This window comes from Petaurus breviceps, unplaced genomic scaffold (assembly GCF_028583685.1).
Source record: "Petaurus breviceps papuanus isolate PSGF00001 unplaced genomic scaffold, PetGlider_PUasm1.0 90977, whole genome shotgun sequence".
Classification (NCBI taxonomy): Eukaryota; Metazoa; Chordata; class Mammalia; order Diprotodontia; family Petauridae; genus Petaurus; species Petaurus breviceps.
In genome coordinates this window covers 8275969-8420147 of record NW_027187391.1, presented here as the reverse complement: position 1 = coordinate 8420147, position 144179 = coordinate 8275969, and the positions used below count along the sequence as shown (strand labels likewise).

Here is a 144179-nt window from a genome sequence, read left to right as displayed (position 1 = left end):
CTGGGTTCCAGGTTCCTCATACATAAAATGAATGGCTTCCAATGTCTTCCCAGGCCAAAATTCAAATTTTCATATGATTCATAAATTCATTAAATACCAGCCAGCTATTTTCTTGTGGGTAGAGAAGAGAAGCCAGACCAATAGGGAAAGCCTGGCCTGTGCAATATGCCAATGATTTTTCCTTGAGTCCTCTGACAGTTTGACTCCTGGACTTCTTTGATAACTCAACTACTGTTCTGGGTCTTTCCTTCTGTTGAAGAAACAACAGAAGATGTTAAAAAAAAAAAAGGTAGAGATGGCGAGGGATTCAAATACAAAGGATTCTAAAACAGTCTGGATCTAAAGGTCTTTCTACAGAAATGTTAGAAATATCCTAGAAAATCAAGGGCAAACCACTGCAGGGAGGCAATATAGCCTAGCTCCATGGACATTCCAGCAAACAGAAGGGACAACTTTTATTGGGAGGTTTATATTAAAATACAAACCCTGAATTTATGGAGAGCATGGACAAGAATTTCCCAGGAGGAGGAAGCATGGATGGCTTGTCACCTGACTGACAGAAGGAACACACACACACACACACACACACACACACACACACACACAAAACAAAGACAAAAGGGCCATGTGCTTGCTTCAAGGACCAGAAAATAAAGGGTTCCCATTCTGCATAGGGCCAGGAGAGGAGAGAGACCTTGGGGAGAAATAATTAGCTAGCAAATATAAATGAGGGCAACTAGGTGGCACAGTGGATAGAGTATAGGGCCTGAAGTCTCATCTTTCCGAGTTCAAATCTGGCCTCAGATATGTATTAGCTGTGGGACCCTAGGCAAGTCCCTTAACCCTGTTTGCCTCAGTTTCCTCATCTGTCAAATGAGCTAGAGAAGGAAATGGCAAACTGCTCCAGTATCTTTGCCAAGAAAACCCCAAATGGGGTCATGAAAAGTTGGACATGACTGAACAATATAAATGAAAGCAGGTGATTGAATTCTTGAGACTCATTACAGAAAGGAATAGAAAGAGGGTGCCAGTGCAGGGTGAAAAATATACCAAGGAGCTTATATTGGGTGGTTTTTTAAGAGTATCATGGGAGGAGGCAAAAAGGAGAAAAAAGGATGCTTTTGTCAGTTTGTGGCCACTGTTCCAACCTTCCTACCATTATTCCCCTCCCATCCTAGCTCCCATCCCCCATGAACCAGTCCTTGGCATAGACTATGGCAACAATGACCTGTGGCACAGATCTAGGGAAATCTTGCTCAGAGTTAGGAAGGGTAGAGGGGGCGGGGCAAGGAACAATATGTTCCTGGCATCCCAAATTAGAACAATTTCTCAAAGAAACATTTTTAGATTCTATAAGTCAAATGCGTTATAGGTTAAATAGTCTCCTAGAAATGGATTTACCATTTATAACATTCTTTCAGTGGGCAAATGAAATCAAAATTCTAAAAAAAATCTAGAAACAAATTATAAATAATGGACATGAGGGGAAGGTAGTCTCATCTAAACATTTTATTTCCTCAGGGCACAACACAGTACTCTGCACACAGCAGGCTAGGCACTGGCTAAATCTCTGTTGAATAATTTAGGATACAACCCATTTGTAAATTAGACATCATGAATAAGGAGAAAGTATGACATTTCTTACTATTCACTGAATTCTACTGAATAAAATGTTTGTTACCATGGCATTTCCTGTCTCTGTAATGATGTTTTCTTAAGCATGTAAATATGGAAAATTTCCATGAAGCCAATAATATAGCAGGAGTTTCAACATGAAAGCTAAGAAAGGAAATAATGATGAAAGAACTTTAAATGCTGGCAGGGAAGATGTTGGGAAAGAATACAGATGACACTGTAAAATGATACTTGTTCCAAAAAAAGAGAAAGTTGTACCTCTTAAAATTACAACAAAAGTTTGAGAATAGTTAAAAAAAAACTTACAAAATCTTATCTAAAATGACCGAAAAAATTAGAATGATAGTTAAATAATATTCACATAGGGAAAAGCAACAGTCTTTTTAAAAAACAGACCCTATACTTAAAGAAAATACTTGTACAAGCAAGTAAAAGGAAACTAATTAATTTTTTCTCCATTTTTCCAAAACATGAAGTTCCCAATGCATTTCCTCAAATATAGTCATCCTTCTTCTAAGAGTAATACAATGCATATTTGCACTTTCATAAAATACTTCAAAAAGTTATAATTAGCATTATATTAATAATCACTGAAGTTTAAATCATAGCCATTATACTGCCTTTGCTGGACCTGTTTAGATCTGCAGATTCAACTTTCAAGTACAAGGCAGCTAATATTTTCAGACAAAAAGCACCAGAGTGGGTTATTTATTGTCTCAATTCTACCATTTACTACCTGTCACCTTGGGCAACTCACTTTATCCTCTCTGAGCCTCAGTTTCCTCATCCGTCAAATAAGGAGACTGAACTAAGTAAAGGTCCCCCTCCAGCTTGAACCTAACCATTTATAATACACTCCTACCGGTAGAATCCCAAGTTGAAGTTAGGAGAACAATTTCCCATAGAAACAGTTAGATTCTATACTTCAAACATATTGTGGGTTGAATAATGGATCTATGATGCTTATGGGTACAGTTTCTTTGTGTTCAGCAACAATAACCATCAATCAGTATTTGATAGAATATTGATAGAATAGAATAAGCGGTAAAAATAATCTTATTAAGACCATGTTTCAAATTAGCTTAGGAGTTAAGCTTCCTGGGAGTATAAAGCAGGAACTTTTTTTTTTAATCACCTAATATTGCAATTAAGACTAAATATAGCAAAGAAAGTCTTTCCCTGCTTTGCAGTATTTTGGTTACTTCTTTATTATTTTCCAAATTGTGTGCTCCAAATAAAAGTTAGGTGTTTTTTTTTAAGGTTTATGTAATTTAAATAGCTAGCAATAATGCATGACATGCATGTTCAGTTATGCAGGCCAGTACTCTAACAAATAACAGAACCAGAAAGAACTAGTTTTATTTAGTCTGTCTTTCCTAACATGAAGTTCTTTTCCTTATTTTTGAACTATTGAGACATCAGCTATGGCTGAATTCCAACTCTGACATAAGCACCCTTCAGGTGTTTTGAAGAGGCAGAATGGAAAGACAGGCCTGAAAACAAGACAAGAATCTAAAGTCTTTTATGTAAGCACATACTCTAGATGCTTATTGCACTGAAATTACTTCAATCAGATTTTAACCCACAGTTACATTAATGAAAGAATATGGCTTGACATGCTCCACAGTGTAACGATGTTCAAAGGGCCACAGGAGGTTAATTTCATATACACATTCCTGAAAAGATTCTGAATATTTCAGTTTATTGGTCAAGAGATGGCAAATTGCTTCAGTCTCTAAACAAATTCCCCAACTCTCAAACTACTGCAGCAGGTGTTAGAACAGTACAATAAAATTATTTTTGGAAGGGATTATGCTAGCAACTGCTTTAATTACCTATAGCTCAATTTGTTCTCATGTGGGCTCTCAAGAAAGTCATTAACGTTTTAAACAATGTGTAAATTGATAAATGTTCCGGGATACAACACACACGGTTTGGCAAAACACCGGATTCTTTTCCTCCAACAATGTAACAAAGACAATAGAGAACTTGAATGCTTGTTACAATGCCATTACTGCCCTAAAGAACAAACTTGGAAAATGCAAGTTAAGTGGGGTGCCTAAAACACAGTCGTCAAAACTTAAGGTAAAATAAGATAAAATAAAACTGGAAGGAAAAATCAGTCTTTTTAAGTCCAAGTGCATACAGTCAGGTTGGTGCTGTCTGTGAAGCCTGTGCTATCTCGTACTCAGAACCTAAATGAGACGCCAAAAAACCTAGTGAAGAAAAGGGAGGCGAGAGGAGGACCGTCCATTAGAAATGCTGAGGTCAACACCAAAGATGGGGACAGAGGTGAGTGGAAAAGGCTAAATGTGAAATCCCAGGGCCAAGAAAGATTGGTACAGAGCATAAGCTCACCCCAACTTCAAGACCCTAGAGTTCCTGGTAGGAGAGGAAAAGAGGACTCTCTCTCACATTTCCAGGGAAAGGAGAAACGTTCCTTCTCAAGTGCTGCCACACTCAATATGTTAACACCCCACTAGGCACTCTCTCTGTACAAGGATACCGACCAGAAGAGGGGAGCTACTCAAGTCAAGAAAAAAAAAAAGTGGGGGAAGGGAGACAAGGGAAGAGCACACATATTAGAAAGAAGAGCAGCAGGAAAGGTTCCCATCTCGCCTACCTGCATTGTAGAAGCGATCCAACACCGCGGTTTCCCCGAAGTCCAGTTTGCCAAAATGCAGGGTCTCCAGCGCGGCGCCCACCGCCTCACAAGCCTCCCGCAGGCACTGCAGGGCCTCGCTCTCTGCCACCACCAGCTGTCCCTGGCTCGCTTCGTTAATCACATATGCCACGGTGGTTCTCCGGCTGCCGCCGCCAGCGCCAGTCGAGTTGCCCCGACTTCGGGGGGCGCTCGGGGCCCCGCTCGCAACCGCAGCGGCCGAGATGCCCCCTGTGCAGGCGGCAGAGGTGCCGCTGCTTTCCACATTCCAGAAGCTGCCGGGGGGCGGAGGTGGTGGTGGGAGCTGACTCCCCTCACTTGGAGCAGCAGCTGCAGGCGCTACGGTGCCTCCCCTTCGGCTGCTGCCGCCCTCCTGGAAGGTGCAGAAGCCCGGGGGGCTGAACGGGGGCACGGGGAAAGTGATGCCCTCGCTGTCCTCCGCACTCATCTCTTCCAGGGGCTCTCCGGCGGCCGCGGTGAGGTCCACCGCCCAGCCGCCCCGTCTCGCCAACCACAGCTCGGGGCTGCTCCGCGCCCGCCGGGCTAGGCAGCTGCCATCTCGCGCTGCGCCCTCACTACTGCCTCCGCCGCCTCCACCGCGGCGCCGCCTCTTCTCCGGCGCTCTTTCTCCCGGAGGGACGCCGCTAGCCGGCGGCGCGTCTCCCCTCCTGGGCGCCTCCGTGGCCGTGTTTCTCGCTCGACGCAAGGCTCGAAATAGAAGGGGTAGGGATGAGCTGTTGGGCGGGAAGGAAAAAAGCGCTTCCTCCCTGTCTAGGGCTGGCCGGGCTCTTAGCAGACCTGTGCCGTAAGGCTGCCAAGGGGCTCTAAGCTCCAGAGACTCCGTGCGCCACTGACACCATAACGCAACGCCAGCTGCTCTCGCGGCGTGCGCTCTCCTCTCCGCGGCGCGCTCTCTGGGGACCACGGGGGTTTCCTCTCTTACCGAGAGCCACCTGGCTGGCACCTTACCGACGGGGATCGCCGAGCGTTGTACACGCACACCAGAAGCTGCAGCTGAGAGGACCCGCCTCCCTAGTCAACTGCAGCTTCCTCCTCCTCCCCTTCCCTCTTTTCTCTTCCGATCGTGGCGGCCGCCTCGTCTAAGCGCCGGCCCGCGGGGCTGGAGGCGTGCGATTTCTTCCAGCCGCTTGTCCCCTCTGCTAACTGCCTTCTTCCCGCCCCTTTGCTGGAGCCCGAAGAGCCTGGGGCCAGCCCCCGGGGGCGGGCGCTGCTGGGAAGCCCTAAACCGAGGTGAAAGCTACCTTGCTACCTCTGCTACCGGTCATCTGCAGCTCTCCAGGTCGGTCTACAGGACTGGTGCTCAGCTAGAGATTGTATGTCCCCTCTGGTTTTAACCGTCGCGGCTACCTACCTCAGAAGAGGCTTATTATGCGAGCCCTCAGTTCCTTCAAACCGGAGGGGACTCGTACAAAAAGTCTCTTTTGCCATTGCTAAAGTCGTTTTTTGCTGCGGTTGGTGTCTGATGAGACGGTCCCCGCGGCCATGGCGCCCTCCTCCGGTTCCTGTTTAGCTCTACATGTCTGTTTAAGCTGTGACTGCCTGGCCTGAGAACTCCTGGGTTGCGCAACCATGGCCCTGATTTCAAAGGCAGCTAAACTCTCAGGCGGCGAGGGCCTTGTTTGGCCCCGAGGTTTGTGCGTAACACAACTGAGCTTGGGACTCTGGGAGTAGCGTGCGAAAGTTCTGAGGTCGGTCTGGGGACTTTCCTACTCCTTTTGGAAATATCAATGGGAGAAGGGGGGGGGGGGAAGTAATGGAATAAACATTTATTAAGAACCTACTATGTGTCAGACACTGTTCCAAATGCTTTACAAATGATCCTCACAACAACCTTACAGCTGAGGTGACTAAGTCGGGTTTGAACAACTAGTAAAGTGGTTAAATCTGGATTTGAACTCAGTTCTCCCTGCATCTAGGCTCAGAGCTCTAGCTGCCTCTAGGTGGATCCCTTCCTCTTTTCAGAATGTTTTTAAATAAAATAAAAAGCATACAAGGAAATCAATTACATTAGAATTATTAGTGCGTGTGTGTGTGTTGACTTAAAAGACTCCAGGTTAAAAACTCCTGAATTAGATGAATTCTAATGTCCTTTCCAACTCATACATTCAATTGTTGTGCTGCCTCTACTCTGGGATTTTTACATAAAGGTCAGGTAGCCCTGGGTCGGAAGATGCCCAGTTCTCCGAGGAATCCTAAGATATGGAATACTGTCAACACGGAAGCTAAGATTTAACGTGTTCCTCTTAAATTATCCAGGAGTTTAGCCTGGTAACAGAGCTAATCTCCCCCTCCCTCTGCCCCCTATAGAACATTTATAATGTATCCATTACCCTGATAAAGACATTGGAAGGCCACTTACGTGGTCCAGGTGGTCCAGGACCACCCATGGTCCAGTTTGTCACAGAATCTGAAGTCAGAGGTTCTGGGTTTAAATACCTCTCTGCTTCTTACTACTATCTTTGTGACCTGGATTTAAGTTGCTTCCCCTCTCCCAACCTCATTAGTAAAATTAAGGGGTTTATACTCATTGATTGATAAGTTCCTTTGCTAAATCTAGGCTGTGAGGGGTGGGGTATGTCTTTCTAAAGAAACAGCTCACAAATCTCCACCACTAATTTCTCTCATGATTATTGGTTTGTTCAGTTTTTCAGTTGTATCTGACTCTTCAGTGACCCCATTCAGGGTTTTCTTAGCAAAGATACAGGAGTGGTTTACCGTTTCCTTCTCCAGTTCATTTGACAAAGTAGGAAACTGAGGCACACAAAAAGTGACTTGCTCAGGGTCACACAGCTAGTAAGTGTCTGAGGCCAGATTTGAACTGAGGAAAATGAGTCTCCCTGATTCCAGGCCCAGCACTCTATACACTGAGTCACCCATTTTAGACTTTTAGAAAGGAGTATTGGGCAGCTAGTTTCAGTGTGCCAGGTCTGGAATCAGGAAGACCTGAGTTCACATGTGACCTCAGATATTTACTAGCTGTGTGATCCTGGGTAATTCCCTTGACCCCGTTTATGACATTGGCAGAACATGGAGAAGAAAATGGCAGACCACACCAGTGGAAAACCTTAAATGGGGTCACAAAGAGTTGGATACCACTGAAACAACTCAACAACAACAGTTTACTAAAGCAGCAAGAACAGTTGGTTTAAAAAAATCCCCTGAAAGAAATGGGATAAACTCTCCTGTCTGTAGAGAGAGGGGAGGGGGGAGAGAAGAAGAGAGGGGAAGGGGAGAGAGAGAGAGAGAGAGAAAGAGAGGGAAAGGGCGGGGTGGGGAGGGAGAGAGAGAGAATAAAACAAAGAGGTGACAGAGCTGCTGGTTGTGGAAAGTTCTTGTCTCCCCCATCCCTTCTGCAGGAATATTCATGAAGTTTCCATCCCATTAGGCATGGAGTGGTAATAGCTTTCTCCTGGACAACTTGCATAAGGTAATCCAGACAAGTGACTTGTCCAGGATCACACAGCTAATAAGTGTCAAGTGTCTGAGGCAAGATTTGAACTCAGGTCCTCCTGACTCCAGGGTCAATGCTCTATTCACTGTGCCATCTACCGTAGCTGCCCTGATTCCTTATAGTCTTGAAACAGCATTTCCTGCCTGTGTCTGGTTTGTTTGTGGCTCCTGATACAAACTGCAGCCAGCTGTTGCAAGGTTTCTACTAGGATGCTCACGGGAAGTTCCAAATCCTCTGGATTCTTCTAAGCTCTGAAGGTTCTTCTTCAATCAGAAAAGGTGGGAGGGAAGAGTCTGAGACAGAACCCAAAGAGCTTCTCAGGGGTGTGGCTAGATGAGCTCTAACCATTAGGCTGCCAGATGTCCAAGTGCTTGAGTTCCAAATCTCGTTTATTCTATGCAAAACCTACAGGACATAACCAAGTCTCTTCAACCAATCTAAAAATACTTCTTTTGCAAGCCATTCCATTTCATACAATGAATTTCAAGGACTTGTAAATTGATCAAGACCTAGTCTGCCCTTCCTTGATTGTTTGATCCATAAAAAAATGGCAAGGCTTTCCTTGTCCACACCTAGTTCAGATCTCTGATTCATTGGTTCAATAAAAGTTTTATCACATGACACAGGTATGGGGGAGCATAGCATCTTGTCTGTAACTTAAAGTGGGGTGGGGTGACTGATCTGGTTTGATGCTTATGTAGTTTACTGGCTGTAGGTTGGGGCTGGGGTCCCCCTCTACTCTGTTTTCAGTTGGGTACCAAGTGATAGAACAGCATTGGCACTGGGTGGGGGGTCTGGATCCTTTTTCCACTGAAGAGCTCTTATTACTATGAACCTTCAGTCCATAATTCATAAAATCTGATAGCTTCATGCCACAATAAAGCAAGCATTCTAAGCCTGTTTAAAGGTAATATGAAAAAAAATTATGGACAACTATGAGCTAGTATAGTATGATCTGGTCAAACTACTAGTCCATAATATTTTAGGGATGTAAAAATCTACATATCTCCCAGCCTTACTATACATAATGGATAAAGTACTAGAATAAATATTGGTAAATAGGCATTCAAACAAGCAAATTATTTCTTAAAAACTGATTTTTTTTAAACAATCAGGGTTAAGTAACTTGCTCAAGGTTACACGGCCAGTTATTTTTGTGTGGGTGTTAAGTATCTGAGCCCAGAACCGATCCTAGGTCTCTCGACTCTGGGGCCGGTGCTCTTACTCATTAAAAACTGATTTTAAAAATTGACTATAGTACCACTGCAGTTTAAAACAAAAGAGGGAAAAAAAATTCCTGAAAACTAGGATATCCAATAGAAGAAGCCCTTGGTGTAGAATATTTCCATTGGGTCTTAGCAAATATGAAAACGGCCAAAATTTATCCTAGATGAGCCCCCACATGTGGCACAGGTTCTGGGGTAACTATCCCAGTTATCTGCACTAGCAAGTCATGTTGCTAGAGTGTGACTACTATGCCTCCGCCTGGGGTTCTAGAGATAGCCTGAAGGGTTTGAGGGAGGGTGTTTAATCATGAACCCCCCTCCAAGATTATCAGTGATATCCATAGCCAGATTTAATTAGATTTTACAAAGGAGTATTTTACTAAGGTGGCATAATAACAGTTGAATGAAAAGTCTCCCTTCAAGATCTGTAACTTACTCCCACATAGGTCACACCCCTGATTGATTACCTCAAGGTATGTATTCATATCTGGTAAGGATATCAAGGTTGGTGTAGCATCATGTTCCTTTAAGTGAGGTAGGGTGACTAAATCAATAGCCTCATTCACTACTACCCTCTTCCTTACATATATATTACCAAAAAATAACATGAAGAACATAAGGAAGGCCACCCAGAAAAAGTTTCTTCCCTTCCCCAATCTAGCTGCACTGCTTCACCACAAAAGTACTCTCTCTCCCCCTCTCCTCTCCACCCTCTATCAGCCTTGAGTGCTTGTTTTTCACTGCTCTATCAGAAACCTGCACATAAACCTCAGAATGTGGGAGAGATTGGTGCCATCTTAGGGAATGGGAGCAGACTGTAGAGGGTTTCCAGAAAGGGAGCAATGCAAGCCCTGTGAAGCTAGCTGTGGCTGCAGTGGATGCCTGCCTAGAGCAAGATGGAAAGGCACATCTTCAGTAGTGTGGTAATAATAAAACTCCTCCAAGGTCTATCCCTTCATGTTATACGTCTTTTACCAAATGGCCATGCATGTCTCCTCTAGGGAGGCCAGCTTAACAGTGAGGAAGCCTGGAGAACTTTAAGTCTAGTGCAATGGGTTGTATCTCTTGAACTCTCTTGAGGGGGCAGATCAGCTCTTAGTCTTTGGGTCATCTTTCCAGACTGTGGTTGTACTGTGCACCTTTAGCACATGCCTCTGGATTCCCTTTTTCTCACATTTTTTTTCTCCCCAGTGAAGTGCATGATAAGCTTAAATGCTTTTCTACGTCAATTCAGTTGGCATACTATGTCTTCTTTCCAAGGCTTTTTTTCCTTCCTCTTTCTTGTCTCAACAACCAGTAAACCTAAGCTAATAAATGCTCCTGACTCTCACCCCTACTGCAGTTCCTGATCACCCCTCTGGTTTCTGGAGTAGTTGAAGCTGTTACTAAGACATCAACTTAAAATTCTTCCCAAACACGGACTTTTTCTTATCCCATGTGTTAAGGACCCTAAGATGACCAGCACCTTGAACTGATCAACTTGAGCCTCACTCTAATCTCCACTAGATCCCAACTCACTGAATGTTTTTCCTAGGTTCCCCCAGAGGATGTCCATGAATGCAACAGCAGAATCCTTTTTTTCCCTTTCAAAGAGATGAGTAGAGTTAGGAAGGGAGGGAAAGAAATAGGGCTATTCAGAGGGACCGAGTATCAACTTCTATTTACTCTGTTTGGGAGTTGAGTAAATCCAAATTCCGATCTAAGCAAAGTCCGTTCTATTACTTTGCCCACTGCAGTCTGGCCACTACATTTGTCATGGCCACAATGGCCATTCACAGGGTACCCAACTGCCAAGTTAATAGGATCATTTGCTGATACACTAACCTCTCTTCTATGGCTCTGCCTTTTTGCTGTCCTCACCTGCTTTGGGACAGACTGCCCTTGAAGTGTCACTGCCCACTATATGGAAAATCTATAGATAATGTTATTTATTTAGGCTCCTAACTACATCAAGGCCTCAGATTGCCCAGCATGTCCTTGACCCTAGCCCTTTTCCTCCAAAAACCCCACCACAAGTGAAAATATAATGGGTATCGTCTTTAGATCCTTATCTGCTTTCTTATACATGAGGAAATTAGAGATTTAAGTGGTTGCCCAAAGTCAATTGCTATAGTCTGGAAGGTTCAGGCCTTCAACTAATCCCCTCACTGCATGTGTTCCAAGCTTTCATGCTGCCCTAGTTGTTTCAGATTCTCTTCTTGAATCCAATCCTAATCCCTCTTCCTATCATGTAGGTCATAAGATCATATATTTTAGAGAAGAAAAGAAGTTTAGAGGTCACCTAGTCTAATTCCTCCATTTTACAGATGAGAAAACTGAGTACCTGTTAAACAACTCACCAGGGCCACAGGAGGGAAGGAAGGAAGGAAGGAAGGAAGGAAGGAAGGAAGGAAGGAAGGAAGGAAGGAAGGAAGGAAGGAAGGAAGAAATGGAGGGAGGAAAAAAGGGAAGGAGAGAGAGAGGGAGGGAGTGAAGAAGGAAGGAAAATTGGGAGGAAGGAAGGAAAAAGGGAAGGAGGGAGGAAGGAAGAGAGGGAGGGAAGAAGGAAAGAAGGGAGGGAGGAAGGGAGGGAAAAAGGGAGGGAGGGACTGAGAAAGGGACTGAGGAAGGAAGGAAAAATGAGAGGAAGGAAGGAAAAAGGGAGAGAGGAAGGGAGGGGAGGGAGGAAAGAGGGAGGGAGGAAAGGAAAGAAAGAAAGAAGGGGGGGAAGAAGGAAAGAAAGAAGAAAGAGAAAAAGGAAGGAAGGATTTATTAAGCACTCACTATGTTAAAAGCACTGTGCTAAGGCACAGGGCCACTGTGCTAAGCAATTTACAAATATTATCTTATGGTATTATTATCTTCTTTTTACAGTTGCAAAAACTAAAGCAGACAGAAGTTAAGTTTCCCAGTCATACAATTAGTAAATGTTTGAGGCTGGATTCAAGTGCAGGTCTTCCTGATTCTAGGGCTAGCACTATATCCATAGTCCTCTCCAGCTAACTCTACTAGTTGCCACTAGACATTAGGGGACCACTACTGAGAGTCAGAGGCAAAATATGAACCCTGGCCTTTCTTCCAGGTCCAGTATTTTATGCACGCTGTGCTGATTTTCTAGGTGTTCACCTGACTGTATCGTCATTTCAGCCAAAGCCACCAAATTCCTATGCATAAGATGCCTCCACTAAATAGCCCTTTAAGGCTCTTTCCAAGCCTCTTTTGAAGATTTTCATCAGAAATACCTCTTCTTAACTAAAAATGGTTATCGTATGTGGCATCACTCAGATAATCTATCAGTGACCATCTTCTTTGGAGAGATAGGTACAAACAACATATGCATACACATACTGTGAATACATATACATGTGTACACACATATGTACATATACACACATATACATAAATATCTCCTTGGTAATTCAGGGCATCCTGAATATGATATGATATAACAATATAATATAGTATATTATATACACATATACATACACACATATATACATGTGTATGTAAACACACACACACACACACCTGAGGGACTTTGCTTTAAACTGTGAAGTTACTTGTGAAGGTGGAGATGGGGGCCATCCACCTCTGTTAGAGAAACAATCCAGTCAACAGAAGCCATCGACATACTGTATGCCATGGACAAAGATTCCCTTCACCAACTCTTCTGACCTATATTCATAGCCAAGGCCATATATACCAGTTTCCACTAACTTAAGAAAGATAGTGCATTCACACACCCCACCTTTGGAATGTGATTCAGAGTACAAGGGTGGGCTCAGGAAACAGGAATGTTGCTTGAACACCGCAGTAACATGCAAGGGAAGCTCTTGCTGTACCATAGCCCAGCACTTGCCTCCTGCAGTTCTCGTAGCTTCTCACCCCGGTCCTGGATAAACCCAGGATAGGAGGGAGAGGACCATGAAGCATTGGTGTTACTGTCAAGGCCTCCCAACCCTGCAGAGGCACACACAAGGGCACAGAGAAGAAGGCACTGGGTTTTTGTCTTCTTTGTATCCCTGGTGCTTAGCCCAGTACCTAGCACAAAGAAGGCATTTAATAAATGCTGATTGACTGAGGGCCTGAGATAGGTGTTAAAAGAGGGAGAAGAAAATGGCAAACCACTGCAGTAAATCATTGTCAAGAAAAACATCAACAAAAACTGCTAAATACTAAGGATTTTGTGTAAGATGGTAGTAAGATAGTAAGAGAAAGATAAGAAAAATATTCTAAAGGATGAACTGACAGGATTTATCAATCGATTGAGTTTGGGAGATGAATAAGAAGGAAAAATCAAAGATGACTCCATGAATTTGAGGCCTAGGCAACTTAGCAGATAGTGCCATCAATGGAAGAGAAATCAGAAGGAAAGTTGGAGGCTGTGAGGGAAAGAGGATGGGGACAGTTATGAGTATAGTTTTAGATCTAATAAGTCTGAGGTACCCAGGGATATCCAATTAGGAAGTTAAAGCAGGAAACTGGAAATGTTGGCCTAGAAATCTGGGGAAAGGTCAAGACTGGAAAAATAGACTTGAGGGTCATCAGAATATGAGTGATCATTTGGTATAGGCAAGCCTAGATGAGGAAACACCCTCTACCAGAAAGCAAACTGGCACCTCCTTGGCAATTTATATAGTCTCAGAGAGGTGCCTAGACTTCCTAGAGCACTGAGAAATTAAGTGACTGGCCCTGAGTCTCACAGTTGGTATGAAGGGATTTGAACCTAGGTCCTCCTATTTTCAAAGCCAGCTCTCTGTCCACTTCAACATTACATACACACATACATACATACATATATGAATACATAATATATGCATATCTATGGTATAGATATTTTAAATGATAAATTTTACCACAAAGCATACAAAATATCAAATGCTATCTCACACAAAACTCTTAGAATTTAACACAGTTTTTGGTTGTTGTTTTTCTTGGCAAAGATACTGGAGTGGTTTGCCATTGTCTTCTCCAGAAGGAAACTGAGGCAAACAGGCTTTAATGACTTGCCCAGGGTCACACAGCTAGTAAGTGTCTGAGACAAGATTTGAACTCAGGAAGGCCTAGTACTCTATCCACTTCACCACCTAGTTGCCCCTTTAGAACTAAACAAATTAAAATAAGCAAAAGATTTTTCCTAAGTCTCCTTCCAAGTCCATTTGAAGTTCACTGCCTTTAGATTCATTATGCACACATATATATGCACATGTATGTAAACAGCTCTGGTTGTACCAAAATTAGTTTGTATATACTTTATATTGGGATGACCATATTCTCTTGTATTTTTCATATTTTTTTATGGCACTATGATATTCCATTATGTTGTTATTCAGTCATTCAGTCACGAGCGACTCTACATGACCCCACAGACACTGTCCCTGGAGGTTTCTTAGCAAAGATAGTGGAATGGTTTGTCATTTCTTTCTCCAGTGTGTCTCCATTTTACAGATGAGGAACTGAGGTAAATAGGGGTTAAGTGGGTTGTCCAGGGTCACACAGCTAGTAAGTATCTGAGGCTGGATTTGAACTAAGATTTTCCTGACTCCAGACCCACTGCTCTATCCACTGCACCATATACCTGCCTCCTATTACTATAGTATAATTTATTGTGCCATTCTCTGATCATAGAACTTAATGGATTATCTAAAAATAATTTTACAAATTAAGCAACTATGGCTGTATTTGCACCAATAAGTTCTTTTCTCTTTTTTTATAACAGTAGATGAGATTTTGAAGTTTCAGCATATATGGGACTTAGAGGTCAATTAACCATGCCTGCACAGAGACTCACCAAGAAGGGCCCTTTCTTGGATAAAATGGTTCTACACTTGAAGTCCTTGGTACAGTAAAACAAATTTGGAGTTTTAACACCTGAGTATGAACCCATGATTTCCTATTTACTATCTGTGTGACCTTGGAAAGGTCATTTAATTTCCCTAGGCCTCTGACTTCTCATCTGTATGACAAGGGGAGTTGTACTAAATTGCCTCTAAGGTCCCTTCTAGTCAGAAATCTTTGTTCCTATGAGGGCAACCATTGATCATCTCCAGTTGCATAGAAGCCAACTGCTTTTATGATGGAGATCTGTTATTTTAATGGTGTCACTAGTATTTTTTTTTTAAGCAATCGGGGTTAAGTAAGTTGCTCAAGGTTACACGGACAGTTATTTCTAGGTGTGGTGCTGAGTATCTGAGCCCAGATTTGATCCAGGTCATCCCGACACTGGAGCCGGTGCTCTTACTCGCTGAGCCACCTAGCTGCCCCTGTCACTAGTATTTTTGACAATGCAGATTACAATCCTTCCATGCTTTAGTTGCCAGTTTTCATGAGTTACAGTGTCCCCAAAATACCCAATCACCACTTGAAGATTGACCATTTGATGATGAGCTCCTTTGAGCTTAGCTAGGTTGGGTCTAGGTTAGGCTAGGTGAACTCACAGTCCTTCCCTGGGTCTGCATTTTAGGCCTTTCCAGCTCAGTGGGACCTGTCAAAGTTTGTTGTTGTTTGTCCCTTTTCCAACAGGATCAATGTCATCACAGGATGATGTCTTGACTCCTACATGAACTGGATTTAAGTGAGGCAGAGTTGCACAAAGTCATCAGCCTCACTCTTTTCCAGAGTCATCAAAGTCTATTAACAAGACAAAAGTTAGGATGAGTGGTGATGGCCTGGAATACAGTGGATGACCTTGACATCTTTTATGTCTGACCAAGCTCTAAATGCTCCACAGTGTCTGCTTCAATTGCCTTCATGGCTGTTGGAACATATTGTTCTCATCCCCCCACTCTGCCAGGGAAGTCTTCAGATGCTTGGGATAGAAATCCCCCAATTCACCAATGGGTTTAAGGCCTGTTGATCACCCTCAACCTGCTTTAGCCTGTTTGCTGAGACAGTTTTGCTGGGCTGCTGCACATGCTAAAGCTTCCTGGAGCCACAGGAGAGAGGTGACACCATGTGGACACCAAAGGTCGATGGGCAGTCCCGAAAAGACCTTGGCAGTCCCTCATACCAGAGGTGCCAGTCCTCCTTGAACACCCCATGCACCCATCCAAAGTTTACAATATATTGTTATTGAAACTTCCCAAGAACCAGTCCTAACTTCCATCTGAGGTATCAAGAATGAAACTTTAGCACAGGGTGCTATTTACAGGCAGGGTGAATAAGCCCTCTCCCTAAACCCGACATCTTTCCTCCTTCTTGTATTACATGTAATCATCCCTTTCCTCAACCCCTACTATATATTGGCTCTGGTACAATTGTACATCCTCACCCCCAGTTTATTCTTTTTAAGCATTAGGTGGAATAAAGGAAATCACCTAAGGCGGGATTTCTTTTTTAGTAGTGACTAAAGTTAGCATACTCTTGGGGCCCCACTACAATTCTCCTATATCAGCTTTGGAAGGAAAGGAAATATTGGAGCTCAAATTCTTCTATATTAGCCTGGCCACTGTACTCTCCAGGCCTCAGTTTCCAAAATGGTGTTGGATAGAGGGAATTGGACTCAGTGTTCTCTAAGCTTCCTTCCAGTTCTCAATACTATTATCCTTTATTGAAGAAATCAGCTGTTTTTTCTTGCCATTTGAACTTGTTTCGTAATCCATGCTCCACATTTCAAGATTAGTGATTAAACATGAAATCTGTCAGAATTGTAGTTAATTGCTCCTAATAAAGAAAACTGTTGATGTTCTACAGATGGAAATAGATGCACTTTGGCATATCCATGAACTTCCCAGACTGGTGGGATTAGTGAGGGATTCTTCAGATTTCCTTCCCCTGATCCTAAGCTAGCCCAAGGGGCCTTGACCTTTGTTATGACCATTAGTGTAGTCCTTTTCAGTTAGACAGAACTGTAGGTTTTGTACACAGAAGTGTCAGGTGTAGAGGCCAGGAGTTAGAGGTTTAAATCAGGACCCAGGCGACAATGATTCAGATGAATTAGTGGCCAGCAGTAAATCTTTGTTAAGACTAAAATTGTCATCTGAGCACAGTTAGAATTCTGGAGATCAAGAGAAATACTTGGTTTAAAAAAGATCATGCAGGGAACATAGGCAAAGCCTGGGTGAGATAGTAGGAGACTGAGGTGTTTAAAGACCAGGTAGGAATGTAATCAAGACAAAGGCTGGTGAGCCAGAGTCCCAGGAAAGGAGAATCAGGTAGAGACCATCTATGTCATGCATAGAATTAGTGGGGTCAGAGTCAGAAAGCCATTGGGAAGTTGGATAAATAATGTGGTCAGAGTGCAAATGGCTCAAATATACTCTCCACCATCAATAAGTCTATATGCACTGATTCCTTTCGATCCACCAGGATGAACTGTCCTTTCTGGTGTATTAAATTACCTACAAACTGGCAGGTCCAGATGCAGATAAGGAGGCCAATGTACAAATACACATGTGTTCCCTAGAAGAGGATTAAGATATAGGGGGTAAGTCTCTTCCATTAATACATTAGTAAATATTAGTTTATTACATTGGCTGGTTTTGTACCTTGGAAATCAGAAAAAGGATATTACAAAATTGATAAGTTGAAGGACAGAATTAATAAGATGTAGGGCAAAGAGGACTTAGAAAGATTAGGCACATTCTTCTTATAGCTAACTAGCTTTGCACATCTAAAAGTGCTGTATACATACTAGCTATTATTATGATTATTTGATGCTATTGAGTACTATTTATTATATTTAGGATCACAGGATTTAGAGTTGGAATGGACCTTGTCCATCTCACTCATTAGATACCCAGAGAGTTAAACTTCATTCATTTTCACCTTCTAAACACAACTCTTTCTCACATGTGAAATGTAGCTGGGAGCTGTCCACAGCTGAAACACTTGGAGAACAAAGAGTAATGTCCAAATCAGATGGAAATGTTTGCCACTATTCCATATATAAGGATCCTGTGGGCCTCACTGACTTAGTTTTTAAATGTAACATTATCTATGTTTTATTGTATTTTTATTTATTTTGCAAAATATTTCCCAATTACATTTTAATCTGGTTCCAGAAGCACTTGGGAGTATTGTGGACTATGTGTTTGACATCTCTGGTGTAAAACACTAACATTAAAAGGATATTTGCATAATCACCCCGAATGAGTAAAATTGGAAATTTGCTTCTTTGTGTAAGCTCAAGCCAGTTTGTACACCTCTTTAGACCATTTTTTCCCCATAGATGCTGATGTCACTACATTGACAATACTTCAGAGGAATAATTCTTTCTAGTAAATTACACAGATTGCAATGATGACTTATTTTGTTTCTGGCTATCATAAACTGACAGTGACACAGAAGTGTACAAGTGGCTTGAGCAGTGTTTGTACTGAATGGAGGTCTTCCTACAACTGGACTCTGGCATATGAGATCATAAGAAAAGGCAAAGAAAATGGAACAGCCTGTTACAAAAATGTGGACAAAAGAGTCTTAGGGTTGAGACACCATGTTTCTCCAGAGATGGATCAAACAAGAGTTATATGTTGGTAAAAGGAAAGGCTTTGGGATAAAGAAAGAGTAAAAGAACCTTCTCCAAAGTTGACTCTTTCCCTTTATAGAGACAAGTTTATTAGTGGTAGGGGGGTTCCTTCTCATGATGTTCTTTACTATATGGGAAAGCTTAGGCCCAAATAAAGACAGTAAGAATGGGAGAGTAGATGTTCACTTCCCTTTTTATATATTATTTGTCAAATACTCAATATATTTTCAAATATTTGTTTTCCATCTATGGTGTGTCTAGTGATTAAGAGGCAACATAAAATAGGAGATAAAAAGTTGACCTTGGAACCAGGATCCACCTCTGATGAATACACTGACTACATGACCTTGGGCAAATTACTTAAGCTTTTAGTTCTCCAGGAAACTCCCCAAGACCATAAATGGCAGAGAAAGTGCTCATCTAACTGAATTGGCATTCACTAGGAGCTCTCTTCAACAATCAAACCACAGATCGAGCTCCTAACTCTGTCCTATCTGTAACATATAAGACATATGTCTAGTTAGAACAAAGATACATAAGACACTACACTTACCTTCAAGAAGGATAGCACTTATTTGGGGTTCCAAGAGATTACACATTAGAAAATAACAATACAAACCATGATTACATATGTGTATACATACATGTATAGATGCATGAACACACATAAAAGAAAAGCACTATTATGTATATATACATATAATATAAACCATGATTACATATTATATACACAAATACACATATATATATATTTGCATATAACAAAACAAACCACGATGATGCATGTACATATAACAATACAATCCATGTCTACACCTGTACATATGTATACAATGCATATCTACATATAACAATAAAACCATGATTGCATATTTACATGTACATACACACATTATATGCATTATACACATGTTACAACCCATATATGCACATATCATACACATATACATGTAATCATGGTTTGTATTGTACATGTATGTATATATATAATCGTGGTTTGTATTGTTATATATGTACATGTTTGTACTGATATACACATATGTGTGTATATATAATCGGCATAACCAATAAATACCTTTCAGTTTGACAAACATTTATTTTGTCTCCATTAGGCATACTTAGTCATAGCATGTGTCAAAGAACTCTGTTTTCATGGTCCTCTGACTACTGATTGCCAGGGTCCTCTAATCTCTGATATTGGCATGAGTTATAAAATAAAATTTGTTGCCAAGGAAAAAACTGTGTTTTATCACACAAAGTTGCCAACCCCTAGATATTCTACTCCTAACACCCGAAGCATACAGAATAACCCAACATGCAAAGAATTTCCCAGAAATGTACAGGACACTGGAGAATATAAACTCAGAAACAGAAAGAAAATCATGCAGATCAGCAGAATTGCCAGATCTGCTGTGACAACTCTTACATTCTCTCTTACCAATACATTTTTTTCTTTTAATTTTCTTTTTGTTGTTTCTGAATTTGACAAACATTTAGGAGCCTGAGTATTCCCAGACACAAAGAACAGGAAAAGAGTATATGAAACTGTAAATATCTATTGTGTGATTTGTTTTTTGTTTTTGGGGTTTTTTTTTCTTTTTTGGAGGGCAATTGGGGTTAAGTGACTTGCCTAAGGTCAGTTTTTGTGTTAAATGTTTGAGGCCAGATTTGAACTCAGGTCCTCCTGAATCCAGGGCCAGTGCTCTATTCACTGCGCCACCTAGCAGCCCCTATTGTGTGATTTGTTATAATTTTAAGAATAAAATAAATTCAACAAATTAGTTTCAAAGTTCTCCTACTTCTCTCTCTCCCTCTGAATTTCCTTCTTTTCTCTTCTGTGCATTTTCAAATGTTTCATTTTCTACTTTTGTTTGTTTTTTGGCATCATGATTACCAATGACCCCTCCCCACTTCCCCCCCCCCAACTTTCCCCTCTATGCATTTTTAAAAACCTTCTCATAACAAATAAGGATAGTTAAACAAAACCACACATTGGTCATTTATGAAAATTTTATGTCTCATGCTGAACCTCTAATTTATCACAAGTTTGTCAAGAGGTGGGAAACATGTTATAATTTTTCTTCTTGTATTGTGATTAGTCATTGGTCACTCTTTCACAATGTTGCATAAATTGTTCCTCCTGGCTCTACTCACTTCACTATGTATCAGTTCATACAAATATTCCTGGGTTTCTTTGACTCTATCCTTCTGCCATATTCCTGTAATTTATATACTCTAATATGTTCGGTCATTCTCCAATTCTTTGTTGCATCAAAAAGTGTTATTATCAACATTTTTGTATATGTGGGTACTTTCCTTCTATTTTCTATTTGTTTTCAGTACTTGCCTTGTGGTATCACTGGGTCAAATGGTAGGCATAGTTTAGTAACTTTGGGGGGATAGTTCCAAAGGTATTTCCAGAATGGCTAGACCAATTCACAGCTCCAACATGCATTATTGTCCTTCCACATGCCCTTATATAATTGTAATTTTCCTTTATTTGTCATTTTTTTTTTCCAATCTGATAGGTATAAGGTGGAGGCCCAAAGTAATTTTAATTTGCATTTCTCTTAGGTAGTGTAATTGATAAAAATAGATGATAACAGGCTCTTGGCTTTAGAGAGATACAATTCACCATATTAAGGAAAGGTCCATTTATTTCTATACTTTTAAATGCTTTTTAAAAGCATGAATTGGTGTTCTATTTAGTCCTAATTTTTCTCATTTATCAATATGATACTGTAATTTTAATTAACTTTGTTACTAACGTGGTAAATTACTGTTTTTATGGTCTTACAAGAGGAAAAGAAAGGGAGGAGAAAGGGAATACACAAGGGAACAAATAAGAAAGAAGAGGAGGGTACTTGCTTTTTCTCTTAAGCATGTAGAATGAGAAGAAGAGTCTATGAACACAGAGAAAAGGGGGAGAGGAGCAGGTATCACATGAATATTATTCTATTACTCTAACCTGAACCATATAAAGGAGGGTTGAAACACACACACACATGTTTGATGTAGAAATAATTACCTTAAACTCAAGAGGGAAACAGTCAAGAACAGGGAAAGAAGCAAGGGACATTTAAGAGGAAAGGTAGGACCGGAAAGGGATTAGTCATAAGAAACACAAACTTCAGGGGTGGCTAGGTGGTGCAGTGAATAGAGCACTGGCCCTGGAGTCAGAAGGACCTGAATTCAAATGTGCCCTCAGACACAACACAAAAAACTAGCTGTGTGACCTTAGGCAAGTCATTTAACACCAATTGCCCTGCCTTCCCTGCAAAAAAAAGAAAGAAAGAAAGAAAAAGAAACACAAACTTCAGTTCAGAAGATAACTCAAAAAGGGCACATAAAAAGGAAAGGAAGAAAGTCTAAGAACCAGTGTTTATGATTTGGATGTCATGAAGGATGAACAGAGTGTAGAAACATACCACTTATATTTTAGATTACTGATTTTGATAACATTCTTTCTCTTTTACCATTTTCTTCTAGGTAAAGAGGTGGTGGTGAGAACAAGGAGAGGAAAAATAATACAATAGATTATGATGGGAGAATAAATACACAATTATTAATCATAACTGTGATCATGAACAAGATGGAATAACCCATAAAATGGAAAAGGATAGCAGACAGAACTACTTATAGGCTTCATATTTCTCTTAACTCCTTCTGTGATCTTTAAAGATGTTAGGATGATAAAAGGGCACCTCATTAGAATATAGGCACTTCATCACTGTTTAGCCTTTTCCAGTTGCTTAAATGTAGTTACCTTTCTAGGTTTCTTTTTGTGTCTACTGTATTTGCATTTCAGAGTTTCTACTCAGCTTTTGTCTTTTTTTTTAAATCAGGAATGTTTGAAACAGATCTATCTCATTAAAATTCCATTTTTCTGAGCTGTAGGATTCTAATTAGTCTGGCATGATAAGTTAATCTTGGCCGTAAGATTTTATCTTTTGCTTTTTTGAATATTATACTCCAAGGTTTTCATTTTTTCAAAGTAGTTGCTAGAAAATCATGTGTGTTTTTAACTGGGATTTTTGGGCACTTGAATTCATTCTTTCTGGCTGCTTGAAGTATTTTTTTGTTTGGCCTGGAAGTTCTGGATTTTGGCTATGATGTACCTGAGAAATTTCATTTTGAGATTTGTTTTAGCAGGTAACTAGTAGATTCTTTTTATTTTAATTTTACTCCCTGGTTCTAAAAGAACTAGACCTTTTAAAAAATTTTATGATTTCTTAAAATCATACAAGATTTTTATCCAGGTATCTTTTTAAGGGAGTCTCATGGCTCTTAAATGACCTTTCCTAAACCTGTCTCCCAAATCAGTTCTTTTTGATAGGAGATAGAAAAAACGAGCTATCTTTTCATTTTATTCTCATATTTCTAGTTGTTTGTTGTCTGGAGTCATTACATTTTATTTGCTGCATTATAATTTTAAATTAAAATGCTATTTGAATGAAGTTTTACTCCTATTCTAAGCTATATATTCTCCTTCAATTTTTTTTCTTTCATGGTTATCATTTCGTCTTTTATTTCTTGCTTCATTTTATCATATTATATATACAAGAGATACTCTTGTATATATGTGACCAGAGCATTTTTTCCTTTGTGGCTCTGTTTATAATTGTTATAGAGTTACTCTCTTCTCCTGGTTTAAATCTTGGGTATGGGTGCTGGGTAGGTGGCTCAGTGAATACAGCACCAGCCCTGGAGTTAGGAGGACATGGGTTCAAATCCAGCCTCAGATGCTTAACACTTACTGGCCATGTGACCTTGGGCAAGTCACTTTACTCCAATTGCCCTGCCTTCTCCCCTCCAAAAATAAAATAAAATAAAATAAACCTTGGGTATGTCTTGAACCATCATACTTCTTCATCACATTCAACATCTTCTGTTTACTGACATAACCAGGATCACTTCCTGGTTTGATACTTTGTGCCAGATATAGGGATTAACCCTCTACCACATTCTTATGTGATCCTGAACTTGATTGGCAGAGTCTACAACTTCCTTAGTTATCTGCTTTTGGAATTATGGCAGGTTTCAAACTCCTTTGGATCATCCTCAGTCAGAGCATTGTAGTTTTCAGGCTCTATCCCTATCACTAGACCATACCCTGTCAGAATACTGTGATCTTCAGACCCCCCCTGTGACATTAGTCATTGTGCTATCAATTCTTGCTCCCCTAGAAGCCTTTGAACCCCTCCAATGCCAATTTTTCACATCAGAGCACTCTGTTTCCACCATCTCTCCCTCCCCCACCCCTAGAAGAGAATTCTATAGGCTTCCACTGCCCCTGGTGAGAGTACTGTCAGGCTCCAGCCTATTTACCCATACATGTGCTGTTTTTCCTGACAGGATTTTCCCCCAATATCTACTAACTTTCTATTCAGTTTCAAGCTAGTTGAAGGTACTTAATGTTATTTCTCTTTAGATTTCATTACCATTATTTGATCTGGTGTCCTTTGTAGATCTTTGTTAGAATATGGCTCCTCTACAACCGTTCACATTGTCATCTCAACCAGAAGTCTACATTACACTCACTTCTATAGCCATTGCATAAAGGCCAGTTTAAGAATACTATCCTACATTGTCCCTGTTTAGAGATCTGTAGGTAGCTTCAAAGTAGGAGAAACCTTGATTCCCTCTCTAGGAATATTCATACTAGTTTGTAACTAACATGGCATTCTTTTTTTTGCTTTTTGGAGGGGGGAAGGCAGGGCAATTGGGGTTAAGTGACTTGTCCAAGGTCACACAGCTAGTTTTTTGTGTGTGTTAAGTGTCTCAGGTCCTCCTGACTCCAGGGCCGGTGCTCTATTCACTGCACCACCTAGCCGCCCCACACATGGCTAGCTTTTTTTTGTGTTAAGTGTCTGAGGCCGAAATTGAATGCAGGTCCTCCTGACTCCTGGGCCGGTGCTCTATTCACTGCACCACCTAGCCACCCTGCATGGCATTCTTATTGTAGTGGCACCTGTTCTCTGAGACTATACAATATAGTAGAGGAAATAATGCATATACAATTATAGTTATGATAACATTAGATTTACTTAGTGCATGACAAAGGTACAATCATGGTACTAAGGTAGTTCATCAAGTATTTCTGGCTAGGGGTATGGAGAAAATGTTCATGGATTAAGTCACATTCAAACTGGTCCTTGAAGGATGGGTAGAATTTTAATAGGCAGACATGTGAGAAAGGATAGAGAGGAACAGGGAGAATACATTTATTGTTTCATAGGATTTAGAGAAGAAACTCAGAATAAGTTTAGAGAAATACTGGAACTTAAAATATGCAAAGGAAAACAGACTAGTTTGGCTAGATCACACTGTATCAAGTTAAGTAGCATATAAGAAGTCAGAAAACATAGATTTGGGTAGATTTTGGCATGAGTGACATAGGTAGCCATCAGATTGTCTTTAGAGATATACCAGCCTCTGATTGTGACTTGAAGATTGTATTTGTATTGCATTCTCTCAAATCTTTGGCGCTCAGCAGTTATTCCTAGAGCCTTATCAAGTCAAAAAAGTATGAAATGGGCAAAATGTATTCTCCGAACCTTCTCACTTCCCCTTTCTGTATCCTTCTGCTTATATTTTTCTCCTAGAACTTTCCTTCCTTTTCCATATTCCCACTGAAGTGTCCAGTATATTTATTATGCCTGTTGGCTTCCCAGGGCCCCCTCACTACAGGGCCCTACCTAAACCTGCTGCCATTTGTTCCAAACTTATTTTGCTTCATTATGCATCAAAACTTAAGCTAGCTCATACTAATTCACAGTAAGAAAGAGCTTAATGACTTCAAATAGTTTAATGTGTCCAGATATGCCCAGGAGTATTTAGAAACTTCAAATATTAGGAGAGAAATTACCTTAGAGATCATCTATTACAACTCCATCTTACAGGGGAGGAAATAGATGTTCATACAGGCTAAATGGCTCAATAGAGTAGAGCTGAGACTAAAAACCTGGGTCTTTAAATTCCCAGTCCAGTGCTTTTCCTCCCACTATTCAACATTTCTATTTGCATATTTAAATGAAATTTTCCATGGAGCAGCAGCTCTTTAACCTTATATAAAGAGCTGGCTTTGAAGTTAGCAATACTGGAGTTCATATTCTGCTTCTGACACATACTGGCTCTGTGACAGGACAAATCATCTAACCTCTCAGTGTCCCAGACAACTCTCTAAGACGATACAATACAGATGAGCTGTAAACCTGCATTAATGGAAGAAATTTCAACATCAGGAGTTCCTCCCTCAGATGAACTCACGGGCCTAGACCAAAAATCTCGTTGAATTTTCCTTTCATAAAATTACACTTCACAGGCTTTTGAAACAAATAATAGGAAAAAGAACATGAGAGCAAAGTGAACAATAAAGAAATTGCCTGCTCTCTTTTAAAGGTTGACCTTGGCCATTCTCACTTGGAGGGAAGGGGACATCTAAGGAGAAAAAAAGTCTATTTCTCCTATGCTTCCTCTAAACACTTATAACATAAATTAGCCCTATATATTCTTTGGGGGGGGTCATTTTGTACACTTTAGGAAAAAAATCTACATAGAGTGAAATATTGTTACATTCAATAGAATATGATATTAACGTCAAATAATGCTTTGGGGAAAAGTTTTTAATACTTTACTAAATATTTGTGCTTGCTATCTGAGAACTATCTAAGCTCCTGTCCCTAAGAACTTCTGTTGTGAACAGGTTTCTTATAAGCAGCTTACCCTACTGCCTTTTACATTATTTTTAGCTTAGGCTGAATTAACCTACAATAAACACACTTTGCCAGGCTTCTAGCTACCTTGTGGTTGTTAACCTCAGCCAGTTATTAACCTCGGTTTTTTTTTTTACATTTGAAGCAATTTGAACTTTCCAAGGCTTCTTCTTAAACCTCACAATTACTATAATAGTCATTGTGATTGACAAAGTTGTTTAAGTTTCATGATCTCCCATCTGGTATAATTTTAGTGGACAGAAAGAGAAAAGTAAGGAAAATATTTAGTAGGAGGGTAATCCTTGGTCATTAAAACCTTGACTAGAAGCACTACAGATCTACTTTGTGTGCTTTAGAATGCCTTTCCCCTGACTATCTAGGTACTTATTGTTTAAGGAGTGTGGGTGGTCTGTGGGGGTTTTAAGGGGAGCCTATTATTCTTGGTTCCCAAGATAGTCTGCAAACTGTCTAGGGAGCATACAATCTCAATTAGATGGGGGAGAGGGGAAATCAAAACACAGATAAAGGAGAAATACCTAGCATCACTAACCAGTTCTCTCAGGCTCAGGCAAGACACTGTGCATATGGTACTGGCCTCCTCCTGGTGACTTTGACTGGGAAGAGAGGTCTATGATAGAGCCCAAGGAAAACTTCCTAACTTCTTTCAAAACAACTCCAATGCGGTCTTCTGCAGGAAGCTTTTCCTGTCCCCGTAGCTACTAGAGTCCTCGCTTCTAAGATTACCTTGTATATACTCGTGGGTATCTTATATGTATCAATTTGTATAGATATTGTCTTCCCCCATTAGTATGTAAGTTCCTTGAGGACAAGAAAAATTTTTGCCTTTCTTTGTATTCTGAGCACCTACTTGAGTGCTTGGCATATAGAAAATGCTTTAGAAGTGCTTTTTATTTTATTTTATTTTTTGCTTTTTGGAGGGGGGAATGCAGGGCAATTGGGGCTAAGTGACTTGCCCAAGGTCACACGGCTAGTAAGTGTTAAGTGTCTGAGGCCGAATTTGAACTCAGGTCCTCCTGACTCCAGGGCCGCATAAGTGCTTTTTATTAATGTTTGTGTGACTTCTTATTGTGTTTTTGGAGATCCTCTGGGCTTAAGGCAATGATTCACTGAGGAAAACTGTACAGCCATTTCTGAGACTTTGTCTGGGAGGTGGGAGGAATGTTCTGTTCATTCTCTCTCTCTCTGGATCTGGACAATCCTTTTGGGGATAGGAGCAGGAGCCACATGAAATTAAGCAGCAGTGTAATCAATAACAGGGTACTACTATTAACTTCAAGCAGCAGTGATTAATAGGAGTGCAATACTACTATAGGTAACAGGCAAAATACATTACTATTCTGTGGCACTGAGTCTCACAATGTATTAGGAAGTCGATGAGATCCCTGGGTTAATCAAGAGACAGGAAAATCCCAAGAGGGGAGAATACGTATACATAAATACATATATACTATGTTAAAATTGTATCTTTTTCTGGTCCTCCTGACCACCAAGACCCTGTGTAGTCAGTATAATAAGGAATTTTATAAGTGGCCAGTATAAATTAACAAGAGAAAGAAGTAAGATTGAATGAAAAGGGGAACCCAGAAGTCACATCCCGACATCCTAAAGGGCAGGGGAGCAGAATTTGCAAGCTGTATCATATATTAGCCAAAAAGCACATCCTGGTAATATATGTTAAATCAGGGAAGCCAGGATTTTGATGCTGGGGTTTTTTGGTCCTATGATATATAAATCTCAGTTAAATTCCAGACATCCACAGTAAGATCAGAACACCAAATGTGATATATGGTATGTATGTATGTATGTATCTATCTATCTATCTATCTATCTATCTATCTATCTATCTATATCTTCTAAAGTTTGACTACTTTGAGATGATTTAGATATGTTAATGAACTAACTCTAAGGTGATAAAGATAAGAGTTAGTCTATTCCAACCAAACCCCTATAAAAACAAGACCCCAAATTCCTGCCCCCTTAACTTTCTTCCATGCCAATCTCAGTCCATGCTGCCAAGTGTTCCTGATTCTAATCTATGTTGTTGTCATTGTTCAGTAATTTCAGTCATGTACGGTTCTTCATGAAACCCCATTTGGGGTTTTCCTGGCAAAGATACTGGAGGTATCTCCAGATAATGGTTTGCCACTTCTTTCTCCATTTCTTTTTACTGACGAGGAAACTGAGGATTAAGTAACTTGCCCAAGGTCACACAGCTAGTAAGTATCTGAGGCCGGATTGCTACTCAGAAAGATGAGTCCTCCTGACTCCAGGTCAAACACTCTATCCACTGGCTACCCTAATCCATGGTTCCATTAGCTATTCTCTGCACCCCTCTCTCCCTATCCTTTTCCTCAACACTACTTGCCTGCCTTCACACTCTATCCCCAGCCTGACACCTTCTGTCTCTGTACCCTTTTCACAGTTTATCTCTGTCCTTTCTGTGCTGTTTGTTCTGATGCCTTCTATAACTTATTAAAGTGTGATTGCAGCCTCACTTTCTGCTGCCATTGTGGTCTTTCTGGTGAGTATTCAAAGAACAGAGTATGCCTGCCTGATTTCATAATTTCATAAATTAATTAGCAATTCACACACATATATACTCATACATACTTAATGTTCATATATGTCCTCTTGTGATTTTTACACATACATACATGTATATATACACATATGTGGAAAGAGAGAGAGAGAATAAACCCAGCAAAGAATAGGAAGATGTTTCAAAATGGGAATAGGAATTAGGCATGGTGGTACATGCCTATAGTCCCTGCTTTAGGAAGGCTAAAGCTGGCAAAGCTGACTTTAGGAGTTCTGAGCTACAGTACAGCTAAAGCTGACTGGACCAACCTGAGGAGTCCATGGGAATGGATGGCCACTAGGCTGTCCAAGAAGGAAGTGACCTGGCTGAGGTCATAAAAATGAAGTAGGTTAAAGATTCAGTGCTTCCGTATTTTGATTGGTCTCTGAGTTATTAATATCTCCAGTCTGGGAGAGATTGGGAGACCTAGTCTCAAGGGGAAAAAAGGAAATAGGGGAAAGAAAAAAGTATTTTTAGAAAAAGAGAAAAAATAACCAAAAAGGAAATATTCTCCAGCTCAATAACTCAATTTTTAAAAAGAAATACATCCACAATTACTCCAGGATGAGAATCCCCATAGTGATAAGTGCAGACAAATTCTTCCAGCCTATATTCCTTTTTCATCAGAAGATCCAGAGTTTTACTACTTTGTGATCACATAGTTTTAGTTACATGAAATAATTACATCATGAATACAAACTCTCCCCATTAGACATGCCCTCTCATTCACATGTCATTTCTGTGTCCTTCTATCTCAAAACAGATAATTTTGATTCCGGAGAAGGGTGAAACAGTCCTTTTCCCTCTCAGAATTTAGTCCACCGGTTTCATTTCCCTAGGCCCAGAGCATCTCTAAAGAGACAAAAGAATAAACCAGATTTCTAGGGTACCCTTATGTATAGTCTAATATCTCTTTACCCATACTATCCTTCCCATTCATGGTGTCCCAAAATGGAGAAAAATCAAAGATCCAAGACTGTGTGAGATAATATACAGTCAACCAATCAACTGGAGTTTGTTAAGTATCTGCTAAATGCCAGACACTCTTTAGGGGCTGGAGATAGTAAAAAAAAAAAAAGTAGTTCTTGATCTCAAGTAATTTATGTTCTATCAAGGAAGACACCATGCATGTTGATTAATATTGATAGAATAAACATAAAATAAATACAAGGAACTTAAATACACAGTAGTTAGAGAGAGGATATTAGCAGCTGGGGATATAAGGAAAGGTTTTATGTAGAAAGGTAGTGGTTAAGCTGCATCTTGAAGTTAGTTAAGAGATTATATGAGGTATTGTTGAGGAGGGATAAATTGCACTCTAGGTATGAGGGAGGGCCAGTGTAAATAAAGTAATAGAGACAGGATATGGAATGCTATGTGTAAGGAAAAGAGAGTTCAGTTTAGCTTGATTGCAGACTGTATAAAGGATAGTAAGGCATAAAGAAGCAGAAAGATAGGGACCAAATTGTGAAGAACTCTAAAAGCCAAATAGAGGATTTTATATTTCATTTCAGAAGCAATAGGAAATCATTGGAGTTTATTAAGTAGTGAAGGGATATTCTCCATTTGGCAGATAGACCAATTAGTACATAATTATATCAGGTAAAAGGTGGCAAGTACCTGAACTAAGGTAGATGTGTGAGAAGAGAGGAGTCAGATATGAGAGATGGTATAGAGGTAAGAAGAGAATGATTTGGCAACTAATCAGATGTTTTAGGATGAAAAAGAGTGAGGTATAGAGGGTAATGCTGAGGTTATGAACCCAGGAGACTGGAGTGATGGTGGTGCCCTTGGTAGAAATAGGAAGGATCAGAACAAGGGTAGGTTTGGGGGTGGGGGGGAAGATGAACTGTTTTAGACATCGAATTTGAGATGTCCATGAAACCCCAGTCTGAAATATACAATAGGCAACTGGTAATGCAGGCCTGGAGATCAGAAGAGAGACTGAAGCTAGACAAGCTTTGGCTTAGTTTTTACATTCACATGATGCATGACTTTGAATTAGTCACATAACTGTTACTCCAGGTTTCAATTTCTTCATCTCTAAAATTAGGAGATTAGACTAAATATATCTAAGTCCTCCTGTAGATCTAAAAGTCTAGAATTTTGAATTTTTTTCTCCATTATAATAATTAACACACTGCTAGATACATTACATTCTTACTTCCTAAAAAGCTCCCATACTTACCATTTAGTGGCTATGTATGATTTTGCCTTGGTAACAAGACAGATTCAAGGCAGAGCTTTTGTGTCACAAAGAAAAAAGCTATCAGATTTGCTGGTTGCTTGGTCTGTTGAGGGTCATCCTCCCACATGGTAGCGGTGAGAAACAGGCTGACACAATAAATTATCTGGTTGGCTTGCTCATGGTAAGTAGATGATATCCAATCCATAAACATGTTTAACTTCTGAAATAGCTACCCCTACTTTTTGGCTTAAGTGATTCTAATCAACTATCTTAATGTAACCAGGTTTGGGGAAAACTGAGTTTGCTCAGGCAATGATGAGACTTTCAAAGTCTATTTGCATGGACTTTTGGAAATTATAATTCCACTGTAAGTTCTGTCACTTGTAGGGAGAGAATCTTGAGAGTTCTGAAGTAGATGCTCAGTCTGGGGAATTTGGTTTCAGTTTCGAGGATATGTTTGGTTTCAGATGTGAGCAAAATGGATGTAATGGCAAGTGCACAACTGAGAATTCTTGGGAGGGGAGGAGGAAGGGGAGGGAGGGAGGGAGGGAGAGAGAGAGAGACAGAGAGAGAGAGAGAGACACAGAGAGAGAGACAGAGAAAGAGACAGACAGAGACAGAGAGACAGAGACAGAGAGAGACAGAGTCAGAGAGACAGAGATAGAGACATAGAGAGACAGAGTCAGAGAGAGACAGACAGAGAGACACAGAGAGAGACACAGAGAGAGAGACACACAGAGAGAGAGAGAGAGAGAGAGAGAGAGAGAGAGAGAGAGAGAGAGAGAGAGAGAGAGAGGAAATATTTCCTAGGTTTCTGCCACATAGATTGAACTGGTTTTTTGTACACCCAGACTAAGCTAGTTTTTCCTTTGTTTTTCCTTAAAAGGCATCGAAACTATCCTCGCAATTTAATTGGATAAGAGGACTAAGGTTTAGGTTGCTGAAATAACTTTCTGGCCCCTTTAGTACAAAAAGGGCCAGGCACATGAGGAACTACCAGCAGCTTTCCTCAGGTTTCTGATCATGCACCTTAATGGCCCACACAGAAGCAAGGAAGCTGTGTCAAACTGAATCAAGGTTGTGTCCTTGTTGAGTATTCATTCTTTCTTTTCATAAACCTCCTTTTGTTAACTTATCAGTGTTTTAGAAGTGGCTCATTCTGTTCTGATTTTGAACCCTCAATACCAGACCAGCTTGGTTAGGCCTGACCTACTACAGATGCTTTAGCAGGAATACATAGTGATCAGACAGACTTGAAACTGTGATGTTGAGGCAGCTTGAACTTTCTCCCAACTTGCTACATCTATCCAGTCCAAAGTCTTGAGAAAGGAGTATCAGATCTGTGAAAGCTGGAGAAGTGTTTTGAATCCCTCCCCCTCTCTCTACATATGACAGGCATTTACTTTAAGATTTTTCTATTTTTTATAATGTTCTTAATTTCAAATTTTCATACTGACAAAGTCATCTTAACCTCAATGTAAAACTAAGACCTGTCATCACCTATATGTGATTTTGTGTTTGTTCTTAATTGTGAATAGTGGAACTCCAAGGGAAAATTATTTATGAGAGACAGAAAGAGAGAGAGAGAGAAAGAGAGAGAGAGAGAGAGAGAGAGAGAGAGAGAGAGAGAGAGAGAGAGAGAGAGAGAGGGAGAGAGAGAGAGAGAAAAGAGAAACAGAAACACAAAGACAAAGACAAAGAAACAGAGAGAGTGGGGCTTGAGTCATATGAAAAGTTCTTTGTGGGTTTTGATTTTTTTAATAACTTTTATAAATTCAGCAGCAAGGGAGATTAACCACATGATTCAGGACTATTCTCAAAGGCTAGTGGTTCTCAAAGTTGGTCTGTGGACCCCTGAGAGTCCCTGAGAACTTTTTAGGATCAAGGTAAAAACTTTTTTGCATATTACTGACATTATTTGACTACTAAAATATTCCTCCATTTTCCAAATATATATATGTGTGAGGCCAGATTTTCTTTATACACTTCAACCAAACTAAAATCCACAGCAGATTCAATGCAGAACCAGGTATGACAACTCAACTGTTTTCTATAAAGTTAGACATTAAAGAGATTTGCAAAAATATGTAAAACAATGCCAATTTTCTTACTAATTTTTTTCTTTTGGAAAATAGTTATTTTTTCATTAAAACATTACTCAGGTTAATATTTAAATGGGTTTATTATTGTTGTTTAGTCATTATCCGGTTGTATCTGACTCTTCATGACCCCATTTGGAGTTTTCTTGGCAAAGTTCTGGAGTGGTTTGCCATTTCCAGGTCATTTGACAGATAAAAAACTGAGGAAAACAGGGTTGAGTGACTTGTCTACGGTGACACACCTAGTAAATGTCTGAGGCCAGATTTGAATATGAGTCTTCCTGATTCCAAACCCAGTGTTCTTCCTGACTCCCTATCCAGCACTCTCTCCACTGTACTACCTAGCTGCCCCTAATGTATTGTGCTCCCAGGTGAAGTTCATTATTACTTTAATATAAATTAATGGAGAAATACTTTAAAATTTTATCAGTTTTAATTTCTATTATGGTAAATATCGATACATATAACCCACACAAACAAAAGCTCTTAGGTTTCCTCAATTATTTTTGACTGTAGAATGGTCCTAAAACAAAAAGTCTGAGAACCCTCCCTCTGTGCTATTGAGTTATAAATAAACAGATTTAGCCATTAGTAGTTGTATGCTTTTTCCCAAGGCAAGTAGCCTCAGACCTATTCACTCTCCTTTCCTTCTCCCTCATCCCTTTCCTTTTGAATGGATCTATTTTCTTGATGAGAAGTGAGATGGAAACCTTGACTAAAGGAAGATAAGCCCCTGGACCCATAGAGGTCATTTAAGAGAGAAGAGACTTTGACCTATACAGCTAATCTTGTTACTGGTTACATATATAATTATTACAGTTAAATTAACACTTTAATCCACCATTACACTTTACTTTGGTGTATCAATTATGTCTAGGAAGGAGAAGTGAAATCAAAGGCTTTATGCTTCCTTTGTACAACCTAACTCACATAGGCTTCCTCGAGAGGCAGAGTGGCCAAGACTTGGAAGCTGTTAAGTTTTACTGTACTCTGCTCAGATGAGGCCACATGTGGGGTATTGTGAATTTCTTCTGATTATCACATTTTAGAAAGAACACTGATAAACTATAGTCTTTAGAGGAGGACAGTCAGGAGGTAGAGGAGCTTTGAGACTGAGAACTATGAGAACCACATTGAGAACTAGTTGAAGAAATAGGGGTGTTTAGTTTACAGAAGAGAAGACTTAGGAGGTGACACAATAGCTGTCTTCATGTATTAAGGGATTCGGTTCTTCCAGTTTTATACCTTACTCCCACCCCCAACCCTCCACGTACTTTGTAATCTGGTGACACTGGCATCCTTGCTGTTCCTTGAACAAGGTTTTCCTTCAGCAGCCTCTAGGTATTTTCACTGACTGTCCACTATTCTTGGAACTCTCTCTTTCCTCATCCCCCTCTCTTTGCTTCCTTCAAGTCCCAGCTAAAATCCCACCTCCTACAAGAAACCTTTCCTGAACTCCCTTAATGCTAGTGCCTTCCCTGTTAATTAAATCCCATTTATCGTATATGTATAATAGATAAATATACATACATACACACGTATGTATACATGCGAGTGTACAAATGTACATATATGTGTGTGTATCTATTTATCTCTCTACATAGTTGTTTGCATGTTTTCTCTCCAATTAGACTGTGAGTTGCTGAAGAGGAGGGACTATCTTTTGCTTTTATATTTCCAGTGTTTAGCACAGGGCCTGGCACACAGTAGGCATTTAATAAATGCTCCTTGACTGACTGACTTGACTTCAGAAGAAAGCAATGGGTAGAGAAGCAAATTTAGGCTTGATTGAGGAAAAACATTCTCACAATGGAAACAAAATTGGTATAGGTTGTTTCTAGGGTAGTGGATTACTCCTTACTGAGGTCTTTAAGCAAAGGCTAGATGAATACTTTTAAGATACATGGCAGAGGTAATTCTTATTCATGCATCACTGGACAAAATAATGGCCTCTGAGGTCCTTTCTAACTCTGAGATTTTATAATCCAATGAGTTCCTCTTTTTCTGGCGCTAAATTCTCCAATCCCTCACATTACTTACAGGCCAACTGCCCAGGATTTTGTGAAGAAAAAACTAAGTGGAAACTAACATATATCAGAGTTTAATTTGCCATTTTCAGTGTTTCCTTGAAGTCAGAATAAAAACAATGAAACATACTTTAGTAGTTTTTTCTAAATTTTGGAACTTAACTCTTTCAGACATTATATTTTGACTATATCTAACATTAAGAGATGTATAAGGAAACTCTGAAGATGCGTCCACCCTCCTCCACCCCTTTAGGATGTGGGAAGACATTCACAAATCAACTTTATGTAATTATAGGATAGCTAGCTCTTGACTAGCTAAAGAATCTGCCATATTGCCATGAGTAAACCCTCCAAAGAGTTAACCAGTCAAAAAAATAATCTCTGGTACTTGGGAAAAGAGCCAGCTATGTAAGAAGAACTCAACTCTTAGGAAAGAATGACTGACTACCTTTTTCACAGTGCCCCTTCCAGAGGGAAGTAGATCAGGGTGGAGGGAAGGGATAGAGCTGTCCTCCCTCCAACACAGACATGGCATTTTGCAGCATAGCAACCTATCCAGTAACAGATATTATGTCCAGCAGAGAGTAGGTCCAGAGAGGAAAGATGAGGAATCAAGTTGAATTGCAAAAAAAACCCAAGCCCAGTGGATTGGCTTAAGAAAAGAAAAATCACTAGGGCCCTAAAGTGATGGAAGTGCAAGTTGATTTAGCTGCACATATTCTTTATATGTGAGTCTCTCTTCTAGAAGGCTTTTTTTTATGTATTCACATACCCAATTGATGCTGTACATATTTGTGGGAGATTGCACCCCAGATTTATGGGGAGAGTGTTTTGTTACTACTGTTTAAGCATTTCATTAAATACCTTTTGAGCTAATTGTGGCAGCTGGCTAACTATTAAAAGTAAAACACATTGGTGGGGACTCATGAGTTGTAGTTTTATTAGTACAGATCAACAAAGTACCTTGTACCTGGGACAATCATCCTTTGGGGGATCCAACATATGTATGTAAGTTAGGAAGGTGGCCTAGAGGGGACACTACATAATAATCCAACCAAAAATGACATTTATTTTGAATAAACACTAAATTTATGTCAGCTATGTCTCTAACCTGTATTGTCAGCTGCCAGAGTTACATTCCTAAAGTATAGGTCTAACCATATTACTCACCTGCTCAATGAACTCCAGTGGCTTCATAATAACTCTAGACTCAAAAGTCAGCTCCTTCCTTTAGCATTAGAAGGCCTTTACAACCTCATTTCAACCTATTTTTCCAAGCTTGTGATATATTACTCAACCTCACATAGTATATGGTTCAGCTAAATTGGCTTTCTTAGAAATTCTCACACACAGCATTTCCTCATGACTAGAATGTACTCCCTCCTCGACAATATCTCTTAGAATCCCAACTTTCCTTTCTCAGCAAAAATTCTCCCCCCTACATGAAGCCTTTCTTTATCCTCTTAGGTAGAGGTGGAACCGAGATAGCAAAGTTGTAGGGAGCAATATTGCCAAGCTCCCCTCTCAAAAGTCCTCCAAATCAATACGGAAAATCCACCAGATCAATTCCTTATAAGGAAATTGAGAAAAAGTTATTGTGAGCCATTTGTCCAGCCCAACTTGACAGAAGGAAAAAAAAAATTGAGAGGCTGTGGACACTGGAGACAAGTCAGAACTGGAGGATCATTCTGGTACCCAGGGAGAAGGTATGAACCAGGGCAAGAAGAGGTCCCAGATCCATACTATAAAAACTGCAAAAGGAACAAGTGCCAACTGGCAACTTTGTCACCCACTACCTCAGTTCTGGATGACAGTTCCCAGGTGGACTGAGAAGGGAATCTGCACATGGAATGCAGCATTCCTGTGTAGCCCTGGGAGGTTTACTGAGAAAAAAAGAAATTGAGAAGCAGGAAGCAATGGTATAGCTCTGATACTAGGAGTAGAGTGGGGTTTCAATTCTAGCCTCTAGCCCATCCTGCAGAGGAGTAACTAGGGCAGAAATCCCAGAGCAAAAAGGAACCCATAATTCTGTCACCCTGAACCAATAGCTTTCCAGCTGGCTGATAGAGGCTAAGTTCATTAGGCTTTGCCCACAATCAGATCACTTGGGGAGCATTAAAAATTTGTAGGTCACCATTCTATCCCTGAGATCCTGGAATAACACAACATTCCATACCCCAAGAAAGCAGAAACCAGCCCAGCCCAGATCTTTTTTCCACAAGCACAGCAGAGCTCAGGCCTGACATGAAGTCTGAAATCAGGAAGTAGGCAGGAAGAATGAGCAAACAATAAAAGAATCCTATCAGAAGGAGCTTATATGGTGGCAGGGAAGGTCAAGATACAAACCCAGAAGAAGAAAATGACTCCAAAACATATATAAGCAAAGCCTCAAAGGAAAACACAACTTGGGCACAAACTTAACTAGAATTCCTGGAAAAGATGAAAAAAGAGGGTGTGTGTATGTGTGTGTGTGTGTGTGTGTGTGTGTTTAAAGAGCCAAGATGTTTTTTTATAAATGGAATGAGAGCACTTGAAGGAAAAATTGGAAAAGAAATAACTCTATGGAAGAAAGAATTAGAAAGGGAAATAACAGTTTGGCACAAGAGGTATAGAACATTGCCTGATCAACAAATTCCCTGAAAATTATAATGGACCAAATAGAAACCAATGATTCCATAAGGCAACAAGAAATATTAAAACAAAGTCAAAAAAGTCTGAAAAAATAGAAAAAATATATTTCATAACAAAAACAAATAACCTGTAAAACACATGGAAGAGAAAAAAATTTAAGAATCACTGAATTATCTGAACAGGAAAGATCAAAAGCCTAGACAACAGACTGATTGATGAAGCTGGAGGAGAGGGGGAGAGAGAGAGAGAGAGAGAGAGAGAGAGAGAGAGAGAGAGAGAGAGAGAGAGAGAGAGAGAGAGAGAGAGAGAGAGGAGAAACTTTCTCCTCTCCTTAAGAGTGATTCCCTCTTAGCAATCTGGCTCCAACTCTAGAATCTCCAAATCCAGAATCTGGATTCCTTCATCATCATATTAGACTATCCACTATTGGACTGGCTATTGCTGAAACAACTGCCATTTTTTTATACCTGGTCCCTATTTTTATATATAGATCCGATTCTTTTTAGCATATCAAAAGATGTTTCCCATGTGGTATCATTTACCTTCATCCAATGGACAGAACCCTACAATCCTCTCAAACTGATCTAGAACTTGTACATTTTAGTAGGGTTGTAGGAAAATTCTTTAACATGAAGTTTGCATTGTTGATTGATTGGATTGATTCAATATAGGTCTTTGGGCTTTTATGGTCACATTAACTGGGGGCAGAGGGGGTAAGAACTTCCACCTTTACAAAGTTTTACCTCTGACACATATGACCATATGACCCTGGGTAAATTACTTAACCTCTAAGTGCCACAGGTAATTCTATAAGACTATAAATTGCAGAGCAGTTGCAACTAACCTGCAGTAGTAGAGAGAATTTTCCTTATTGGGTATTTTCTACAACAATGATATCATGGTCTGGTCATCTCAACCCTCTAATTTTTTTAAATTAAAAGAGGTCCTCACTTCAACTAATCAATCAACAGACTTTTATTAAAGTACCTACTATGTGCCTGGCACTGTACTAAATGCTGGGGATATAAAAAGAGGCAAAAGACAGTCTCTGTCCTCAAGGAATTTATAATCTAATTAGAGGAGACAACATGACGTGCTGTGATGTTAATGGGATTTAAGATCTTCCCCACCCATTAATAGGCCTCACAGCAGAGCCCATAAAGGGAAGCTTGCTTAGGGGAGGCTTGCTTGTAGGAAGGCTTTCACATCTTTTTCTAATTTCTAATTAGGCACTGAGTCAACTGAAGATTGTGATGCCTTCTGGCTCTGAGAAGTATATAAATACTCTGAGTTGGTAGTTTACTTTGGGGCTTCCCTTATGAGAAGGAACTTGTGATTCTCTGGTTGAGATTCTGCATGACCATATGTTCAGAGCTCCCCAATTGCTCAGATGTAAAGGCTTTCTTGATCCAGGGGTGTAGCTGATTCAGACAGTCAGAGCCCAGTCTTTTGGTCTTTATTTCTCTGCTTGTATTTTCTCTGAAGTTGAGGGTGTGGACTTTCCCCCTGAATTTATTTCCTAAGTGAATGATATAAATGTTTAATTAAGGTAAGATTGTTGTTCCCTTTAAAAGCAGATCAAAGAATCTGTGCTAGCAGGCCATCCTGGGTATTCTAGCGTGCTTGCCACCTCATATGCACATGAAAATATACAAAACAAGCCATATACATATATATGTATGTATGTGTATAAACTAGTAATTATATATATTATTAAGTAATAAGTAATTAACAGAGGAAAGGCCCTAGAATGGAGAGGGGTTTGCAAAAGCTTCCACTAAAAGAAAGGATTTTAGTTGGGACTTAAAGAAAGTCAGGGAGGTCACCAGGCAGAGTGGAAGAGGAGAGCATTCCAGGCATGGTCAGTGGCCAAAGAAAATACTGGGATTAGAGGATGCAGTGTCTTGTTCTTGGACTCAAGGAGGCCTCTTAAACACATTGAAAATGAAGAAAAGTGGAAAAACACATGAGTAGAAGTTGAGTTAGAAATGATACAGACTTAGATTTACCTCAAAGCAAACCTTTGCACCAATGTTTATATCTGATCAGATTAGAACTGAAAGAATGTAGAAAGACAGCAAATTGTTGGTATTGCAATTATTTTTTAGAGTAGAGATTTCAGATTAAAGGAAAGGAACTCTGAAAGAAGAGGTCTTAAATCACACAATATCTAAACAATTAATGAGATAATAATAATAATAATGAGAGCTCACCTTTATGTAGTGCTTTAAGACATGCAAAATACTCTATAAATATTACCACATTTGATTCTCACAACAATCCTTTGAGGTAAGTGCTGCTGTTATCCCCATTTTACAGAAAAGGAAACTGAGGCTGAAAAAGGGTTAAGTGACTTGCCTGAGGTCACACAACTAGTAAGCAGGATTTGAATCCAGGTCTTTCTGGAGTCTTCCAGATATTCTACCAAGCTGCTTCCTAGAAATGTAAACAAATTTATTCTCCTTTCCTCTCCCGCCCCCCGGTTCTGCTTTCTTTGTTTTTCCATGGTAAATAATGCCAAAGAGGAACATTCTTATTGTACAAAGAAGCATGGGTGTTAATCAAGTTTCCTAAAATCAACTCATGATGACTAGGAAGAAATATTCTTTTGTTGTCCTTAAAAAGCGAAATTTCAGTTTTTGAATGGTACTTGGCTACCACCTGGTGGTTTTAGCTTGAACACATTTTCTTTTCTTTTCTTTTTAAGCTATTGGTGTTAAGTAACTTGCTCAAGGTTACAGGGCCAGTTATTTTTGTGTGGGTGCCAAGTATCTGAGGCCAGAATCGATCCCGGGTCTCCTGACACCGGGGCTGGCGCTCTTATTCACTGCGCCACCTGGCTGCCCCTTGAACACATTTTCAATAGTAATTTTCAGCTACAATAAATTTGCTCTAGAATAGGTCAAATTTGCTTCAATAAAAGATAAAATCTGTACCAAGACAGGAAAATAGGAAAATCATGGGAAAGACATGGATTTTGTACACACTGTTATATGTATATGTCCATTTTTAACATCACATTCTTTTAAGGGAAGACTGATGATTAGGTAGCAATTATAAAGTTCAGGGAAGAATTAAACTTTGAAGAAGAGTTAGGAGGAGAAGGAGGAGTCTTCAGGAAGGATGATAAGGTGGAGATTTTCTTTTGCATAGGGGAGCATCATTAAAGAACGTTCAGAAATGGCAGTGGGAGAAGGAAACAAAAGGATCAGTCAGAAGAAATTTGAGGCAAATGCTTGGGGGTGAGGTGGGGAGTAGGAGGAAATCTAATGTAGTTTTCAGCTTCTTAAAAGATTTTGCTCAGAAAGAATGTAGGGAACAATAGACAGACCTGACATAATAAAATCAATCAACAACAGAAGACTGTATTTTTGTCATTCTAAAACTTCCCAATTTGCTTTAAGAACATTAACTGTCATTGTTTTAACATTAAAAAAAATAAATGCACCCAACTTACTCTTAATCATATTCCTAACTAGGCTTATGATAAGTATGTTAATCACTGAGTAAAATTTAATATCATATAAACGAGTCATACTTGGTACTTATCCCCATCTCCCTACCCCATGGCATTTTATAACTAATGATTACTGCCAACATTGAAAGTTCTGAGATCAGTTTTATTAGCTTCTTTTCATTTCCAAGTGCAAACAGGCATGACTGTTGGTTTCTGTTTTCTCTCTCTTATAATGAGTTTCAGAAATCTTCTTCACTGCTTTTAATTATTGCTAATAATGCAGATACTAAAGTTCAACTTCCCCAGGTCTACAAAATGCCCAAACTGTAACGCTCACAAGGGCTGTTGATCCAGGTGCGTGTGATGCATTCTATCTCTGAAAATAAAGTGACTAAGATAAGGGTGAAAAAGAGAGTGAAAAATTTTGAAGATTCAAATTCACACAATCCATTACACACGACTGCAAACTAGACTAGAATGCTGCAAATATGACATTTTTCCTACTATTATACAACTGTGAGAGATGGGTCATTAATAGCCATAACTCAGGGAAAAAGTACAGAAGAATATGTCCTTGATGATTTAATGATAATAATGACAACTAGAATTTGTATATAGCTTTAAGGTTTGCAAAACACTTTAAAAATGTTAATTCATTTTATCCTCAGGACAACTCTGGGAGGTAGGTGGTATTTTTATCTTCATTTAACAAATGAGGGAATGGAAGCACAGAGAGGTTAAGCAACTTGCTTAGGGTCACAAAGCTAGCAAGTGTCAGAGACTGGATTTAAACTTTAGTCTTCCTGACTCCAGATCTCTCTCTCTCTTTACACACACACAGACACACACACACACATATTTATATATACATATAAAATGTATCCATATGTATGTATATAAACATATATACATATATACACACAAATGTACACAAACATACATATACATCACTAGCTAGCTATATACTTTATACTTTTTGTATAGATTATAGATGGCTCTGGATGAGAGAGTGAGGTTGGTGATTTTGCACAGCCCTGCCTCACTTAAATCTAATTTGCAAGTCAAGACATCACCTTCCTGACATTATTGTTACTCTTCAAGAAGGAAGGACAAACAACAATAAAAGTAATCTTTGGTAACATGTTACAATCAATCAACAAGAATTTATTAAGCACCTACTATGTGTTAGGTGCTGTGCTTGACACTATAGCCTATCTACACCCACCATGCTTCTATAACACCCCTCTCCAGGCTCACTCCTCCAATTTTCAGTGGCAAGGTGACTGAATCCCCATAGAGATTACTAATCCTTCAAGGATTTAGGGGTAACCCTATGAATGGCTATCTTCCTACCTCTAGCTCCCAGTACTATTCTTCCCCTTATGAATCAGCTAGGATCCATATGTACAAAAATATTTATGGCAGCTCTTTTTTAGTGGTAAAGAATTGGAAGCTGAAGGGTGTCTATTAATTGAGGAATGGTGGAACAAGTTATGGTATACTAATATGACAGAATATTTTTGCACTGTAAGAAATTATGAAGGGGATGGTTTCAGAGAAACCTGGGAAGACCTGTATGAACTGATGCATAGTGAAGTGAGTAGAACCAAGAGAACAATTTGTACAATAACAACAATATGAAAAAGACAACACTGAAAAACTAAGGAACGCTGACACAATGACCAACTACAACGCCAGAGGACTTGCAATGAAACATGTCACCTACTGTAATAGGAATAGGAATTTGAAGATCTTCCCTGCCCCTTAATAGACCTAGGGGCCAGTTTGAAAACCTTCCCTGCTGTGAAGATAATCTCAGCCACTTGATAGACTGAATGTGGTCACATGGAGCCTGTGGTGGGAGGAATTTGCTGAGGAGAAGCAGAGCCCACAGAGAAGCTGGTAGAGAGTGAGTCTGACCATTGGAGATGAAGGAGTTCATTAAAGATATAGAGGGTTTTGTGAGTAAATATTGATCACATATCGGTTTGTGGGAAGGCTAAAGGATGCTGTGGCTCTCTGCATTATTATGTCTTCTAAATATCTTACTGGTTTTGGGATTCGTTTTTCTAAATTAATCCTTCAACTGTATCCTCTGTCTGGAGAGTTTGACATATTTTGTGATCAAATGTCATGCGATTGTTAGAGTCACGGTTTCTAGCATGATCGTGGGCGCTATAAACATTGCATTCGCTCTATACCTACCTCCTGATAAAGTGATGGATTAAGAGGGCAGATTGAAGCATATTTTCTTTCTTCCTTTCCTTTTTTTGGATGTGGCTAATTAGGGAATTTGTTTTACACAACTATACATATTTGAAATGGAAATTTTGTTTATTTTTCTTTCAATGAGGAGTATATGAGGGTAAGAAGGCAGAGCTTTAGGTGAAAAAAAAATTTGATAAAATTCAGGGAGTAGACTCAGTTTAGGGGCAAGGGCATTTACTCAATTCACATAGCAAGCATAGTAATTACAAAGCTATCCCCAACATGGGGGTGGGAGGTCCTCACTATCTCATAAACACACAGTTTGTGGGGGCAAGAGTAGACACAGTCTTAATGTATAATGGTAGTGAACCTTACATATAGTGAACGCATATGGCCAAGACATCTCAAAACTCCAAAAATGCAAGGTCTTAACGTCCTTTCTTTCTCTGGAAGGTTCTCACAAAGCTGGTCAGTGATCCACAAGTTTCTCTGCTGTTCAGCTTGACCAGCTCCGCACAGGGCACAATATTTCCACTGGACAGGCATTTCAGCTGGCCTGGTGTCTTTGTAGGACATGGTGTCCCAAAGGCTGCTGAGCTGGATCCAAAAGGTTACAAGAAAGCTACTTTGCCTTCTCACTTCTGGTTTAGCTGCTGCTGGACAGGAAGATTTCTTTTCTTTTTAAGCAATCGGGGTTAAGTAACTTGCTCAAGGTTACACGGCCAGTTATTTCTGGTTGTGGTGCTGAGTATCTGAGCCCAGGATTTGATCCAGGTCATCCCGACACTGGAGCCCTCTGCTCTTACTCGCTGAGCCACCTGGCCACCCCAAGGACAGGAAGATTTCTGATCTTGGCTGCTTCTGGGATGGGTCAGTCAGGGGCTGAATGCTAATGTGAGACTGTATCAGAAAAGTCATATGCTGCTGGATTGGCTTTCCTCAGGGAACAGCAGTCGGAGGGTAACTGAAACCCCCTTGGCTTGCTCTTCTATGGGAAGCTGCAGGATTATTCTACCTTCAACCACACATTCTACTAGATAGTGTTAAGCTCTCCAGCTGGACTACTAAGGATCCTCTCAAAGCTAGGAGAGGCACAGCCTAGGATTGGCAGAATCCTCTCTTTGATTTCCTCAGAGCCGAGAATACCTCAAATAGGGTCACAAAGAGTCAGACACGACAGAAAACAGCTGAACAATAACAATGAACCCCAGCTCTAGAGGTCTGACTTATCCATGCAGGGGTAAAGAGAAGTACATACTTTTTGGCTCTCTAGTCCTTTCTGATTCAAAAGCATCTTCCTCCCGTAAGTCATTCTATTCAGAGCTTTAGTATATTTAACACACACAAAAAAAAGTTTAGAGGAATAGTAACTTTCATTAACCTTCTGTGGTTTCTCCTAGAGTTTTAGTTAGAGGCCCAGTCTCCATGGTCTGAGAATAGTTTTTGTGGTATCAATTATACCTTCATTGTACTTTTCATTTTGATTTCTTGAAATATAGCTCTGAAAAAACAGGCTTTAAAAAGGCCATTGTGTTTTAAATGTAGCTACTTTAATATGCCTTTTGTAATGTAATGCCAAGGAAAGGCAACTTCCCAAGGTTCAAAATACCAGCATAGGTGCTCTCTATTTTATTTAGTGACAAACCAAGAACAGAGAAGATCAAAACATGACATCATTCAAAATACAGCATTTACTAAGTGTGATTAAATAATCTCCAAGGCCTACCCCACCCCAGGACTTTCCAATCATTCAATCAATTACAAACTCCACCCCTAGGCTATACCTTAATTAAGTCCACCACAAAGCCCCTCTTCTCAAATGGAGATTAGTTTCCAAACATAAGTAAAATACATTCATTTGCTCAACCATAGAACACAAAAAGGTCAAAAGTTCCCCACCCCTGGATCACAATTGAATCTACCCCAGAGTTACATCAAGTTTAAACACAGCACTTAATACCCAAATGGAGGTCTTTTCTTCATCTTGACACGAGGCAAGTTCTCAGCAATCTTAGTTCCTGGAGAGACAAGGCTTAGCAAGGCCATAAGATACATTGCCAGTCCCTTCATGAATTTATCCTCTGTCTGTAGAACAGTCCTAGAACCCCTGAACACATTAGCAAAGCCCTCTCCCAGGATTTCTGTAAACATACAACAAGAAAATCCTTCTTCAGGGCTTCTGAACCAACAGAAAGGCTCCCAGACCCCTGCAACAACAGCACTGTCCTTCACCAGTGGACAGTATTCATTCTGTCTGCCGGACAGTCTCCAGACCCCTGCAACAACAGTACTGTCCCTCACCAGTGGACAGTATTCACTCTCAGTACTGTCCCTCACCAGTGGACAGTATTCACGCTCTGTCTGCAGGACAGTCTCAGGCCTTCTTAACCAAATGCCAGGTTCCAGGACTTCTTCAACAGGACAGTCTTTCACCAGTGGACAAATCTGGCAAAATAACATCAAAACAGACAGACAAAGTACCAGCAAAACAGCCATGTCTCCTCAGTCCTTGGCAGCTCAGGGGGCAGGTCTCAAAAGTCCAGGGCAATTCAAAGCGGCCACCAGCAATCTCTTAGTCTCTCCCTCTCCACGAGGTGCTGCTTCCAAAAAGAACTTCCGCCTCTCTCTTGTCTCTCCAAATCTACATCACCAGCTCCTCCCACTTCAGGACTTTCTTTTCACATCAACAAGCCCATCCCACAGGTGGGATTAACAAACTCTGGGTTTTAATACAATCAATTTGAAAACCAAGCCAATACAGGGGAATCTTTAATTGCCATTACTATCACACCTTTAAACTCCAATCACTCTGGCTTTCACTGAATAGCCAATAATAGACCCAACCCAAGACTTTGCGGCTCACTACATTCTGATGGTTTAGGAGTGCTCTGGTCAGAAATTCTGAGGGGCTTCCCTTCCCAGATTTATATCTTTAAGATGGTAAATTGAACCATCTTTTGTCTCAGTTCTTACCTAACCCTTAGTAATTGAATAGACATGGCCTTGGACAAACCAAGACCTTAATTTATAAAGGCCAAGGTCACTCACTGTATCCTGGACCATTGCCAGCCATCTTGATCTTTGTCTTGCCGTCATAACTCCGGAGGAGACAATGAGTCTTTGTGCAGCTCTACCCCCCTTAAATCCAATCCTCTCACAAGTTAAGGTCTTCTTTGAAACCAAAGCTCCAATAACAACAACTCTACCTAGCTATGTGGCCTACAATCCCTATTCTCTCTGTGACACTTTTCCCACTACTTTTTTGATCTTATGCAGATGAATGGTTAGGGACAAGGGTATAAATGTAGTCTGTGTCTTTGGGGCAAGTTCACTGGCTTGTTGGCCTCTTCATTTGCAATTGAGCTATTCAATCTAGGTGGTTTCTAAGGTGGGGAATATCTATTTCATAAATGAAGATCTCCTTTCCATTTTAATGTGGTTGTATTTTAGATCCTGCAAACCTCCAGTTCTTGGGCCTAGAGTTTGGAAGTCTTGAGTTCAAATGTGACCTTGGATACTCACTCTGGATGACCCTGGGCAAGTCACATAACTTCTGTCTTCTTTACTTTCCTCATCTGTTAAATGAGCCAGAGAAAGAATGGCAAGCCACTCCAGTGTCTTTGCCAAGAAAACCCCAAATGGGGTCATGAAGAGTCAAGCATGATTGAAAATGACTGAACAGCAAAATATATATGTATACTATGTCTACACACATATATGTATACATACACACAAATATGTATATACATATCATTATCAAAATGTTTTATTTCCTTTTATTACTCCTGGTTGTTTTTTTTTGTTGTTGTTGTTGTTAATTTCACTTAACCAAAACCTGTCCTATGGATTGTGCAAATTTACTTAATGGCTTTAAACATTCCTTAGTTAAGAAGCAGAGGAACAATCTCAACTGTCCTTGACTCCTTATAAATCTTTCTTATTGATTAGTCTATTTGTGAATCCTCTAAAAAGCAGTTTAATCTGTAACCTGACTTTAATTAACCTATAAAATCTGTTTGATGACATTTATTTCCTTAGGAAATGTATGAGATTGTAACTGTTTTAAGTTTGTTCTACTTTTTTTACTTTGAAAGACGTATGGGCTTATGGATATATATATATATTTTCTTTAACTTTTATGGATTAAGAGGAACATACAAGATTGTGATACATAAAAAAATTTATTTCTGTCACTGTGAAATAATTTTTTCTATAAGAAGCCTTATCAGAATTCTTATGATTGTTCAGTTTTACTCTGAGGGCCAAACATATGCTTGAACATAATAATAAAACCTAGGTTTTTACCTCTATAATTTCTGCATTGTGGTAAATATATATTTGGCTACAGTTAACCATTTTGGAACTCAGAGAGGTGATATTTCTTCCATAACAATATAATCACACAGAGGCTACCAACTGCTTTCTATTTGAGTGTGTGATGCACAGAATAAACAATTGAGGGAATTACGAAAAGCATTTTAAAGGAGAAGGCACTTGAACTGAGGGGTTCTGAGAAAGTGAGGTAGAGTTTTTTTTTCTTTTCTCCAGTTTGGTTCTTGTATTTCAAGTGAAAGTAAGAGCTTAAAGTAATAGTAAGAAGTAGTAGTAATAGATATCCTACTATCTATTAAGTAATATTCTATTAATTAATTCTATTAATCTAGTAAGTAATCTAGTAAGTAAAACAAGTAATAGTTACAGACTCTTTAACAGTGTCACTGCTCACTTCAACTCCTCTAAAATTTAGCCAGATGGCAAATGGAGACCTGGCCGCTTTGGAAGGGTAGCAATCGCTTCTGAGACTAGACAATGATACACTGAGGCTAGGGAGTGGGAGTGTGGAATAAGGTGGAGAGGAGGGAAGAGATGGGGGTGGCAGTACCAAAATTTCCAGTTAAAAGCAAACTTAGGAAAAAAAAATATTCAAAATGGAGGGTTGTATTTGGTGGTGGTGGTGGTGGGGGGGGACGACAGGAAAGATTGGAGATTTATTATAAAATTCCTGGGTAAAGAATTTCTTATGACTCAGCTTGAGATTTTGCTCTAGACTCATTATACAGTTACTGGAAAAATTCACAAAAATGCAAATAGTCTGTCCAAATGGGCCCGATGAATTTATCAGGTGACTTCTCTCCTACAGAATCTGATGAGCAAAGATTAAAATGATAAAAGCACCGGCTTTCTCTCAGGCAGTCCCCTCACACCTGGAGTGCTCTCCCTTCTCTGCTCCACCTATAGACCTCTCTGGCTTCCCCAACTAAAAGCCCACCTTCTCCAGGAAGTCCCTCTTAATTCCAGTGCCTTCCCCCTGTGAATGATTTACTATTTATCCCCGTTGTAGCTTACTTTGTATGTATTCTTTTGCACGCTGTCCCCCCCCCCCCCCACTAGATTGTAATTGCAGGGACTGCCTTTTGCCTCTTTTCCTATTAGCCAGACTGAATTGAATTAATGCGGAAAGAAGAGAGCACTGCAATTAGTGGGAGGATCACTAGGTTTGAATCCTCCATCTACCATAAAGTATTTTGTGTGCCCTTAGAAGACTCACTCTGGGCTTCATCTCTAAAATGTGGAGGAAACTATTCCAGCTCTAAAATGTTCTCTCTTGTTGGCTGAGTGTATGTGTGTGTGTGTGCGCGTGTGTATGTATGCATGCATGCATGTATGTATAATCTGTACATATATTACTCAATAATAGAGAATATAATCCGTACAATATATGTACTACGTGCCTGGAACATAGTACGTGCTTAACAAAAGTTTGCTGACTTAATAAAAATAATGCAACCAAAAGGGAGTAATTCCAACAATGCCAAACCGCTCTCATAAATAGCACACGGCTCCTTTAAGGACGAGCTGGAGACTGAAGAGCAGAGTGCGCCGCCTCTGGCTAGCATGGTCACCAGAGGCTTCCGTACTCTTCTCTCTCCGGACCAATCCGAGACTAGAATGCAGGCCCTGAACCGCGCCCATTTCCGCTCTCTTACTTCCAGAAGCTCTCCCGCGAGGTCCTGTCAACCGGGACCGCTTCCGCCTTTCTCCCGGAACTGGAGCCGCCGCCGCCCCGGCTCCCTCGGGAAAGGGGGAGGAAGGAGAGGGGGCGGGGTGCGGGAGGGCGGCTAGGTGGGGTATGAGCGCGGCGCACGGCAGCGGCGCGCAGACGCTGCGGACCCCGGGTCGCCATGGTTACGCGGTGGAGTTCTCCCCCTACTTGCCTGGGCGCCTGGCATGCGCTGCTTCCCAGAACTACGGGATCGCGGGTGAGGCCCCGCCTCTCTCCCGTTGTCCGCTGGGGGGCGCTCGAGGGACCGATGGCGGGGGGCGGGGGCTGCATGACTTCAGTGGGGACCCTTTGCGGGCTGTCAGTCTGTGCACTTTTGGGGGGCGGAGTCCGAGGAGGCCTTGTGTCCCTAAATCTAGCCGTGAGACCCGGGGCTGGTCACTTGACCTCTTTGAGGTTCAAGTTCTTCTTCTGTAAAATGGGGATAATTCTTATACTCTCTATACGAATTATTGAGGACAGTGCTTTAAACCTGTCTATATAAATGTGAATAATTAGTATTATCCTGACAAAAAGGGGATTCATTTTTCTCCCCAAAACCTACCCACCCCCGTTAATTGCACTACTCTGATCCCACAGCCTTAAATATTGTGATCTTATCCCCCTTCCCTTATTACTCTCCTCCCATCTATCACCACCTTCCTTAAATTCTAATTCTGGGATTCTTTCTTTTCGTACCGTCTCCATCCTCATTCTGGCTCCTACCCTCCATCTGCACAGATGCCACCGAACTTTATCTTCTCTCCCTGCCTCTTCTCACTACTTCTGCTGTAATCCACCCTAATCCAGATTTAATTTTTAATATGCAGCTGTATTCCAGGGGCTTCTCAGTGAACAAAATGTTATCCTTCCTGGAATTCAGGAAGTTTCATAGCCTCTTCTTAGCGTGTCTTCCTCACTTACCACCCTCCAGCAGCCTCACCTCTCCTTGACAAATTGCGTTGTTTACTGTTCTGTTAAAAGGCTGCAGATTCTATGGCCCTGAGCTTTTTGTGCGGCTTCACTCCCCCTCCCCTAAATCTTCAATGCTTCCACCTCTCCTCCGAATTCTCAAAGTGCTTTGTTTTTCTAATATGCTTATAATTTTATTTTGAATTATAGTTACATGTGTAGCACCCCTTATTACATTCCCACCCCCATCCCCTATTAGATTTTAAATTATTTAACCATTTAAAAAATTTCTTTTGGCGCTTGGAATCATTCCTTACACATGGTAGATACTTAATAAATATTGGATTAAAGTCTTGATTTTGATCTTGACTCTTCACCTAACTGAATTAAAAATTTGGACAAGCTGCCTTCTTCCCTTTGGGTTTCAGTAAAATGGGTATTATAGTCTGCTCTGTCAATTTCAGAGTTGTAAGCAACAAGTTAATATATGTAATGTGCTTTGAAAAGTAATAATAATAGCTAACTTTATAAAGCACTGTGTGCCATGCTGGCGTTGACACTTTAGAAGATAATGTAACATATAGAGTTAAAGAAAAAAAAATATGTATATATACACATACAGAGTTATTTGATCCTCAAAACAATCCTGGGACATAGGTGATATTATGGTCCCTTTTGTACAGAAGAGGAAACTGAAGCAGACAGGTTAAGTGACTTGCCCAGGGTCACACAGCTATTAAGTGTTTGAGGTCAAATTTGAACTCGGGTCTTCCATCTAGCTGCCATACAAATAAATATAACTACTTTTCTAGCCCACGTGGGTACTTATGGGCTTGGGAGCAATTATTTTATCTTCTCTTAAACATTCAGGAATACCCTTCTTTCATACTCCCCAGTGTGCCTGGTGGTTGAAGAAGCAAAGCTTCTTTTGATTGGGGGGGAACCCCAAAACTATTCTATAGTAATTTGCCTCTTATCCATTGGGCCTCATCAATATACTCTAAACGAAATTGAACCAAAAAATGATCCTTCCTAGTGATCAAACCTGTTTCCTACATGCTATTTAGAAAGAAATGCTGCTTCTCTTGCATGAACATGATACTACTGACCCTCCAGCAACTGGTGTGTGTCTTTGTTTATCAGAAGTGGTAATAGATCTACAAAGGTCTTTCTGTTCTTTTGCCTTTGCTCCACTTATGGTCAACCTTACAGATTTGTAGGATATTTGTCTGGTAATTCAAGTTCTAGTTTTTGGCCACAGGAGAACGAATAGCCATTCTTATCAGCGCCAAGAGCTCATTTTGTGCAAGATGTCCAAGGTAGGCACTGGGGATATGAGAACAAAATTGAAACCATCCTTGCCCTCAAGAACTTTTAGTTTTATTGACAACATGTTTTAACCTGGTGAACTAGCTGGCTTAGACCAGAACTAGCTAGAACAAGCCAGAACAAACCAGCTTTATTGCAGGATGCTTTTTTTCCCTCAATAGAATTTCTCCTATGTCAAAGAATGCTATATATCTTGAAATTAAGAAGAAACTTTATATTTGAAAAGATTTATTTTTATCATTTTCAGAATTATAATAATAATTACTATTAACCAATTATACATAACTAATCTGGCCTTGCATAGAAAAGATATATTCACTTTTTAATCAATCAATCGATAAACATTTATTAAACACTTACTGTTAAGCACTATACTAAGCCCTGGGAATATAAAAGAGGCAAAAGGGGTGGCTAGGTGGCGCAGTGAATAAGAGCGCCGGCCCCAGCGTCGAGAGACCCGGGATTGGTTCCGGCCTCAGATACTTGGCACCCATACAAAATAACTGGCCATGTAAACTTGAGAAAGTTACTTACCCCCAAGTGCTTAAAAAAAAATAAAAAGAGGCAAAAGACAATCCCTGCCCTCAAAAAGCTCACTATCTGGTCATCCACTTAGTAGGCTGAAATTTGTTTAAAAATCTCACATTTTACAGAGAGGCGATAGATTCAGGGTACAGATAGAGACATATTTTTGTACTTGGCCAATTCAGGACTCCATTCTGCTTAGCTATTTATAGTTATAACAACAGGATTTCATTCTCTTCTTTTGGGGGGAGCAGAGGAAGAAAATAGATTTTTGTTAATTGAGAGTACTATTAAACACATAGAAAACTGTCTCATATTTTAAAGATAACTTAAAATAAGTCAAGCTTTTATTATGTGCTTACTATATACCATACCAGTAACTGCAAAAAAGTTTAAAAACATTTCCTTAACTGGAATATTCTCTTTTAAAAGGCAGATTTTGATTGAATAATGATTCCAAGGGAGGAGGGGGGGGAAGATAAAAAATGAATTGTGCTTCCTTACATGAAACCTCGTTGACCTTAGTAGTTTCATAGTACAACTAAGACTGGCTGTAATATTAGTGTTAAACATAACCTTGATTGTTCCCTTTCCCCTCCCTCCTCCTTTCTTTTAGGTTGTGGAACACTCATTGTACTACAACAAAATGAAGCTGGGATTGGACACTTCAGAAGGTAATATAGCTCTAAAATTATTAAACTAACATTTAATGTTCTTATCACTGCCAGTTGAACACAGTTTGAGGGTTTTCCCATAGTTACAATTAGGCTTGTTTTGAATGCATTTGTTTAATAATAAAATAGTTTTATTTGGCAATATACAGAAAATATTTCACAAAGTTGTATGATGTATAACTTCTTTTTTCTTTAAATTTTGATACACCATGCTTCTTTCAAAACTAGTCTTAGCAATCATTTATTTATAATTTTTAAAGTAAAAAACATAAGAAATTTTCTATAAAATATGCAATATTTTCTCCATTGTTTAGCATTGTCAACTCGATTATTCAGGAGCCAGTTATCTAGTCTGTCAATTATTTTATTAAGTTTTACTTTGTTTTTCTCTAGAGACTTTTTCATTAACAAAAAAGTACTTCAATCAGGAAAGGCAAGGATAGAGAAGAGAAAAATATTGAATCAACTAATAAATACCACTACTAAAAGTAAGCTTGTTGGGGAAGTTAATACTGTTGGTCTAAATTGGTATTAAATATTTGCTCTTCCTATGTCCCAGAAAGAATTAAGAATAAAGTGTAGAATTCTGGAGTCATTATTTCATTATCCTTTGTTGTTACTAAAAAATGGTTGTTTTGGTTACCTTGGTGTAGTTTTGACTGGAATGATGGTCTGTTTGATGTGACGTGGAGTGAGAACAATGAACATGTACTAATCACATGCAGTGGAGATGGGTCTCTGCAGCTCTGGGATACTGCTGTAGCCACTGGCCCTTTGCAGGTGTATAAGGAGCACACACAGGAGGTAAGAAGGACCTTTGACTGCACTCTTCTTGTTTTTGTTGTTTAGACATTGGACAGGATATTCTTCAGTTAAGATAGATATCCATATACAGCATCTTTGAATATGGAAAATATTCTCAGGAGGCAATATTATAATTGATGGGCAGCCCCTCTATTTCCAATTCTTTGCCACCACAAAGAGAGCTGCTGTAAATATTTTTGTACAAATAAGTCTTTTCCCCTTTAAAAAAAAATCTCTTTGGGATACAGACCTAGTAGTGGTATTACTGGATCAAAGGGTATGCACAATTTTATAGCTCTTTGAGCATGGTTCCAGATTACTCTCCTGAATGGTTGGATCACTGCACAGCTCCACCGACATTACATTGTGTCCCAGTTTTTCCCCATTCTCTCCAACATTTATCATTTTTCTTTTCTGTCATATTAGACTGGCTAATAGGTGTGAGGTGGTTCTTCAGAGTTGTTTTAATTTGCATTTTTCCACAATCATTTCTGGAAAAGGCATTGAGAGACAAATAGTAGCCTTACTCCCTGTCACTATTAGGAAAAATTCTTGTATTTCTAAGGCAGAATTTCTGATCTTTATAATTAAGAGACTGACAAATGAGCCCCTTACTAGTTTTAAAAAGTAAGAAGGTAGGTGACATACAGAAATTCAGAAGAAGGGTGCTGCCTCTTTATGTATGTGTGCCTATTTTGCATGGTTTGTAAACTTGAGTATCCCAATGAGCAGCACAAACTGTCCTGTTAAATTTTTTCAGTTGTTTTTATGGACCATGGTGTTTTTCAAACATCATGTAATGACTTTCTTTAGGAGTTTAAAAAGTAAAGATCTTACAGGCTTTCTCCATACTGCTCCTAAAAAAAAAATATTTTTCTCTGCCGTTATTGGCTTACTTCAGGATTTTGCAGTCAAAAATTAGTTGTCATTTTTTAGGCCATTAGATAAAACTGAACTGTGTAGCAATTTTTATTCCTGAGTTTCTGATTTATGTGTTACAATTTAAAGATAGAATTTAATAAATTTTCTGTTGTCATATTGTCATAAATGCTGAGACTTATCAACTCACAAACGACTTCTCAAAATATTGAGTTTTAAAGAATGTAACTGTCACTCCTGAAAATCTTTTAAAAACATTGTATTGCTATCTTTCGTTTTTATATACAATGCAGTAAACATTTATTAAGTGCTTATTGTTTGTCAGGCACTGTGCTGTCACTTTAATTTCCAAATATATTCCTTTCCCCTCTCTGGAGATCTATCCTGCATAGTAATGAATGAAAAAAGTAATAGGGAACAAAAGTAGTTCAACAGAACTAACCAACATATCATTAGGGTCTGACAGCACATGTAGTATTCCATAGCCATAGTCTTCCACTTTGGCAAAGAAGGAAGGGAAATATATTTTCTCAGGTCTTCTCCAGGGCCAAGCTTCTTCTTCAATATATTTATGTAGCATTCAGTGTCTTTTTTTCTTCAATTTGCATTTTTTTGTAGTCATTCTATATAATTTTCCTGGTTTTGCTTATGGAAGAAGTTTTTTTGAGTTAAATAAGCAATGAATTTTTACTGCCTATCCAAAATTAGACAAATGATACTTAAATTTGTAATCAAACATGTATTTTGAATAAAATTTGATATTACTCTTTTAGCTAAGAAATTATGAATAACTAAAATCTTACTTCCTTAAAAGTTAGTTCATTGCTTATTATGTCTTTTGATTATGATAGAAGTTGATAAATCTATGTTGGTAGTTGGCAGTTAAAAATAATTTAGAAATGAGAAATGACAATCAGTTAAATAGTAATACGAATTTAGTCTTTTTAGAAATGCCTTGATAAATTTTAAACATAACAAATTTGTGCCCCTCAAAGTTTTTTTCATCTTTTTATGAAGAAATGATGACAATTGATACAAATTAATCATAAGGACTAGACTTTTGATTTTGCTGATATATGGAATTCTTGGATGAGGAAATTCTAGTTGTCTGGGGCAGTGAGAAGTCATGACTTGCCCAGAGTCACACTGCTATTATGTGTAACTTAACTTAGTATTCTGGTTTATGATATTGTAATAAATTATTATTTAAATAATTTTAGGATCTGAAATACTATTTTTAAGGTAAAAATAGGTCATAACTTTGAGTCGGTTTAATAATTTATCTTCTAGAATCCATATTCAGTAGGACATCATGGTTGTGAAAATAAAAATATTAGAATCATATATCTAGAAATAAAAGGAACCCTGAAGTATATTTTACAGAAGAGGCATCAAGAGGGCAAAGGAAGAGGAAGTAATTTGCCCGGGCTTATGTTAGAATTGGAATTGAATTTAAGTTCTCTTGATTCCAGAGCAGGCTCTCTTTCAGATCGTAGACAATCTAGAGAACTTATAATAAAATTAATTTCTCACCTTTTGGTAGAGAGGTGGGGGACACAGAAGTTTTCTGTATACTATAGGCTCTCAAACATAATGGCTATAATTGGATTGTTTTACTTGGTTATCTCCCACCCCCTTCCCCTATCCCCACCCAGCGTGTAGAAGGATTTTTCTAAAGTTTGTAAGGATTCTGTTGGAAAAGAAAGAGAGGAATTGGAAGGGAAATGGCAGTGATGTATAAAGCAAAGCTCCAATGTTTTCAGAAGGATATTGAAACCTTCTCTATGTGTTGTCTCCCCGATTGAAGTGTGAGCTCCTTGAGAGCAGAGACTGTATTGATTTTCTAATTGTATGCCCAGCCCTTAGTACAGTGTGTTGCTCATAGCAGGTCTGCTAATAAATTCTTTTCCATCCATGTAAACAGATAAGAACCACTGATGGGCCTGAGAGGCTGAGCCATTGTAACCTCTCCTTTATTTACTGAGGTTACCTTCTTCTCCAGACTCATGCAACTGGCACAGACCTGGTTTTGTCCTGGAAGAGCTATTCTGCACATGAGCTCCGTCTCCCATCTCTGGGAGCAAAGCTAATTTAAAAAAAATATATTTTTCTTTTTGCTTCAGCTGAAGCACATGTACCTGGCTCATTACTAAAGCAATTAGCCCTTAAAGATGACAGGGCAGTTCCCTCATTGGCCACTGAGCATAAAGATGATTCAGTGGATGTTTCAAAAGAAGGGACCTCACCCTTGGTGCTCTCTTCCCTTCCAGTTTTGAATCCTGTCAGGGATGTTTCAATCCTTCCCAAGAGGAATAAGGGAGGGGTAGCTTGCATTGTCTTCCACCCTGAAATTGAGGCTGGAGGCTGTTATTTGCCCTAGGTCACATGACTAGTACAAACACCAGGTCTTTTGACTCTTAGTACAGTGATCTTTCCATAATATCATGCCTCTGATTTAATATGAGATGACTATTATTGTAATGTTCACAGTGATTTTATAATAATAGTAATACTTAACCTTTTTACACTTATTTTGTTTTTACAATAATTCTATGAGGTAGGTAGTGGAAGCATTATCATCTTCATTTTGCATATCAGGAAATGAATATTGAGAGATAATAAATGACTTGATCTCCACTGTCCATATAGTAAATAACTGACCTTGGGATTCAAACCCAAGTCTTCTGACTTTAAATCAGACTTTAATGACTGCTCTATGTTGTTTCTCTCATGGTGCTTAAGTCCATTGCATTTTCCATTCTGCCATGTTTGTGTCCAACTAAGTAGACAGAAAACAGAAACATTAATGGAATGTACAAATATAAAATGTTTCCTATTTGGTTTATGACTGAGACTTAATGCATTAGTTGTTTAAGTAGGACTGAAACTTGTATGTTTGAAATTCAAATATTTCATTTAAAAGCAGGTAGGCAAACACTATCTTTTCTAGTCAAACATTATATTTTTAATGACTTTGATGTGTTTATTTTACATATTCTTTCATTAAATAAGTTGAATTTAGGGAGGTCAGAGTGAAAAAGACCAGTATTCAAGTCTAATCTGAGGTACCACCTCACACCTATCAGATTGACTAAGATGACAAAACAGTAAAATGATAAATGTTGGAGAAGATGTGGGAAAATTGGAACACTAATGCATTGTTGGTGGAGTTGTGAACTGATCCAGCCATTCTGGAGACCAATTTTGAACTGTGCCCAAAGGCCTATAAAACTGAGCATACCCTTTGACTCAGCAATACCACTTATAGGTCTGTATCCCAAAGTGATCATAAAAATGGGAAAAGTACCCACATTTACAAAAATATTTATAGCAACTCTTTTTGTGGTGGCCAAGAATTGGAAATTGAGGGGATGCCCATCAACTGGGGAATAGCTTAACAAGATATGGTATATGAATGTAATGAAATGCTATTGTGCTATAAGAAATGATGAATAAGCAGACTCTAGAAAAACCTGGAAGACTTATATGAACTGATGCTGAGTGAAGTGAGCAGAACCAGAAGAACATTGTACACAGTAACAGCCACATTGTGTGATGACTGACTTTGATAGACTTAGCTCTTCTCAGTAATGCAAGGATCTAAGACAACTCCAAAAGGCTCATGATGGAAAATACTATCCACATCCAGAGAAGGACCTTTGGAGTCTCAGTGCAGATGGAAGCACACTCTCTTCTTTTTTTGTTGTTTTGTTTTATTTCTTCTTGTGCTTCCTCCCATTGGTTTTAATTCTTCTTTATAACATGGCTAATGTGAAAACAAACAGAAACAAGAAAAGAAAAGAGACATCAGTTAGTATCTCCTCCAAGTAGTTAGTAGTATCGGTAGTCACTGATAAGTCCTCAGGTGATGGTACATACAGAGGATCAGACAGGAAATATGTTTATAACTTTGCAATGAATTCATGTCTTCTGAAATGGTTTTAAGTGGTGGTAAGAGAGATGTACTGTTTATATACAAAAGTAAATCATTGAACAGTAATTGGTGTTATTTTATGAAAGCTCTTTCAGAATAGTAGCTTGTAAGCACAAATTTTATTATCAAAGTTAATTACCAGAGAGTTCATTTTGAATCTTTTTAAGGTTTCACATTTTAATTAAAGCCTATTAAATTAAAACACGTTCCAGAGTTTTTCTAATTCCAGATACCAAACACAGTGGTAAAAGATATGAACCATCCATTTATTTATGCTTGGAAAGGATTTTGAAAATAAATCTTAAGTATTTTATTAGCTTTTTCCAATTATTTTATTACGTAAAATAACAGATTGCATTAAAGTATGAAAAACATCTTTAGTTTCATAAGATGCTAAATTATGGAGTAACTAATGGCATCATTCACCTGAAGTCTGTTTTCTGATAAACCATTAGTATACTAGGAATTCTAATCTGAAATCTTCCAATTCACTGAATTACATTAGAGATTGGAAAAATTATAGATAACTATTTAAAGCATTTCGTCCATATAGGGCCATAAATGTAGTTATCTTTTCTCTGTGTGTGTGTATGTTTGTGTAGTTTATGTATTTGTACACATGAATATGACGTGTGTATGTATTTTTGTGTGTGTGATTTCATTGGTATAGGACATTTCCAATAAGGAAACTTCCTCTACCAATGCAAATGCCCCCCTCAGACACTTATTAGCTGTGTGCTCCTGGACAAGCTGCAGTGCTTCTGTGAACTTCACTTTCCTCATCTATAAAATGAGGGCACTAGATGTGATGACTTTTTTTTTTTTTTGCTTTATGGAGGGGAATTGGGGTTAAGTAACTTGCTCAAGATTACACAGCTAATTTTTGTATTAAGAGTCTGAGGTCAGATTTGAACTCAGGTCCTCCTGACTCCAGGGTGGTGCTCTATTCACTGTGCCACCTAGCCTCCCCAAATGTGATGACATTTAAAGGCTCTTCCTGCTCTAAGTCTATGTGCCTCTTTTTATTAATGCCTGTCTTTTAAGGCCAACGTCATATCTCACTTTTGCCATGCAGATAACCACCCTAGCCCAAAGGAAGATATTCTTTCATTGAACTCCTATAGTACTTCTTGTTTGTACCATTCATTCAGTGCTTAACATGTATTGCCTTTTATTGTTAGTAATCTTTTCACATTTATGTCTTGCTGAATAAATCTGAGCTTTTTAAAGATAGGGACTGTCTTATACTTTTTCATTTCTCATAGAATCTAACAAAGTCATAGAATCCTAGATGTAGAGCTGGACCTCATAGAGGTCATCTAATCCAACCCCTTCATTTTATAGATGACTAAATTTTGACCCAGTGAGATTATACTGACTTTCCCAAGGTCATACATATAGGAAGGCCAGGATTTGAACCCAGGTTTTCTACCTCCAGAGTAGGTGTATTTTTTTCAATGTACATGCTTCCTCCTTTTCATGTGTTTTTTTTTTAATCATAAGTCATTATTTTATTTGGTTTATATTTGGGGAAACCAACACAGTAGTACTTCCTTACAGTTCCTGAAGTTACTATTCTTGACACTAAACATTAATAGTGCTAAATGTAATATTTTCCCTTTATTTTTGAAAACTCATTACCAGGTTTGCCACAGTCCAGCTTAGGAAAATATCTATTCTGGTTCAGCAATTTGCATGAGTGAGCATACACCTTGCAAATAGTAGGCACTCAAATAATGATGGATTTGACAGTCATTTGTTTCTTTCCTTGTTTTTCAATAAAGAGCCTTTTATCCCACCAGTATATCTGTCTTGTTCTTAGTTCTGGTCTGTGTCTGCAGTTCTCATATGTTTTGTTGCTTGACAGACAAAACTATTTTTAAAAAATTATAATATGCATTAATTTTAGTAGGATTCAAAAAGAAGACTGTAACAGTGTGGTTTTCTCTGCCACGCTTCTTTACTCTGATCCACTGGAGTCACATTCTAATTTTTAAAGGAGAGGACAAACTGTTTAATCAACCTAGAATTATATGGACCTTGACAATATGATTTCTTCTGTGTTTTATTGATATAATTTAAAAGATTTTTTAATGCATTTTCTTAGTACCTTTCCTGCCCTGTTAGAAATCTCTTTTGTAATAATGAGTACAGTTAAAGAAATGAAACCAGCACATTGATTATATCTGACAGCATATGCATCAGGGAGATGATTCTCTTTGGAAGTTATCTTGCAGCTATATGTTAGGTCATTTCAATACTTAAAGGTTTTGTGTTTTTGCCAGATCTTTACCAATGCAAACTATAGCCCTTCTTTGACTTATTTAATGGTCTTCGAAAGTGATTAGAACTGAAAAATTCATTAGCCTGTAACCAGACACTGATGATAGCTTTTCTGAATTTAGCTAGGCTGGTTCTCAGTCAACAGGTATTCATTAGCATGGCATACTCATTTTGCTGCTCTTCTTCCAAACTTTTGAGAACCCTGCTTTACTCCACATCATGATGAGGTATCAAGATGGGACTCGAAAGGAAGCACTTATCTTCCAAATTTAAAAAATACCCTTTTGTTCCTACCTTGTAAGTGTATGAAGATTAATTATGTTAAGTATTTAACCATCTTAGTATATACAGCAGATAGAATTTACATTTATTATAACCAGGATTTAGTGATATGTATCTTCTTAGTAACAGAAATCATACTGGCATATGAAAGCCAAAAAGTGACCTGCTGGATAATTACATTTGCATCATTATTAAATTCAATAAGTATGCCTAGGTGATATTTGCATAAATATATTCACATAGATATTTAAACATTTTGTTAAATTCAGCATATAGTATTGATCTATACAATCTATAGTAAAAAATGAGATTTTCATTGATTTTCTCATGTTAACTGACCAGAGGACTAAAAGCAGTAAGAAATAGATGAAAAAAGCAGTACAGGATAACTAAGCTGTTTACCATGAGATTGGAAAATTCATACCCATTCCTATAAGTATCCTCTAAGAAAGGCCAGATATGGATATTAATTTAATTTTAATGCCATCTGATAAACATTGACTAAGCATGCTTTTTGAAATGACTAACTTTCTAATCTGCCTTGACATTTCTTTGGGGTGCTGCAAACAGTGATATATTGGTAGTATAAAAAAGTGTGATTTTTTTTTTTAGGAAAGAGATTTTAGAATATGCTGTAGAAATATTTTAAAGTAGAGTAGATTCTCATTTTCCACGTTTAGGTACAATAAAATTGAATGATTGACCAAATGACTTTGTTTCTTAGATACTAATCCACAGTTTCTAAGATATCGCCATTTTTATGCTAAAAAATAAGACTTGATTCCTGTAATTTAATACCATTAAGATATTAATATGATAGCATATTGAAAGTTTTAAAATATTTTTAGGTTTATAGTGTTGACTGGAGCCAAACCAGAGGTGAGCAGCTTGTGGTGTCTGGCTCATGGGATCAAACAGCCAAACTGGTAAGTTAAAGCATTCAAGACAAACAGATCATTTCCCTCAAAAGTTATCCCTTTTAACAAAGAGTAAAAGAAAAAAAGAGGAAGGAAAAGAGAAGCCAGTTCAGCAAAACTAGCAACATCAACTGAGTGTGGCAGAATATGTGGTATTCTAAGCCCATAATCCCTTAACTCTGCAAATAAAGGATGAAGGTGTCTTTTGTCTCTGCTTCTTCTAGCCATATTAGTTCTGTGAGGTTTGACATCATCATAATAGTAGTGGTAGTAGTAGTATAAGTAGTGTGTGTATAATATTTATATTTACTTATAAGAAGTACTTATATAACAGTTTAAGGTTTGCAAAGTTCTTTACAGATGTTATCATTTGATCTTTGCATCAATCCTGGGAAATCGGTGCTATTATTATCCCAATTTTACAGATGAGGAAACTGGGACAGGCAGAGGCTAAGTGACTTACTTGCACAGGATCAAATAGCTAGTAAATTGCTGAAGTCAAATTGAACTGAAGCCTAGTACTCTATCCACTGTGTCACCTAACTGCCTCATCCCCCAATATTTCATTGGTAGTCTGTTCAAACTAGTTATTGCTTTTTGGGTTCTCTGTACGTGGCCAAGTCACTACCTGTCTCAGTTTCTGCATCTGTAAAATCAGGATAATAGCACCTACCTCCCAGGATTGTCATGGGGATACAGTAAGGTAATATTTAAATGCTTTGGAAATATTAAAGTACTATATAAATGCTTTGGAAAGGGGGGCACATAATTAGCTTTGTTTATGTTAAGAATTTTAAGCATTTTGAATTTTATATGTGTGTATATAATTACATACACACACACATATATATACACACTGTATGTTAAATTCTTTATCTAAATATATTATTCAGATACTAATTTATTCATTTATTTGTAGTGGGATCCAGCTGTTGGAAAGTCACTGTGTACTTTTAGAGGCCATGAAGGTGTCATTTATAGCACAATTTGGTCACCCCACATCCCTGGTTGTTTTGCTTCAACCTCAGGTAAATATGTTGATACTTGTTCAAAAGTTATTGTAGTGAATGACTTGCCTTGTTTTCTCCAGTAGATGGCGTTCTGTATCTTACCATCAGGGAAAAAACAGATTAATAAAGGTTTGTAATTATTATGAGCTTCTGTTCTGATCTTTATGTTGTTGATTCTTTTCTAGTACATTGCCAGCAGTTACGGTTCCCTAAGGTTTATTTCTTTTTTGATAATCTTGCTCACTACTGATTTTAGTCAACTTGTTTGTCTGACCTCATCCTCGCTTCTGTTACTATTTTCTTCATTTTGGTTACTATAGACTTAATGTATCTCTCTTAATATAATGTCTCTTTTGCTCTTGCTTGTCTTACTTGAAAGCTTGGTGTGAAGCAACTTTTAAAGTAGATATTGGCAAGACTTTTAGTTGATAAAAAAAATCTGTTTCTATATATGTGCCTAAATTGTGTATTATTTTAAGAAGAAATTATAATTGGACTTGAAAGCAGTACTAGTATGGTAACCTGGAATTTGGCATATAGTTTAAAAATCATTAGAGGTAAGGATGTTGGATATTTTCACTTTTCATCCTTAGTTAGGAAAATATAAATATTCCAAATAGGATAGATAACATGTTAATTATATTACATATATGAAAGTATAATGTATAAAATTGTGTTTGGTTAAAACAAAAATTGTAAAGGAGGATTCGACACAATTCTTTTCTTGGATCTGTTGTTGATTTATAAAAACAACTGCCATTACACTTTAAGGTTTAGAAAGCATTTTTCTCACAGCAGTCCTGTGAAGTAGTTATTGCAAATATTTCCATATTCTCTTATTTCATAAAAAAAAGAAACTGAGTTTCAGAAAGGTTAAACATCTTTGCTCAATGTTAGACAGCTGCCAGGTGGCAAGAGAATATCCCAGACTTCAACCTTCAGGATTCCAATTCCAGCTTTCTTTCTTCTATGCTAAATGTGCCAAAGCCAATGTCAATCATTGGCCAGGTAAATGACAATTTTTACTGATCCCCCAAACTTTTACTTCTTAAAATTTTGAATACTGTCTCTCCCTTCTCCGTGACCTACTACTTTTCCGTCTCAGTTCACAGTCCAGTTGCTGTGCTGAGGCTGTAGATATTTTTTTTAATAAAGCAATTGAGGTTAAGTAACTTGCCCAAGGTTACATGGCCAGTTTTTTCTTTCTGTGTGTGTTCATGGGTGTTAAGTATCTGAGGCCGGAACCAATCCCGGGTCCTCCCGACTCCAGGGCTGGCGCTCTTACTCCTAGCCACCTAGCCACCCTGGCTGTAGATATTTTACAGCTCTCCATGTCATTTGGATTGAGAAATACTGGTCTAAACAGTTTTTTAAATTGCAGGATTTGGAACTAAAACGTATCTTATGGGTGGTAATGGTAAGATGTAGAGTGTAATTGTTCAACTATATTATTTTGCAGATGTTATTTTTAGAGGTATACTTCCCCAGATAATAAAAATCTTCTAACTGAGCACTTTTACATATATTATCTAATTTTTCTTTGAAATATGTTAAATAGGTTGGTTATTAGCTCTGTTTTACAGGTATAGAAATGAAAGTAATGAATGTATAAAGAATGAATGATTTAGTCATACAGCCAAAGGTGGGGGTTACACTAAAACTCAGGTCTCAGGTCTCCTCAGCTCTGTCCACCAGATCATTCTGCTTCATTAGACACATAAGAAGATAAAACTTGTATTTATACAATGTGTGCAAAATAAAAAGTATTATTAGATTTGCTTCTTTTAGTTTGATAAAAGAAATAGTTTCTACTATAATTTTCATCTTTATTGATTTCAGGGCAGCAACACTTTTGCTTTCCATTTCGGAAGCTTTAATTTAAAATGTTGAAATGGTCATATACAATCAGAATAACTAAGCTAATTAGATCCTTGTAGAACTTTTCAAAAACCTTTAACTCCAAACTATTGCAAATAAGCCCAGGTTGTGAATCTGAAATATTTTTAAATTACTTCAAAGTAATCTTTTTCAATTCATCTTTCTTATTTTGGGTATCAAATCTTATCTAAGATTTTCTCATCTAATTAGTGGCTGATTAGTACTGCCCCCTCCTTTTATCTAATATCAGCATCTGTGCTTAAAGCAGTAGGTAGAATAAGAGCTATTGTATTATTAACTCATTATTGAATTAATTGGGGTAGTGAGAACCTCAGTGTCCTTGGTTATTGGATCACTTTGGCCTGACAGTTTTGCTTGCCTTTATTTTTATTATTGCATAGAATCTCTTCTACTTCATTATTAGATTTCTTTTTCTTTTTCAGTGATAAAAGTAATAAATGGCCCATGATTTCTAGATGTAGGTAGAAGACATTCAGACTTGGAGATCTACAGGTGAATTATAGACAGATACTGAAGTTTAACTGATTCTGCTTCTTAAAATCCAGTATCATCAATGAGTGATTTTTTTTAAAGTCTTAACTATTGTAGAGAGAGACACTTATTTGAAGAATGTCTTCTCATTATGGAAATGGGCAATATTGCTTTCTTAACAGGATAAGTTGCTTATAGTGTGTGTCACCTCATTTTATTGCTTTTTGGATCACTGATTAGTTGTCGATCATTATACAAAGACAAAAAATAGTGAAATAGTTCCTGCCTGAAATAACTTTTATTATGTTAGGGGATTACATATATAAGCATTTAAAAAAATAAGTACAGTGCAATTTTGTGGGAGGAGGCACTCACAGCTGGAGGGATCAGGAAAGGGTCACCTTTAGAAAATCGTCTTTAACTTGAATTCTAAAAGAAGCTAGGAATTCTAAGAGGCAGAGGTGAGGAAGTGGAAGAGGAGGAAAATTCTGGGAATAGAAGGCAGACTTTGCAAAGGCACAAAAATGAGCGATGGAATGTCATGTGTGAGGAAAAGCAAGACCGGTTTGTGCGGCTGGACCATAGAGTGCATAAAGAAGGGGAATAAAGTATAATAAGACTGGAAAGATAGTTTGGGGCCACATTGTGAAAGGTTATAAATGTCAGAAAGAGAAATATGTATTTGATCTGAAAGGGAATCACTGGATTTTATTGAGCAAAGAAATGGTATGGTCAGATTGGTGCTTTAGGAATGTTAATAAAAATTCTACTTTGCTTCTTGTATTGGGCACAATTTTATTATTATTTTCAGATTTAAAAACTGCATTAATTATAGGTGCTTTGTACATAATTTCTTCCATCCCTAACATTAAATCTTTTAGGGATTGACCCAATAATGCAGTATTTTTGCTGTCACCTTTCTTTCAGCTGTTTGCTTCCTTTCTAATTTTTAGTCACACCGTAACATAACACTAAACTAGGCAATAGGATCATAATATGTAGAGCCTAAAGTGACTTTGTAGGTCTATATCAGAGTTATAATTATGCTAGTATTAATTCGTGCAATTTTGAAATGAATTAACCCTCTTCTTTCATATATAGTGATAGGTTTCACATTATGTAGTGATTTAATATTAAATGTTAATGAGCAAATCAGTTTTGGCATTATTTTAAGGCAATTCTTACATGTTTTAATTGATGAATGTTTCTGGGAGGTCCACAGTTTAATTCTGTATCTAAACATTATTTGGTTTGTTCTGTTTTCCACAGAGGCATATTTATCTTCAGTATCTAGTGAAATGTCCCAATAATACCAACAAGGGGGTATTAATTCTTGGTAATCTGGAATAGTTTGATATTAAAATTATTTTATTAATATAGAACTGGCCTTTAGCTCTAAAGCCACTAAAACAAATGAGTGATTTTAGGGTCCCACAATAAATTCTTGCCTTTCCATAGAGCCATCATAAAGACTATATTAAATGTGTTTCCATTTAGAGTAAAACAAGAATGAATCATCAGAGAGCACCTTTTGGCAATTTTCATAACTAAATAAATTTAGGGGCTTGGTGTTGTGTTTGGAAATACAATTTTCTGCCTCAGTTTCCTCACCTGTGAAGTGAAGGATTTGCATTAGATGAAATTCAAGGCCCTTACTAACTTTAAGTCTACGATCCTGCCTTAGACATTGTTGAGAACTAAGTACAATTTCCTTGCCTTAGCTATGTTATACTGTCCTTAGATTACAGTCATGTTTTATAAATAAAAATAGTGATTTCTTCATTTGTGTCCATATGTCCAGGTTCTTATTCTAGTAGTGATTGAGTTTTAAATATTTTAACAAAAAATTATAAACTAATGCCACAATGGTTATTTAAATGTCAGGCCACAATCGTGTATTAAAAGCTCTTTGTTTGGGTTGAGTCATATACACCTTGTCTTTTCCCACGTATCTTTTGTATCGTGTGGTATATGTCATGTTGACATTGGGTTTAGAAAATAGAACATTCAGCTATGACGAAAGAACAAAACCTCAGCAGAATTTAATGACTTGCATGTTGGGAGTTTCCAATATGAGGTCAAAAATTAGCTTTTTAGATCAACTGTACAGTATAAACAGCAGTTAAGAACAATATCCTTTTAGTGAACAGAATTCTTTGGTGTTAAATAATAATAGAAAAGATCCTTTATGACATTTCTCTAATGAGACCTGTTTGTTACAAATGCACTGACTTTAATACTCTAAAAGTAAAGAAAAAAGAGGTTGTTTGATGACAATCAAGAATTACTTCTACAAATAATTGATTCTATTCTTATTTTCTTTTTGTTGTTTTCATTTGAATCTGAGTTGGAGTTTGGCAAAAATCATGTCACTGGCCATATAATTTTTAAAAAATTCATTAGAAACTTTGTTCAAGTAATTATTACCTTGAAGTAATGACATTCATCATGGTGGTTAACAAGCTTTTCTTTTTTCACATTATGGCTAAATAGCACTATCTTTCCCTTAGCCACTTTCTTTTTCTCTTCCTTCTTTTTGCAACTCCTTTACTAAAATACTGAAAGAGCAAAAGTGTAGGTTTTGATTGAAGTAAAAGAGTTGACAGAATTACAGTTTGTCAGAATTAAAAAGAGTCTGAAACTCTCTTTTTTAAAATAGATACATAGTTATCTTTTATAACATTTGAGGGTGATGAAGGGAGGATAAAGAGGTATAGTCTGACTTGTTAATTTGGGATGAGAATGGCATTAAAGGGTGGTATGCTTGTTGGGGGTTTTGTTGTATATAAACTATATTGATGCTTAACTTTATGAAACTCAGATGATTTAGGAAGAATTTTTCTTAAAAACTTTGACATCTTGAGGATAGAATATTACCTAGTCACCTTCTTTCTTCTTTCTGCTGTTTCTCCTCTCCTCACCCATCTATATAAGTACTTCCTCCAGCAGTGAAATCTCAATACAAGGACAATTCATTCAATATAATTCTTGTCTGTGTCTTTCCCACGGGGGAAAATCCAACATGCTGGAGGCCTTTCTTTGGTTCTTTTTACATATATGTATATACATATACATATACATATTTATTCCTCTCCACCAAAACAAATTGTAGAATAAACAAACAAATAAATAAATCCCAACCTCCATAAACACACAAAACTTAATTGTGAATTATTGTACATATATTATTTTTTTTTTTCTTTTTGGAGTGGCAATTGGGGTTAAGTGATTTGCCCAAGGTTAGTACGTGTTAAGTGTCTGAGGTCAGATTTGAACTCAGATCCTCCTGACTCCAGGGCTGGTGCTTTCTTGACTGTGCCACCTAGCCGCCCCTTGTACATATATTTTGATATTTGTGCATTGACAAAAGAAACAAATACTAGATGTAGTATTAACCAAGGTAGCACCAGTTTCACTCATTATATTTACAATTAATTGGGGTAGCTAGGTGGTTCAGTGAATAGAGCACAGCTGTTAAGTGTCAGAGGTAAGATTTGAATTCAGGTCTTTCTGCCCAGTGACACCAGAAGTCCTGATTAGTGAATACTATGTTAGAAGTCCACAATATCAGGCTAGTTGATCCAGCCATACTTTTGTTTACCTCCTGTCATCTTTTCGATAGTTGCATTGCTTCCCACATCAGAGACTAGGTATTGGCAAACTTAACCCTTTCAATTTCAGATGTCTCATGTTTGTTGCCCTGAGGTCATGATTGGTGGGTACTTCATATTTGGCCCATTATAATGGACCAGATGTTCCAACTATGCTTGACTTTATTCTTCTGACATCTTCTGACTAGCCTCCCTGCTATTTTGTGTACAGTACAGCCTTTTAGGTATCCCTCTATTTGCCAGTTTTGGAACCATAATCAGATTATCCCTTCATTTACTACCGTCCCTGTATCTTCTCCAACCAAAATTTCCCTCCTTAGCCATCACTCCCATAGTTGTGTTGTCTTCTCCTATTAGAATGTAAGCTCCTTAAGGACAAAGACTGTGTTCACTTTTGTATTTGTGTCTTCAGCTTAGCACAAGGCATGGCACATAATAGTGTTTAATGAATCTTTTCATTCACTACTAATTCCAAGTGAAGCCTCTATCTATTATGTCATGCTACCTCTTATTATTCCATACTATTTAAAAAAATTAATCCATAATCTAACCAGTAGTAAATTAGTATGCTTGTTTTTCCACATCTCCTCTAGCACTGACTTTTGTCTTTCTGTTTTGATGGTTAAAAAAGGAAACTCAGATTTATTTTAATCTTTATTATTTTATTTATTTATTATTTATATATTTATATTTATATAATTATATATATAAATTAAATATATATAATATTAAATATATTATAATAAATATTAAAATTCTATTCTATATTCTATATATATCTAATATTCTATAAAATATTAAAAAAATATTAAAATTAAAATAATAAAAATTAAAATAAAAAATTAAAATTATTAAAAATAAAAAATTAAAATTAAAATAATAAATTAAATATATATATAATATATTTATATATTATTTATTTATTTATTAGTGATTTTGTGCTTTTCCAGTAGGTTTTCCAAGGGGTCTCTGGAACTTCTCAGATCAGAATTTTTAATCCTTTTGAAGTTTTATGTCTTTGCAATATTGTTAATGTGTACATTTTTCTCTTGATTTTGTTCACTTCACTAAACATTAGTTCATAAAAGTCTTCCTAGGTTTCTTTGAATCCATCCCCTTTATCATGTTTAATGTTTATTTGTGTTATGGTAATTTATGTTATTTGAAGAATTGCCTCTTTATTCTTTGACATCCATCTATTTGAAAATGACAGATTTCTATACATTTTTGTCAGTTTTTTTGTCAGTTACCTATAGATTTTAGATATCAAAATTTTTTCATAGATGCTTAATGTAATGGTGCTTTCTTCCAGTCTATTACTTTTCTTCTAATTCTAGATGCATTGCTTTTATTTGTGCTAAAGTCTTTTAGCTTATATTCTAATTTAAAAAATTTTTTGATTATATAAAAATTTGCTTTTTATTATTTGTTGTCATAGCTTGAGTTTTCTAGTTATCCATTGTTGTGAATTTTCCTCTAAAATTTTTAATTTTTTTCCTCTCCCACTAAAGAAAAAAAAGACAAAGAAAACCCTTGACCCAAATACAAAATAAAGCAAATTCTTCAATCTACTTTTTGAGTCTCTCACCTTTCTGTCAGGAGGTGGGGTAGTGTTTCATCAAATGTTCTCTAGAACCTCGCAGATCAGAATTTTAAAGCTTTTCGAAGTTTTATTTCTTTGCAGTGTTGTTAATGTGTACATTTTTCTCGATTCTGTTCACTTCAGTAAACATTAGTTCATAAAAGTCTTCCTAGGTTTCTTTGAATCCATCCCCTTTATCATGTCTTTTTTTTTTTTGCAGCACTGTGGCTCCTTGTTAGCACAAAAAGATCTGCTTCAAATACGTGTGTGTGTCTGTGTGTGTCTTTTTTTTTCTCTTTCTTTAATTTCTTTGAGGTATAGGCCTTGTAATGGTATCACTGACAGGTATTCCTCATTCATTGACTTTTGGGGCTTTGTTACCTGTCGCTTTCCTGACTGGCTGTAACTAGTTTAAAGCACCACCAAGCAGTGCATTGAGGGAACTGTTTTCCTGTTGAGCCCCTACCATTTGTCATTTTCCCTTTTTTTTTTTTTTACTTTTTCAATCTGTTGGGTGTGAAATGTAACTTCAGAGTTGCTTTAATTTGCATTCTTTTAATTAGTGATTTGGAGCATTTTATTCATGTGACTTTTGATAGCTGGGGTGGAATTTATTATGCTTCAGCTAAAGCAAAGAAAGCAGGGTAGCAATCATGATCTCAGACAAGCCAAAAGCAAAAGTAGATCTAATTCAAAGAAATAAGGAAGGAAACTATATCTTCCTGAAAGGTACCATAGACAGTTTAGTCATATCAGTACTAAACATGTCTGCACCAAATGATATGGCATCTAAATTTTTGAAAGAAAAGTTGAATAAGTTGCAGGAGGAAATAGTAAAACTATACTAGTGGGGGACTTCAGTTATCCCCTCTCAGAACTAGATAAATCTAACCAAAATATAAAAAAAGAAAGAAGTTAAGGAAGTGAATAAAATTCTGGAAAAGTTAAATATGATAGATTTCTGGGAAAAACTGAATGGTGATTCAAAGAAATATACCTTTTTCTCAGTAGTACATCGTACCTACACAAAAATTGATCATGTATTAGGACATGAAAACCTCTCAATCAAATGCAGAAAAGCAGAAATAGTAAATACATACTTTGCAGATCATAATGCAATAAAAATTACATTCAATAATGAATGATGGAAAGAGAGATTAAAATTAATTGGAAACTAAATAATCTAATCATAAAAAATAAATGGGTCAAAGAATGAATCATAGAAACAGCTGATAATTTCATTAAAGAAAATGACCACAGTAAGACAACATACCAAGATTTATGGGATGTGGCCAAAGTGGTACTTAGGGGAAATTTTATGTCTCTGATTGCTTAAATCAGTAAAATAGAGAAAAAGCAGATCAATGAATTGGGCATACAACTAAAAAACTAGAAGAACAAATTAAAAATCCCCAATTAAATGCCAAATGGGAAATCCTAAAAATCAAAGGAGAGATTAAATTAAAAATAAGAAAACCATTGAACTAATAAAACTAGAAGCTGGTTTTATGAAAATAATAACAACAATAAAATAGATAAATCATTGGTTAATTTGATTAAAAAAGGAAAAAAAGAAAACCAAATTACTAGTATTGAAAATGTAAGGAGTGAATTAACCACCAATTAAGAGGAAATTAAAGAAAATTGTTAGGAACTATTTTGCCCAATTGTGTGCCAATAAATTTGACAATCTAAGTGAAAGTGGATGAATATCTATAAAAACACAAATTGACTAGATTAACAGAAGAAGAAATAAAATAAATAACCCTGTCTTGGAAAAAGAAATTGAACAAATCATCATTAAACTTCCTAAAAAAAAATCCCCAGAACCAGGTGGATTCACAAGCAAATTCTACCAAACATTTAAAGAACAGTTAATCCGCATCCTATATGAAGTGTTTAGAAATATAGGCAAAAAAGGAGTTCTACCACCTGATTATGGTGCTGATACCTAAAACAAGAAGGGCCAAAATAGAGAAAGGAAATTATTGACCAATTTCCCTGATGAATATTGATGCAAAAACTTTAAATAAATACTAACAAAGATGACAGCAATATACCACAAGGACCATACACTATGACTAGGTGGGATTTATACTAGGAATGTAGGGCTGGCTCAGTATTAGGAAAACTATCAGCATAATTGCCCATATTAAAAACAAAATCAACAGAAATCATGATTATCTCAATAGATGCAGAAAAAACCTTTGACAAAATACAGCACCCATTCCTATTAAGAATACTAAAGAACATAGGAATAACTGGAACTTACCTTAAAAAGATAAGTAATATTTTATCTAAAACCATCAGCAAGCATTATCTGTAATGGGGATAAGCTAAAAGCCTTCCCAATGCAATCAGGGGTGAAGCAAGGATGCCCACTATAACCTCTGTTATTTAATATTGTTCTAGAAATATTATCTAAAGCAGTACAAGAAGAAAAATAAATGAAAGGAATTAGAATAGGCAATAAGGAAACAAAACTATCACTCTTTGCAGATGATATGATATTATACTTAGAAAATCCTAGAGAATCAACTAAAAAGCTACTTGAAATTATTAACAATTTTAGCAGAGTTGTCCACATAAATCATTGGCATTTCTATATATTACCAACAAAATTCAGCAGCAAGAGATAGAAAGAGAAATTCCATTTAAAATAACTGTAGACAATATAAAATACTTCCTGCCAAGGCAAACCCAGGAACTATATGAACACAGGTATGAAAAGAACTTTTCATACAAATAAAGTCAGATCTAAACAATTGGAAAAATATTAATTGCTTATGGGTACACCAAGCCAATATAATAAAAATGATAGTTCTACCTAAATTAATCTCAGTGCCATCCAGACAGACTATTGTAGCAGCAAGCACCCCATTATCCCAGGGGGGATGCAAATACAGGTTCTTAGATCTGCTTTTCTAAAGGAAAGCAACTCAAAATGGGTTAACAATCTTGCTTTAATCAATCAAACATATCATTTACCTAGTTCAGGGGAAAAAGGTCAGCACCCTGAACTTCAGAGTATACAGACAAAAGTTACAAGAAAACAGAAAAAACATATCAAGCAGACAGGCCTCCAACTGTCTTGACCATTAACAGTTACCAGAGAGGGAAGCATCAACATCTGGGTTTTCAAAGTCAGGGGGCTCAACAGCTGCCCAGAGTCTCATCTGGTCAAATCACACAACACTTCTCAAAGTGAGCCCCCAAACAGTCTCACATCAGGGATTATATAGCCTTCTCCTGGGTCAGAGAATGTAACAACCCTCTTGACCCACTACCCAGTCACAAAGCACCAAGGTGTGGGCGTTCCTGAAAAACAAGCCTTCTACCACAGGCTCTAGGTGCACTTAACCTAAGGGCAGGGAAGATCTTTAAAATTTACATTCCTATAACAGCTATCAAAAAATTATTTTATAGAGCTAGAAAAAATAGCAATTCATTTGGAAGAACAAAAGCTCAAGGATATCAAGGGAATTGATGAAAAAATGCAAAAGAAGGTGGTCTAGTTGTATCAGATCTCAAACTATTGTAAAGTAGTAATTTTCAAAACAGGAACAGGCTATTGTAAACATATATTGTAAATATATTGTAAACATATCAAAATGGAACATAGTATTCCAAATATCTGACCAGTATAAAAAATAGGAAAAAAATATTTTCATGAATTCATTTATGAGGAGGAGTAGCAGCCATAGTAATGAAAAATCCATCCCTTGGCCAATATTGGTACCCTAATTCAGTTCTGACCCAAAGAAAAGAGTCCTATATTTTTATTCAAGTGATCCATCCTTGGTTTTTGTAATTTGGAAAGTCATAGCCAGTAAGTTGTATAGTAAAGAACAATGTTTGGAGATGAGCAATTTAAAGACAGAGTCAGATGTTTTCTTGGCACTTTGAAAATGTACATATAAAAAAGGATAATACTTAAAAAAAAATCTTCTTGTAGGACTTGTTCTTAGTTCAAGTGGCCAGAACTAGGAGAGATGGGTGGAAGTTGTAAGAGGCAAATGTAGGTTTGATATTGGGGAAATTTTTCTAAAAATTAGAACCCTCTAAAAGGGAAATGGATTCCTTGGGGGTAGTGGTATATTCCTTTTCATTTGAGGACTTCAGGTGAAGGCTGTATATGCTTGTCATGTGTATTGTAGAGGGGAATTATTTTTAGGCATGATTATACTAGGTGGCCATTGTGGTCTATTCCATCTCTGAACTTAATATGGTTCAAAGGAAACATTCAAAGGAAAGAAGGGAGCCTTGGCAGTGAAAAACTAAATCATTGAAAGATCATGGCTACCATACCTAGAAAGTTGGCAACAAAGGAAAGTCGGGAGAAGTAGAGTGATAAGGAAAACTGCCTGCATTCAAACTTCTGATGATCAGTTATTGACAAAGTACAGATCAAGGCCACAGAACTGGAAAATCAGGTAGTTCTTGAGTGGACCCTTATGGTATTATATTATAAAGCAGAACTTAAATATTACTTAGCTATAGATACTAGCATCAGTGCAGAATTCATATTAAAAAATTTGAGAAAGGAAATATCTTTGAATTATATATAAATGATAAACTATCTTTTGAGTCATGAAACTGAATTATTGCTGCTAAAGACTCCATATAATTTAATATATCATTAAAATGCCTACAATTTCAGACTCTAGTAGTTAAAATAAAGATTATTCTATTGCAAAAAAAAAGTTGAGTACATCTCTTATACATCTGGCATTTCAATTAAATTAGCTTATTTGGGTCCAATAGACTTCCTCTTGTTACACCATTTCACAGTACTACTATAATGGTTCCTGAATTACTCAATCTTATTTTACTTCCCTCTTACCTATCAGTGTAAATCAGTGTTTTGGTTTTTCCTTTTAACATCCTTCCTTTTAAATGGGGTACTGTGCATTTAAATACATTTGGTTTTGATGTCAAAGGAGGCTATGGTACTGATTAGATAAGATGGAAATTTGGGTGGGCACTGCATCATCATAGAAATTTGATAAATGTCTGGCAGACAGTGAAAGACCAGACCTCTGGAAAATGTGATTAAAGAAATGGCATAAATAAAAATGTCCAGTTGGCTAAAAGGTTCTAGTGAGTCATTGTACCATTTGGCCAGAAGGTCTCTTTTCTACCTGGAGAACATTGATGAAAATAAGGTGCCAAATACACTGAGCAGAATCTACTGTAAAATAAATGGAAATCTTTTCATCCCAGTGATCATTAGCCCCCTGCAGAGCAAAGAGTTATCTTTTGCAGCTTCTCTATGGGAAACATTCCTTTCAGATAATCGCATAATTTTTGTGCTTTTAAATTAATTAGAAGAAAGAAAACAAGGAATGACTTATTTTAAAAATGCACAATATAGCATCAATAGAACAGTGTCAGTTCCATTTTGATGACACCAAATATGAGTATTAAGCCTTTTTAGCATTGTGGTTATACCGTGGAAATTTAGGAGAATAGTCATTTTTCAGATCCTAAAAGACATTTTAGATGTAATTTTATGTTATGGTTCTTTGAATCATTTAAGCACCCATGACATTTAATGAGGGTGAGGGTATGCCCCCGAACACTAAAAATGGTGCTTTTGTTATAGCTCTAACACATTTTGTTGTCTGAGATACAGTGTTTAATTGGATGCAGCTAATGTATTCTATTATTGAGTGAGTTAATTGAGTTATTTTCCATATTCAAAACAAAACTTAGAAAGTTAATATAACATCAATAAAGAAGGGTATTGTGTTTGGCTTTTTTGGTAACTAGAAACATCAAAGGACTACATCAAGGATCATTGTGAAAAATGGATGTTTCCTTCTCTTAATCTTTTGATTCCAGACTCTTCTTGTGTGTTTAGTGATAGATATGTTTATATTTTAAACTGGCACATTTTCACATCCTGTCCTATTGCCATCCTATCCTTTAATTTCTGTTCCTGTTTTCTGTAACTACTAAGGTGATAGAACAGTTTTTTTTACACACCCTTAAGCATTAACAAAAGAGCTTCAGTATGGTTAACCAAAAAAAAAAAATAGATTAGTAACTTTCATTAACCATATTGACTCCTCCTAGAGTTTTAGTTAGAGGCTCAGTGTCTAAATATAGTTTTTGTGGTATTGATTATACTTTCAGGATCCTATAGGATTACAATAAAATAAAACATCATGAATTTAAAGAACTAGAAAACGGAAGATTGAAATAATTGAGTTGGCTGGAATCAATGAAGTCCCATCCTAAATTTGAATTATTGAATATTCATCTTTGAATGATGATATTTGGCCTTGAACAAATATTGGTTGGATTGAGTTGACATCTTTTGACAGAATCCATTACTTGATATTTTTGGAAAATTAATATGAATAAGTTTTAAGGACATTTGCTATATTTCCCATGAGTAAAAGCTTATGTAGTAGTAACTTTATTAGTGTAGATATTTAGAATCAAAATCTATTCAACTATTTGAACCAAAAACTACTATATGAACTAGTTACATGAGTTTATATAAATTCATTGGAAGGTATTAACACTTTTCTTACTTGAAAAGTAGAGATAGCATAGCATATTGAATGGAAGGCTGAACTTTTAAGTGAGGAATATTTGGGTTCAGATCCCACCCCCAGACACTTACTTGTATGACACTAGACAAGTCCTTTCTTGGTCTCAGCTTTCCCGTTTTTAAAATGAACATGAAAATACCAGTCATACTTAGGAATAGGGCTGTGAGAATAAAATGATATATAATGTAAGTAAAGTGCTTTGCACACTTCAAGGGGTTTATGTAAATGTCAAACCTTATTATTCTTGTAATTATAAATTGATTTCCAATGTTTTTGAAATGCATTGAGCATCTTTGACTTAACATAATACTACTGTAGCTAGTTTATATCATTGCTTTGAATGCTGGCATACCAGGAAGACATTTTTAAAAGACTCTCTACATGCAACTAAGGAGTAGATACATTAATAGTAAAAATACTATACTCTTGATTGTGTTCTTTCCAATTTCTTTATTCACAGTGGACATACTTTCAGCCTTGACTATCAGTTCTGTACCTACCAGAAGAACATTTTTGTGGCTTTACCCCAGCATAACTCATGTAGGGAAGCCTGAAACAAGTGTCTAATTTTACAGACTGTCAGATTACATGAAAAATGAAAAGAGCTTTTAATTTCTATGTATGCTTGCCAGATTTGTAGAGGGTTTTGTGAAGCATTTGCAGAGTCCATCTCACTTTATGACATATGTACTAGATTTCCATCACTAGTAAGAATTGTTTAAAATTTTTATTTACAAAATGTTAAAAAATGTAGAGTAAGACTTCATGTGAAAAATGACTTTTTTAGCTGCAAAACATTGGTAAATTTATTTTTCAAATCTAACAGCATAATTCTGCAGTAAAAAGCTAATTTGGGATGTTACAAATCCAAACTTAATACTGAAAATAAAATCCAAATTGAATGTATTACCAAACATGAGAAACAGAATTGTTTCCACATTTTATATTACATCAAAAGGAATGCCAAGTACCTAACTATATGTGCTCTAGTATTTTGCAAAGCTGCATAATGCCCAGTGCTTTAGAAAATTGCACCAGTATTATTACTGCTTTTGTCATTGAGAGCTGTCAAAACTGCCAGTAAGACACATGTGGATTCCTACTTTTCTCCATTAAGACAAAGTTAGATCATGTATGATGAGGGGACTCAAGCTTAAGGTCCTTTCCAGTTCTAAAGTGATTTGGCAACGACCTCAGTGACCTTAAGCATGATATGAATGCTATTATTACCATCTCCAATAACATTTATTAAGTACCTTGTGTAGACTAGAAGGCAGGTGGGATGTATAGACATGCAACAATTTATACTTTTTTCATGAATTTTTAGAAGAAATTTTTGCTGGAACTGTTTAGACCTAATGACATACTTGCTGAAATTTTCATCATTGTATGTCTAGATTACAACAGTGGTCTTCAAGGTGATTGATCTTCCCACCCATCTTCTAGTTGACCTTGTCTGCTTTTACTAGACTGATCTTCCTCAGATACCACCATCATCATCAGTAAAAATTTATTTAATGCTTGCTCTGCAGAGGGAATCATGCTACACTTTGAGTATAAAATGAGATATAAAATATGGTTTGTGTCTTCAAGGGACTTAGTTGGGGGAAAAATGCATGCATAGGAAAACTAATAACACAAGGTAGCATATGGTAAATGTCAAATGATTAGAATAGATATTAAGTTTTAAATGATTTCTGAAGAAATGATCAGCAGAGTAGTTCATAGTTGCCCACTACATCTGAACCTGGCTATAGCCATGTTTCACTTCATTTCATTCTAATTTCTTGACAGTTGCCTTCATTTTTTCCAGTTCTAGAGCCATAATCAATACTACCACTGTGGCTATGGCATAACTCACATTCCTTGTGAATTTCCAAACCGAAATGTCTCTCCCAAGCCATTACTCTGCTATTTGTATCCTATTAGAATGTAAGGTCCATGAGGTTAGGGAATGTCTTCACTCTGTACCTTTATCCCCAGTGCATAAAACAATACTTGACACATAAGGGCCTTTTCCATTTATTCATTCACTTTACAGTGTTCCCAAAAGTCTCTGGACAGTTTTAAGCTATTAAAACTTAAAACTGCCCAGGACTTCTGGGACACCTTATACATTTTGCATCTATCTCCTCTCCACTCAAACCATTATCACCCTAATTCAGTCCCTTATCACCTCTCATGTGTTCTATTGAATATTATTCTAAATTCTAATTGGTCTCCCTTTTTTCATTCTCTAATACTTCCTCCTTTCAGCTGAATAACCATGTTGGTTTTCTCCTCAAGAAGCTTTTGCCTCCAGACTAAAACACAAACTCCTATGTTGTCTTCTTAAACCCTTCACTCTAAACTTCCCCAGTTTATTGCAGCTTTCTATATTTCATGTAGTCTTTTCTAGCCAAACTGACTTACTTGCTGTCATCCACATATAACCCTCCACCTTCTGTCTCCTTGCTTTTGTACAGATTCTGCCTCATGCCTCAGAATCCCTAGCTTCATTCAGAGTTCAGCTCAAGTGCCACCACCTCCCCAAAGTCTATTCTTATTTCCTTAGTTACTAGTGAAATTATGTAGTTACTTCAAGAAATTAGATTGCATATATTGTATATGTAATTCACTATATACATGTCTCTTCTTTCCTATATTTTTCTCCCAGTAGACTGCAAGAACCTTAAGGACAGGATCTATCACATTAAATACGTGCTTCTTCAACTGAACTATTGAATTATACACTGGATACACTGCTATTCAAAAATACTTGATGAATTGATCTTGATATAAATTGTTCTTCACTAGAGTTCTTTTCTCCTCTTATTAGGGAAATGTAAAATGTATGCTAAAAATACAGTGTGTTAATTTATGTAATTTGAAGAAGTTTTTCCTTGCACAGTTTTGTTTCAAAACTTCATTTCATTTTATATACATGCATCGTTGCATTGTAGTTTTTCAAAGCCTCCTTATTTCATGTGATTATTAACCAAATTCACTCATAGATCTTCCTTAGAGAATCCAGCTAGTGTGTTTGAGGCCTTCTTTGTCTCTTTACATTTCATGGCTGTTAGTATATCATTTGAGCTATCTGTCCATCACTCTTAGTACACGACCAACCCTTTTCCAATCTTGTGTCTTTTATGATGTTCCTTATACTGTTTCTTATATGTATTTGAAATATGCTGCAGCTGATCTGCGCCCACTATAGATCTTTCTGTTATTTTTTGGGTTACCTGCAAATTTGATTCTTTGGAGTTTGTGGCATCTCCAGATTTATAATCAGTACAACATTGTCAAGAGAAAATGTATGTAAAAAATGAGTTTTTATGTTGGGGAACAGCTGGGGATTGTTAAAAGCACAGTGAAAATTTTCAAATTCAATCCAACCTGCTACCTTCATGATAATGTAATTATTGATCCAGCTAATTTATATGATGCATTATAGATATGAAAAACTGTGGCTGTTTGCAGTTGGGCAGAAAGCATCTGCCCAAATGTGAGCTACTTCCTTTATCTTCATTTAAGTGCTTTGAAGAAAAAATATTATTTGCTTACTTTATGTGAGCTTTGAGAGATTGCCAATATTTTATGAAAGTTGAAGTTTCAGTATTTGGATATTGTCTTCTCTTTACTGAGAAATCTCAGTGGGAAAAAGTAGGAGGTAGAATAGTTATTTTAGCAAAATTTGGAATGTAGTATTGTTAAGTGAAGTTAGAATTTTTTTCTTTTTATATATCTTGTAAAATGTAAGAATTTTAGGGTAAGGAAAGATGGTATACTTCAAAATTTAAGAATAGTCTATTGTAGCTGCTTGTAGTGGATGACTCAGGTGAGCTATAGCTGTGAAAGCCCAAGATTTTCTTTCTGAATTGTATATTGGGGAAGAGTTACAATCCTTTTAATGTGTACTAATAAAAATTGCTATCAAATTGAAATTTATTGGTTAAAGCACCGGAATAGCATTTTCAGTATCAGAAATAAGAGTAAAATGAAGCAGTGTATGTGTTTGAGCTTTTTACCTTGAGGGGATAAAAGAAATGTGAACTATTGGACTTAAGTATGTAGGTGTGAAAGATTAGAAAAGGAAATTAAACATGTTAAAAAATTTAAGTCTCTTACTTATGTTACATTATATATTTATGATTTCCTTAAGTGAAGACCCAATTTTACAAGTTTGGGCCCTTCCCCAGCCAGCCAAGAGAAAAAAGAAAATTGAATGCAGCAAGTTTCTCCCAATTTTCCTCTCCCACTGTCTTCTTAATAAAGAAAAGCAAAGGGGCGGCCAGGTGGTGCAGTGAATAGGGCACCAGCCCTGGAGTCAGGAAGACCTGAGTTCAATGTGACCTCAGATGCTTAATATTAGCAGTGTGACCTTGGGCAAATCACTTAACCTCAATTGCCTCTCCAGAAAAAACAATAAAGAAAAGAAAATATTAAATGAATTTTTGAAAGTTTATCAAAGCAAATTTTTTCCTTTTGTTTTCAAGCAATTCCTCCTCTACACTGATAAAAGTAAAAGTTTTGCTCAGTAAAAACCATAAAATAGTACTCAGTTGGGAAAGACTTTTCTGTTTGAAAATAGCGATGCCTCAAAGAAGCAGTGTGTTATAGTAGATATGGCACTAGATTTAGAGTCAGGAAGACCTGGCTTCAAATGCTGTCTTGGATACTAGACAAGTCACTTAGCCACTCTGCTTCAGTTTCTTCATCTGTAGAATGAAGGGGTTGAACTCATTGATATTATTAAAGGTACCTTCCAGCTGCAAATCTGTAATTCTATGATCCAATTAGTGTCAAGAGAGAAAAATTTCCCATGCTTGAGCAGATCTAATCTATTACTAAAGATGTGTGCTTGCATGTACATATTGTGGGTTGCTATTTTAAATGTAATAATGGTATGTTGATATAACTGGATTATTACAATATTAACTTAAAGTTTCTTATGGTAGCAGTTGGACTAAGGGCTTCTTGAGTGTGAGGAATTTAAAAATAAGGAACCTTGATCAGTTTCTCCTACCCATTTCAGTTGCTTCATTTGTCTGCAGAAGACCCTCCAAATGAGTAATTATGTGGCAATTCAGCAACTACCGTAGAAAAGATAAAAGTAAGCCAATATACAAGATTTATGTGTCCAGATAAAATAATGAAAAGATATTTCATCCAGCCAAATGAGGCTTCCAGAATGGGATACTTCTTTTTTGTTTAGGAAAGGTTCCATTTTTGGTATGTGTTAGTTGATGATTCTTCCTTTTTTGACCATTCCAGAATGTGATTGATGGGTTAGTAAGGTGTTAACTGCTACCTCTGATTCCAAATCTTCTTACAGCATCTTTGAGTTCAGGAATTGGTTGGGGGGAGAGGGAATGAGAGTGAGGAATTAGATGTTGTCTGACTTGCTACAGACTAGCAAACAAAGGTAACATAGAAGGGGATGGTCTTTGATCCCAGGTGTTATGGGGCCTTTTGGACCCAGATGGACACTTGTCTTTGGAGTTATTATTATAGAAAGAGGAGACCTTCTTTTCTGGTTTTAAGGGTGAAAAAAATTCAGAGACAATTAACAAGTGAGAAAGCAAAGGACTTATAGAGGTGTTCATGGTTTTTTCCTCTCAGAAATAGTAAATAATATATAGTAACTAAATAGTTACTAAGTAATTAAAAATAAAATAAATAAAAAAGTTAAGTAACTAAAATAACTAAATAGTAACTCAGAATCTATATGGGGATGAGAAATAAACCTCTACAATAAAGAGATGCTAACAAGAGCATAAGACCTTATTAATATAGATATGTATAAATATGTATATACATGTATATATTATGCACAAAGCATTGTCACTTAAATTGCAGTTCTTGTGAAAAAGACTAACATTTGCAGTTACAAAATGCTAAGGAGCAAAATCATATCCTTGTACACATAATAAGAAAGGGGTACAGAACTGCAGAGAGCAAACATTAAGGAAAATATTGAACAAATTAAAGTTTTATTGGCTAGGCCATAAAAAACTTTTCTTCTGAAATAAGCACTACACTGTTTTTTTAAAATGAGTCTTTAAAAAAGGAAAAAAAAAGCAATCTAAATTGAAGACTTCAGTGCTTTGAATAATGACATCTGTAGTAGGAGGAAAAGGTTCTTATTTTATATAGTATATGTTCCGTTGAGACTTGGTCCTTGATTGAGTGCTTTTCAGTTAAATTCCTTCTTGTGATGTATTTATTACATGGTCATTATAGTGGTTTGCTGAACTACTGTTTAAAAGCATGTAACTAAAAAATACAGATAGAAAATTTTTCAGTTTTTTTGTTGATTGTTGAAACAACTGCATTTTAAAAGCATCTTTTAATGCCAATTTTTCTTTTAATGTATATAATGACAGCATTGAGATTGTCTTCAGTTAGCTCAGAACAGATAGTTTTATGGTTGTGAATTTTAAACCGTCTAAACCACATAATTAACCAAACTTAATTTAAAACTGTACCATGTTCTAAGCACTCTGTCTTTAGCAATGCTGTTTCTCATTTATCTTTTCAAATGATTAGTACTGAACACTGTAAATGTTCCTGAAAGCTTTGTCTAGCATTGATTATGTGGTTCTTGTCTCACATTACTTATTGAGGATGAGGATAACTTTTAATCACATACTGCTTATTGCCTTGGATTGAGAATTGTAGTGGAAAAATGTGTGTGTGTGTGTATTTTATTATGTCCTTTAGTGTGACAGTTTTCTTCAAGTTTGAATCAAGTATAATATGCAATTAAATTTTTCTTAGGCAGCTAGCGCAGAAATCAGCAAGAATACATTGCTTAATTTTGTTCATATTAAATGCCATATATATTAGTATTGGGAACCTATGGAATACTCATGTTAATATTTGGTACATGATCATCTCCTAAAAGGTACTCTACATTTGAAACATAAAGTCTGTGGTATAGGGGGAAAAGCACTGGAATTGTTATGAATTAATGAAGTCTAGGCTCTACTACTTCCTATTTATGTAATCTGTAACTTCTCTGAGCTTATTGTGAGAATCAAGTGAGATAATGGATGTAAGGTTTTGTAAACCATGAGGCATTATATAACTGTCAGCTAATATTATAAGCCAAACTCCTTCCTTCTGTCCTAATGACTTCCCTCTGAAGTTGTTAGCATTTTGTCTTCCCACAGCTGAGCAGAATGAACCTTTAAGAAAAACCAACAAACTTTGTAGGGATGGTGAATCATTGGCTTTAAAATTGTGTAATCTCACTTTTTCTAAGGGAAAAAAATGCCACATTGCCAAAGGTCATTTGCTTTGACTATCACTTAAGAAGATGTTGTTCAGGATACCTAGGAGGTTATCCCTATTTTAGATGGACAAACTTATCTGTGCTGATTGTATACAAGGCTTTATTTCTCAGAAAAATGGCATCCTTTGGTGCTCAAACATTTGCACAGTTCAGACTTGAGGACAGAGTATGGAGATTCTCAATGCCTTTTATATTTCCCCAAGGGAAAATCTTCCCTTATAGATTCAATCATTCTGTTTGACTTAATTCTGGTTCGATTTTCCTGCCCATAAAAGATCTAAAGCCATTTAGGTTCATTTATTTTTATATATTAAGGAGATAATTCACTGAAGAGGAAAAAAAATGATAGTAAATCAAAACATTTAGGTTTGAAGTGATCATCATTGATGAATGTTGATGAGTATCTGTTGAGAACCAGATACTTAACTGAATGCTGAGTCCTTTATTATGATGAAAAGTAATTGATTCTCTCTCCTTTTTCAGGGGATCAAACTCTAAGAGTTTGGGATGTGAAGACATCAGGAGTCAAAATTGTGATTCCAGCTCATCAAGCAGAAATTTTGAGCTGTGATTGGTGCAAATACAATGAGGTATAATATACTAAATAGTATGAACTTTTCCTAATAGATCAGTCTTTATTTTTTAAAAATAATTCTCATAAGTATCTTATATATTTTTACTGCTGTCATTTACAAATCACTCCCCTTCACTTACCCAAAATGTCATCCCCTTTTTCAAAGAATAAAGAAGAGTGAGTTTTTAAAAAACCAGTTCAGCAAAATTAACACATCAACTGAATCTGACAGTATATGCAACATTCTGCACCCACAGTCTCCCCACCTCTTCAAAGAAGAGAGGAAAGTACATTGCATGATCTCTTTCTTTGGGGCCAAACTTAATTGTCATAGTTATACAGCATTCTGAGTTTTGTTGTTGGTGGTGATGGTGGTGTAGATGTTATTTCCATTTATATTGTTGTATACCTTGTATATGTTTATTTCCAGTTCTTCGCTATTACAAGAATGCTACTGTAAATATTTGGAAGCTATGGGACTTTTTTTTAATTTTTTTTTTTTTTTTTGCTTTTTTGGAGGGAGGAAGGCAGGGTGATTGGGGTTAAGTGATTTGCTCAAGGTCACACAGCTAGTAACTCAGGTCCTCCTGACTCCAGGGCCGGAGTCTATTCAGCTCTATTCACTGTACCATCTAGCCGCCCCCCTTTTTTCGAATCTTTAACCTTCTTGCTGTATATGTCTAATAGTGAAATCTCTGGTCAGAGTGTAGACATTTTAGCCACTTTCTTTGTCTAATTCCAAATTTGTTTCCAGAATTTGGGGGGCCAGTTAATTTACAGCTCTTCTAAAAGTTGTTTTGTTTATTTTTTTTTTTGCTTTTTTGGAGGGGCATTTGAGGTTAAGTGACTTGCCCAAGGTCACATGGCTAGTAAGTGTTAAGTGTCTGAGGCTGGATTTGAACTCAGGTTCTCCTCACTCCAGGGCCAGTGCTCTACTCACTGCGCCACCTAGCTGCCCCTATAGCTCTTCTAATAATGTATTTTTTTTTGTCTGACTTCCCACAGTCCTAGAAAAACTCTTCTTAACCAGTGATAAGTTATTTGCATTCTAGATCAATTTTATTTCATTTCTGTTATAGAAACCCATGAATGTTTAGGTTAAATTTAATCACTCTGGTTTCTAATTGATGCTCATGTGTGACCTGAATCAGCATTAATAAGATTTAAGTGTACACAACAACAGATAGAATGAGAAACAGACAATTCTCGAAAGTTTGACAGTATAGAATTATTTTGGTTGAATGACTTTATGATTTCTTTAACATCCTTTCTCTCTCCTGTCTGCAAATAACTTTTTTCCTCTTGGACCTTGGTTAGTGCTTTGCATTTCTGTTATGCAATTAATAGTATTGTTTTTGTGTTGTAATTATTTGTGAAACTGTCATGACTTCATACTAGATTGTAACCCCTATTAAGATCTAGATCTTGTTGTTTCTTTCCCTCCCCCATTTTCCCTGTGCCTAGCATGCTTTGCTCAAAGTAGGTATCTAATAAATATCTGTTTAATTGAATTAAATTTGTTGCATCTTCTCCCCTCCTTCTAGGTCTCTAAATTTATATTACTTACTGCTTTGATTCTTTTCTTCTTTGCTATTCAAACTCCTGTTTCATTTGTAACTTGTCTTGGGTACTTACTTTTAATTTCATAACCCATTTATTTTAAAATTTTCTCTTTGTCTTGTTTCATTACTCTAACCAAGTTCTACTCTTTTTTAAGAAAGTTCTACACTTTTTGGGTAAAGACATCAAAACAATGTATAGTTTTATAAAAAATGTTCTAAAACATTGATTAGACAAATGCAAATTAAAACAACCTTGACATGTCATTTTTACACCTATCAGATTAGCTAAAATGATTGAAGAGGAAAGCGACAAATATTTGAAGGAATGTAGAAAATTGGGACACGTTCATTGTGGGTGGAATTGTGAATTAATCCAACCATTTTGAGGAACAATCTGGAATTTGTAATGTTAATGGAATAGGAAGATCTTCCCTGTCCATTAATAGGCATATATGACCATGTGTCCCCTTTTCTCTTGGAACAGGAGCCATGTTCCCAGGTCTAAAGGTACACAGGTATTTCAATCATGAATGTCTTGCTGCTTTCACAGCTGTGATACGTCCTGAGTCACATAGAACCCATTGGAGAAACTTGATTAAGGAGGAACTTGCTTAGGGGGAGGCTTGCTTGCAGGAAGGCTTTCAAACGTTTTGATACTGAGCTAATTAGGCACTTAGTTACGTGGATTGTGATGCCTTCTGGCTCTTAGCCTGTTACTTGAAAACTATATATACTGGGAGGTTGGTATTTTACTTTGAAGGTTCACTTATGAGAAGGACCCTTTGATTCCCTGGATAGGACTCTGAGTAGACATTTGTTAAGAGCCCCATGACTACTAAGAGGTTTGTGCTGTCCCAATCTGGTAGTTTATGTAGGTGGTGGTATTACTTTGTTGACACATTAGGAGCCCTGTGTGTTGAACCTCTGTGCTAATTTCTCTGCTTGTATTTTCTTCTTATTTGCAATTAAAGATTTCTGACCCCTTTAAAGTTGTTTTTCCTTTAGAAAAGCAGATCAAAGACCCTGTGCTAGCTACCCACCCTGTGTGCTAGTGTAGTTGCTAATATAAAACTACACCTAAAGAATTATTACACTGGCTCTACCCTTTGACCCAACAATACCACTACTAGGTCTATTTCCAAAGATAATTAGGGAAAAAGGAAAAGAACCTATATATTCTAAAACATTTATAGCATCTCTCTTTGTAGTGGCAGAGAACTGGAAATTGTGGGGATGCCCATCAACTGGGGAGTGGCTGAATGAGTTGTGGTGTATGATTGTGATGGAATAGTACTGGGCTGTAAGAAATAATGAGCTTTTTGATCTTAGAAAAACATGGATAGACTTGCATGAAATAATGAAGATCAAAATGAGCAGAGCCAAGACAACGTTGTATATGGTAACAGCAATCTTGTTTTAAGAACAATTTTGAGCCAATAAGTCATTTTGACTATAATAAACACCCAGATTAACTACGAAGGACATATAAAGGAAGATTCTGTCTGCATCCAGATAAATAGAAATGTGTATAGAATGATTTTACATATCTATATCTATATGTATACACACATTTGTGTCTAATGGTAGCCATCTCTAGTAGAGGGAGGAGAAAAAAGAGGAAAAGACAGTTACATGATAACATTATTACATCTTTAAAAGGAATAGCAAGTTGTACGTAATAGAGTTGTACTTTCTTGTGCAATCATTTTTATTGTACATTTATGAAAATACTTGTTTTAATCCATAAATTAAAAATAAATAAAGCACCTTACACATGTGTACACACCCACATACACACACATTTCATGAACCAAAGCTAAGGATGCTAAATTGCAATCTTTTGTGGATTTGTGATAGGGAAAATGTATAAGTGTGTATTTATACAATTTACATTTTAGTCTATTGAACTTTGCCAAACATGGAAATGATGTATTTCTCACACCCACTTTTAGATTCATTCTTGTTAACGAAAGGAATAAGAACATTGTTTTCTCATAATCTTATGAATAAGGGAAAAAAATGGATCAAAAAATGAAGTTTTTGTCGGATTGCAAAACTTTATCTGAATAAAGACATTGACTTTGCAGACTATGATGAAAACATCTGGCTCTATAAATGAATTTTCATAATACTAAAATCAAATTGGGAAAGGACTGTTACTCTTCTGAGTTCTGCAATAGATGCTGGTGTTAGATTGCTGGTGAGCTAAGTGGATGAGCCTTATATTTTCATTCCTCATGCCAGAATTCTCAGATTTATTACATACTTTATTGTCAGCGATAAGAACAGGAGACATTTAATGCCTTTCATGTTGAAGTTAAATTAATTTCAATTATGCTTTTTTTCCCTAATTATTTTTAGAATTTGCTGGTAACTGGTGCAGTTGACTGTAGTTTAAGAGGCTGGGACTTAAGAAACATACGTCAACCAGTATTTGAACTTCTTGGTCACACCTATGCTATTAGGAGGGTGAAAGTAAGTCAATGTGACTTTTAAATCTCTTTCCTTAATACATATTTTAAAATTAAAACACTTTGTGAACGCCTGACTGCATATTTATATTCAAGTGTTGACTGCCTTTAATTCTTCTTATTATTTAAAAGTTATATTATTGCTCTTGAGGGCTGTACAGTTAGTTGGAAGGGCTATTTACAGAATTATCACATAAAAGAGAAGTTAAAATATGTTCAGAATACTGTAAGAAGAGAAATGAATGTATGATACAAATTAGACTGGCAAAGTAATGAAAAATTTTTTTAAATGCTTAAAGGAGTAAACTGTGTAGTCTGAACAAAATCTGGTCACTCCCTAAGACTCCAGATAGTGTATTTAGATTTTAATATTATTACTGTATATTATTTTATGCAAAGTGCTGAGGCTTTATAGAGATGGTGTACATCAGCTGTGACTGAAGTTTATAGGAGGTTCTTTCAGTACCCCTAGGAGATTTGTCTATGCTCTGGATTACTCTTTACTAGTATTGGTTGAACTTTGGAAAAAATCTGCCATGTGATTGTATGAATTATATTTAGTTTCTGTATTTTGATCTCTTTGGTTAAAAGGATAAAAGTATTCTGGTCATATTTCCAGTTAGATAATTATGCTTTTAAATATTTGAAAGCCCCAACATAATTTCAAATGTGTTGATTAATATTTGAGATTCTCCAGACTGTTGAGAATACTGCTACTATACATGGAATGGCACCTTATTTTTTCTTTCAGTTATGATGTTTTAAACATCCGGCATGTCCTATACATATCACTTGTACTTGAGAGAAATCTCTTGTAGAACTATTTAAAGTGCTGGTTAGAAATATTCTTTTACACGAAGAGATAAACTAGTAACCAGCTTTTCAGAGGATACAGTTGATCTATTGAGTTAATTTAGTTATATTTTTTAAAATGTTACTTGGAGACAGGTGTTTTAGATAGAGAGCCCATCTTGAAGCAAGGGATGATTCAGATCCTGCCCCTAACACAGACTGACTGTGTGACCCTGGGCAAATCACTGAACCCCTCTCAGTGCTGTGGGCAGCTCTCTAAAACTTTAAGTTGCTAACAACTATAAATGCCAGTATGCATTGATAGAGGGAGTTTTCTCACCTAAGAGATTCCTGGACTAGTGAGATTACAAATCTTCCATATCTCTGTCCCTTTTTGTGAATCATTAATTGCCTTTGACTTTATAGCTTTCACCATTGAGAAAAAGTGAATAATTTTTTATCATCCCATGATGCAAAGATTAAGAAATTAATGAAATGTTTAATCTTGAAATATTTATTGTGATATTGTGGCTATAGTATATCTAATGTGTTATGGTCATTGAAAACTTACATAGGACTAGTTGTATCATGTATTTCAAAATCATTTATGGTTTTAAGTGGACTTTTTTCAGTTGATATTCAGTAAGCCATTAGGTTGAATTTGTACAGATTGTAATTTTTGTTTTGGAATAACAGACATTTAGGAGCATCTTTCTCTAGCAAAATAGTAAATGTCAGACCACTTGGCTTTTTTATGAGAACACTATGCAAGAAAATTTGACTATAAGTAGAGAATTTATAGGCCAGAATTGTTCTTCCTCTCAAAGTAAATCTTGTTGGTTAAATTAAAGACTAAAAAAGTAGAATTTGAATTGCCAAATCTGAGGAACTTAGTTTGCAGTAGCGCTTATGGACATCACTAAAAATGAAGTACTATCATGCAGTTAATCTCAGATTCAGACAGTTGTTTTAATAAGGATCCTCTTTGTTATAGGAAAACAAAAGTGTTTTATGAGACTGCCTTAATTGTTAAGTTTCTGTTATTTCCATATATTTTACAAGTATTTATTCAAGGTTTTATTGTTAGAAAAATTTTTTTTCTCTCTCTTGCAGTTTTCACCATTTCACGGTTCTTTGTTGGCCTCTTGTTCCTATGATTTTACAGTGAGGTACAGTGGCTTTTATTATATTATACTAAGTATCAAATAGTAGCCCTCTTTTTAAATGGTGTGTTTTTGGTAAAAATGATGTTTTTATTGATTCCTAAATGGAAAACGATTTAACCTACATATATTTAGTATTTGCTCTTTTTAAAAATCATTTTAATAATTTAGTCCTAAGTAGAGGTAGATCCAAAAGACCACAAAGGTATTGTCCCAGATAAGAGAATATATTGGGATGGTCTAAAGCTTAGGGGAAATAAAGACCTTCCTCTGTAATCAAAGAACCTAAACTTTAGTCAAGTTGTCTTTTGAGATTTATTTAATATTTCAAGTGCCATTTGATATGCCATTAGAGAGACAAATTTTCTTGAAATCTTAAAGCCATGGGGGTGGGAATTTTTTTTGCTTAAAGAAACATTCAGAATTTGGGGGAGAGGAAATAGAAACCTATCATTATATCTTAACCCATTTTTACAGAACTAAAAGTTGTATTTTTAAGATCATAAAAGTGTATTACACCTAACTTTTCTGATAGAATTATTTTAGGTATTCTAGACTTAAAACTATATAGTATAGACATAGTAAAAATTTACCCATTGGATTTATTTTTGAATGAAAACTAAGAAGGTTATTATTTTTTAAAATTGTATTTTCTGTGATACCAAGAATATCTAGAAAACACTCATTTTCTTTTGAAAAAAATTATTGATATCTTTTGTTTTTATATGACCTTTATTTTTCAAATGTGTTCCTGCCTTTCCCCTTCTCAGAGAACCATACTTTATAAGAAAGAATTTTTTAAAAGAAGCAGGAGAAATAGTCCACCAAAACTATCTGACATATCAACTAAATCTAACAGGATATTCAGTGTTCACACCCTAAAGAGTTAGTTCTGCACTCAAGAAAAGGAGGTGCATTTTCATATCTCTTCTCTGAGCCTAAACTTGGTCATTGTAATATGTCAGCATTTAGATTTGAATTTTTTTGTTGTTGTTACTGGTCTTTTCCTTCATTCTGTTGTAGCTATTGGGTATCATTTCCCTGGTTCTACTTATTTTCCAGTGTATTATTTTTGATCCTAGAGATTGCAGCAGAAATTATAATCTGATACAATGTCTTTAAAACTTGCATCCTTCTAAAGCAAAAATCCATGTTCTATAATTAAAAATTTTTTTTCTAATCTGGCAGATAAACAGTTTCAGAAAAAGCTCTTAAGGGAAAAAGAAAACAAAAGAGAGTATGAAAACCCTATCTTGTACTGCTAAATTGTATCTTTTTTCCCCGTTGGTCCTTCTGGTGTCTTATGTCACCTTTATTTTTTATAATTGCTTTTATATTACATTTTATTTTGTTTTTGTGTTATTTATATAATAATTTTTAAAAATAATTATTCCTGATTTTTTTTTTTTGCTTAGTTAAACAGGAATCTGTTTACAATCTTACAGTTAGCTACATAGTTCCCCTTCACCTTCTTAACCAATTGGGCATTCGCTTTGGTCTTACGCAACTGTTGGCATAGTGGAAAAGAGAGCTGGGCCTAGAGTCAGGAATACATGAGTTCAAATCTAGCTTCATATGCTTATTTTAACCATGTAACTCTAGACTAGTCAGTTGACCTCTGAAATGGGGATCTTAATAGCACCTGCCTTGCAGGATTGTGAGGATAACTGAAATAATATTTATAAAACTCTTAGCACAGTGTATAGCATATAATAGGCCCTTAATAAGTGCTTGTTCACTTTCCCCCTTACCTTGGAATCCTTTCTTTCACAACCTGTCATTTGAGCTCACAAATGTTTCTCTTCAAGAATGGCTGCTCCAGATATCACAGATCCTTCGGGGCCAGGCAAAGTGGACTCCAAAAAAGACTTGATTAAAATGAAAAGCATAAACTTATATGACTATATCTATATTGTTTATCCATCTCTCTGTCCGTCTGTCTGTCTATCTACCTATCCAGTTGGTGATGATGAAGAGTACTTCTGTACTCTTGACTATTATTAGCTTTATCTGGTGTTCATATCCATTTAGTCAAGGTTCATCTTACTGCTTTTTCAGCTTTCCAGTTCACCCTGCAAAGGAAATACATTTGTTTGTAACCAAATTAAAATCTGCTGTTTATTTTTCCCTTTATACATTAGACCTCTTCATGTTATGTTTAAGCAGGATTTGAAACTGGAGAGTGACTTGTTGGTTTCATTTCTTCATGATCGTTCTAAATAGTGATGACTGAATAACAACGTCTGACAAAACAAGAAATCATATGTAACTTTTCAAATGGCAGAACTCAGAGCTCCTAGCAGAACACATGGTTAACCCTCAACAAGTGTTTGTTCAGTGGAGAGATGAGTGAATGGTGAGAGAGACCAATTTCCAGTAACAATACATCTGAAAGAATTATGGGTAAAGAATTTGGGCAAGTTTTAGAGGCAGAGTACATAGAATACTGCACATGTTGGCAATAAATATGGGTTTAAATCTTACCTCAGATACCTTGCTGGGTGATCATGGGTAAAATACTTTTTCTTAGAGCCTTGGTTTCCTCCAAAAAATGCTTGTGCTCTATACTCATAGAGTGATGAAGAAAGTGCTTTGGGAACCTTAAAGTACTCTGTGTATCTAAATTTTTTGTCAGAATTAAACTTTGTAGCATTTAAATTTTGATTTAACCTGATATGAAGATTCTTGGGACATTCTAGTAATGAGTAGTATTTTCTCTGTGATGATCTGGAATACTATTCATGAGCTCTGTACTGTGATGATGGCTCTCAGTTTGGTATCATTTTTACACCAGACTTACAGAGAATTTTACCATTACTGATTTACCTTTGCAAAGTAGGTGAATATTTGTCTGAGTGGAAATTGAAAACTTGTCTTCATTAAATCTTAGCAGGACATAGAAATAAAGTTGGCTTTTTCTTCAGAAGTGATCTTTTAGTGTTGACATGTGTGCTAGTTCCTAAGCTTCGGTTTCTTTTCAGAAACTAGATATAAATTGAGAAGGCCAGTAGAAATGTATGTGACAGTAGACAATCAGACTCCTTTATAAAGGGAAATAAATAGAAAGTAAATACTGGTGTGATAGGTGAATTCTCATTTTTCAAAGTAATTGAAAGAGAAGTTACTCTAAGTTTTCCCTTGGGCTTCTAGCCATTCCTTAAAATTTCTATGGAATATGATTTTAGTAGTACTTAAAAGTTTCACATGAATCCAGTGGAATAGTTCTATGTGGTAATTACTGAAGGGAAAGGTCAAAGAACATTACATCTCATTAAATTTTAAAGCAATGTGATATGAATTTAGTTGAATTTAATCCCTGAAGAATGTATTACATGATTAGAATGAGGTTTATTAATAACACAAACAAGAAAAGCAAGGAAAATATTTAAAATCAAAGACCTCAAATAACTTTTTTTTTTTTTAGTGCTAAAGATAATGCAGATAGTGCCAGATTCTAGCTCCTGTTAGGTCCTCCATAATATATTTCCTTCAAATCTAAGTATTCTATAGCCTGTTTTAATGAATTTATTAAAATTTAGTTTCAGGGAGGGTAGGTGGTACAGTGAATAGAGCACTGGCCCTGGAGTCAGGAGAACCTGAGTTCAAATTCGACCTCGGACACTTAACACAAAACTAGCCGTTTGACATTGGGCAAGTCACTTAACCCCAACTGCCCTACCTTCCCCTCTACAAAAGGCAAAAACAAAAAAAAAAACCTTAGTTTCAGAACGTTAACAGTTAAATGTTTTGACATTAACATGGAAGTGTTAAAATTGATTATCTGAAATAAAAAGGAAACTGAGGACAAAGTTACTAAATCATCTATGATTTAATTTGCAGGGCTAGCATTTGCATATTAAACCAGGTCACCTGACTTCTCAGAGGTCAGAGACAAATGGTGATTTACAGAGATGATTTTTATAATAAAAAAAAACAGGAATTGGAAAAATAGAAACTTTGTTTTGAACATAATTCAATTAGACAAGTCAGGTAACTTGACTAGTTTTCTCCCAGACTGTTTTAATCCTCTGCCAGACATCCTTTCCTCCTGAAAGTATACTGGGAAAGAAGAACTTGTGGTCACTAGTTAGCAGTCACCCCACATATTCCTTAGCAAAGTCCATGACTCAGCTTGAACTCTAGATGAAGAAAAAGAAAAGGGGACTTAACTTCTGGCTAACCTTTCACCAGCTGCCAGAAACGGGAACTTGGCTTGTGGTTCAACCCCCCACCCTTTCTTCTAGAAAGGTAAATTTAGCCTTTTGAAAAACCTTATAATCTTGTGATTATTTTATTCTTCCAAATTATCTGCTACTAAATAATAAAAGTTTTTCAGTCTATCTATTCACTAAATCTATAGGTAACCTAGCCTTAAGAAATTACCTAAAAAACAAAAAGAAACTATCCATATTAGTCTGCCTTAGTTTAGGGCTAACTCTTCCTAAAGAAAGGAGCCTAATTCTATGATCAAACTAAAAATAAATCAAAGTAACCAAAAAGAACTTATTCCTTCTCAAAAGATATCAAGGATTTTTTTGTTACTGTCAAGTGAAGTTCTCACATTTTTTAGGATTTAGATGTGTATATCCAATAGAAAATATCCTTTAAACTTAATTACTTATAGAGTATGTCATTGAGTAAGTTGTGAAAGCCTAAATAACAGTGAAGCATAAGACTGTAGTTTTTAATCATTGAGTGTGTTAGAGGCAAATAAGAATCCTAAATTTTATGGAAAATTTTGAGAGCTTTCCTTGATTAATTAGCTGTAAACTCTTTTGCTGTATAAATTCATTCTTTCTTAAGCTTTATTTGTTTGAAAATATTATGCCTTATATTGATATACAAAGACATTTTTATTTTTGTTATTGCTATGATTACTATTTTTTTCTTCTAATATGCTATCCATTTTCACTCCTCTGTGCTGCCATTCTAGATCTGTTTTGCAAACCATACTTAGTGAATAGTGAGAGAGATCATATATACATTATTTTAGTTTTGAAAAGTCCTATTTTGTTGATAATGTCTCTAAAATTACTTAAGAAACAAAGAAGTAGGGGCAGCTAGGTGGCTCAGTGAATAGAGCACCGACCCAGGAGTCAGGAGGACCTGAGTTCAAATCCGGCCTCAGACACTTAACACAAAAAACTAGCTGTGTGACCTTGGGCAAGTCAACTCCAATTGCCCTACCTTCCCCCTCCAAAAAGGCAAAAAAAACCCCCAAATTATGTATATCAGTACAACCCTGAGACAGTTTGTTTCATATACCTCAGCCTTGATATATGACATACCCAACTTCTTTTTGGTTCATACAAGTCTTTCATGGTACCACTCTCATTATTGGAAATATATAATATCTTATACACATCATGCTCTTTTGAAGCACTTCACTTTTGATTTTTCTGACTTTGTGTTCTATGAATTTAAGGCTGTGTAACATTACCAGGATAACCTTGGTGTTAAATATTTTTTTCTATTTTTCTCAAATATTATTAATTCTATGTAATATTTTACACTTACTTTTTGCCTTTTATTTTTTAATATCTTCAGTGCTTTACACCTTGTTTGGAACATAGTAGGTGTTTTACAAATGCTTGCTAATTTGACTTGTACTTTATTCTTATCTTTTCCTTAAGTTTTCATTTAGTGCTATCTTTCCACTTTGTAGTTTTGCATTTCCTTGATCAAAGCTGGGGCAAACAATGCTGACACACAGACAAAAAAAAAACACTGAAAGGTGCTTCTTAATATTTAAAATAAATCAGATGTTTAATGGTATCTTTTTAATTAGGAAATAATATACATAGCTTTAAAATAGTTTATGCTGTATAAATAGGAAAAAAATGATCTTAAAAGGTTTCTTGGAAATCTCAAATCAGTATGCCAACCAGAGAAATACCTTTATCTTTGTCACATTTACTGTTATGAGATTTGCCTTTGCAGAGTAAGTGTCTTAACTCTTAAGTGGTCGATGAGCTTTTTTTTATTGGCACAGAGATTTTCATGGGCAGATATTTCTCTTTCCTCCCCTTCCCCACAAAAAAAGGTCAGTCAGAGTAAACAGACAGAAAGTATAGGTGAATATGTACTCTTGTCTCACAAACCTTATATTTCAACTTTACCTACACCCCCCTCCACCACAAAAAGGTCAGCCAAAGTAAACATAACAAACAGCAGGTGAATTTGTACTCTCATCTATTTTGTAATTATGACTTTACTTAATCTTTTAAGTTAATATTTTAAAATTCATCTGTACTTAATTTTTAAAAATGAAACCTTAAAAGGCCTTTCTGTGACTTATGAAATAGTACTAATAACATCTTCAGGAGCTATTTTAGATTTACAAAATCACAAAAGATCTATATTTAAAATTTTATGCCTGTTCAGATCGTTTCAGGAAAAAAACTTCAGTATCGAATCATTTGCCTTAAAGCAGACGCAGAATTGGGTTCTTATCTCCAATATTGAGAAAACCTCCTAATTCACATTTGTTGATAAATAAATTTAACATTTATTGAGCATCTACTTACTATGCAAAATATGCTAACTAGACCTTTCAGGAATATAAAAATGAGTTAGATCCTGGCCCTTGAAGATCTGATAATTAGGTGGCTTGTGAGGAGGTGGGGACTTGCAGAATATGGATAATATGTAGAATACAGAAAAATCAATGGAAATAGAGGCCTTTGTGACGTAGCTGAAAAATAAAACTTTACATTTACCTACTTTCCTAAATTTTGTAAGGATTTTGTTGTACACATTTTGCAAATGAACCTAATTTCTTGATTTGGTAGTTCTTGTTTAGAACATTGTGATACACTTCACTCTGATGATAAAGTCTAGTCTGCAAATAGTTCCACTTTAAATATGGAGTCTGTTTACATTTTCCTGAGACAGAGGCATTAGTAGTTGCATAAAAGTAACTGATTTTTAGATGGGAAGCTACAGATATGTTAGAAGTTATAATGCCCAGTGCATTTTCTTCAGTGGAAGTGGACTTGGTAAGTCTATGCAAATCAGTATTGACTTGATGAACTTTGTTCTTTGGTATTTTTTCCCTCCCTTATGTTGGTCTTCACAAAGTCCCACTTTCACATCTCATAATGGTATGGGAGGTAACCTTGATTTCTTGAGGACTGTCACCAGAGTGCAGGCCCTGGCCAGTTCTACTATGTACCTGTCATGAACACCACATATGAGTAAAATTGTGTGTGTTTGTGGACATGCAAGCATGTGTGCACACCCATGCATACACCTCTGTGTGAGTGTGTCTCCCTCCCACTCACCTTTCTCCCCCACTTTGCTTCTTTTTCTTTTCCTCCCTTCCAGTGTAATATGTGTTTCTAGCATTAGTTGAATACTGGCAAACTAATAGTAATATTCCTATTGTTTTTATTTTCATTTTTTTCTTTACTTACTATTCATAGTTGGAGCTATGTGATATGCTGTCTTTAATATTATATGTCACAAAAGAGTTTTCCATTCTAAAATGCATATGGAAAGTTGTTCATCGTTTTCAAAAATGACCAATAACATCTTTTTTTTTTCTTTTTTTTTTTTTTTAGCAATCAGGGTTAAGTAACTTGCTCAAGGTTACACAGCCAGTTATTTCTGGGTGTGGTGCTGAGTGTCCGAGCCCGGGATTTGATCTCCAGGTCGTCCCAACACTGGAGCCGGTGCTCTTACTCACTGAGCCACCTGGCTGCCCCTATGACCAATAACATCATGAGGGTGATGTCTTGACTTGCGAGTAAAAGAAATTATTGCCAAATTGCTAAGAACTTTGCATGGGAATCAATGTACGTTAATTTTTTGATTTATCATTTAAATGTCAACTGATGTAAGAAAATAACTTACTGAAGAATGAAAAAAACATGTTAATTAAGAAAAGTATGAAAGTTTAGGCTTAAAATCACTGAATCATTTAGCACCATCTAGTTCTTTAAGAATCAGCTAAGTTAGTTGTCTTAATTCATAAACTAATGCAAATGTGAGGAGGGTGGATATTTAAAGGGTTTGTGAAATTCTGAGCCATGTCATTATTAGCAGAAGTAGCTGCTTTGAACTCTAAAGTATGCCTGTTAGTTTCATCTCAGGATTTATAGGTCTTGTCAGTTAATTAGTAGAACAACTTTGAAAAAAAAATTATTCGTTCAGTTGCAGTAAGGAAACCATGTGAATTAAATTGCATTAATTCATATCTACTAATGCTTATGTGCTTTGACAGTGTTTCAAGTATAGTAGATACAGGCTAAAGTCTTTTTTTATTTTTGGTTCTCAAAAATAGTTTGCAATACTATATGAGCAGAGAAAAGCTTTAAAAGTTGTCCATGTAAAACTTTAAATTAATTTTATAAACTCTCAGTGTAAAACGAAGAGATACAAGGAAGAGGACATGTGAAATTCACTCCATTTTTAGGGTTACCAGGTAAAAATCATTCTGTCTGTACAATGCTGTTCAAAAGTATATGCTTTTAGAAAAAAACAAAGCACAGAGACATATGCACACATACATATACATAGTGTCCAAATCTGAGATTTCATCCCCATAGGGATCATTAATTGAGAAAATCCCCTATACCAAAGCAAATGAACTGTTTTGTACCTTCCAGTAGTTTTAGAGAATTGCTTGGGGGTACGGAGAAACTAAACAAGCTACGAACTCATGAGGTACCCAATAGATTTTATATTTTTATCGTTGATGACCTGCTTGTGTCTATTAAGGATTAGTCTCTTGTTAAGATAAATTTCCAGATCGTAAACCGTTAGTAAGTCTAACATATAATCAGTCTATCAGTTGGGCTAGATAATCTCTAACATTCTGTCTAGCTTTAATATTATAGGAGATTTGATTTATTTCTCTTTTTTTTTTAATTTAATTTTAAATTCTTACTTCTCTCCTCTCCCCTTTCCCTCACTCGTTGAGAAGGCAAGGAAAAAAGCTATTAGAAATATGTATACTCTTGCAAAACAATTTCACACATTCACCACATCCAAAAAGAAGAAAAGAAAATATGCTGCAGTCTGCATTATGAGCCCATCAGCTCTGTATCTGAAGATAGAAGTGGATAGCTCGTTTCATCATGAATCCTTTGGAATTGTATTGATCAGAGTTCCAAAGTCTTTTGAAGTTGATTATCTTTATAACATTGTAGTAATTATATAAATTAATCTCCTGATCCTGCCTACTTTACTTTGCATCAGTTCATCCAAGTCTTCCCAAGTTTTTCTGAAACAATCCCCCCTTCATTATTTCTTAACAGTTCTGTTCTATTATATTCCTATACTTCAATTGATGGTCATTCCCTCAATTTCTAATTCTTTGCTACCACAAAAGGAACTGCTATAAATATTTTTGTACATGTGTATTCTTTTCCTTCCTTTGATCTCTTTGAGGTATAGACTTAGTATCACTATTGCAGGGTTAAAGGGATGCACAGTTTAATCGCTTTTTGGGCCTTGTTCCAAATTGCTTTCCAGAATTGTTAAACCAGTTTACTGCTCTACCACTAGTACATTAAAGGACGCATTTTCCCACAGCCCCTCTAGCATTTGTCATTTTACTTTTTTGTCAGCTTAGTCAATCTGAAGAGTGTGGGGTTATACAGAGTTGTTTTAATGACTTTTCCTCTAATTGTTGGCGATTTAAAGCACTTTTTCATATGGATATTGATAGTTTGAATTTCTTCCTCAGAAAATTGCCCATTCATATCCTTTGACAACTTATCAATTGAAGAATGGCTTTGATCCTTATAAATTTGACTAAGAACCCTGTATGTCTTAGAATTGAGAGCTTTATCAGAGAAACTTGCTTTAAAGGTTTTTCTCCCCCAATTTCCTTCTTCTCTTCTAATTTGCTGTATTGCCTTTGTTTATGCAAAACTTTTTTACATAAGCAAAATTTTCCATTTTGCTTCTTCTGAGCCTCTCTATCTGTTATTTGGTCATGAACTCTTCTCCTGTTCATAGGTATGACAGGTAATTATTTTTCATGCCCCTCTGATTTGCTTATGATGTAATAGAATACTATTGTGCTCCAAGAAATAAGGGAAAAGACAATTTCAAGGAGACATGGAAATACTTGTATGAACTGATGTATAATGAAATGAGAAAACCCAAAGAACAATTTATATAAGTAACAACAGTGTAAAAAAATAACTTTGAAAGACTTAAAGGAATTCTGATCATTCTAATGGCTATCCACAATTCCAAAGTAACAGCAATGAAATGCACTGCCATCTTTTAACAGAGAATATAGACTCACAATGCAGTGTGAAAAACATTTTTAGATTTGACTAGTACAGGAATTTGTTTTGCTTGACTGAATATTTATTATATAGGTTTTACTATTTTTTTTATTTGCTGGATGGAGTTGGGGAGAGGTGGAAGAAAAATAAAGTGTTCCCCCAACTCCTAAATGAGATCAAAGGAAGACCAGAAGGAATCACAGTGAATCAGGACATCTTTGAAAGTTACATGTTGAACTTATATATGTTATATGCCTTAAAAGCATTATAACAATTCAGTGTATTCCTGAATGGTGTGTATTTTACCTATTTTATTTGGTTTATTAAGTTCAGAATTTAAAAATAATAAATTTTTAAATGTTTCACTTGATCCTAGTATCTCCACAAGCTGACCTATTTCTCTTCTTCATATCAGTCATACCTCTAGAATAAGTTGTTTACAATTGTTACCCCTACTTTCTTTCCTCTCACTGACTGGTCAGCCCCTTGCAGTCTGGTTTCTGATTATCTCAATCAGCTAATACTCTTCTTTCCAAAAGTATCTGTAGTTCCTTAATTGACAAATCTTCTGACCTTTTCTTAGTCCTCATCCTTCTTGACTTCTCTGTAGCATTTGATGCCTTTGTCTTCCTGATTACTTTTGACTCGCTGGGTTTTCATGATGCTTCCTTCTCTTGGTTCTTTTCTTACCTATATGATAGCACTTCTCAGTCTCCTTTTCTGGGTCATTTTTCATATTGTGCTCTCATTTGGAGGTTTATCCCAAAACTCTATCTGGAGTACTCTTTTCCTTTCCTTTCTTTACACCTTTTCTCCCAGCCCTGTGAGAAACAAACATCTGTAGGCTCCCAGTATTGTGCCCCAGACCTGGTCAGGTATGGGTCTCCATCCAGCAGGAACCCTGAGCTGCCCTTACCATCCCATCCCACCCACTCACCAAGCCCAGATCTCCAGTGGGTCCAGCAGGAAGTAGGTCTATCAGGCTGTCCCTCCTCCCTTTCTTGCTAGTACAATTCTGACCTTGTCACCCCACTTACTGAGGAAACTTTAGTGGTTCCCAAACACTTCCAGGATCAGATATAACTTCTTCTGTTTGGTGTTGAAAGCCCTCATAATTGATCTCTCCCCTACCATTCTAGTCTTCCTATATCTTACAAACTATGTCCCTCCTCACTCCTAAGTACACTACACCTGTGACACTGGTTTCCTTGATGTTCTTTAAACAAGACACTCCATCTCCTAATCCATTCTCTCTCTCCTCACCTCTGCCTTCTTGCTTCCTTTTAAGTCCCAGCCAAAATTATACCTTCTACAGGATATTTTCCCGATCTCCCTTAATTCTAGTGCCTTTCTCTCTTAATTATTTCTAGCTTATCCTTTATATATCTGGTTTGTACATAATTTTTTGCATGTTTTTGCATCAGACTGTGAACTCCTTGAAAGCATGGCCCATCTTTTGCCTTTATGTTCCTAACACTTGGCACAGTGCCTGACACATAGTAGGTGCTTAATAAATGTTTATTGACTGACTGTATTTCCTTCCTGGAGAAAGGGGTGGGGTAAGTCAGCATACAGCCATCAATGTGAAAGGACCTTTCTGCTCTGCCATTATATGTTATGGAAAGTTGCTAGTCTGAATCAAAAGGAAGTTTCTACATGATGAATTCCCTACGTTGATGAAATCCCAAGTATAGATCTCCCACTCCCAAGAAAATGTACAGGGGAGTATTTCTGGGTACAATATATTTTATAATACATATGTCATCTTCTGACCATATATCACATGCAGTTTGTGTGTGTGTGTGTATGTATGAATGCATTATTAAAGTCTTTGTGACCATATGTTAGGTCAGGGGTCACTAAAAGGTTAAATAATCACAGGGTCACACAGTATACAAAAACAGAACTTGAATTCCAGTCTTCAGAGTGCCATGGCCAGGCCTTTATCTACTGCTACTTCTCCATGTATACATATTGCTACTCCTACATCTAGCATATTCTGTTTTGTTTCTCCTTAACTACATATCTGATTGCAATTTTTTTATCCTTTAATGGCCCTTGAACTTATGCCAGTATATGGTAAACAGAACTTATATTATTTCTTCTTACCACCATGAACTCCTCTGGCCTGCATCTTCCTCATGCATATTTCTAGCAGAGAAGATGAGTTCTACAAAAATCTTTAAGCAAGTCATGATTTATCCTTTGCTGCAGAGACTGCATCCATAAAAACTGAAGTCTAATGGTTTTCTTTGATTTATTAATGCACTGTTTGGATTTTGTGGTATAGTTGTTAGACTTAATGGTTATGATAATGGAACAAAGCCAAAAATCTCAAAAACATTGATCCTGTGAAAGTTTCACTTAAAAAAAATTAACCAGTACATTTTGACTGAGATGTATAGATAGATAGGTTCTTAATATTCAGCATTAAAAGTATTTTATGCTGTTTTAATTTTCATAATAGTAATAGTGGCCTTTTATATATAGCATTTTAATGCTTTCAAAGTGATTTACATTTCTTATCTCATTTGATCTTCACAATGATTTTGTGAGCTAGGCACTAAATGTATTATTAGCTCCATTTTATAGATAAGGAAACTGAAGCTCAGAGAGGTTAAATGACTTGGCCAAGGTCATGTAGATGTTAAGGTTTAGATTGAATCAAATCTCTCCTGATTGTAGGTCAAGCACTTTCTGTATTATGCCATGATAAAACATGTAAATTATTCCATTATACACAAAAATTAATTTTGTGTTCTATGTTAACAAGTAGCTATTTTCTGATTTATGATTTTTTTTACCAGTTTAACAAGATTGCCTCAGAGTTTTGTCTTATAAATAAATACACAGTATTTATTAGGCCAGAATATTGTTTTGTCATTTTGCTGTCCCTCTTCTCTTTTCTTCAGGGAAAAAAAAAAGTTTTCTTCAAGTTAGAAATTTTATGTTTGGATCTCTTACTTTAGTAATTGTTATGTTCATACACTTAGAGGGTTGCCAGGGGGTCTTGTGGTAAGTTGCCAACATTCATATAATCAGTATGTGTAAAAAGTAGCACTTGTATACAGGTGGTCTTGGCTTTTAGGCCAACTCTCGATCTATTATGCCATGCTACACCTCTCAAGTAATGAAATAATAATCATGAATCATGTTTTTTTATGATAAGTAGAGATTTTCATTACAAAAAGCCAAAATTAGATGAATTGAGAAAGGTCTTAACAGTGCAGTGTCAATTAAAGCAGTTGTTGGAGCCCTAGAAGAACCCACCCACCAGAGATCCTCCAACTTCCTAGGGTGTCCTTAAGCCAATAGCTCAGTGGAAATGACTATAGATCAGAGTAGCTCCTTGGCCATTCCTAGTGAATCACTAGGATCTGGAACTGGCTTTAATCCAGAATGGCATTATGGGAAAATGGCCATATTTGATACCTTTCCAACCCACTAGGTATCAAGTAAAGGATATGGTATGGTAGAATAAATCTCTGCTAAATTGAAAGTATACCTGGAGTATTTAGCTGTATTGAAATACCTCTCTTCCATATCTAAGTGAAAGTAAAAATAGTTCCTATCAATAAAGTCCAGGGAAGTGGAGTGAAGCCAGGTAATGTAAGCTATGGAACCTAGGACTTATGCTTTGCTATAAGAGAGAAAAAGCATGTATTTCTTTGTATGCAACATGTTTTATTCTTTTATCTCTGAGATGAAGTTAATATAATAAACATGTTCTTATCTAATAGTTTAAAGTAGCTATTTACACTAGACCTTTTTGAAAATTTGATAAATTAACATCTTTTGAATTTAAACATAATTAAGATATTTAATTAGAATGGCTCCAACCTATGTTAATATTTATTTCTCTAAGTTAATAACTTGACTAGGATCATAGATTTAAACCTGGAAGGGACCTTAGAAGTCAATAAATGCAGTTCATTTTTTTTTACAGATGAGGAAACTGAGGCTTAGAGAGGTTAAGTGACTTGCCCAAGGCCACAAAAATAACAAGTGCCAGGGCTGGAATTAAAACTCAAGTCCTCTGACTTCAAATACAGTGCTTCTTCAATTGCACCACTCACCTTTCTAGTGAGTTGGCATAGTAATTGGTCTAGTCATTTTTCATCTTGTGATTTGAGAGAAGAGTAATACTATTAATGAAAACTTTGTTATAAACCATCAGATTCAAACAATGCAAATTCTGATTATTATAATCGTAATATACTCCATATTATTTTTGTTTTGTTTTTGGAGGCAATTGAGGTTAAGCGACTTGCCCAGGGTCACACTGCTGGGTAAGTATTGAAGGTCAAATTTGAACTCAAGTCCTCCTGACTCCAGGGCCAGTGCTGTATCTGTCCACTGTGCCACCAGTCACCCCCTATACTACACATTAATTAAAACACAAATGAGATAATAAGCCAAAATTTTTGTCATGGCATCTAATTCTTGTCAGCATTAGATTCAAGAAGAAACAATGTATATTGTCCTTAAAAAGAGCTAAAAGTGGAGAAAGATATGGATGAAAAGAGATGGTTTCTCAAATAACAATTTTCAAACTATTAACTGAGCTCATCTGTTGGCATAGTCTCAGTGGTATTAGTGTAGTCCGCTATCGTTGCTTTGCAGTGAAGTACAAAATAACTTTAGCATGACTTCTGAAAATGCTTTTTTATTTTTATTTTTTTAGTTATATTGTTTGTTCATTTGGTAAATCACAAAGTCATAGAGACAGAATGCAAAAAGCAATGCAATCAAGATATCTTCCTCTGATTACTTTGTCTCTCTGCAACTGCTACTTGAATGAAATATCTTGGCCCTAGAATTCTGTAATGTTTTTAAGTAGACAGAGGTCTGTTCAGTACATTTATTTGCTATGATATATCTTAAATGTTGAATTATTTTGTCAGTAGAGAGACAAAAAGGCACCATGTTCATATACTTCATGGTCAAAAAAAATCCAACAACCAAATATACCATTCCATTTAGAAATGATGCATTTTATTTGATCCCTTAATTACAGACTCCTAATTCCTTCCTGTAAAAAAGAAATTAAGTGCTTAACTTCTGTTCACTGGTGCTTAAGGACCATTGTGTGAATAGCCTTAAAGTAATTCTTGGGTCACTAAGGGTGAAACCAGGAGGAAGTAAATTATCTTGAAAGCATATAGCTATAATGTATAGTTCTTGGTTCACTTAAAATTCTTGGTTCTGTTGTTTAAGTTGCATTTACCTTGAAATTTTTGATAATAAGCTATTTAGTCAAAGTTTAAAATGTTATAGACTTTAAATTACCATTAAAGATGCATAAGATTGCAATTCTTCTGTAATTTAATGGTATCGACACTTATGGACAGTTGTTAACCTTGAAGGTCTCTCTATACAGAACTGATCTCTATTGTAGAATCTTAAAAGAACATTTTTCTTTAACGATTCAGAATATTTTTAAACTTTGGGGCAACTTAAAATATATTTCCTAAAATAGTTTCAGCCCTATTGTTTTCAGAGTGCAGGCAGTACCTCTCCTACAAATACTTACACAATATAAATACACAGCCTGATCTGCCATGCTTCACCTTCTTCCTCCACCCTTACCTCACCACAAACACTCCACCCAAGTGAGTTATTGCCTCTAGTTTCAGGGAAGCTGTTATGGAAAAGCAAAAACAAAATTTAGAGCTTTTAGAAAATGGAAGGTTTAGAAGTCCTAAAAGGGAAGGTGAGATAAAAAGCAGAGCAATACTGTCTCTGTGTCGCTTCCATGTATTGAAGTCCCTGTCCAAAAATATCTTAGAGTTTTTTGCCTGATTTTTTTCCTACTTCATTTTGTTAGGTTGCCTAAAATTCTACAAATGACCAACCCAATGTGGATTTATAAGAATTCTGTGAACAGTACAAATACCTCTGCAAAGGTTAGGGAATAACACATTACTGGCATTTCTTGTCCACTTCTTGTATCTCATAGTCTGTTGCTCCTAGGGTGCAGAATGTACACAAATAATGCTGGTGCTGTGATTCATTTATATTATAGATCAAATTGATTTCATGGACTAACCCGGGAACCTTTCATTTATAACATTTCTGTGGGGAAAATGTCATAAATCTCAAACAACCTACTAACATATGAACTTTTTATATGTGTCCCAAAGGCTAAGACTACTTGTATTGACTATGTTCATATATTTGTGAAAATGAATTTCTTCTTGGTGAAAAGTCTTTTCAGGAAAACCCTGTGTAAGATAGTGTTGAACTGAAAACTGACAGCGAACTTTTAAACATATAATTGTTAATGAATTTGATTTATTATTTAAATTATCAAGCTCAACATGTCCAAAACAGAACTCATTAACTTTCCCTCCAAATATGTCCCTCTCTGAAGTTCCCTATTACTATTGAGGGCACCAATCTCCTTTCAGTCTCCAGACTTGACCCCTCCCAATCCTACTTTTGACTCCTCACTTACAGACACCCTGTGTATCTAATCAAATTTTATAATTTTATATTTAAAACATCCTTTATATAAAATCCTCTCTATTTGTAAAGCCTTTGTCACCTCATTCCTGAACTATTGGGATAGTCTTCTAGTCTACCTTGTTTAAGTCTTTCTCCTTTCCAGTCCGTCCTACATTCAGCTGTCAAAATGATTTTTCTAAAATGCAGTTCTGACTATGTCACCGCCATCTTCCCCCCAATCAATAAAGCAGCTCCCTATTTCTTCTAGGATCAAATATAAAATCCACCTCTCTTCTTTCAGTACTCCACAGTCTTTCAGAGTATCTTATGCTTGATTCTACTCCTCCTATGATCCAGTTATACTCAGCTATTTTCTGTCCCTTACACTTGACATATCAACTCTCTTCTTTTTTATTGCCAGTCCCTGTACCTTGGAATATTCTCTCTCCTCCCCTCTACTTCCTAGCTCCCCTGACTCCCTTCAAGACTTAGCTCAAATCTCACCTACAGGAAGGAGTTACTTCCTGGTCCCCCACCTCTACCTCAGTCCTTTACATCTGAGATTATTTTCCATTTGTGCTGTATATATCTTGTGTGTGTATATATGTTTTATATGTGTTTGTGACATGTGTGTATATAGTCATTTGCACATTATCTCTCCCATTAGAATATGAGCTCTCTATGAGAAGGCATTGTGTCTGCTCTTTGTATCTATAACACTTAATACTCAGCAAACATTTAATAAGCACTTTTTGACCAGTTGACTAAAATAATTAATCTGATACAAAATGAGTTTATGCATTTTGACAAGCATAGACCTAACTCTTCAAATATGAGAAGAGGATTTAGTTTTTTCTTAGAAATGATAATGAAAAAAGGTTTTGCTGTTATTTTCATGCAATGAACATAAACAGAAGGAGATAGAAAGCAATGAGCCCTTGGTGAATTTGTCATCCCAGGGTACTAAAAGACCTAGCAGATATGATTGCTGAGCCACTGTTAGTCATCTTTGAAAGATGATGGAGTACAGGAGAGGTGCTTTAGGACTAAATAAAGTAAACATACCAATTTTGAAAAAAGAGAATGGGTTCTACAAACAATAGGAAAAGGAGCTTAACTTTAATTCCTGGCAAAATTCTAGAACATATTTTTAAAGGGAAGGTTAGAAATCATAGTATTAAAGATGTAGAGCCAGATGAGACTCCAGGAGATCTCTAGTCCAACTGCTTCATTTTAAATATAACTGGGCCCCAGAAAGGTTATAACTTAACTCGAGTTACTTAGGTACTAAGTGTCAGAGCAGGGATTCAGATCTAGGTATTTTGACTCAAAATTCAATTAGTCTTTAATTAATTGAATTAAAATTCAATGTAGTCTTCTTCCCAATGAAGGAATCTTTTTTACAAATCTCTTATTTATGAGTCAACGTCACCTTACTGACTGAATACCTCCAGTGACAGAGAATTCCTTCATAAGGGAATCCATTTCATACCTGTTATATTTGCACAAAACATGTAGTTTGGGAATAATTTCTATTATTTTCCATAACACTCAGTCAATTAACAAACATGTATCAATGTATACCAGGCACTTTTCTAGTCACTAGGCACAAGACAAAAAATTTAACAGCCCCTTTCCAGAGGTAGCTTAAATTCTAATGGGGGCAGATTGCACGTGGTAGCAGAGTGGGTAAAGAAGTACAAATAAAGCATGAGCTGACCTATCATAGTCTAAGACCTTTGATGTCACAGATGGACCCAAGGGTGAAGGATGGGTGATTCTGCAAAGAAGTGATGATACCAACAGTGGCAGCATGCTGGAGCAGACTAGGAAGTGTGGCAGATTTTAGAAGGGAGTGGTTTCAAGAGATGATGTAGACTTAGAAACAATCAGACTTGGTAATGGATGTATGGAATGAATAAGAAAGAAGAGTCAAGGGTGACCCTAACATGCAGAATCAAAACAATTGTGGTGCCTTTGATAGAAATGGAAAGATTGGAGTGGTGGGAGGAGGAGTGAGGAGTTAGGGAGGAAGATTCTGTTATAGACATGTTAAGTTTGAGATGCCTATGTTTAAGGCAGTTGGAGATGTTATGACTAGAGCTTAGGAGAAACTAAGAGACATGTGTATATGTGTATTTATTTCTGTAGTTATGTACTTAGAGATAATTGAACTCATGGGAGCTGATGAAATCATCAAGTGAGGATATTGAGAGAGAAGATAAGAGGGCCCAGGAAAGCTTTGGGAAACACCCTATTTAGGGGGCGTGAAAGAGATGAAGAAACAGTAAAGTAGAATGAGAAAAGAGTAGTCATACAAGTAAGAGTCGAGAAAGAGCAGAGTCGCAAAATGCAAGAGAGGACAGAGTATTCAAGAGGAGAAGGTGGTCAGCAGGGTTATGTGATGAAAAAGAGATTTTTAAAAGGGGTGAGTATTGACAAATGCCATTTGTTTTGGTAATTAAAGCGTCATTTTTGCAAATAGAGTGTCTTTTTTAAAATGAGGGAAGAGCTTCCTTGTAATAGATAAAATTTTTGTTTATTCCTGCTATTATTATAAAGAGTAATCAAAGGTCTGGGCTGAGGCCTCCCCAGTCTTCTCCCTAGGACCTTTAGGACTGGCAAATTTCAAAGTCATGTACATTCTTGGGCAAGAGATTTCTACTTTAATTGTTTCTTTTGCCTTTGTGTGTATGTATCTGTGTATGTGCCCATATGGTCACACAGGGTTGCAAGATGCCTTCATAATTGCCCTTGATCTTCTGCTTCTCACTTTGAAGTGAGGATGATCCCAGGAACTCTGGACCCATTGGAATTCTCACCTGGCAAGGCAAACCACTCATTCATTCCCTCTGGTACCACACTACTCGAATCTTAGAATTGTGAAGACTCATCACATGACTCCAGGAAAATAATAATAGCATAGGAAATGAACCAGACTGGCCTGCTTAAAATAAATCCATTCTCTGCCCCAAAGCAGAGAAAAGATCATTGTTTGTTTTTTTTTAAAGCAATCGGGATTAAGTAACTTGCTCAAGGTTACACAGCCAGTTATTTCTGGGTGTGGTGCTAAGTATCTGAGCCGGGATTTGATCCACAGGTCATCCCAACACTGGAGCCAGTGCGCTTACTTGCTGAACCACCTGGCTGCCCCTAAGCAATTGGGGTTAAGTTAACTTGCTCAAGGTTACATGGCCAGGTGTTTCTGGGTGGGTGCTAAGTGTCTGAGCCCGGATTCAATCTCCAGGTCATCCCGACACTGGAGCCAGTACTCTTACTCTCTGTGCTACCTGGCTGCCCTGAAAAGATCATTGTTAACTTTGGAGAGAACAATTTTAGTTCAGTGATGATGACAGAAGCCAGATTATAGAGTTTAGAAGAGTGAGAAGGAAGGAAGTTGAGATACCAAATGGAGATAGCCTTTGTAAAAAAATAAATTTAATTTTTCCTCAATTACATATAAAAGCAATTGTTAACATTTGTTGGTGTTTATTTTATTTTGATTTCCAAATTCTTTCCCTCCCTCTATTCCCTTCCCCCTCTCTGAGATAGTAGGCAATCTGATATAGTTTATTCATATGCACTCATGTAAAACATTTCCATATTAGTAATTTTGTGAAAAAAAGAACTCAAAAAGGAAGGAAAAAAGAAAAGAAGGAAGGGGAAAATAGCATGTTTTGGTCTGTATTCAGATGCCATCAATTCTTTCTCTGGAGGCAGATAGTATTTTTCATCATGAGTCTTTTAAAATTGTCTTGGATCATTGTAATCCTGAGAATAGCTAAGTCATTCACAGTTGTTTTTGGTATAATATCACTATTATTGTGTACAATGTTCTCCTGCTCATTTCTCTCTGTATCAGTTCGTGAAAATCTTAATGGGTTTTTCTGAAATCATCCTGCTCATCATTTCTCATAGCACAGCAATATTCCATTACAATCATATACTACAACTTGTTCAGTCATTCCCGAATTGATGGGCATCCCCTCAATTTCCCATTCTTAGTCATCACAAAAAAAGAGCTGCTATAAATAATTTTTGACAAATAGGTTATTTTCCTTTTTTTTTTTTTTGAGGAGATAGCGTTTCTATAGTTTAGCTGAGAATGGGAACACAGATTAAGGATGGTAGTGAAGATGGTAGGATTTAGTGGAGGTTTTCTTTTTTTTTCCTCCAAAAAGAATGGGAGACTTGGAAATATTTGTAGGTAGCAGGGATGGAACGAGTAGACAAGGAGAGATTGAATTAGTGAGATACAGGGGAGGTGAAGGGGCAATCTGCTGGTGAAAACAGGAAGGGATAAAATAAAGGGTATCATGTACTGGGATTGATCTTGACTAGAATGGCAACTTCTTCATCAAAGATTAGCGTGAGGGACATTTTGGAGAATGGTGTCAGGGGAATATAAGATGAGAAGGGGAAGAGAGATGGTTGTAGTGAATAGCCTCAAATTTTTGGTGAAGGATGAGTTGAGGGTCCTCTGTTGAGAGGACAGGGAAAGGTGCAGAGAAGAGGTTCAGAATAGCTATGAACTCTGAAATTTTTGACAGTAAAGTTTTACTTTGCTTATGGTCAGCAATGACTTATTAGTCAATATTTCACTAAGGCAAACAAACACTAAGGAATCTAACCTCAAAACAAGTAATAATATTCCTTATTGTTGAAGAAAATCAAAGTATAATGCAATAAGCTAATAATTCAGTTTCACAATTCTTGAAGTTCTTATAGATTTCATTTAAGAATCTAAGGGACAGAAATTATGTAAGAGTTTGTTTTCAAGTTTTATAAACTTAGTATCAAAAACTCAAAAATATACATAAAACCATAAACTTTGGGGTATTTTAAAAGAACATATATTAATTTTAATGTTTATTTCTTTATCTGTATGTAATATTAGATTATTTTGCTATTCTCCTTTAATATATATGTTTTATACATATATACGTACACATATATCTTTCCTCTTTATATTATTCTTATGTGTCAGAAACCTCAAAATTCTTACCTTTCAGCAGAGATCTGATAGAACATTTGCAAAAATTCTTCTATTAAAAAAGTAGATACTTTCCTAGTGTAGGAATAATTTGGTTTTGGAAATTCAATGGGGCATGCAAATTACCTTTGCCTATAAAATTCATAACAGTGTCTGGGAAATTAAATCTTGATCTTATTGTACCTTGCCCTAGAGAAGAATATATGGAAAAAACAAAGGAGGCCACTATTACAATTTCTGAGAAAGACTTGTTCTGTTATCTGTTTGAACAGGAAGGTTTCCAAATGTGAAATTTCAAAATGTTTTATAAATCTTAGTCATCTGGTAAATGACCTGCTTATTAACTGTCTTCTGGTACCAACAACAATAAATAATCTATAGCAACAGTCCTTTTACAATTTAATAGGAATGCATTATGCATTTATTGAGGAAAAAAATACCAACAGGTTAAATAAATTCAGACTGTTGGTTTTATGTGTTTACCCTGTTCCCAGACATATCTGCTGAACTTTCAGTGTTTTCCTTGTTACAAGTAATAGAGTGGCTTTGGATTTTTTTTTTTGGCAGGGTATTTCTTGCTAAGTTAAAATGTGGTATTTTTATGGGATATTTTAGAGTCAGACTTTCTTTTTAAATGCTAAGTAAAGCTTTTAACTTAGAAATAAACTTTCATTTTGTCCGTGGCAAGCAGTTTCATTCTTCTTTATAAAATAGAGGTGTAACATGTTATGATTATCAAGCTTCAAACGATAAATATGATTTTTTTAATGTGTGCCTATGAAAATAATGTGCTCTTAGCTGGTCTCTTACATTGAATGAAATAGAAGTCTAGACTATAAGGAATATATTGTCTCAAAAAGATAATGTCATAATTAAACAAAAATTCATAGAGGAAAGATTATTTTTTAAAAATTCCATTTCTGGTAAAATAAAAATTAAATAAGATTTTGTTTGTGCCAGTCCATAAGAAATTCATTTATTAGATATTACTTTAAATGTACATATTGAATATTTACTATGTGCTCAGTGTTATGCATATTACATAGTGAATGAGTAAGACATGGTCCTTATCCCCAAGGAGGTTGCAGTCTAGTGAAAATGCATTAATATTTTATTTAAAATCATAAAATTTTGAACTGGAAAGGGTCTTTGAAGTTTTTGTAGTTTAACTCATGTTTCTTAGTTGTGGAAACTTATAGTTTTACTCTGCTACCAAAAATGTAAAAACAGAAACTACTCATCTCACAGATAAATTCTTGTATATTCATACCCTATCACAGCTCCTGAAAAACTAAAAATTAAAACTACCACCTTAGAGGATATTCTGAGGTATTTATAAAGGTAAAAGAGAATGGCCGTGTTTTACAGACTAATCCTTTGGGTAGGCATTAGTTTATAATTGAGAGAATTGTAGACTCTGAGTCTACTCTCAACTCTGCAACAAACTGTTACCTTAAGCTAGTCACTTAACCTCTCTCTCTGTGCTTGCTAATTTATAAAATGAGAATTCTGTTTTGGACATTATTGAATTTGAAAATCTTAGTAAAAATTATGTTTTAAGCTTCAAATGATAATAAAACTCATTTAAACTTTTAGCTTGGCAGTTGTATAGTAATCCATAGTTGGAAGGGTTTCTTTAAAATTTAGGTGGACTTGTGATCATATATATGTATGTACTCTTTAAATGCAGATTGTGTTCCATCCATGCCTGCTCATCTTGTTCTCTTGTAAAACTGCCACAGGGAATGTATCCAGAGTTCCAGAAACTAACTTTCTTTCTTTTTTTTAAAATTGATTTGTTTGTTTGCTTTTAGTTTACAAGATTCAATTCCACAATTCCTTGAGTTTCACATTCTGTCCTTCTCTCTCCCCTCCTCCTTCCCCCCATGGCGGCATACAGTCAAGTATAGGATATGTAAATACTTTCACATTAGTCAGGTTATAAAGACGGATTGTATCAGATGGATGAAAAATAGTAAAGAGGAAAAAAAAACCAACAAGAAAAAGAAAAAGATAGAAACTAACTTTCTTTGGTTCTCTTGACTTCTTGTAGCTACCAGTGTAGACTGTCCATGGATGATACTCAGGGATATGCTAGAGCCTGCTTTTACCATTGTTAAAATTCCAAGGTGACCATTTACACCTTGGAAATCAGTAAACACCACAAATCAGGCCTTGATTTATTGTTTTGTTAATTACTAAGACTTGAGAAAATGATGACAGCATATATAACAGTCTGTACCTAGAGCCCCCCCACATGTCTGACAAAAAAAGAAAAAGATATATCGTTATTATTTCTTTGGAATAAAAAAATTAGACATTGTATATATTCTGAATGTTAATGGCTTTTAGTTGTTTTTTATTTACGTTTTTATAGTTACTGTGTACATTGTTCTGTTTCTGCTTTCTTGTTCTGCATCAGTTCAAATCTTCTCTTTTCTGAATTCCTTACATTTGCTGTTTGTTAAAGCTCAGTAGTATTCCATTATATTCCTGTACCACAATTTGTGTAGCCAGTCATCTCTCAGTTAGGCATCTGTTTTGTTTCTAGTTTGGGGATTTTTTTTTTGGGGGGGGGTTCTGCTATAAAATTTTTTACATATATGGGGCCATTCTTTCTGGAATTAACTCCTGTGGAGTATAAACCTTGAAGAGGAATCTCAGGGTCAAAGAGTATGAGTGTTTGATTACTTTTTTTTGTTTTGTTTTGTTTTTGACATTAGTCTTCCTCTCTTGCCCAGGCTGGAGGTGTAACCTGAATACTCATCTCTTTTGTTGCACTTTGCTTAGCGTGGGAGCTTCAACCTGCCCCATTTGTGACTTGGGCTGCTTTGCCCCTCCTTAATCTGTTGACCCTTCTGGTCTCAGCCCCTCACCATATTAATGCTGAACTTTTTTAGGATCCTACTTAGTTTAGTCTACTGCAGCTCAAGAAAGCTATGAGACTATGAATGAATGGATTTAATAGTGATAGGAATTACAGAACTGTTCCAGCACAATCACTCTGGTTACTTTTCTTGTGAAACCTTAAGTTGATAACAGGATTGTTTGGAACTGATCACAGCTATATCAATGGTGTCTTCATAGTCAAGCTAGCTTTGGCTTTTCTTTATTCCATATATCATCTTTGGCAATTTAAAGGGTATAATTCGGAATTGTCTTAATTTGTACTTCTCTTCATATTAGGTATCTGGAAATTTTATCTTTATTGTTAATAATCTACATTGCTCAGAGTAATTTTTTAAAAAGTGAATTTAGCTACTTGAATCATTTTTTTTGTTTATGTCAATAGATTCTGGAACTTTTCGAATCCTGATCCTCTCCTAGAAACAGTGGAGCATCATACAGAGTTTACATGTGGGCTAGATTTAAGTCTACATAGCCCTACTCAGGTAATGAATGGCACATACTTCTATTTTCTTCTCTTCCCCAAGGTAATAAGTTATCTTAACAAGGTACAGGTTGTAGTGTCTGCCATTATTGACAACTGTCAGGTAGTTGCTATGCCCCCAGGAAGATTATAGCAAACAGCAAATAATTTGATGTATCCATGAATTAAAAATGGATATTTTTACCCATTATCTGGAAGAAAATTTGATTTGGTAGAAAAATTAAATTTATCATCAACATAGGATAAAGAATCTGTGGTTTCATCAGTTTGGGTACCTAGTCAACCACTGTAAATCATAATCTCTCCTCAACTAGGTAGACAACCTCATGAGTTCTTACAGTTGGAAAAGTTCTTCAAATGGTAATTAACTCCCTGATAATGAGTATACTCTGAAGTTAGCTAAGATAAGCCTTAAATAAGAGACTCAAAGTGCCTTTTCAGGTTTGTAAGATGTAGTAGAGCTTTCATTCCAGTTGGCATACCATTTGAGAATTGTAGGTCACCTTCATACCACAATATGTAGCATCAGAAGATTTGGGGAGAAGGCAGAATCATGATGGTAAAGGAGCAGGAAGAAGTATAGTTGAGCCCTCCAATGAAGATCCAAAAAATTTACCAAACTGAGTTCTGATTGGGAAATCAAAGGAAAAAAATCACAGCAAGTCATATTTCCAGTTGAGGTCAGCATTCAGAAATATATAGAGAGTTTTGTGGACACTGGAAATGGGAACTGGACAGGAGGATGAAACTGTGCACCAAGGCAAGAAGAGATTACAGATCTGTTCGGGGGTCCCAAGACTTATGCAGGATTCAAGAACAGGTACCATCTGGGGGTTCTATTATTCATTAACCATTTCCTGATCATGGATCTAAGACAAACTGAGGCAGAAACAGTGTGGACAAGAATTGTTTATTTGTTTCTTAAAAAGCCAAAGTTGACTTTTAAAATCAAATTGTGTCACTAGAGGGGAAAAAATGGTAAAAAGAAATGAGATAAGGAAGAATTGCAAAAAGAATTAGCAGCTTGGAACAAGAGGGAAAACAAAAAACAAAAAAAAAACCCTTTACTCAAACTTTGCACCTCCCTGAAAATTAGAATGGACCTAAAGATTCCATGAGACATCAAGAAATAATAATTAACAGTCTGAAAAAAAATAGAAGAAAACATAAAATATCTCATAGCAAAAACAACTGATTTAGAAAATAGAGAAAACTCTTAAGAATCACTGGACTGCTGGAAAGCCATGACTACAGAATAGAGCCTACATATCATATTTCAAGAAATAATAAAAATTAAAAAAACAATTCTTTTAAAACCAGAGGACAAAATAAAACTAGGATCCACTAGCCACTTCCTTAAACAAATCCAAAAATAAAGACTTCTTGTAATGTTATAGCCAAAATCCAGACCTTCCAGGTCAAAGAAAAAAATTCAAGTACCAATGAGCCATGATCATGCAAGACTTTGAAGCCACCACTGTTAAGGAGTGTATTACTTGGAGTACAGTATTATAGAATGTAAAAGCTATAGACTTACAAACAAGAATAACTTACCCAGGAAAACTGAGCATGATCCTAGAGGAGAGAAAATGGAACTTCAGTGAAATAAAGGACTTCCAAGCATTTTTGTCGAAAAGACCAGACCTGTATATAAAAACTTTGAATTGCCAACACAGTAATTAAGACATAAAAAGGCAAACATCATGAAAGAGCAATCATAAGGGACTAAACGAGGATAAACCATTTATATTCTAATGTAGGAAGAAGATATACATGTTCCCTTACACTTCTGTCATTATCAATGTTCATAGAAAAAGTCCATTTGGAGGAGAGCCTGAAAGTAGTTCTGTTATGTTTTTTATGATTTTAAAAGAAAAATGGAAAGGGAGAGGAAAATGAATATACTGGAAGGAGGGGGAAATGAAAGGAAGGATGGGGAAAATTATTGCATATGATTTAGATGTGCAAATAGAAATCTGTACAAATGTGAAGGAAGAGATGGGGGAAGCAGGCAGCATTTGAACTTCAGTGTCATCTGATTTGGTCCAGGAGGGAAGAATACACACTCAGTTGAGTACAGAAATACAGATTACAGAAGAAGATTACACCAAGCCTAGAGCAGTGCTGAATTTATTCCTCTCTCCCCATGCTCTGGGGAGGAGACAGGAAAAAAAAGAGAAAAAATATATATATATAAGAAAATAGAATTATGTGGAAATGAATAATTAATAATTATCTATAAACTCACCCATAACATAGAAGAGGATAGTAAAATGGGTTGAAAATCAGAATCCAAAGAGTATCTTGTTTACCAGGTATGCACTTGAAGCAGAAAGATACACAGAATTAAAATAAGGGGCTGGAGCAAAATCTGTGATGCTGCAACTGAAATAAAATAAAAAAAGATGGGGAACAATAATGATCTTAGACAAAGGAATAGCAAGAATAAACTTAATTAAGAGAGATATTTAGGGAAATTGCAATTTGTTAAAAGATACCATAGACAATAAATATCACTATTAAACATATGTCCACTTAGTGGCATTGCAGCTAAATTGGGTGTGGGGAACCTCTAGCCTTGAGGGCACATGTGACCTTCTAGGTCCTTGGGTGCTGCCTTTTGACTGAGTCCACATTTTACAAAACAGATTCTTTTATTAAGGGTATTTGTTCTGTGAAATTTGGATTCAGTCATAAGGCCACACTTGAGGACCTAGAAGGCCACAGGTTCCCTTACCCTGATTTAAATACTTAAAGGAAAAGTTAAATGAGTTATAGGGAGAAATAGATAGTAAAATAGTAGAGATAGCAAAAACAGTAGAGGCCCTAAATTTACCCCCTCCAAGACCGAGATAAATCTAACTAAAAACATAAACAAAAAAGAATTGAAGGACTCAAATAGAATTTTAGAAAAATTAGATGTGAGAGACCATAGGTGATCATTGAATGGGATTAGAAAGGAGTATAACTAGTTATACCTCAAATCTTCATGGCACCTTTATGAAAATTGAACCATGTATCAATGCATAAAACTTCCCAAACATATATAGAAAGCAGAAATGTTAAAAATCATCTTTTACAGATCATAATATATAAAGAGCTGCTAAAGAAATGATTATAGTCTAAAAAATTAGAAGTGAAATAGATCATACACCTCTCATAAATAGGGATATGAGATGTATCTTTAATCAAACCAGAATTAGAGGCAATTACAAAGGATAAAATAGATTATTTACTTGAAGCTAAAAAACTTAAGTACAGACAAATTAATGCACCTAGGGTAAGAAGGGAAGTAGTTGATTAGGAAAAAAATCTTTTGAATCAGATTTTTTTGATAAAGTTTTGATATCCAAGATATCTAAATAATTTGTCCTTGTGTGTGTATATGTTTTTATGTGTGTATGCATATATGTGCATATGTATACAGATATACAGTAAGTTCTCAACATTCATTTATTTAACTTTCCCAATTTCAAGCATTTGTTTGATTTTGTTAGTAACCTTATTTTCATCTTTACACTGGCAACTATACACATTCCCAGTCATGCTCAGTATAGAAAAAACATGAGAGGTGCGAAGCATGCACGTTTGTGAAGTGGCTGGTATTCTCCTAGGGACATCACTAGTCTTGTTCACCCCACCATTGTAGAGTCAAGAGCGTCCCATGCATCACTGCATGTTTTCATTGTTTGTCTTTAAAACTAAAGTTTTGTGTTATACTTATGTCCCCAAAGTATAGTGCAAGTCCTTTGGTCTCTAAGCCCAAGCGTACAAAGTCATTGGTGTGGTTTAGTGAGAAAATAAATGTTAGTTAAACTTCTGCTGAAATGTCTACAGCCACTGCCAGCCATGACTTTGGTATTAATTAATCAGTGATTTGATATATCCTCAAAAAGAAGCAAAGTATATGTAAAAAGTGCTCATGAGAGTGCTAAACTAACCTATCAAGTGTGTAATGAGGAAATTGGAAGAATGGAAAAACAGCTAAGTGTGATATGATTGAAATTAAGGTAAACTGATGCAGAAAGTTCTGAGCATATTCAATTTTTTGGTGAGGCTAGCAATTACCACTAAAAGGGATCTCTCAATTCCTTGGTCAGTCAAAAGACCATGAGGTGGGGCTTACTAGCCTTCACAAAGTTTTTAGAAGTACAAAAAAACAAAGAACAGGAAACATAAAACAATATGATTAGTTACAAAGTATCATAGATGATGGAAAACAATATGATTGGATGGAAGTCAGGAATGCAAGACAAGCAACATCCCCTTCCACATTGTTGCTATGGAAAGTTCATTGGTGGTGTTCATCTGCATGGTTAGTTAAAGTCATAGTGATTACAGTCCAGACTTTCTTGAAGGACAGCCAGCATTGCAGAGATGACAGACTTTCTGGCACCCACCTATTTCTTGCAAGGCTTGTTAGGCAGATAACAAATTTCCCTTAATTGTACATGGATAGTAATCTGTGCCAGTTCAGGTAGACATTAGCCATTCTCTCAGACTTGGGATCAAGAGTATTTTATGTAGGAAAAATTGGTTTGTTTAGAGAGATGTCATTCTTTTTCACTTCTTCATCCAAGTCACTTAGCTCCTTTCTTTCCTTCCACCCTCCTAAAGCCTTTTGCCAGAGCTAGATATGGCCTAGCTAAGATATTTTTTGGTTCAGTGTGATTTCAAGTAACTTTTTTTCTCATGAGAAAGTTGTAGCACCATTAGAAGAACTGTAGTGAAATCCTGCCAAATTTTGTTGTTATTTGCATTCATTTTGAATGATCCATTCATAGTAATATCTTACAAGGGCTTTATTTATGAATGTTAACAAATTTCCCTAGTTACTGATCTTTTTTTAATATAAGAAGCTAGAAGGTGGGCTATTAAATTCAATCAGTCAGCAAACAAATATTTACTTTGTCCAAGGCACTGAAAGAGAAATCAGAGACTAGAATTTCTGAGTAATCTTGGATGAGTAATTTATTTACTGTGCCTCAGTTTCTCATCTCCTTAGTGAAATAATAATAATCAATGGCACACATATAGGGAAAGGACAAGAAAAATGTGCATAAAGCTCGGGGATAAGTAGCTGTGATTTCTGTGGCTTGTTGCTAGAAAAATAGGTTATGATGAATTCTCTAAATAGCTTGTGTCAATTTGTCTTTGTCCCTTTTTTAAGAATAAAGGCAGCTAGTATAGGACTCAAGAGACCCGAGTCCTAGACTTGCCTCCCAGTCTATCAGTTCTATATTTTATTGACAGTTCAATTCATCCAGGCCTAAATTTCCTTTGTAAAATGGGAATATTGATATGGATGATATCTGAAGTCTAGATTTTGTATCAGTGGAAGCTATTGGTTTAATATCATATTCCTCCCAACTTAATGTATTTTGATTAAATTAAATGGGTTTTTGATTTCTGAAGCTGTAATAGGGAAATGATAAGATTTGTCACAGCTGGGAGATCTCCCATGTTACTTTCAGCTTTTATGATACTACTTCTTGTTGAAGATAAAAAATATTCCAGGAACAGAGAACAGTGCATATATCATGCATATAGTAAAATTTCATATAATATTTATATAATAAACATAATATAGAATATATTTTATATAACACATAAAGCATGGTCAGTGTTAACTAAATATCATAAGCTTTGTACTGTGAATACAAAGAGAAATATTAGAAGAGAGAGGAGATAAATTGTTTATTTTGTAGAGTAAAATATAAAGCACAGATGACCACAGTTGCAAGTACACAAGAAAAAAGTGCACATATAATATGAGGCAGTAGAAGGAGATGCATTGGTTCAAATATGGTGTTAGGAAAATGAAGGTAATCCTAAATACAATACAGAATGTATATTTTTCACCAAAGCTGTAGGACCAAAAATGCAGAAGCAAATTCTAAGGTATTTTTTAACTTTGTAAATAGACAACAGAAAGGTGAACAATGAGAGCCATCTGGCTTTCCTAGCACTTCTGCCCGACACACTGTAGAGGAAACAAGGCGTGTTTTGTTCCTTTATTTAATCTGTCTCAGATTAGACACATAGAAAAAGAAAAATGAGACTTTGCCATAATTGAGATAAAGTTAAATCATTAATTTAACCACCAAACTACACTTTCTTGGCAGCCTGGGGAAGCTCCTGGTCACGGGTCATTTCTTTATTAGGGCTCCTTGTTGTTTGTCCTTGTATCTACTGCTAGCACCTAACATAGTGCCTGGCTCCTAGGAGGTGCTTTAGAAATGCCGTTCTGTCAATCAGTTGTTTGAACTCTAAGAGATTAGCCCAGCTATCTGTGTAGCCAACTGCATTTTCTGTATTTGAAATGTATGTGGAGAGGGGAAAACTTTTTTCTTATTACAGTTATCTCTTTGTTCTTTGTATTCAAAGATATTGCTGTTGACAAAATAGGTACCAGAAATGGTTTCTGTTTTGCTGCCATTTCAAAATATCTCAATAAATTTATCTACATCAGTGTTTTTGCTAACTTAAACTCTTGTGTTTTCTAGGTAGCTGACTGTGCTTGGGATGAAACTGTGAAAATCTATAACCCAGCTTGTCTTATGAATCCACCTTAGCAAGCGCTCTCCTGCTGAAACGCAGGCTAAGAAACTGTCCAATGAAAAATAAATTAACTGTTGTTAACATTTAGACATAATTCTTTATATTGTTAGGATTTTAAACTTTACAAATGATTAATAATTAGCTGAGGATAGCAAATAGAAATTTTGGTTAGTAATTTGAACCCATTGTGCATATTAAATTTCCTACATTTATGAATTTGGTGTTTCCTACATGAATTGTAATGTTTCTTACAACATATGCTAAGATCTAATCTCTGTACTGTAAAATACATAAAAATAAGAGGAATCATTTTGGTTGCATCGAAAGTGATTCATTTTATTTTTGTGTCACATTTTTCATGTAAAATGACTAATGTTGATAATAAATAAATATCCCAATAAATTGCTTCTCTTAACTATTACTATGACAGAAAAGATTGTTTTCTTACATACATTAAACTGTGTATGTATGTATATGTATGTCTGTAGCAACATGAAAGTTTACTGCAAGTTATACCCAAAAGAATGGTGAGATACTCTGAAAATGTGAAATTCAGGCAAACCATTACCTATTCAATTCAACACACTTTCATTATACCCCTAACACTGTAAGGCTCTAGAGATACAAATATAACAGAAAAAGATTTTTGTTGTCAAGAAGTTTGCAGTTTGCTGTGAGACAAACACAACTATAATACAAGTTAGAATGAGACTTCTTTCCCCTCAGCAACTATGGAGCTTTGGAGCTCCTCTCTGCCTCGACTCTTCCCAAACAACAGCCCGATTGCCCGAACTTACTGCAAATAATCGAGTCCCTTCTTCAACGAAAAGTTTTCACTAACTGGACAGGAGCTTCCTCAGTCAGTCTTCTATTCCTCAAGCTCAGTGGCATGCCTCTGTTCTACAACTCTCTGGCCACAGAACAAGAGATAATTCCTCCTCACTGAGGCTAGTCCTTCTACCTCTCTCAAACACATTCTTTTCTGCCTCCACTAACCAATTCTATCTCATGCATCTTAAATTTCTCCCTTTCCATTGGTCCCTTGTCTAATTTAAAACATGCTCAAGTTTTTTCCAAATCTAAAAAAAAAGTTTTTCCTTGACCCTTTTATTGCATATTTCTCTCCTTGACAAATTTCTCAAAAAAAATATTGATATTGAAAGTAGATGGCTGCCTCACTACCTGTGTTCTCTCCCAATTCCTTACATTCTAATCTATCTCATTCCTTCTTTAGGTTGCCAACTTTTGATACTGTTGGCTCCTACCTTCCTCTGAATTTTCTTTCCTTCTCTAGGCTTCAGACATACTATATTGTCTTCCTAACTTTATAACTTCTCTGCTCATCCTTTCCTCCACCATTGAAGGTGGCATAGCAGATAGTTTGCTAGATTTGGTCTTGCTAAGCCCTAACTTTGAATTCTATTCCAGTTACTAGCTGTATGACCCTGGGCTAGTCTCTTAACTTTGTCACCTTCAGCTTCTTCAGCCCTGTTCCTCCCCTTCATTCTCTTACCGCACCCCCCAACCCTATTACATGTATTTTCTCCCATGGTAAAGTCACTTTATTCCCAAAGTGACTCTCAAATCTTTTATCTTTTGAACTCTGTTCTCTCTAGTTTAAGACCAGAATCCCCAGCTATATACAAGAAATCATAATCCAAACATACAACTACAGTTTCAAATTCAACATGTCCAAAACTAAGCTTATTCTCTTTTTCCCCTAAAGCTGCCCCTCCTCTCAATTTCACTAATGTTTTTTTTCTGTGTACACCACCATTCTCCCTATCTCCTATGTTCTAAACCTTGGGGTTAGTTTTTTTCTCTTCACTCTCCCTCACCTTTTATAAATAATTATTTTCCAAGTCTTAGCAATTGTAACTCAGCAGCATCAGCTGGTAGTAGCTAGATGGCATAATAGATAGAGTACTGGGCCTAGCTGGAGTTAAGAAGACTTGAGTTCAAATGTGGCCTCGGATACTATTAGCTGTGTGACCCTGGACAAGTCATTTAACCCTTTTGCCTCAGTTTTCCCATCTGTCAAATGAACTGGATAGGGAAATGGCAAACTACTCTAATACTTCTGCCAAGAAAACCCAAAATGGGGTCAGGAAGAGTCTGAAATGACTAAACAACAAAAAGCATTACTTGTATTTGTTACCTCTCGATTCCCATTGCTGCCACCCTAATATAAGTTCTCATTACTAACCCACCTAGACTATTATAATAGCTTCCTAAAAGATCTTCCTATCTGTACTCTATCCTCCAATATATCCTTTATATTGTTCTTTATACATATATAGATCTGGTCATGTTGCCCTTGTGCTCAAAAATCTAAAGTGGTTCGGTTTTTTGCCTGTTGTTATTTGCCTAATGTTCAAGGTCTTCCACAGTCTGGTCCCAACCCACTTTCCCTATCATTCCTTTCTATATTGTTTGTCATCCAGGCAAACTAGTTCAGTTTTTTTCTCCCTTCATCAGTGTGTCTTGTTCTCTCGTTCCACTTTTACCTTTGCTCATTCTATTCCCTGTGACTTCTTTCCCTTTTGAATTCCTACTTGTCTTTAATGTCCGACTCAGGTCCTTCATGAAGACTTTCCAGATCCTTCTGATCGTTAAGGACCTTGATCCTCATATGTCACTTTTTTGGATGATTTTTCTTAATGCACTTTGTGTATGTGATTTATCTCTTTACTCTCTCAATTCAACAATATGAAGGAGGCACTGTACTTCTTCTTAGGGGTGCAAAGACAAAAAAACCCAACAACCTGTCTCAGTTTGCAAAAAAAATTGCCATCTTTTGGGAAAATATATGCAAATAAATTAAAAGGAACATATAAATTATAAGCTTTACATATTTTCTCAATGCCTAGCACAATAAACACAGTAATCACTTCATGTTAAATGATGGAATAAGACAAGCACAAAGCAAAGGTATAGGAGACAAGCATGGGAGGCTTTGTCTAGAGAGAATTGGGAAGTTTTCATGATAGAAGAAGAACTTGATCTGGGTCCTGAAAGAAGGAAATTATTTCGGCAGGCATAGATGTGGAGAATATCCATTCCAGAGATGGGGGGTGTATATGCACAAATGCATGGAGACAAAAGAGGGCCAGGCAAGACTGGAAAGTAGCAAGTACTCTAATTTGGTTGCAATGTAGAGTGTGCAAAGTGAAATATTGAGAAATTAAGCATGAAAAAGTAGAACACTCATATTGCATTTTGTAGGAAAAGGGAAGCCACTGGAGATTTTGAAGGAGGCAGAGGCTTCTAACATTAAGAAAGTTTCATCGGCAATGGTGTAAACCTAAGAACTTGGATTTCCCTGTTTAACAACATCTTAAAATACCGTTGTACAATAGATTTGTGTTCTTTTGTTTGATTTTTAATACAATTCCCTCCTTTGACTTTTTCTTTTCCCTTTCCTAATTATTTTTTCCACATTGGGTTTTTATTGCTTGTTTTTTAAAATGGTGGGCCATCTGAGCAGTGCCCACAAAGCTTTCCTACTTCACCAGTTCCCTTCGGATGTCTGCTCCCAGGAATGGAACTTTAGGTGCTGATGACCAGGAAGGGAGTGATTCAATAAGTACTGTAGAGCTGAAAAAATATTTAGTGTGATCAATAGCTAAGCATAATATTAACTTTTATTTTTAAAATTATATAAAATGTTTCTTCTGTTACGCAGATTACCCATAATTATAACTGATTAAAAAAAACAATATGAAGCATATTATACACATTCTTTATAAGTATGAATTGCTTTTAGGGATCAGAATACTTCTCAAATTACATTCAACCCAGGTCATACTTACAACTGGTTCAAGACTGTGATTCATTGCTATGGGAAACTCCCAGAAGATACCTTCTATCAAGACAGATGGGCACCTACTCTATGAGTAGTCTTAGACTATTGCCTGTGGCTTTGAGAGGTTAAGTGATTTGTCCAGGTCACATAGCCAGTATATGTCACAGGTGATATTTGAAGCCCAGTATTCCTGACTTTGAAGCTGGTTCTCTATCTATGTTATATTGCCCAATTCCAGTTAATTGAAATTATTTTGATATTTTGCTTTCATCAGTCTATGATTATTAGTTGATCTTTTACATTGCTGATGGAACCAACATCTTATAGTTGTATATACATCTATTTTAATTTAGTCAAGGAAGGGGGCAGTACCTGTGGGAAATTTGGATTTTTTTTTTGCTTTTTGGAGAGGGGAAGGCAGGATATTTGAGGTTAAGTGACTTGCCCAAGGTCACAGGACTAATGTGTCAAGTATCTGAGGCTGGATTTGAACTCAGGTCCTCCTGACTCCAGGGCCGGTGCTCTACTCACTGTGCCACCTAGCTGCCCCTAAATTTGGGTCTTTTAAAGTATGTCTTAATACCTTCACATTAGTGATTAAAACATATACACACATACCTTCCTATAGGTTAATAGAGATCAGAAATAGAATGCTGGAAGGAAAGGGGCTAAGACCTCTCCCAAGGGAAAATCCACAGGCATTCTGATTGTTTGGAAGAATAATTATAAAGGAGCAGCAATATAGACCTTAGTGGTCAAGAAAAGGTTAAATCAGGGTTCTTCATCTAACTCAGCATTTAATTTTTTTACTAGCCTCTCAAACTTTGTACTTTTTTTTCCTTTTGCTCCATCAGTTTCCATAGTCAAAGAATTCATCACCAAATGACCAGCCTACTGGCCTGGTCCTTGGAAAGCAAACATAGTCAGCTGCCAGGACCATACAGGCTTTCCAGCATGGTCAAACCATTTGGAGCTTATACTTTGCTAAGTAGTCCATAATTAAGGAATAGTGTCCAGCATGTGCCCACCTAGGAATGATAAGGATTTGAGAGAGTGCTAAATGGAAAAAAAGGTAGAGAAGACAAAGCTGTATAGACAGAGGAAAGGCCTGAAAATATGATTTTACCACTGGAATGTGAAGCCCTTATCTGGATTTTGAAATGTTTTACAATATTCACTACAATATAGCTGAGGATTTGCCAAAATATTATAGAACTGCTAATTGTTTGCTGTTCTTTTGGCCTCAAATGCTATCTGTACTTACAGTTGAGTCAAGATCAGTCTAAGGTGAGGGGCAGTTCAGTGGCACAGTGACTAGAGTGCTGGGCCTAGAGTCAGGAAGACTCATTTTTGTGAGTTCAAATCCAGCCTTACACACTAACTGTGTGAACCTCAGCAAGCCATTTAAGCTTGTTTGCCTTAAGTTTCCTCATCTGTAAAATAAGCTGGAGAGGGAAGTGGCAAACCATTCCAATATCTTTTCCAAGAAAACTCCAGTTGAGGTCACAAAGAAGAGTCAGACACAACTGAATACAAGATCAATTCGTCTCTAATGAAATAGTTCTTCTGGAGTGTCAAAACCACATTCGAAATTAAAATTATACTCCTGATCTAAATAATTTGGAGAAACTAAATCTTGATAATTTGTTTTTCCAGTGTACTCACAACAAAAGATTGTCATACTTAGGGAATGTTGAACATATTACAACATCTCACATGTTAATTATTGTATAATAGCTAATACTTACATAGTCCTTTAAGGTTTGTGAAATAATTTACATATATTATCTTCTACCCTGTGAGGGGGGTGCTATAATCCCCATTTTAGAGATGAGGAAACAGGTTCAGAGAAGTGAAATGAAACAATGTGGTATGGTGGCTACAGGTCTGACCGGGAGGCAGGAAGAGTTGGGGTCAAATCCTATCTTAGATACTACCTACATGACATTGGTCAAATTATCTGTATCTCAGTTTCCTCATCTGTAAAGTGAATGAACTAGATTTAATGACCTCTGAATTCTTTTCCAGCCTTTAGTCTATGAGCCTATGACTTGCCTTTGATTGTGATGCTTATAAGCAGCAAAGCTAGGATTTCAACCTTAGTTATTTATGGCTTTATTCCCAGTGTTCTTTCTACTACACAAGATTCAAGTGGCTTTGATCTATATTTGATGTGGTCACTTCAGCTCCCTATCTCAATAACTTCCTATCCATTTTTATTTTTCCCCCAATAGTGAGCTAATGTGATGGCATGGAAAGAACACCAGAACAGAGACCCTGGTTTTGAACTCTGTCTCTGTGTTTCCTACCTGTATGAGCAAGTCAGTAAACCTCTCTGCCCCTTGGTTTACTCATTCAAAAATAAAATGAGGGTACTAGATAATACATAAGTTTTATTGCAACTCTGGATCCTATGGTTTATGGTTATAAAATCCTCATTTTTTCATAATATTTTCTTCTTAAATGAGGTCAATAAAAACACATACCATAAAGTATGAGGAGAAAATGATAGAAGATATCCTAATAACTATTATGTTTTATCTTGTTAAACAAAAAATAGAATCTCTTCTCATTGCAATACTATATAGCCTTAACTAAAGGTAGATCTAAAAAATACAGTAGTTATTTAAGTCATATCAAGAAATAGTCATTGTAAGGTTTTCAAAGTCACATGGGAATCTCTGTTAATTGATGTCCAGTTGAGACTGGGGAACAGCAATAAGGATTGTTAAAAGGAGATTTCAAAATCCTCCTTTTTTGTGTTTGTGACATTAGGTGCTCTGCCCCAAGGGATTTGAATTCGGTTAATTTATTGAATTATTAGAAGAAAAATCATTGGATTTTCCAAATTGAATTCTATATTGGTTAATATGTACAATTTTCTTTGTGACTTTCAAGCCCACTCACTTTCTTTCATACAAATGATAGTTGAATATCCACTCTCTTAAAGGCACTGTGCTAAACACCATGGAAATAACTGGATAAAATACAGTTCCTGCCCTCCAGGCTGTTATAATCTAGTAGTGAGGATAAGACACATAGTGCATGACAGTATGATGTCCTAAGAGATACAAAAGATTGAGAGAAAAAAGAAGGCATTCAGTTGAAGGATCATGAAAGACTTCATTGAGGAAGTGGTGTCTGAGATGGGTTTTGATAAGTATGGAGAAAATTTTGGCAGGAGAACATTGTGAGAGACATGAATCCATAAAGTACAAGTCATGTTCAAGAAATAACTAATACAGTTTGACTAATGTGAAGGATATGTATGGAGTGAAGATCACAATACTATAGAGCCTGATCCTAGTTTTCACTGTGACCTATGAACTTGAGAGTTTCTTTTATATTTGGTCATAAACTATGAATTGGGGATAACCCTGGAAGGTAGATGCCATTGTCTCCACTTTATAGTTGAGGCAATTGAGGTAGAGAGAGGTTGAATGGTTTGGCCAGGATTACACAGCTACTGAGTGTCTAAGGTGGAATTTGAATTCAGGTTTTCCTAACTCTATGCCCAGGGCTCTATCCACTGTGCTACTGAGCTGCTAAAGCAGTAGCAGGGAGTCATCTGGAAAACAAGTTCACTGTATGAGGTGTAGCACCAACTTTTGGCTTGGCACTCTCTGTATGCCAAAGGACCATGCTCGAAGTTAACAAGAACTCTGAAAACTCTCAGTCTTGCATCCATGATGGGAACCTCTCATACATAGCAGCAATGCTGGGAGCTTCTCTAGGTAGAGACCTTATTCTATCCTTCCCGTTTCATTAAATACACAAAAGGCTTTATTGTCGGGGATGGATAGCTCCTCACTTCAACATCATGGCCAGCACAGCTTTTGACAGAATGCTGAGAAATCTAACTATAGCTATTGCAGACCAGGTATAACTTCATCTGATCTAGTTGAAAGATTGTGGAATTTTTCCATTCCAGACAATGGCAAAAGCTCATAGTAATATGGAAAGGGTTAGAGATCTTTGTTCTATTCTCTCTCCATTTTATCCATCCCCAAAATTCTAGCCACTTATTTATAATTTCTATGAAAAGGCAAAACATAGCTTATACTTAGACCAATATATTTTACAAATGAAACAATAACAAAAAGTTCACTGGGAGATTTAGATTGTAAAGATAGATTTGGATAATATTTCAGATAATAGCAACCTAAGGAATCTGGACTTAATTGTGTAAGGGATTGAAGAATACAATCTATGGAAACTGGCAGCTGATTACATATAGGGGATGAGGAAGACAGAGGAGTCAATGATGAAACCAAGGTTTTTGGCCCTGGTGACTGAAATAACAATGGTGGATTTCCTCTTAGGAAGTTGTACGGGGTTGGACTAGATGATCAGCAAGGTTCAGCCCAAGCACTGAATGGGTCTATGTGGTGGTTGGTACTGTCAGAGACAAGTATTCCTTTAGATTAGCTGGGGTTGGAAACCAGATCACAGAAGGTTAAGGAGGCAGGGGTAAGAACTAGTTTGAAGGGATATTAGGATAGAGGAAAAGGTGTGTATATTTGTGTGTGTTTCTGTGTGTTTGTGTGTGTGTACACACATATATAGGAGTGTGTGTGTGTGTGTGTGTGTGTGTGTGTGTGTGTGTGTATTTTGGGTCAAGGGGCAGAATAGTGAAGACCTGATATTTATAAGCAGAGAGAAAGAAGCTAATAGTGAGGGAGAGACTGAAGTTTCAATAGAGAGATCTGTAAGTGGTACAATTTGATGTTCCTTAGCCCATGACCTGTTAGGTTAAATAAGAGCCCTGATCTAGAGTTAGTGTTTTCTACGATGAACCCTACTGCCTTCCAGTTGCTTACAGATGCTGTTTCTTAACTGAGAGGCCCTAGAAATTCCAACTATTTATATGTATTTATTTTTAAAGGACTTACCAGAGAGGGATTCAGAATAGAACAAGTTATCTCTTGCTGAAAATAAATCTTGTAGATCCTATGTTAATTGAAAAGACAATTCTACGCCTCATTACTCTCTAAAGCCAGAAACACCCTTCAACACTTGACAACTGGAGGCCTAGAAATGGCCAACTAGTTTAAAATCATCACTATTTGCAGCTAAACAGAAGTTCACCACAAAGCAGGAGGCAAGGGGTGGAAACAAAAGTGTTTTTCTTTCAGTGTAATTATGTCTGGGGCTATTCTTTCCTAGAAATGGCTCTTGGGATTTTTTTTTCCTCTGCAAGTGATTTCATTAGAAGCCTTGTTATAGAAACCGTCTCTATTAATGCAGATTGGTAATTTGTCTGTAATTTATAGATTTGCCTTGGATCGAATATTATCCTCTGAAGAGGTTAAATGACTTGTATAGGGTCACATGGCTAGTAAGGGGTAGGATAACCCCTGGTCTTTAAAACCAGGTCTTACTGACTTCAAGGCAAGTTCTCTATCTCCTGCAACTCACGACCTCTTTTTTTTTTTTCCACGTTCCTCCTGGAAAATAGCCAGGAATATAAAAGAACGAAATTTCTAGTCTGAGAGGCAGAGAAGGGTAGGACAATTTAACAGGCCTTCCACTGATTAATGAAAAGAGGTGATATTTCATTTTTTTAGGCGATGTTGAGTGATTAGGGTCCACGATGTGGGCTATAAGATAGGGCCCCAGGGATGCATCTTTCCAGTTTTTTCTTGGAGCAAAAGGCTGGAGGAGGAGGTCTAGAAACTCACTGACTCCAGAAGCTCTGTTCCTTACCCCTTCCCGTCAGGGCCCGCAGCAGGGGCAAGAGCGGCTTGTCCCCTAGGGTGGAAATCCCGAGGGTTGCCTCTGCGGGTCCCTACTCTTTTCAGGCAGGACCCAACATGGGCCTTTCTCTTTCCATGGGTTCTTGTTTCATTGGTCACCCACTGTCACCTTGCTTCACTAGCACTCCCCCAGGAAATAAGCATGGCTCCCTACTTTGAATGAGACTGGGATCAAAAGCACTTCACTCGGTCTTCAGTCTCCTTGTGCCGGCTGAGCTGCCCACACATACTTCCAACTGTTCATTATTAATAATGACGATACCACACTCTTACAGTTCTTTACGGTTTACCAAGCACTTCTTTCACAACTGTGAAGTTTTTCTTTTAGTAGAACATAAGCTTTTGGAAAGCAGAGACTGACTTTTTGCTTTGTCTTTGTATCGTTTAGTATAGTGCCTGGTACTTATCAGTCGTTTATTACAAACTGGAATTAGATTGCTTCACTGCTGAGGAAACTGACGCTCACATAGGTTAAGTGACTAGTTCAGAGTTACACAGCTTCCTAAAGACGAGATCCGAATTCAATCTCTCTCTCGCCCCCTTGCCCCTATCTTCGGACTCCAAGAGCAACTCCTTTACCATCTTGTTACATCCGCAGGGTGGTCTTTATTATTAAAATTGTTCTCATTTTAAACCCGCTCGCCTTCTTTGCACCAGTGGTCCTTTGGTGCTGACTGCACGTTCCCTTCACCGGGACCTCCAGGGGAAAAGGCGGAGCGCTTCCTTCTGACCTCTCAGCATCATCGCCCACCTACCCACTCGCTTCTCTCCCACCCCCTTTTTTTATGGTTTCAGCTCTCCAGCAGCTCCGAGTTCCTTTCACGTCGGGAGGGGGATGGAAGTGAGGTGGGTAATGAGCCCTATTATTTCTCTGGTGGGAGTGGCAAGTCAGGAGGCACAAAGTTAGGAGCCGCCCCTTAAACGTTCAGCTTTCACTTGATCCTTCCTTCTGCTTTCCGGATGGAGGGACAGAGCTGGGAGAAAGTTTTCACGCAGCGTTGGGTGGGGATGGGTGATGGAGTTGGAGCTCCAGGCGGTTGGTGTTGCTGGAAGGACTCGGGGCGCCCAAGCACTTGTTGCGGCCCATACATGGTGAGGAGCAAAGACATCTTGTCAGCTTTTTAATTCATAGGGAACTGTAGCTAATTCACTGATCCAGGAAAAAGACTAGAAGGGTCGAAGCAGCCAAGGAGAAGTCCAGAGACAAGAACGAAAACCATGGCTGAGTCCAGGGACTCCGGCTGGTTGTCAATAAGTAAATGAAGAGAGTTGAATCCGTTCCCACGCTGCGCCAGGGGACTGTTTCTCCTAGGGGTTTCTGAGCACCGCAAAGGCGTTAACCTTGACTACACACGAGAGCAGATACAGCCGCATCTCCTTAACAGGCACCTTGAGTCACAAATTGACTAAAGCATTCCCGCCACTAACCACAAGCCAGTCCCTCCCTCCCCCTCCTCTTTCTTTACTACTTTTCAGTGTCCCCCGTCCACCCCTCTTCCCTCAACCTTTCTTCGATTCCCTGGTGACGCCGACTCGTAGCTGTCCAGCATTCTATCCTGAACCAACCGAACTGAGAGGACTGTCCTCTTGGGAATCCTCCTCTCCTCTCAACCGACAGACTGGGGGCAGGGGAGTGGGATCTCTCTCTCTCTCTCTCTCTCTCTCTCTCTCTCTCACTCTCCCTGTCTCCCTCTCTCTCTCTCTCTCTCTTCTCCTCCTCCTCCTCCTCCTCCTCCTCCTCCTCCTCTCTCCCCCCTCTCTTCTCTTTCCTTATTCCCCACAGGTCTCTGATCCCCGGCATTCAAGAAGTGACCAGGTACCAGGATGCAGCTGTGCAAAGGCCGGGTGCTAGGAATCTCAGTGGCCATCGCCCACGGGGTCTTCTCGGGCTCCCTCAACATCCTGCTGAAGTTCCTCATCAGCCGCTACCAGTTCGCCTTCCTGACGCTGGTGCAGTGCCTAACCAGCTCCACCGCTGCCATTAGCTTGGAACTGCTGCGGCGCCTGGGACTAGTCTCTGTGCCCCCTTTCAGTCTGAGCCTGGCGCGCCCCTTCGCCGGGGTCACTGTGCTATCCACGCTGCAGTCCAGCCTCACCCTCTGGTCCCTGAGGGGGCTCAGTCTGCCTATGTATGTGGTCTTCAAGCGCTGTCTACCCTTGGTCACTATGCTTATCGGCGTCCTGGTGCTCAAGAACGGGGCGCCCTCCGCCGGGGTCCTAGTGGCCGTACTCATCACCACCTGCGGGGCAGCCCTAGCAGGTGAGCAGCTACAAGCCTCCCCCCTCCTCCCTCTGTATTCTCCTGGTATCCCCCTCTCCAGTTTACACACTGACCAACCCTAAAGCCTGCTCCTTCCCAGCCCTTCTTTCCTCTCTGTTATCCCATTTCCCCCTTCTCCATTGGTTTCCCCCTTGGTGCTCCTCCAGTCTTTCAGGCAGTCTTCATCATGCCTCCCTTTATCAGTCAGGGACCCAGCTCTTGGAGCTTTTATTAACAATAGATCACGACAAAGGGGTGTCGTGGAAGGTCCTAGATTTGATGTAGGCCTGAGTTCAAGTCCCAGCTACGCCCCTTACTTGCTGTGCAACCTCGGGCAAATCACTTTCCTTCTTTGAGACTCAGTGTCCTTATTTCCAAAATGGAGCTTTGGGGCAAGGGAAAGAACACTGGTTTAGGAATTCCAGGTTCAAATCCAACTCTGCTACCTATCCATGTAAACTTGGACAAGTCATTTTTCTTTTCTGTGCCTTAGTTTTCTCATCTCTAAAATAAAAGGGTTGGATTAGATCATGAGTTCTTAACCTGGCATCTGTGAAATTGTTTAAAAAAAACTTTAAAAAATATCTTGTTTAAAAAAACATTTTAACTGCATTTCAGTAGGATTGCTTCCCTTTGTAATCTCATATATTTTATGCATTTAGAAATATTATTCTGACAAGAGGTCCATAGACTTCACTATAATGTCACAGGGAGACCCCATGACACAGAACCCCAGGACTAGAGGATCTTGGTTGTGCTCTGACAACCCCTAAGAGGAAGGATAGGACTTTAAATTGCTGAGCCCCTCAGGATGTACTTTGACTAGAACTGGAACTGGGATTGGGGTGGGGAGTATAGTGGTGGAAAGGATGGTAGAGGCTGACCGGGCCAGGTTGAGGGTCATGTGTTGGGAGGCGTGAAGGCTGTGCTTTGGGCAGGGCACCGGAGTGGAGCAGAGATATAGAAAATTGAAAATAGTCCTTTTTTTTTTTTGCCAGATTCCATGACCAGATTATGTTAATACATGTCTGCTAATGAAGGAAACCCAGAGAAGGACAGGCACCTGGTGGGTTAGGAAGACAGCACTCTTCCTACTAACTACTAACACATGGAGGAGGAGGGGGGGGGAGGGAGCAATTTCCACAAGCAAAAAACCCTCAGTCCTTTGGGTGCAGTTTCCCAATGAGAACTCTTCCAGGCTATCCTGAAGATGCAATGGAAGCTGGGCAGCAGGACTGTGCCTTCCCAGCCAAAGATAGCCAAGGGTTAGGGCTCTTCCCGTCCTGCAGGGAATCATGTTCCTAGGTGCAATGGGACTTGGCAATTTGGGGGCATTAGGAGAGTTCAATGCCCATTCAAGTACTCAAGAGACAACCTATCAGTCTGTCTGGGAAGCAGGACAGAGGGAAAAGAGAGCCCAGTTTCAGTTTAAAATGAAGAGGTAAGAAAGGAATTGTGTGCACCTACATTTGCATTTAAGAGGCAGCCTGATGTTAAAATATCACTGGCTTGGAACTGGAGGGCATGAGTTGGATTCCGGGCTGGTTCCTCACTTAGAAAACCTTGGATAAATCACTTCCCTCTTTGGATCTCATTTTTCTTATCTGTAAAATGGGGAGTGAAGAAAGGTTGGTCTAAATGGTCTCTAAGATTATTTGGGGATTTAAATATAATAATCTTATTGTGTATAGTACTCCATCTTCCCTAAGAGTCAACGTGCCTTATTTATATTCTCACCAAGGAAGGGATGAAGACCAGTCCTGAGTTCCCATTTCATAAATGATAGAAATTTTAGCACAACAAAGCTTACAGTGATATAACAATTCACTCGACAAAGCTAGGGAGTTTGGCTTCTCTACTTCTGTTCCTGTCTTCATTATAAATACATTTAAAACTTGTGCAAAAAAATGTCTTTTTTTCTCTCCCAGGAGCTGGGGATCTGACTGGGGACCCCATTGGGTATGTGACAGGTGTCCTGGCAGTATTAGTTCATGCTGCTTATCTTGTGCTCATTCAGAAGACCAGTGCAGACTCCGAGCATGGAGCCCTCACAGCCCAGTATGCCATCGCCATCTCTGCCACACCTCTGCTCATCATTTGCTCCTTTGCCAGCATGGATTCTATCAATGCTTGGGCCTTCCCAGGATGGAAAGATCCAACCATGGTCTGCATCTTTGTGGCTTGCATCTTGATTGGCTGCGCCATGAACTTTACTACACTCCACTGTACCTACATTAACTCTGCTGTAACCACTAGTTTTGTTGGAGTGGTGAAAAGCATAGCCACCATCACAGTGGGAATGGTGGCCTTCAATGATGTGGAGCCTACTTCTCTGTTCATAGCAGGTGTAGTGGTGAACACCTTTGGTTCTCTAATTTATTGTGTGGCCAAGTTCATTGAAACCAGAAAGCAGAGCAGTTACGAGGACCTGGAGAAAGACCGTAGGGAAGATGTGCAGGAGACAAATAGCACTCAACCTGCATTTGTTATGGAGGCCTTACCCTTGGAGAAAGGAAATGGTGAAATGGAAGGAGAGCAGACAGCCAGTGGGATCAGTCAGCCCTACACAGAAAAGCCTAAACGTGGTGTCCTAGAAACAGCACTAGTCTCCGGCAGCAGCCAGGAGGCTGAAAGAGTTAATAAGAACTTATTAAAGGATGCTTACCTTGGAGTGTGGAGATTGGTTAGGGGGACCAGATATATGAAGAAAGATTATTTGCTAGAAAATGAGGAACTATCCAGCCCCTGAAAAGGAAATGTATGTATAACAATAATTATTATATATGTATACAATGTACATATATATACATAAAACATTTTATATATATGTATATGTTTTAATAAGGAAGACCATATATTTTATTCCTAGAGGGGTAGGGAGCATATAAAAGAGACTGCAAGGGATTGATACAACACAAGAAAACTAAACCCTCTCTATATTATCTTCATTGAGATTAAAGGATATGCAACTGATTAACAAAATAAGGTAATTGCATTGGTTTTAGGTTCTTGACCATTAATATTTTTTATTCTCTGCTCCACCCTTCCCTGGGCATCTATATTTTCTTTCATGTGGAGTCCAGAAATGATGCACTTCATAGGCCTTCATAGGAAAGTCAGAGCTAACAATTCTGGTAAAGGAGGAACTTACAATCTTGCTAACCTGTTAGCAACAGGGGAAATGGTGAAATAAAATAAAAATGGCTCTTGATGGCAATGATTTGATAGACTCTATTTTTGGATACTTATAGATATCTTAAAAATATGTTCACTTTTTTGCCAAATTTTTCTTCCCTCCTTTTAAAATAAATGATCATATTGGATTTTTGTAGAGGAAGCAAGAGCCTTTTTGAAAATACTGATCCCAGACTTTTAAATGTGGATTTACAATTCATGGTTAGTATCTACAAAATTATTTTTATTAACAGAAATGTATTTATGACCTTTGCCTTGTAATGCTGAACCACTAAATACCAAATCCATTTTATATTGTTTTCACTGTGTTGAATATTCTGTAGAGTGAACACATTGGCTGAACTACAATTCAACAGTGAATGAATCTCAGCCAGGCAGAAAAAAAGATATCCTGGAGTATAGTCCTTTCACTCATTTAAAACCAAGTTCTGCAGAATCTTCAGCTGTGTTTATATCAGAATGATGTTTTTCTAATATCAAAGTTGAAAAAGAAATTCTGAAAACACGTACTGGTTTGTTGCTTTCTTGTTACATTATTAGAAACTCAAATTTTCAGTGTTTGCTGTTCAATGCTGCTATAATCGTTTTGTATTTTTTGCCTTTGATATATGTGTATGGGATGTCTAGTAAGTATATAGAAGTCACGTTTGATAATTCCCAAAAGGAAAATGGGAATTTGATCAAAGAAGCCTGATTTTCCAATGAAGGAGAATGTTGTAAACTAACATAAAACTCTGCCTTCTCTTGAGGCATATCATACTGTTAATAGAATTCAATGAAAATGGAAATGAGATAATAAACTGTGTCATGCTTTGCAGAAATTTGTTTTTTTTTCATTGTGTTGTCCATCATTTCAATCAGTCAAAAAACATTTATTAAGCCTTTACTAATTTAATCCAATTCAATTTGACAAGCCTTTATTAAGTGCCTACTATGTGCCAGGCATTGTTCTAGAAAAACAAAGACAAAAAGGAAAACAAGTCCTTCCCTCAAGGAGCTAATATTCTACTTGGGGGAAGAACCTCTACTTAGATAAATGTATACAAAATAGACACAAAGTAATTTTGGGGAGGACAGAGAGCAGTAGGGAGATCAGAAAAGGTCTTATGGGTAAAGAGACAATAAAGCTGAGTCAGGGATTCTGGGAAGCATAGATAAGGAGGGAAAATATTAGAGGTATCCATATTGCATACAAAGGTACAGTTGGACTGCTGTGACTGAGCAACAAGCAAGTAGTCTTGTTGGGTTGGAATGTAAAATCAGTCTGGAAAGACAGAAGGGAGCCAGATTATAAAGGGCTTTTAACAGCAGCCTGGGTATTTTAAATTTTATCCTAGAGACAACAGGGAGAATAAAGCTTTTGGATGAGTGGAGTGATATGGTCAGAGCTGTGCTTCAAAATATTAATTTAGCTGCTCTAGGGGGGTTGAATCGGAGAGGAGGGAGGCTGGCTTTGAAATTTAAATGACACATGGTTCCAATCCTAATGGGGCTCAGATTCTAACAGGTGACAATGATGTACACACAGGTATCTACAACACAAAACACTATTTCTCTGCCAGCAAAGGGAGATAGAAGGTCTGAGTAGGTGTTATTCCTAAAGGAATTGACCACAGAACACTTACACTAGTTTACTATTTATGATATGACTGTTCACATGTTCACTGAATTATAGAATGGAATATAAGAGGTCATCTAGTTCAACTCCTTCATTTTAATAAATTTTATTGATATCTTTTTACATCACGGTCCTTTCTGGATGTACTTCAATGCTCATAGAACTTTCCATCATAACAAAGAAAAACAACTCAGCCAAACCAAAAAATCAATGAATACTTACAAAACAACTACCAAGTACTTAGTGCCAAACACTCTATTAAGTCTGGTGGATAAAATAGATTAGTGAGAGTCCCTGGTCTCAAGGAATTTCTATTTAATAGGTGAAGCCAATACCTGGGTATTGACCAGGAAAAGGTGTTTTGGTCTGGAAAGTGACAGGGATGGTGAATGCAGCCAAAGGGGAATCAATTGAGCCACTCTTTCCAGAAGCAATGGTAGAATTGATTTGACTATGCTTCCCAGAGCAAGATTTAGTTAAAAAGGGATAGGAAATGGTGGGATAAATATATAATATTTATATATATTATAATATAGAATAGAATAAAACAGAACTATAATAATATGGAAGATGACCAGGATGGATGACTACATGAACTGTCAAGCATGGAATATATAGGATGAACTGGAGCTGGCTAGATAATAGTGGGGTCTATCAATTGATGTCACTCACTGATTGGTGAGTGTCAATCAGGATACAGTGTATTGAACATGTGATATCTTTAGTCCCTTTCCTCACTACTGAAAAGAGAGAAGTGTGTTTCATCATCTATACTTTATTGTCAGTATTTGTCTTTATGATTACTCAGAATATGATTACCTTTTAATGTTTTCTATTTACTAGCTGATTTTTATTGAGCACTATATATTATCTTCACAGCTGGGTGGTATAGTAGATAGAGCGACAGACTTGGAGTTGTGAAGACTTGAGTTTAAATCTTACCTCAGACAATTACAAGCTGTCAAGTCACAACCTCTTAGTCTCAGTTTTTTTTTTCTTTTTGGAGGGCAATTGGCATTAAGTGACTTGCCCAAAGTCACACGGCTAGTAAATGTGTCAAGTGTCTGAGGCTGGATACCTCCTGACTCCAGGGCCAGTACTCTATTCACTGTGCCACCTAGCTGCCCATAGTCTCAGTTTTCTTATCTGTAAAATGGGAGTAATAATAGCACTTAGCTGGTAGGATTGTTGTATCAAATGACAAAGTATATAAAGTATTTTATAAGTTCTCAGGTGTTATACACAATTATCATTACTATTGTTATTTTTATTACTAAATGCAATGCTGCTGATAGCTATATGTATATATATATACATACATATATGTATACATAGCTAGCTTTAAGGCTTTCTAAATGTTCCATACATTATGTAGTTTGATCCTCAGAATAACTCTGTTAAGTATATGTTACTGGTCGACTGGGAGAGGTTTATTGACTTGCCCAGTGTCATATGGCTATTAAGTATCAGAGGAGAGATTTTCCCTCCTGGGTTCTGTTTAGCTGACTCTGCATCAGTTCATTCAAGTATTTCCCTGTTTCTTTGAGTTCTTCAGATGTTAATTTTTTTGTATGTTAAGGCAATAGTCCATTAGAGTCATCATAATTTGTTCAGTCATCCCTATCAATAGGGACTCGTGATTCAGTCATTTGCTACCCCCAGAAGTATTGCTATGAATATTTTGTCATCTATGGGACTTTCTTTCTTTGACCTACTTGGGGAATGTGCCAGATAGTGGAAATGCTGGGTTAAAGGAAGGGTATAAATAGTTTAATGACTTTTCTTGTGTAATTCCAAATTGCTTTCCAGAACAGTTGGATCAATGCACAGCCCCACCAACATTAGATGAATGTGCCTATCTATTGTCTCACAGGCCTTGCATTATTATTTCCATATTTTCAGTCAGTCAGTAATCACTTATTAAGTGTCTACTATGGGCCAGACTCTGTACTAAGCACTGGGATACAAAGAAATATTGATAGTCTTTACCCTCAAGGAATTCACAACCTAGTGCAGGGATGGGGAACCTGCAGGCTCAAGACTGCACGTGGCCTGATAGGGCCTCAAGTTCAGCCCTTTGGCTGAATCCAAACTTCACCAAACAAATCCCCTTAATAAAAGGATTTGTTCTGTAAAACTTGAACTCAATCAAAAGACTGCACCCAAAGACCTAGAAGGCCCCATGTGGCCTCAAGGCCAAAGGTTCCCCACCCCCGATCTACTGGGAGAGACAACATGCAAATAGCAATGTAGAAACAAGCTATGTACAGGATAAAAATAAGGCTCTAGAATTATGAGGGATTCAAAATGGCTTCCTGGAGAAGGTGGGATTTTAGCTGGGACCTGATGGAAGCCAGAGAACAGAGATGACCTTCTGTCATTTTTTTTTTGAGGGGGGAAGGCTGGGCAATTGGGGTTAAGTGACTTGCCCAAGGTCACACAGCTAGTAAGTGTTTAGTTTCTGATGACAGATTTGAATTCAGGTCCTCCTGACTCCAGGGCCAGTTCTCTATTCACTGTACCACCTAGCTGCCCCAGACCTTCTATAATCTTTGCCAATACAATTCAAGTCCTTCATTTCTTAGAGATTGTGTGACTTGTTCAAGTTCACACTGCTGTTTTAGGAGCAAAGTTGGAGGGTCATCTGACTTCTTATCCAGTTTCCTACAACATACTACTTCTTGACATTTTTTTCTGCTGTCCTGGATCTGAAAATATTTCTGACCTACATTGTCATCAAGGTTAACAGCCAATAAAGGGTACCACAGGGGAAAGCAAACCTTTTCAAGGAGTTTGGTACAGAGTTCTTGAAACAGCTATTCTTTGTTCTCCTGGAGAATAATGTTGATTATAAGTTTACTAACATGATTTATTACAAATTTCAGCATATTCTGGAAAGCCTAACATTGTGACACTAAGTCCTGTATTTAAAATTTATTAAAAAAACAAACATAGCAGAGATAAGATTATATTTCATCCCTGTAATTTTAGTCTAAGATGACAAGAAATCCTCCTTCTGGCTATTTATAATGGAGCTGCCTTACTACCTTTTAGAAGAGTCTGTTTTCCAAAGTGTGTGTGTGTGTATGTGTGTATGTGTACGTGTATGTATACTCTCCTATGCTGAAATCAGAAGAGAATACTAAAACCAGAGGAAACCTGAGGGATCATCTAGTCCAATCCCCTCATTTACATAAAGGGAAACTAAGGCCCAGAGAGACAAAAGGACTGGCCCAAAGCTATACAACTCATTGGTGGGTCAGAACTTAAGCTCCAGTCTCCTCAAGCTTCAGGTGTTTTTTTTTCCAATTATATAAGCAGGAAGGAGAACTTATGAAACTACAGCTAGAAATGGTTGGCAATAGGGTATAATGACTGCTTTTAAAATAGGCATTAATTTTAATGCTAATATGCCATGGGGCAACACCTGCTCTATGTCTGTGAAGTGGAGAAAGAATAGAAAAAAGGAAAAGCTGAATCAGAATAGTGTAGTTGTTTAATTCTGTTGGCAGTTATGTAAAAACAGTACCAAACAGATAAAGTGATAATCTCTTTTTTCAAACAGAAAACTTAAAATCCTCTGTATTGAAATTTGATGACTTTTACATTTTAGTGAGAAATTAAGCTAGTTTTTTGAAATAGACTCATAATAACTAGGCTTGAGTGCCAAAGGAACAGGATAAAATCTGGAAGACAGAGACTTAGTCCAGATGATCCTCAGGGTCAGAAGGTCAGGCATCATTATTCTAGGAATGGACACACAGGGCCTTGTCTGAAAGCAGGTCAGAAAACAGATCAATCCATGGGAGAAAGGACAGGTGGATCATGAGTACCATTGCCCAAGATCCTTACTGAATCTAAGATCTAGACTATCTAGTCAAATGTTGTTGTTGTTCAGTTATATCTGACTCTTCATGACCCTAGTAGGGGTTTTCTTGATGAAGATACTGGAATGGTTTGCATTTCCTTCTCCAGTTCATTTTACAGCTAAGGAAATTGAAGCAAACAGGATGAAGTGATTTACATAGGGTCACACAGTTAGTGTCTGAGGCCAGATTTGGACTCAGGAAAATGAGTCTTCCTAACTCCGGCCATGGTTCTATATCCTCTGTACCACCTAGCTACTCTTGCCAATAGTCCATTTCATTAATATATCAGAATTTGTTCAGTCTCTCCTATCAGTAGGGAATCATGTTATTTAGTTATTTGCTATCCCTAGACATATTGCTATGAATATTTTGCCACATATAGGCCTTCTTTATTTGACCTCCTTGGGGCAAGTACCAGGTAGTTGTACTGGTAATGGAAATTTGAATATCTTCCCTGACCCTTAATAAGCCTAAAGGAATTTTAAAACCTTCCCTGCTTTGAAAATAAACTCTGCCTCCTAATAGCCTGAATGTATCACATGGAGCCTGTGGTGGGAGGAGTTTGCTGAAGGGTGGAGCAGAGCCCATTGGAACGAGGGAGTCAAAGCTAGCTAGACTGGGAGGAGGAGAGAATAGGTCCCAGGAAGTCAGTCAGACTTGTGAGTAAAAATATTGGTTTGTGGGAAGGCTAAAGGATGGTGTGACTCTGTGCTGCTGTGGCTTACTGGTTTTGGGATTTGGTTTTCTGGTGTCTGGATAAATGTTTTGCTTCTGTCTTCTATATATATTCTGTTACATTTTGCAATTGAGCACAATGTGAGTATATTTATAGTGATTGAGCACTGTGAATATTGTATTGGTGCTATAGTGGTAGAACTGCTGGATCCAAAAAGGGTATAAACAGTTTAGTGACTTTTCTTGTATAATCCCAAATTGTTTTCCAGAACAGTTGGGTTGATTTATAGCTCCACCAACATTAATTGAAGAAACTGAGGTAAATAGAGTTAAGTGACTTGCCCAGGATCACACAACTAGTAAGTATCTGAGCCTAGATTTGAATTTAAGAATGTAAGTCTTCTTGACTCCAGGCCTGGCTGTCTATCCATTGCCCCACCAAGTT

General features: G+C 37.0%; 3 protein-coding genes across 3 annotated transcripts in view; 2 read left to right on the top strand and 1 right to left on the bottom strand.

The window, feature by feature from the left end:
• MAP3K5 (mitogen-activated protein kinase kinase kinase 5) overlaps window positions 1–5332 on the bottom strand; it is a 292350-nt gene extending 287018 nt beyond the window's left edge. The window contains exon 1 of the mRNA XM_069077285.1: window positions 4259–5332. Within this exon, the coding sequence (XP_068933386.1) occupies window positions 4259–4745 (487 nt within the window). The 5' untranslated portion in view covers window positions 4746–5332. The remainder of the gene's footprint in view (window positions 1–4258) is intronic.
• Window positions 5333–49359: 44027 nt separating this feature from the next.
• Window positions 49360–122990, top strand: PEX7 (peroxisomal biogenesis factor 7). The gene is made up of 10 exons (XM_069077284.1): window positions 49360–49624; window positions 52787–52844; window positions 53498–53648; window positions 61875–61952; window positions 62863–62971; window positions 84842–84948; window positions 88856–88969; window positions 90871–90926; window positions 115897–115996; window positions 122502–122990. Exons 1-10 carry the CDS (start codon window positions 49495–49497, stop codon window positions 122568–122570), a joined length of 972 nt encoding a protein of 323 aa, XP_068933385.1. The 5' UTR covers window positions 49360–49494; the 3' UTR covers window positions 122571–122990.
• Window positions 122991–133908: 10918 nt separating this feature from the next.
• Window positions 133909–138377, top strand: SLC35D3 (solute carrier family 35 member D3). The gene is made up of 2 exons (XM_069076971.1): window positions 133909–134377; window positions 136306–138377. Exons 1-2 carry the CDS (start codon window positions 133942–133944, stop codon window positions 137124–137126), a joined length of 1257 nt encoding a protein of 418 aa, XP_068933072.1. The 5' UTR covers window positions 133909–133941; the 3' UTR covers window positions 137127–138377.
• Window positions 138378–144179: the final 5802 nt, after the last annotated feature.

What these genes read in the sequence shown, in the direction of transcription:
- PEX7 (XM_069077284.1), top strand. Translation starts at nt 49,495, where the DNA reads ATGAGCGCGGCGCACGGCAGCGGCGCGCAGACGCTGCGGACCCCGGGT. An exon ending in GGGATTGGACACTTCAGAAG is followed by an intron (nt 52,845 to 53,497) that starts GTAATATAGCTC and finishes ACCTTGGTGTAG; the next exon opens with TTTTGACTGGAATGATGGTC. An exon ending in ATAAGGAGCACACACAGGAG is followed by an intron (nt 53,649 to 61,874) that starts GTAAGAAGGACC and finishes AAATATTTTTAG; the next exon opens with GTTTATAGTGTTGACTGGAG.
- SLC35D3 (XM_069076971.1), top strand. Translation starts at nt 133,942, where the DNA reads ATGCAGCTGTGCAAAGGCCGGGTGCTAGGAATCTCAGTGGCCATCGCC. An exon ending in CTGCGGGGCAGCCCTAGCAG is followed by an intron (nt 134,378 to 136,305) that starts GTGAGCAGCTAC and finishes TTTCTCTCCCAG; the next exon opens with GAGCTGGGGATCTGACTGGG.